At 44.9% G+C, this 144,179-nt stretch overlaps 3 protein-coding genes across 4 annotated transcripts in view; all 3 read left to right on the forward strand.

The window, feature by feature from the left end:
* Window positions 1-4,526, forward strand: part of gucy2d (guanylate cyclase 2D, retinal) — a 42,093-nt gene extending 37,567 nt beyond the window's left edge. The window contains exons 15-19 of the mRNA XM_079507241.1: window positions 56-230; window positions 1,724-1,822; window positions 3,528-3,622; window positions 3,712-3,797; window positions 4,367-4,526. Coding sequence (XP_079363367.1) covers window positions 56-230; window positions 1,724-1,822; window positions 3,528-3,622; window positions 3,712-3,797; window positions 4,367-4,448 — 537 coding nt within the window. The 3' untranslated portion in view covers window positions 4,449-4,526. The remainder of the gene's footprint in view (window positions 1-55; window positions 231-1,723; window positions 1,823-3,527; window positions 3,623-3,711; window positions 3,798-4,366) is intronic.
* A 7,794-nt stretch (window positions 4,527-12,320) lies between these two features.
* alg5 (ALG5 dolichyl-phosphate beta-glucosyltransferase) lies at window positions 12,321-33,310 on the forward strand. 2 transcript variants are annotated; one of them, XM_079507395.1, is made up of 10 exons: window positions 12,321-12,611; window positions 17,026-17,197; window positions 18,163-18,209; window positions 19,850-19,918; window positions 20,017-20,109; window positions 21,983-22,096; window positions 23,231-23,290; window positions 24,279-24,430; window positions 28,283-28,368; window positions 32,633-33,310. In XM_079507395.1, the coding sequence occupies exons 1-10, from the start codon at window positions 12,549-12,551 to the stop codon at window positions 32,746-32,748; spliced, it is 972 nt and encodes a 323-aa protein (XP_079363521.1). In that variant the 5' UTR covers window positions 12,321-12,548; the 3' UTR covers window positions 32,749-33,310. The 2 variants fall into 2 exon arrangements, with proteins under 2 accessions (XP_079363521.1, XP_079363522.1); XM_079507396.1 differs by lacking the exon at window positions 28,283-28,368.
* A 3,665-nt stretch (window positions 33,311-36,975) lies between these two features.
* smad9 (SMAD family member 9) lies at window positions 36,976-80,057 on the forward strand (the record flags this gene model as incomplete). Its single annotated transcript, XM_079508416.1, has 8 exons — window positions 36,976-37,068; window positions 39,158-39,813; window positions 40,366-40,581; window positions 48,667-48,957; window positions 50,186-50,293; window positions 56,377-56,598; window positions 74,163-74,419; window positions 79,914-80,057. Exons 2-8 carry the CDS (start codon window positions 39,618-39,620, stop codon window positions 80,055-80,057), a joined length of 1,434 nt encoding a protein of 477 aa, XP_079364542.1. The 5' UTR covers window positions 36,976-37,068; window positions 39,158-39,617.
* Window positions 80,058-144,179: the final 64,122 nt, after the last annotated feature.

Genomic DNA, 144,179 nt, shown 5'->3' on the forward strand with positions numbered 1-144,179 from the left:
GACATGAATGAACAGTCCGGTTGTGTGTGATGACCTCTCTTTGTATGTTATTTAGGTTGAAACTATTGCTGACTCCTACATGGTGGCCTCAGGGTGCCCGAACCGAAATGGCAACCGCCACGCAGCTGAGTTGGCAAACCTGTGTCTTGATATTCTCCACATTATGGGGACGTTCAGAATGAGGCACATGCCTGACGTGAAAATCAGGATCCGTATGGGCCTTCACTCTGGTGAGCAGAGAAGTCTTTTCTTTGTATGTATGAAGAGTTAGTGAATGTACATCCGCTTAAAATTCTCAAATAAAGTTCAACATCAAGAAAAATAAAAACCGCACACTGGTAAAAAATAAGCTCCACTGTTTTTACTGCGCTCTCAACCTTTCCATCAGTCAGATCTGACTGATGGAAAGGTTGATCAGTCCGTGCATGCAGCTCATTTAACCAGAGTGCAGATTTTAATATTTTCTTTGTGCCATGGTGACACGACGTCACATCAACCTTCACTCACATGGTGACACGACGTCACATCAACCTTCACTCACATGGTGACACGACGTCACATCAACCTTCACTCACATGGTGACACGACGTCACATCAACCTTCACTCACATGGTGACACGACGTCACATCAACCTTCACTCACATGGTGACACGACGTCACATCAACCTTCACTCACATGGTGACACGACGTCACATCAACCTTCACTCACATGGTGACACGACGTCACATCAACCTTCACTCACATGGTGACACGACGTCACATCAACCTTCACTCACATGGTGACACGACGTCACATCAACCTTCACTCACATGGTGACACGACGTCACATCAACCTTCACTCACATGGTGACACGACGTCACATCAACCTTCACTCACATGGTGACACGACGTCACATCAACCTTCACTCACATGGTGACACGACGTCACATCAACCTTCACTCACATGGTGACACGACGTCACATCAACCTTCACTCACATGGTGACACGACGTCACATCAACCTTCACTCACGCCAGAGTCATATTTCATTCACAACATTTGAAAAGTATTAGGGAAACTGTATGCACAGCAGACTGTTTTTACAGACACGCACACAAGCCACACATTCTCGGGGCATTACATGACAGATTTAAAAAAACGCAGCAAAGATAAGTTCCAAACCAAACAGGGCGTTAAGGTGAAAACAAGGGAATTTAGTGAATGCATGAGAATAATGTCGATGCAGGATTCTAACGGCAAGGAGGTATTTTGATCTAATCCTTCTCTAGAACATATTCTATCCTCTTAGACTCTGTCATCCAATTAGACACCGCTTTACTCCATTCTATAAATGAATAAAAACCATTACACAGAAACAACATGCTTTAATTATCGGTCAGTTAAAAAGGTTGATATAACGTATGACCAATACTGAGTTGAATAGTACATCTTCAGTTCAGTCTGATAAGCCTAAATAGACCTGACATTATAAGGGATTATAAACAACATGACAACTGTGAGTTAACACTTGCCAATCAGTGACTTCCTAGTCAAACGTGTGTGTGTGTGTGTGTGTGTGTGTGTGTGTGTGTGTGTGTGTGTGTGTGTGTGTGTGTGTGTGTGTGTGTGTGTGTGTGTGTGTGTGTGTGTGTGTGTGTGTGTGTGTGTGTGTGTGTGTGTGTGTGTGTGTGTGTGTGTGTGTGCGCGTGTGCGTGTGCGTGCATGCGTTGTTTTCCAGGCTCAGTGGTAGCTGGAGTAGTAGGTCTGACAATGCCTCGGTATTGTCTGTTCGGAGACACTGTGAACACAGCATCTCGAATGGAGACCACGTCGACGCGTGAGAACCCTTTATTTGTATTTTCTTTGCGAGAGCACCAACTTGAAAGAAAGCACAGGCATTTGGCTGTTTGTGGCCACGCAAACGCAGGCTAAAGAGGGTTTACACTGACAAGTCCTTTGTAATCCTTTAAGACTATCAGTAGCCTAGTATTAGCGGCCAAAATCAAGGTTTAATGTACAGTCGGGTGCCACCGATATTGTCCCTTATTATTTGACCCATTTAGGCCTGACCTCAAAATTTTAAAAAAATCCTTCTAAATCCTCCAGTTTTCTGAAATAAATATTTTCACGATTTTTCAAAAATAGCAGACCTACAAGCTCGTAGCGCGCCACTCGGTGGCGCGCTATGAGCTTGTAGATCTGCTATTTTTGAATAGCTAAATTATAACATGTTTAAAACACCAAAAGGGGTTCCCGCCCAAAATGGGTTAACTGTCCTTTTGCGCAGATCACGCAAACCTCAGCAAAAAGAAAAGGACAATATCGATGGCCTCCAACTGTAAATGTCCTCCATGAACAAGTTTGCCTCAGACACCCTTTTTCTAATTTATAAATAGAACTATAATAATATTTGAGATGTTCAAGTGTAGACAATTTCTCTTTTTTATTAAACAGTAAAATGTGTTGGAACTCCCAAGTGATGATACCATACCACATAAACTGAAATTAATGATTTATTTATTTTTATTTTTTGTGATATTTCATGTTATACAAATATGGTCTAGCATAGTTGTTGTTGAAGAGCAACAGCAGGGAAATTAATTGCAGAGCTATAACAATGTCTATACTGCCACCAAGTGGTTTGTATTTGCACTTATATGATTTGCAAATCAGCCAAATGCTTCATTTCTACTACTCTAACAACATTCCTGGTAGAATATTGTTAAGAGTTAATAGCCATTTTAAGCTAGAATTTACATAAATAATAAATACAATTTGGCACATTTAAATATTGTCAAATATCCTAAAGCAGTTGTTTTCAACCCTTTTCATATCAAGGCCCATTATTTATTGGGTATGTGAGCCATGCACGGATCACCATTTGACATTTAGGGCTCCATTTTCGTCACCGCTAAACCCCTTATCCCTAAACTTCTTTGCCTTTTTTTACTATTTTGAAAAACATTTTGAATAGTTCAACTTGCCAATCTACATTCACACGTTGTGAGCTTGTAGACTGGCCATTTTAACTTTTCAAAAATGTTTTGCAAAATAGTAAAAAAAAGGAAAAGAAGTTTAGGGGTAAGGGGTTTAGCGGTGACGAAAATGGAGCCCTTAGCCTCTCAGATCCAAAACTAACAGATATTTTGTTGTCATTGGACAAGATTTTGCTGACAATTCCATTCTGTATATTGATGTTGGTACCATTCAGGAGAGATAACAGGCAAACGTTGAATTGTGTAGACTTCTTGTAAATTAAGCAATGCAGATGTGTAACAATAATTTAACTCTTGAGAGAGATAAAGATCTATAAAAGGGCCCATTTGGTTAGCAACTCTCCATCATTTAGCTGGGGACCACCTGGAACCTCCTCAAGGCCCACTGGTGGTCCCCGGTCTTAAAGTAGCAGTTTTCCTATATGATGATATAGCATTTTTGGAATTAAACCCTTTAAAGGAAGACTCATCTTGGTTATGATTAATGTATGGTGATTCACTGTGGAATGTTTCCGTATTTTCTTTTATTTTTCTCCTTTGCCACAGCTTACAGAGTTCATGTCAACCAAAGCACAGTTAAACTCCTGAACGAGTTGAACATGGGCTATAAATTAGAGCTCAGAGGCCTCACAGAGCTCAAGGTACATATCACATATACTGTAATACTGTACAGTGAACCACATAAGGATGTATCTTTAAAATGAAATAAAATAATTCCTTTGCCTTTCAGGGGAAGGGAATTGAGAACACATATTGGTTAGTTGGGAAAGATGACTTCCACAAACCTCTGCCCGCACCACTACAACTAAAACCTGGGTAAGAGAACACTATCTTGTGCTTTTACAGCTTAGATTTCTGCACGTTTGATTTAAATGTACACCACTTTGCAGGGGCGTGCACACATAGACTTCAAAGGGGGCTTCAGCCCCTGCCCTTTTACCCGTCTTTAAAACAACTGCCCTTTCCAGACATTGAATGCAGAATTTACTATGGTGAAAGGGATGCACATGCCCCTCCTTTCCATGCCATGCCGGAAGGCAGCATTCAGGAGAATTGCTTTTTTTTCCTCCGAAGTCTCCTCGACTTGAACGCAGCATTTTGAAATCCATGTCGTACACCGCAGCTCCACTAGCTGGGTTGCGCCCCGAAAATAGCTCAATCTACAAGCTCTCAACGCGCCGCAGCGCGGCGTGTTGAGAGCTTGTAGATCAGCTATTTTTGTCCAAAAGTGCCCTCTTACGGGATTTCAGCCCCTGCCTCTCTAACACTCTCTGCACGTCCCTGCCACTTTGACCTAAATTATGTATAAGCTAATGTTTCACAACAACACCTGAACAATGTTTATGCTAGCTGTATAATACGTAACATTTATGTTGTTATTACAGGGAAAAGAATCATGGCATCAGTTTGGAAGAGATACCTCCTGACAGAAGACAAGCATTTCTAGAACGACAAAAGAAGAAGTAAAGCTTTGAACATTTTACGTCTGTATTTTGACTGAAAATAAAAATGCACGTAACCTTAGGCCACTAAGGTTAGAGGAGAGTTTACTGCCTGCTAAATGGGGGAAAAAAAGGTGGATTGGAGACAATTAAGGGAGCGCTTGTTTTTCTTCATGTGATAACCTATTCCGCCCACCACGGATGGCCAACCGAGACGGCGCACTACCCATGTGGTGTTTTACCTTTGGAGTGTAGCGAAACAAACGTGGCCTGGCTTTAGGTTAAAGGTATATTCAGTGATTTCACTTAATTCAAATATCACTTATTATTTCTTATTTTTTAGATAATCCTCCCTACTATAAAGTGTGCTGACCATATAAGGAGTTCCTCCCTGTCCCCAGTGAGCCCCTGGGGTCAAAAAACTCTAGTTTCGGTTTGGGCTTTGGGTGGCAAAGCCTTCATCCAATCAGGATGAGAGGGGCCTTCCTCCAATCATGATCGAGTGGGGCGGGCATTGGTGCACGTGCTGTTGGTCTGTTGTACTTCCCCCACTGTAGAGCGTGTGCACATCTTGTTACCGGGTGGACCGTTTTTTTTCTCCAAATCACCCAAATCACTGAATGCTCCTTTAACTACAATGTTAACCAAAATGAAGACCTATACAAAATACATGGAAATGTTCTGTGTCTGAGTTTGCCAAAAAACAACTTGACACAAGAGTATTTGTTCCTGCTTCTTCCCGCTTACCTCCCTAACTTTGACTTCACTTTACAAAACTAAGCCAAACTCAAAAAGACACAAATTTGAGTTGGAATGGATATGTTGAAATTAGGGTAATCATATGGTATAAAAGGTCAGATCGTGGGTCATGTTACCTGATTGAGTTAGAGAAGTGATCGTAGGTTTCTCTCCCTGCACCTGCAGTACAGTACAGTACAGTACAGTACAGTACAGTACAGTACAGTACAGTACAGTACAGTACAGTACAGTACAGTACAGTACAGTACAGTACAGTACAGTACAGTACAGGCGTTATTATGCATGTGTCTAATCTGTCACCTTCTCTTATGGGGTGTCCCTCATGGCACAAAATCCTTTCCAATGGTTGTTCTACAAATTATCTTTTAAATTTAAATTTTCTGAAAAAACAATGTTTCTGTGTCAGTGGTTCTCAAACATTTTCATGTGAAGGACCCCCAACAATGTATGTAATTGGCCTCCGACCCCCATCTGAAAATATGTTGTTCCAGGGACCTCACCAGAAGCAAAGATTTGAGTTAAAAAACGTTGGCTCTGATTTGAGGCACATTTTCACGATTTTTCAAAAATAGCAGACCTACAAGCTCGTAGCGTGGCACAGAGTGCCGCGCTACGAGCTTGTAGATCTGCTATTTTTCCAACAGCTAAAGCATAACATAATGCTTAAAACACCAAAAGGGGGTTCCCGCCCAGAATGGGTTAATACTGTACGTGTGAATTTAGGGGTCCTTGACCTGAAAATGTTTGAGAACGATGCACTGATTTAGAGAGCAACTGTAACTTGCATGATGGACGGTGCTGGGCTTAATAATGGAATACATATCACAATAACGTGTGTGTAATACTGCATGTATTTATACGGTCCTTTGGTTCTTTGTAGAAATATTGGCGATTTTATCATTACACCCCAAGGGTGTTAGTTATTATTTTTCAATGTTTTGAGTATAGTGAAGTAGAATGTATTTTTTTTTCCAATAAATTGTGAGTTTAAGAGTTTAATACTCCAAATCCGTGGCTAATCCTGACTTTTAACATTTCTGCTTTTGCAAATCATATATCAGAACACTAATTCATGCATCTGTAACTGGCTAAGAAATGAGAAATGGCAATCTAATAGTATGCACAAATGTCAACTTTAATCAACATTTATTCTAACCACGCACCCTATGTATATGTTTGTATTCACTCTAGTCATATCAGGAATATTTGAATATCTGACCCGTTATCCTTGTTCTTTCTTTGAGTTCTCTAATGTGACCAGATTTGACTGAGAGCCTGCCATCGCGCACATTACAGCTTTTCACCAGAGGAGAAAAACTTTTTTTATTTTTTTTTTAAATGAGTTAATAGCACAGGCAGACTCTTCACATACTAGAGGATGTCTGAAATAAGTGTCAGAGCTGAAATCGGCATGTAAATATGAAATAAATGCCCAAACATGTAGCTATAGGTGTAATGTTAGAGACCACAAAAGTGAACCTTTCAAGCCTGTTTTCTCAACTTGTTGTTTTCTGCAAGACAATACTCTATAAGCCATATCTCCAAAACTGGTGGGTCAAACTGAACAATCAATATATCCATTTGAAGCTATGATTCCCTGCCTTCTTAGGACATTAAAAAACGAAAATTCCAAAAAATCCAATGGCAGTCTCTCAGTCAAATTTAGTCACTATTCTTACCTTTCGAACGGGAGAAAAAAGCATTTCACCCACTTTTTTTTCCTTTTTTTTACACATGTAAACCTGTGACAAAGTGGAAGTTGATGTTGACATTTTGTGAATTGTTTAATTATGTAATAAACGGATAGTTGGGACTTCCAGTTGCTTTTCCCAAAACTGCATTTTTTTTTGACTACCTAGAAAAATCTATATTAGCATAAATGTTAAATGTTAATAATCATGAAGAACATAAAAAACATTAAAATATTGGTAGGGCAGGGTACTACTGGCGCTGGAGTAGTATAGTAGTAGCTGTAGGTTACTACTATACAGTCCTTATAATCAATTCCTCTTCTCTTTGGCTATATAGAAGTGTCTATTTGTACGTCCCATTCAAACCTATTTAGGTTCATCTTACGGTGGATCATGCTTGCCTGAAAATTAATCTTTGAAATGTTTCATAGTTTTAGAAATATTGTCTATAGTGCTTTCAAATTTGAGAGATTTATAATGGGGTCAATGGCAGATTTTGGCACGTCAAAAAATCACTTTCACCTAGAAACTTCACACTAGTTATAATTCAGCTTACTGTGGAGACACATGCTGTAACTTTTTACTTTGAAATGTTTTGTAGTTTCTGAGTTATTTAACTTAAACGCCCAATGCATTCTCAATGGCATTGGCATTCTACTGTACATGTTTGCCTGAAAATGAATCTTTGAAATATAGTATATATAGTTTTAGAAATATAGTTTTCAGATTTGAGAAATGTATAATGGGGGTCAATGGCAGATTTTGGTAGCCTCGCGTTGCGATACTAATATACCACTGCGCTCCGCCTCTGGATATAGGGGCGGGTGAAGTGTGGCTGCGCCAGGCAGTGGCGTGCACAGACATTTAGAGGGGCAGGTGCTCAAGTGGAAAAAAAGGGCACTTTGTGCAGCGCGTGGAACCACTGCACTTTTTTTTTTCTTTTTCGAGAGGGCACATTGCCAAAAGGGCAGGGGGTGCTCTAGCACCCTCTAGTGTCTATCTGTGCACGCCACTGGCGCCAGGCTAAGATTTTGGCACATCAAAAAAACATTTTCACCTAGAAAGTGATTTTAATAATTTTTTTCAAAATCCTCAAAAATCATGAAATACGACATACTATATAGTATGTCTTCCAAAACCATGAACTATAGTATGGGTGAGCAGTATGGGTTGGCGCCCCAGCCTGTGACCTCCGTGAGGAGGAAGCCCAACAAACCCTCGGTGAGGCCTTTAAGAGGGCCATTCAAGCAGCAAGCGGAGCCCGCTGCACCACCTACTCGCTCGGGTGGAGTCTGCGGAACCATTGCCCACCACTCGCAAATGAAGTGTCTGGTGCTGGGACTCTGGTGCAACGCACAGGTCCTGGGCCTGGTGAGAGCAGGAGTAGACCTGGTGAGATGTAGGAGGGGCCCGGACCGGAGTCAACCCACAGAGCCTAGTCTGTCAATGCGCCAGAAGCGTACCTCCCAGCATAGATATTATAAGAAATAGATGCCTCATTTGCCGCTGCAGTTCATTGGAGCGACGTGTATCCCAATGAAGGCGGAAGTGCAAATCTTTATAACAGTCATGACAATATACATTACAATACAAAACAAGACAAACAAACAAACACAAACAACAACGTTATTAACAATACAACATCAGAGCCAGGGGGGATTAGATTACTAACAGAAAACATTAAAGAGTGAACACAAAGCAACAGTTCTCCGCAGCTTTCTTATTTAGAAGTGCTGAAGGCATTTGCTGAAGGCGACTGCGTCGCTGCCCAAGTGACTTTCAAATTTGAGAGATTTATAATGGGGTCAATGGCAGATTTTGGCACGTCAAAAAATCACTTTCACCTAGAAACTTCACACTAGTTATAATTCAGCTTACTGTGGAGACACATGCTGTAACTTTTTACTTTGAAATGTTTTGTAGTTTCTGAGTTATTTAACTTAAACGCCCAATGCATTCTCAATGGCATTGGCATTCTACTGTACATGTTTGCCTGAAAATGAATCTTTGAAATGTAGCCTATAGTTTTAGAAATATAGTTTTCAGATTTGAGAAATGTATAATGGGGGTCAATGGCAGATTTTGGTAGCCTCGCGTTGCGATACTAATATACCACTGCGCTCCGCCTCTGGATATAGGGGCGGGTGAAGTGTGGCTGCGCCAGGCAGTGGCGTGCACAGACATTTAGAGGGGCAGGTGCTCAAGTGGAAAAAAAGGGCACTTTGTGCAGCGCGTGGAACCACTGCACTTTTTTTTTCTTTTTCGAAAGGGCACATTGCCAAAAGGGCAGGGGTGCTCTAGCACCCTCTAGTGTCTATCTGTGCATGCCACTGGCGCCAGGCTAAGATTTTGGCACATCAAAAAATCATTTTCACCTAGAAAGTGATTTTAATAATGTTTTTTCAAAATCCTCAAAAATCATGAAATACGACATACTATAGTATGTCTTCCAAAACCATGAACTATAGTATGGGTGAGCAGTATGGGTTGGCGCCCCAGCCTGTGACCTCCGTGAGGAGGAAGCCCAACAAACCCTCGGTGAGGCCTTTAGGAGGGCCATTCAAGCAGCAAGCGGAGCCCGCAGCACCACCTACTCGCTCGGGTGGAGTCTGCGGAACCATTGCCCACCACTCGCAAATGAAGTGTCTGGTGCTGGGACTCTGGTGCAACGCACAGGTCCTGGGCCTGGTGAGAGCAGGAGTAGACCTGGTGAGATGTAGGAGGGGCCCGGACCGGAGTCAACCCACAGAGCCTAGTCTGTCAATGCGCCAGAAGCGTACCTCCCAGCCCTGGCAGAGTAGTTCTGGAGTAGTTCACACGTTTCAGCTTAGGCTACTGTGGAGACACATGCTGGATCTTTTTACTTTGAAATGTTTTGTAGTTTCTGAGTTATTTAACTTAAACGCCCAATGCATTCTCAATGGCATTGGCATTCTACTGTACATGTTTGCCTGAAAATGAATCTTTGAAATGTAGCCTATAGTTTTAGAAATATAGTTTTCAGATTTGAGAAATGTATAATGGGGGTCAATGGCAGATTTTGGTAGCCTCGCGTTGCGATACTAATATACCACTGCGCTCCGCCTCTGGATATAGGGGCGGGTGAAGTGTGGCTGCGCCAGGCAGTGGCGTGCACAGACATTTAGAGGGGCAGGTGCTCAAGTGGAAAAAAAGGGCACTTTGTGCAGTGCAGTTTCTGAGTTATTTATCTTAAACGGCCAACGCATTCGGCTGGCATTCTCAATGGCAATAGCACAAACTTTGGCATTTCATCTTTCTTTCAAATCCTCAAAAATCATGAAAAACTACAGTATACTATAGTATGCCGTCCGAAACCATGAACTATATAGTATGCCGTTTTTTCGTGATTTTCGTCTTTCTTTAAAAACCTAAAAAATCGTGACATGGGAAACATGACATGGGGGTGGCGACGGCCACCGACGACGCACTTTAAGCCGAGATGGGGAGGCCTCGGGGGTCTGGGATGCTCCTGGGCACGGCGAACCTCCGTCAGGGACCTGTAAGGGAGAGGGAGAGGTTAGAGAGGAAGTAGGATGAGCAATGGGGCGGGGGGGGGAGGGTGACGAAAATGAGAACGGAGGGAGAGCTGTGGTTGGGAGGGCTCTTATATGTGGCTGGATGTGACCTGATTGGAGGTGGCTTGATAGGAGGTGGAGGTGGCCGGATTGGAGGTGTGGTCCTGCTCCTGAACTTCAGCTGTGAGCTCCATTTAATAATGTTGAGGATCAGCAGCAGTCAAACCAGACAAACGCGTTTCGGCGCGCAGGCCTTCGTCAATAATGTTGAGGATCCGCAGCAGCAGTCAAACCAGACAAACGCAGAAGATAAATTAAAAATAATAAACTATGTAAGTGTAAATACAACAAAATGAGCAGGGCACTTCAGGGAATTGAACCCTGTCCCGGTAAACCAGGGGTGCCAACACCAGTCCCTTCGTTTAGTTTTGTTGTCATTTACCAGTGGCAGTGCCTCCCCAGTGCCTCCCCAGTGTCCCCCAGTGCCTCCCAAGTGCCTCTCCTGTGCCTCCCCAGTGTCCCCCCAGTTCTTTTTTTAAATCCTCCAAAATCATGAAAAACGACAGACTATAGTATATCTTCCGAAACCATGAACTATAGCATGTCGTTTTTTTGACACTGGGGAGGCACTGGGCCTGTAAATGACAACAAAATTAAAACAAAGGCACTGGTGTTCCCACCCACAGGCCGGCGGGTTCACGATGACTGAGCCAATAAGATCTATCCATATATGGGTTCTACCACATCGATCTGATATCAGCACTAGGTCAACCCGGACCAAATATAGGGATTGTCATCAGGGCCGGATTTAGCCAGCCCCACTCAGGTGGGCAGACAGAATTGTAAGGGGGGCGACTCTGCCAGCGCGGGTGGGGTGTCAAACCCACATTGGGTGGGCAGGACGCACGTTTGGGTGGGCTATGTCCACCCCTGCCCCCCCCTAGAACCGGCCCTGGTTGTGCCCAAATGTGGACAAAACTGTCCATGACGCGTGTCCACGGCCCATGTCACTCTAAATAGGTCACTCTGGCCACCATTTGGTGGACCAAAGTCACTTCGTGACTTCTTGGTCCTTTAATAACATGATGGACATGGCATTTTAGCATACATATACTCAAATCAAAGGGATTATTTACATTTAATTTCACCCTCCCTGAGGTATAAATCATTGTGTTCTATTGTAGATATGGGCTTTAATAGTATAAGATAAGCTTTTTTGGAATTCACGTTTTTGCTTATTTTACACAAGATAGGCCTATGCTGTTTTATGTCATGGGGGCACAGATGGCACAGAATACTAGGAATGACCCTAATTCAATTAATACAATATAATTAAGTGATATAATGCAGTGGTTCCCAAAAGTGGGGTCCGGGGACCCCCAGGGGTCCTTGAGGGAGTTCCAGGGGGTCCCCAGCTAAATGATATTTTTTAAACCAAATGGACCCTTATGGGTCTGTAACTCAGAGAGTGTACAATGTCAAATGGAACCAAATGGTTCCAAATGGAACCAAATGGACCCTAAAGGGTCCATTTGGTTCCATTTGTACACTCAGAGTTACATTAACATAGATTTTACACTATAAATTGGGGGTCCCAGAGATAGAAATGCCATTCTGTCCGTAGTGCATGTCAAACTGGGGGGTCCTTGAAATTAAACGCGTTGAGAATCACTGCTAGAGCTGTAAAGATCTTCTCTTATGGTGGGGTCCCTGGAATATCTTTTCAAATAAGTGTCCATTTGGGGGTCCTTGACATGAAAAAATGTGGGAACCACTGCTATTGCAGCTTTGTCCCCGTCTGTCGCTCATGCTGCTTCCCTCCACTAGAGGGCAGTATAGATGGTCAGGAGTGCCAGGCGTTGCTCTTTGCTATGCTTGTGATGCTGGTTGTGATCATCATCATAGTGATGATGTGGTGAACTCAACGCACACTTCCGCGTTGACGCTGTGTTCACTTGTGATTGGAACTTGGAAGTCAGACAGTCAGTGTATTGAACCTGAACCTGAACATTATGCATTTATAAACTATTATATTTTTAGAGCTAAACACTGAGCTGGATAGCTATAGTTCAGCTAGTTGACCTGCTAGCTGGATACTTGACCTGGTAGCTGGGTTAGTTGCCCTGGAATGAATGGAGAATGGATTGCCTCTGTGATTTAGTTCAAGGTTTGGTCGCATTGGCAGCACTGGCTTTGATTGTGGTATGTATATTGTACATTATACATATATATATATATATTAGATTAATAGCGATAGATAAAGATATAAACTACATATTCTGTTGTCAAGAGGGTCAGGGTTGCAGTTTGTGAAGTGTTACGTCTTCTACAGAATCTACATTCTACAGCAGTGGCTCAGAGCCTCAGTTGTAGTGGCCTCAAAAATCTAATATCTATATATCTATATATTCCCATAGTAATAATTTAGAGAGTTTATTCAGAGAGTTTATTCAGTAACAGTTGTCTCCTCATCCCACCAGCTCTTTACAACATTGAAATTATGTGGGATACCAGTTTTATCCAATCAGGAGAGATAACTCTTGCTGGATAAACAAGGGAAATTGAATGTGATATCGTGTGGCGAAATCTCTCCTGGTTGGATGAAAACTGTAAGCCACCTCAAAATGTATTTTGTGATCACTAAAGAGCTGGAGAGACTGAAAGACATGTTTTACTGAAAAAAACGTGTTATTTCTAAGTGTGTGTGTGTGTGTGTGTGTGTGTGTGTGTGTGTGTGTGTGTGTGTGTACAGCATAGTATAGCATATACAGTTGTGATCAAAAGTTTACATACGTTTGTAAAGGACATACTGTCATGATAGTCCTGACTTTCCAATAATTTGTTCAGCTCTTATTTTTCTGTGATAGGTTGATTGGAGCAAATACTTCTTTGTCATACAAAATATCTTGAATTTATTTGTATTTTTATGAATGTTTAAGGGTTTTCTGAAAATGTGACCAAATCTGCTGGTTCATAAATATACATACAGCAATGATATTATGTCCCATGGTCATGTAGAAAGTTGTGTCAATCAAATTAGCTTTGTGGCATGGCCTCTTAGCTTAAACTGAGTGATTATGATTGACTACATCTGGTGTGTTCACTTCTCTGAGCCTTATTTAGGGCTCTTTTGGCCACAACCCACAAACAATAAAATATGAAAGTCAAAGGAGCTCAGCATGGATCTGAAAAAGCGAATAATAGACTTAAACAAGTCAGGAAAGTCACTTGGAGCCATTTCAAGTCAGCTACAGGTCCCAAGATCAACTGTGCAAACAATTGTTTAAGTATAAACTGCATGGCACAGTTGTGTCACTGCCACGATCACGAAGAAAGCGCAAGCTATCACCTGCTGCTGAGAGAAGATTGGTCAGGATGGTCAAGAGTCAACCGAGAACCACCAAAAAGGAAGTCTGCAATGAGTTAGAAGCTGCTGGAACACAGGTGTCAGTGTCCACAGTCAAGCATGTTTTACATCGTCATGGGCTGAGAGGCTGCCGTGCAAGAAGGAAGCCCTTGCTCCAGAAGTGACACCTTAAGGCTCGACTGAAGTTTGCTGCTGATCACATGGACAAAGACAAGGCCTTCTGGAGGAAAGTTCTGTGGTCAGATGAAACAGAAATTGAGCTGTTTGGCCACAATGACCAGCAATATGTTTGGAGGCGAGAGGGTGAGACCTTTCTCCCCAAAGAACACCACACCTACTGTCAAGCATGGTGCTGGTAGTATTAAGCTCTGGGCCTGTTTCGCTGCCAATGGAACTGGTGCTTTACAAAGAGTAAATGGAATAATGAAGAAGGAGGATTACCTCAAAATTCTTCAGGACAGCCTCAAATCATCAGCCAGAAATGTGGGTCTTGGGCGCAGATGGGTGTTCCAACAAGACAATGACACCAAAAGTGGTAAAGGAATGGCTAAATCAGGCTCGAATTAAGGTTTTAGTATGGCCTGCCCAAAGTCCTGACCTAAACCCAATTAAGAACATGTGGAGTTGTGGACAGTGATGAAAAAACAAGTCCATGCAAGGAAGCCAACAAATTTAGATGAACTGCACCAATTCTGTCAAGAGGAGTGGTCAAAGATTCAGCCAGAAGCTTGCCAGAAGCTTGTGGATGGCTACCAAAAGCGTCAAATTGGGGTGAAAATGGCCAAGGGACATGCAACCAAATATTAGCATTGCTGTATGTATTCTTTTGAACCAGCAGATTTGGTCACATTTTCAGAAAACCCTCAAACATTCATAAAAATACAAATAAATTCAAGATTTTTTTGTATGACAAAGAAGTATTTGCTCCAATCAACCTATCACAGAAAAATAAGAGCTGAACAAATTATTGGAAAGTCAGGACTATCATGACAGTATGTCCTTTACAAACGTATGTAAACTTTTGATCACAACTGTATGTATAGTTTATATGTATAGTGTCATTATATAGATATGTTCTAGTTATAGTTTATATGTATAGTGTCATTATATAGATATGTTCTAGTTATAGTTTATATGTATAGTGTCATTATATAGATATGTTCTAGTTATAGTTTATATGTATAGTGTCATTATATAGATATGTTCTAGTTACGTTCTTAGCTTACGCATGTTTCGCGATAAATGCGTTTTACATATGTGATGTATTCCCATGCTTTTTGTTCTTGCTTAATGTAAATCGCTCTGGATTAAGAGCGTCTGCTAAATGCCTAAATTGTAAATTGTAAATTGTGTGTGTGTGTGAGAGACTGTGTGTGACTGTGTGTGTGTGTGTGTGTGTGTGTGTGTGTGTGTGTGAGTGAGAAGCCCACAGGCCAGGGTGAATGTGGTTTCAGAACGGCATACATAGTTACCTCCTCCTTGCATTGTGAAAATAACTGCTTTATAAGGAAGGAGTAACTGAAGAGCATCGTTCTCATATTTCACTTCCTAAGCCCTCCCTGCAGGTGTTTATTGTAGGTAGCTCACGTCACAGTGCCATCTTCGAACACAGTGTTTTTTAAAGGAGCATTCAGTGATTTGGGTCATTTGGAAAAAAACCCGGTCCACCCGGTAACAAGATGTGCACATGCACACGCTCTACAGTGGGGGAAGTACAACAGACCAACAGCACATGCACCAATGCCGGCCCCACTCGATCATGATTGGAGGAAGGCCCCTCTCATCCTGATTGGATGAAGGCTTTGCCACCCAAAGCCCAAACCGAAACTAGGGTTTTTTGACCCCAGGGGCTCACTGGGGACAGGGAGGAACTCCTTATATGGTCAGCACACTTTATAGTAGGGAGGATTATCCAAAAAATAAGAAAAAATAAGTGATATTTGAATTAAGTGAAATCACTGAATATACCTTTAACCAGTGGTCTGGGGGACCACCAGTGGTCCTTGAGGGGGGTCCAGGTGGTCCCCAGCTAAATGATGGAGAGTTAGTAACCAAATGGACCCTTATAGACCTTTAACTCTTAAAAATGAAACCCGATGGAACCATTATTGTTAAAGATCTGCGTTACTTAATTTACAAGAAGTCTTGTTTGCCTGTTGTCTCCTATGGTACAACATCAATACAGCATGGAATTGTGGACAAAATCTTATCCAACGATAACTAAATAATCTTTATTTTTGGGTCTGAGAGGCTAAATGTCATCAAATGGTTGTCCGTGGTGGCTCAAATGCAGAATAAATAATGGCCCTTGATATGAAAAGGGTTGAAAACCAATGTTCTAACATGTTAGACACTAAGGTCTCAGTACAGGCCGTCTTCTACCCGAAAAGTAAATGCTTACTCTCTCTTGTAGAACAAATTCATGTTATATCCAGTCAATAAACGGAATGAGTGCATGGCTGCTAGTGGCATTGTCCTTCATGAATAGCCAATAATATTTAATGAAGACCAAATGCACTTGCCTGCCGGACCGGTCAACCTGAAAGTAAACTCAACTTGCCCGCACGTTGTCTTTACTTGCAACGGGCAGTCGGGCAACCGTTAGTGTCAACCGACTCAACCCCTGTCTGTTCTAGAGACTTTTCTTCTCCTTACTTGTCATGAACACATTTACCCAATAAGACTGAATGAAGTGGTTCTTTTTGAGTGGTGCAAACCACTCCAATAACCAGCTTTGTCTGTATCTATGTATGTGTGTACCTGTACGTGGCCCCACGTACAGGCCACGTACAGGTGAGCATGGTTGCTATGGTTAGTGTGTGACGTCACTGCACCACTCGGTTCACACGGGTGTGATTTTCTTTTAGTGCCAAGGACCCCCAAAATGATATGCATTTTGCCGTGGACCCCCATATGAAAATGTTTTGTGCCAGGGACCCCAAAAGAGAAGATGGACACTGTCAAGATTGAGTGGTGCCTACGCAGCTATGCGTGTCCCTCCCTGTGTATGCGTGTCCCTCCCTATGTATGCGTGTCCCTGTGTCTGAACACAGAGAAATTCATTAAAAATTCAAAACACAGTTTGAAGTTACAATGGGTTTGTATAGGATGGGGCCCGGGGCATGCAGCTAAAACAAATATCAAATATCTAAATACTGAATCAAGCGACTTTAAAAACAATTTTGAAAGTGAAGTAAATATCCCTTCAACCCTATTCCTAACACATTCATCATATTCTTCCGCCTGCAGGTGTTGGTGGTAGCTCACGTCACGGCCAGCACGATAGATCTAAGACGTCATGAGAAGGAGAAATCCTTCGTGACGGCCTCCTCGGGGGAGAAGGAGCCGTTCCCCAGCCTGCATGACCCTCAGTCCAGGGAGCTGTCTGTGGTGATCCCGGCCTACAACGAGGAGCAGAGGAGTGAGTATAGCCATGCCGTGTCTGCAACTCTGCATCCATCATCCGCGAGCAGGGACGTGCACACATAGATATAAAAGGGGGCTTCAGCCCCCGTCTGTCAAACAACTGCCCTCTCCAGACCACAAATGCAGCATTTACTACGGTGAAAGAAATGCAATCCTTTCCATGCCATACCGGAAGGCAGCATTCAGGAGAATTTTTTCGAAGTCTCCTGAACTAATTTGTTTTGAAATCCTTGCCGTCCACTGCATCTCCAGTAGATAAAGAGTGCAGGGTTGCGCCCGAAAAATAGCTCACAACGCGTCGCAGCGCGACGCATTGTGAGCTTGTAGATCTGCTATTTTGGGCCAAAAGTGCCTCCTATGGGATTTCAGCCCCGCCCTGCCTCTCTAACACTCTGCATGTGCTGCTCCTGATACATCACCACTGATCTCCAACTAGGGCTGAACCCTTAATCAAACTAATACATACAGCAATCTACAAGCGTTGTGAGCTTGTAGATCGTCTATTTTCACTACTTCTTAAACGTTTGTTTTCTAATTTATGGAATTTCTTACACTTTACTTTGATTTCTTCATGAAATGACTGAAAAACTTTAAATTTTGTTTGTAATTCATGAAAATCATGTTTTTCTCAAGTGTTTTGAAATAATAATTAAAAACAAAATGTATGTGCGCCTGCGTGCGTGCGTGCTGTACACTGCTGTCCCCGCACTATTGGGGGATTTATTTATTTCTCCTGACCGACGCTGGTGCATGTCATGGTCTAACACCGTTTCCATTTTGCTGCGCAATAGTCGCTGTGTATTGGCTGCATACGTGCAGAAACTGTTGCTCTTAGTCTCAACTCGATCAAGGTGTCAGACAAGCGAATACACATCAATGTGAGTCATGACGCCTCCCCTCCCAAAAAAATGATGTCCCCACACTTTTTACGTGCTGACGACGCCGTGTGTGTGATTTTAGTGCCTGTGATGTTGGATGAAGCTATGGAGTACTTGGAGAGCAGACAGGTGAGTGTCTACCCTCCACATCATGTAGTACTTTTCCAAAACAACGCTCAAACAAAATAATCATGAGAAGTGAAGTAATGCTTGAGTCTACTGTTGGCACTAGAGACAATTAAGACTTTGTTGATGCACAATGTTATATATAGTACGGATAAACCCCTTGAGATGCATCATCACATTAGAGGGTCCTCAGATTCAGAACAAGTGAACAAGGCATACAGTACACAAACAGTACAAATGTTGACAAAACGTCAACATGTGGAGCCCCCCGTCCGCATGTGCAGTACTGTTTCCGTAAGATTGCATTGGGAAAACATGGCACAGGCTGATTTCATAAGCTATGTAAGCGGTTGTTTCACCCCACTCCAAATGTTTTACTTTCCACTCCAAATTCTATCATCTGTAGCTCTCAGGAAATACCTTTACTTTTTGGATACGATACTGCGAGCCGTTGGGGTGCGGTGTATCTTCTCGATGGTCAGGGGGGTTGGGAAGTTCTCCTTGCCCCAACAGATGTGGGATCAGCTTGTCTATGAAGCCCATGATGTCTGAATTGCAGATGTAAATATGTACTGGTACTTGGGAACAGATTAAACACATTAGAGGGATTGTAAGTCTGAGATGGGTGTGTAAACACTGTAACCACTTGACTTGAACCCCAGCATCCCTATTCCGGGGGGACATTCACCAAGGTGAAGAGATTTGATGTAGAACATTGTAGATGGAAGGAATGTGCAGTTATAACTCGGCTTTGTTTAACTAATATTCGACCGTCAGATAGCAGCCGGCTTGTTGATGATAAAGACATCAGGCCATAGGCTAATTTAGCACCATATAGTTAAAGAACTGTCTGTCGGTGTCGGCTGTCAGATGCATTCAGCAAAGAAATATTCACACCTTCCAACCGACTGATCAACAGACTGCCAGTCTGTAGTGATCTGTTTGATGCAGTCGGACCAATAGTATGTCTAAACTAAAGCCTGTACCCAACCCATGCAGAGCTACCGCACCTTAACAGGTGTCTCTCCAGCTTGTAACAGAAGTTACAAAGTGACACATGATATGTATACAGGATGCAGCTTTCCTCTGTGAGCAAAGAAAGCCAACCTCTATGACAGAAACCATTATCCTCAAAATGACCACTAGGTGGCAGACCTGAACTACAAAAAGGCCATTGATTGATTGAAGTAACTGGTTGGAGAATTACAGTACATTTCAAGCACAACTCAATACAAAACTGTTAACTGTGGACGACACCATAAAGCATTACACTTGTTTACAATAGGGTCTACCATTTTCAATTAATCATAACATTATACAAATATTTGTACAAATATACACTTCTATATAGCCAAAAAACAGGAAATCATCATAGAGGAGGTAAAAAGGGGAAAAAACATATACAGTGAGGGGGAATAGGGGGTGGGTGGAGGATTCAGATTTTACGGGGGCCAGTTTCGAATTGCAGCCGTCCGTAGGTGCCCTTTGAGAGTGGTTTTGAAGGAGTCAAGGGATTCCCATTAATGACCGTTGTTAGGGCGTTCCACATTTTGGTAGCATAGGAGCGAAATAAATTTCGTCCCTTGTTTGTGCCGAATCATTTGTGAATGGCAACTAAACCTGTTCATTTTCCTCAACTGTAGAAACAGCACCCGTCCTTCACCTACGAGGTCATCGTGGTTGACGATGGCAGCACAGACAAAACCACAGAGGTAGTATTTATTTGTCACCCTTTGTGGTGAAAAACAGCAGTGCTTGAGAGTTGGAACATGTGTGTGTGAACAACACTCGTGCCATCTTCTTTCCCCAGGTTGCCTTAAAGTACTCGAAGCAGTACGGTGCGGATAAACTGCGTGTCCTGACTCTGGTGAAGAACAGGGGGAAAGGAGGTGCCGTGAGAATGGTGAGGATTTTTAGGCCAGTGGTCTAATTCCTTTTTTATCCTAGAACCCCCTTAACCCATTCTGGGTGGGAACCCCTTTTGGTGTTTTAAGCATTTTGTTATACTTTAGCTATTGAAAAATTGCCGATCTACAAGCTCCGAGCTTGTAGATCTGCTATGTTTGAAAAATCGTGAAAATGTGGCGCAAATCTTTGAATATATTTTCTTTCAGAGCGAACATTTTTAACTTGGATCTTTGCTTCTGGGCGGTTCCTGGAACAATGTATTTTCAGATTGGGGTCGGAGTCCAAATACATATAATTTTTGGGGTCCTTGACATGAAATAGTTTGAGCACCACTGACAGAAAACATGGGTTTTTCAGAAAACTGTCATGATTAAGAAGACATTTTGTAGAATCGAGCTCAGGTCGAAATGGGTTTTTAATACCAGACCAGAGGTTCTCAAAGTCCTTGAGGAGATTCCAGGGGGGGGGGGGGGGGATTGTTGGGGGATTGTTGCCATGGATGTACAAAATGAGTAGAAAAACACATGCAGAGCTAGCCCTAAATGACCATTCCAGGTCTGTAACTCTGAGAGTGTACAATTAGTACACTCAGAGTGTCCTTGAAAATAAAGAGTGTTCTTGAAAATAAAACGTTGTACTAGTGGACTCCTAATGTGCCACACATATTGTCATATATAATCAGTGTCATGCATATTGTCAGTCTACACAGCGTTAGATTTATTTTTTAAACCAGTGGCCTTGTGGTTAGAGTGTCCGGGAGGTCGGGGTTTGGTCCCCGGCCGGGTCATACCCAGGGCTTAACGTTCTCAGTCCTGGGGACGGATTTCAGTCCTGAGGATTTCATAGAGGTCCTTTAATGAGATCAGTGCAGATTTGCAAAAAATCTTTTTCAGTCTTGGGATTTGTTTTTGGCTTTAAGCCCTGCATACAAAAGAAAAATGGGACCCAGTGCCTCCCTGCTTGGCACTCAGCATCAAGGGTTGGATTGGGGGTAAGTCCCTGCGACATACTAGTTTCATGGCCAGGGGGTGTACTTGTACATCAAGCTGCCTCACGGCTCACGCTACAGAAACAGGAGATAGGCTCCTGCCCTATGGGCCTCATGGCTCGGCAAGGCTTACTACAGCGTTACATTCCAATACACTCAGAAATTGGGTATTATGAGGAAAATAAGAACATTATAATCAATGTTGTGTAAAAACTCAATCGAAGATTTGCCACGGACGATTTGCTTACCCCTGTCCTGTCCGTGTCCGTACGGACGTATTGCTGACCCCTGTCCGTGTACGTACGGACGTATTGCTGACCCCTGTCCATGTACGTACGGACGTATTGCTGACCCCTGTCAGTGTACGTACGGACGTATTGCTGACCCCTGTCCGTGTACGTACGGACGTATTGCTGACCCCTGTCAGTGTATGTACGGACGGATTGCTGACCCCTGTCCGTGTACGTACGGACGTATTGCTGACCCCTGTCAGTGTATGTACGGACGGATTGCTGACCCCTGTCTGTGTACGTATGGACGGATTGCTGACCCCTGTCCGTACGGACGTATTGCTGACCCCTGTCCGTGTACGTACGGACGTATTGCTGACCCCTGTCCTGTCCGTGTCCGTACGGACGTATTGCTGACCCCTGTCCGTGTACGTACGGACGTATTGCTGACCCCTGTCCGTGTACGTACGGACGTATTGCTGACCCCTGTCCGTGTACGTACGGACGTATTGCTGACCCCTGTCCTGTCCGTGTCCGTACGGACGTATTGCTGACCCCTGTCCGTGTACGTACGGACGTATTGTTGACCCCTGTCCGTGTACGTACGGACGTATTGCTGACCCCTGTCCCGTCCGCGTGATATTCTGCAGGGAACCCTGAGCTCCAGAGGGAAGGTCATCCTCATGGCCGACGCTGACGGAGCCACAAAGTTTGCTGACATCGAGAAAGTGGAGGCCGGCCTTCACAACATCGACCCTAAACCGGTAGAGAGGCTGTTAACAATCTGTTCTGTCCACTCCTCACACACACGCTGGCATATAGCGTTACATATTTGTCTAATGTTACATGCTGTATTCGCAGTAGTCACAGAAATGTCCTTTGGGTATCTTTTTTTCCCCTTCTGCCTGTGCCTAACTAAATAGAATACTGTTGCTGGCTGGCAGAAACCTCTTATCTCCAATTATTCATATTCTAACTTGTTTGTGTTTTTTGGTGAATGAATGCCCTGGCCCTAGTTGATCACACTCCACTACACAGGAAAGCATCAAACGTAGCAGATCCACAAGCTTGAAACCCAGTGCAAAGCAATGCATTTTGAGCTTGTAGATCTGCAACCTTTTTAACCTTTTTATTCTTGAAATATAAAAGTATGTTTTGGTCATATCCGTGTCTGCCCCAGACACTTCATCATCGTTTCTTTCCAAAATATCTTCAGCGCTAGAACAATGCAACATTCGTCTGAATTCTGGGAATCGCAGTTCTATCAGACCTTAGACAAACGCTATAATGACAATAAAGCTACCAAAAAGACTACCAAAAAGACTACTAAAATGAATGTTACACAGTACAACTTTGACGTTGTATGAGCATATTGGCATTTGCTCATTTTGCTGTAATGGTTAGTATGATGCAGCATACTAATACGAGTTAGTATGATGCAGCCAGAGTAATCTAGTAGGAGAGTGGCGACACTAGAGTTGACTCCCATTGTAACAATGGAATGCGGAAGTGCTCATTCTGTCTCAATGGGATGGTTCCAATGTTTGGAACCATAGGCACCCCGCTTTGCGGCGAGATCAAAGCGTGTCGCCACTCTCTTACTAGATTACTCTGGATGCAGCATACTATTTGCACCGTCAGGAAGACTGATGTTCAGGTTAACAACGCTTGAATATCCTTTATGCTCAAGGTGTGTGTGTGTGTGTGTGTGTGTGTGTGTGTGTGTGTGTGTGTGTGTGTGTGTGTGTGTGTGTGTGTGTGTGTGTGTGTGTGTGTGTGTGTGTGTGTGTGTGTGTGTGTGTGTGTGTGTGTGTGTGTGTGTGTGTGTGTGTGTGTGTGTGTGTGTGTGTGTGTGTGTGTGTGTGTGTGTGTGTGTGTGTGTGTGTGTGTGTATTTAGGAGAACATGGCTATTTCCTGCGGCTCCAGGGCTCACATGGAACAGGAAGCCATAGCTCAGGTTTGTGTGTGACCGTCTCTTTTTGTTGCCAGTGCATAACATGTTGTATTATAACTAGGGATGGTGCTCGTTATTTTGTATTGATAACGAGCACCTTATCGATCAGGCTTATCGAGCGTTGCAGTCCCGCCTCCTACCCTGGACCAGGAAATGAAACCCAATGCATTATTCTCATAGACATTTCTTAAAGTATTTATTTAAAGACGGTTACGCCGCGGACAAAGCCAACTCGAGTCGTGACAACTCAGGACAACACAAACAATATTTTGGATCAAACAAATAATTAGAAAGAAGAAAAAAACGGCAGGTTACAACACTTTTTTTGTTGTTTTTCTTCTTTGTAATTATTTGTTTGGTCCAAAATATTGTTTGTGTTGTCTATGAGAATAATGCATTGGGTTTCATTTCCTGGTCCAGGGTAGGAGGCGGGACTGCGACGCTCTATCGAGCCCACTATCGAGCATTTTCTATTATTTTGTGGAAAGACGGGAGATAATAAATTCTGAACAGAAACAGTATCTTTTACTGGGCCTTCAAATACAGTACTTTAACAGACGGAAGGCAATTGAACTTTTTAACCAATACAATTATATTAAAGAACCTAATATGTGTACCGTCACTTTAAAAGTGTAATTTTGTTTACTCGGGCAGCGCTGGTTGACTGGTATCAATACACTTTTAGACCGACATGTTTGTGCCAGCATGAATGATTACATTTAGTTCTTGATCGCCTCTTGTCTTGATTGTTTAAGCATGACGTCATGGGCCGCTATGCTCGATAACAGGCTTGATAAGCCCAAAGCGTATTGATAACGGGTACTCAATAAACGTGTTATCGGATTTTTTCAGGTATCGGTTATCGAGCTCCATCCCTAATTATAACTCGGGCTACGGTACCATGAATCACGTTACCATGAATATCAAAGGTGATGTATGATCACACACAAAAAATTACTAGTTATGTTTTTTTTGTTTTTGTTTTAAATAGCGGTCTATGTTTCGCACATTCCTGATGTACGGGTTCCACTTCCTGGTGTGGTTCTTCTGCGTGAGGGGCATCAAGGACACTCAGTGTGGCTTCAAGCTCTTCACGCGCAAGGCTGCCCTCAAGACCTTCTCGTCCCTTCACGTGGAACGCTGGTATGTTCGTTTCTGCTCATTACTTGCAATGTAGCTTTGTGGTGTTTTACGTTTGTAGCACGTACATTTTAAATTCTACACGAACAATAAAGTGAATCCAGTGTGGATGCTGGAATCGGGTGATCTCTGAGAAAGTTTGAAATGGTCTGATAAAGAGCCTCACTGCTGACCAGTCACTTTTTGCCGACTCATTGTATTATTACCCTCTTGGTCCTCACCCAGTGAAAATATAATACTCACTACTATAGCTGACCAAAATACAGTACACACGGCACCAACAGCTTGCTTTCTTCTTTTTTTTCCAACATTTCCTAATAATAATATAACTTTTTGTATAGCAGCTTTTAAACTCTTTGAACGCATGCTAGACATGCTATTCTACTTAGACCGGGAATCTGTGGAGGCCCAACGAAGCCTGTTAGCACTTCCATCATTGTTTTCATCATCGGGAGGCTGGATTAATGATCTATTACGCACCGATCATGCCTATTTCATCTCGTTTTGAGCAATAATGCCAATAAAGACGGCATGGGTGTGTGTGCACGTGGGGTTTTTGGCCGTTTTTATGTGGACGCTAGCGGTGGTTAGCTAAAAGTGATAACGCGCAAAAATAATCTACTTGCTGGATTAACCACAATTAATCAAATCTCGTTCTCGGGTGTCAAGGAGTTAATGGATATTGGGTTCAGGTCTTTTTTTAAATTGTGATATCAAAAGGATAATGACATTATTTTTAACAACATTTAAAGTCTTTGTCATGGTCCTTCAAAAGTGTATTAAAAGGTTTTAAGATCTACTCCAGTATGCCATGCCAGGTGTTTTTCTCTCTGGTTCTAAAGCTTCTTCAGATGCAATAGAAAAACACCTTTTTTTTTTGCCAGCAGATGTCAATCATGGCCCACAGACCAGTGTTGTTTTTGGCAGCAAATGTTGGGGTTAGTCTAGTTTTAGTCCACTAAATGTCATAAGATTTTAGTCTACTAAATCTACAGTTGATTTAGTCTACAAAAATATGTTTTGGCAGTCCTTGATGCCCTCGTAATGACTGTTTTTACACTTGCTGAAAATAGCCGATCAGCATGCAACCAAGTGTAAAATGACTTGTCCACTATAGTCCCCTCCTGACATTTTAGTCTAGTTTTTATTTGTTGACGAAATTGTCAGTATTTTTTTTGTCATAGTATTAGTCATCATGGCTTAGTTTTTATTTAGTTTTTATGTAGTTTTTTCGTCATAGTATTAGTCGACGAAAACAACACTGGCCCATTTACACTGTGTGTAATCTTTCTTTTTTTTGCCACCAGTCTTTCCTATGTTTGGCAGCTGCAACTGTGTGGCTTTTAAGCTGTATAATATCTGTTCATAATCGTTTACTATGATGATTCATTCGGAAAGTATGCTGCTCTCCTGCCAGTGAGATTGTCCATGTTTGTGATTTGTCATATGCTGCAAACTGGGAAATTGGGATTGTTGGGGTTAAGGAAGCCAGATGATTGAAAAGATATCCTATAGGGGTTAATCAAACTAATTAATTTAATTGATTATTTAAACTTATGCAAGCATAAATGGACCCTGAGGTCCAATACAGCAGCTGCCACAGTTAACTATTTTGTGGCAAAAGTCTTTTAAAATAACAAAAATATATATTATATTGTATTGTTTTTGAATTTCTTTCATGTTGATTTGTTGAGAATATAAAGTAATCAATACAATTATCACTATACTGTACTGTATGTTGAACAACAGAACCTGGGACTTGAAAATAAAAATAAAAAATAAAGAAATGATCAGGAAGGCAATGTGTTCAATGTTTTAGAGACCACTAGTGATTTAGACTGAGACCAGCACTGTTTTAGAGACCACTAGTGATTTAGACTGAGACCAACAACATGAGACCAGCAATGTTTTAGAGACCACTAGTGATTTAGACTGAGACCAACAACATGGAGACCAGCAATGTTTTAGAGACCACTAGTGATTTAGACTGAGACCAACAACATGAGACCAGCAATGTTTTAGAGACCACTAGTGATTTAGACTGAGACCAACAACATGGAGACCAGCACTGTTTTAGAGACCACTAGTGATTTAGACTGAGACCAACAACATGGAGACCAGCAATGTTTTAGAGACCACTAGTGATTTAGACTGAGACCAACAACATGAGACCAGCAATGTTTTAGAGACCACTAGTGATTTAGACTGAGACCAACAACATGAGCAGCAATGTTTTAGAGACCACTAGTGATTTAGACTGAGACCAACAACGTTTTAGAGACCACTAGTGATTTAGACTGAGACCAACAACATGAGACCAGCACTGTTTTAGAGACCACTAGTGATTTAGACTGAGACCAACAACATGAGACCAGCAATGTTTTAGAGACCACTAGTGATTTAGACTGAGACCAACAACGTTTTAGAGACCACTAGTGATTTAGACTGAGACCAACAACATGAGACCAGCACTGTTTTAGAGACCACTAGTGATTTAGACTGAGACCAACAACATGAGACCAGCAATGTTTTAGAGACCACTAGTGATTTAGACTGAGACCAACAACATGGAGACCAGCAATGTTTTAGAGACCACTAGTGATTTAGACTGAGACCAACAACATGAGACCAGCAATGTTTTAGAGACCACTAGTGATTTAGACTGAGACCAACAACATGAGACCAGCAATGTTTTAGAGACCACTAGTGATTTAGACTGAGACCAGCACTGTTTTAGAGACCACTAGTGATTTAGACTGAGACCAACAACATGAGACCAGCAATGTTTTAGAGACCACTAGTGATTTAGACTGAGACCAACAACATGGAGACCAGCAATGTTTTAGAGACCACTAGTGATTTAGACTGAGACCAACAACATGAGACCAGCAATGTTTTAGAGACCACTAGTGATTTAGACTGAGACCAACAACATGGAGACCAGCACTGTTTTAGAGACCACTAGTGATTTAGACTGAGACCAACAACATGGAGACCAGCAATGTTTTAGAGACCACTAGTGATTTAGACTGAGACCAACAACATGAGACCAGCAATGTTTTAGAGACCACTAGTGATTTAGACTGAGACCAACAACATGAGCAGCAATGTTTTAGAGACCACTAGTGATTTAGACTGAGACCAACAACGTTTTAGAGACCACTAGTGATTTAGACTGAGACCAACAACATGAGACCAGCACTGTTTTAGAGACCACTAGTGATTTAGACTGAGACCAACAACATGAGACCAGCAATGTTTTAGAGACCACTAGTGATTTAGACTGAGACCAACAACGTTTTAGAGACCACTAGTGATTTAGACTGAGACCAACAACATGAGACCAGCACTGTTTTAGAGACCACTAGTGATTTAGACTGAGACCAACAACATGAGACCAGCAATGTTTTAGAGACCACTAGTGATTTAGACTGAGACCAACAACATGGAGACCAGCAATGTTTTAGAGACCACTAGTGATTTAGACTGAGACCAACAACATGAGACCAGCAATGTTTTAGAGACCACTAGTGATTTAGACTGAGACCAACAACATGGAGACCAGCAATGTTTTAGAGACCACTAGTGATTTAGACTGAGACCAACAACATGAGACCAGCAATGTTTTAGAGACCACTAGTGATTTAGACTGAGACCAACAACATGAGCAGCAATGTTTTAGAGACCACTAGTGATTTAGACTGAGACCAACAACATGAGACCAGCAATGTTTTAGAGACCACTAGTGATTTAGACTGAGACCAACAACATGAGACCAGCACTGTTTTAGGGAGCAGCAACAAAGGATTGTTTAGTTTGTCATTGTTTGGCTGGGATTTGTTTGACTCACCGCAGGGCGTTTGATGTGGAGCTGCTCTACATCGCCCAGTGTTTCAGAATCCCCATAGCAGAGGTGGCTGTCAACTGGACAGAGATAGAAGGTATGGAGCCTGTTCACATAGTTTTGCTTTGCTTCTTACTGTTTCATAAGTAATTGAATTGATTAATTGAATACGCATGTAGAACCACAATGGAAACTAGTACGTTTCAGAATTATTGTATAATCTGTACTTTTTGCAAACTGTTAAAGTATTCAATCAATCATCCCCTACGCATGACCTTATGGTAATCACTCTCAACCAGTGGTCCATGGACCACTAGTGGTACTTCTATATTTGTATTAATGAGTTAGAAAAAAGAGGTTTCACTTCTACTGTGGGTTTCTCATTGGAGTACTAAACCACAAATCCAGTAAACGTACTCGTACTGTATTTCAAAATATGAAAAAGGTAGCTAATCTCAACCTTCAAACCGGAATGCGGCGCTGAAATGTTGGTCCACCCCTTAGGCCCGATTCATACTCCTATTTTAGAGCCGAATAAAAGTCGGTTCGGTTTTGAGGTTCGGGGGGGCGGGTACCGTCCTAAAGTCGGCTCTTCGGTGCTACTGAAAATTTCTGACGAGCCGAAATCATTTCGGCACTACAGCGCCGAAACAGCGGTAAAATAGGAGTATATATATTATATATATATTAATCCTTAATACGTTGTTATACCTTTCAATCTGTGACAGCATCTGTGTCACATTAGTTAATAACTTAGGTTAGGTTTTAGAAGGCGTTTTTAGAATCTTTCTCAGGTCGAAATGGGTTAAACGGTGAGTATAAAACTACATTTAGCACACGCAGTTTGAATTATGCAATTGCAAAACATTACCGTGGGATTGAGAAAGTCCTTGTCTAAACAGTGAACAAAATATACTGTACATGTTGTATGTCATTTTGTTGGTAATGCGGTGTTAATCAATCTAATTATATCTGTGTTTGTCCTTGTATCAATAATCGTCTCATACAACAAGTGATTGGTCCCTAGGGATTAGGTCCTGATCCCAGCTGTGTGTAAACTCTGCCCTTGTTTATTGTTGAATTGAATCTGTGTGCTGTAAACTTTCTGTGGAAGGCTCTTTGCCAAAACGCGTAAACACTGAAAAGATTGTTGCTATGTGAGCCAAATAAATAAGATGATGGGACTATTTTGTCCTCTTTGACTTGGAGGTTAAGATGTGCTGCAGATATTATATAAATAATATCACAGTTCATTTCTGTACATGTTTGTCTTCAGCATACTCGTCTCTGTCGGGTCGGTATCTTCTGTATCTTCTCAGGATTGAAATGAAAAAGTAGCAGATCTACAAGCTCCAAACCTTCGAGCTTGTAGATCTGGTACTTTTGATGCTTCTGTGTGACGCTGTAGTATGAAAAGAATAATAACAAATATGGAGATAAGAGGTTTTCTGCCTGTCTGCAACGATATGCATAATGGAACACATTGTGGGATGAGGCCTTATCCACATTTTTGAACAGATAACAATGTTAGCAACACATAATCGGAAATATAAATGAAATGGACAATTAAAATACTGTAACAGTATATACATACTGCTCATAGTTTTGTACTGTTCATTACTGCTTTCTATTGTCCATTACGGCCTCGCTGTTTAAGTGCTACCAGCAGCAAGGTCCCGGGGATGAATAATGAAGTCAATACTATCTGACGTTCTGTTTAGATGAACCTTTGTTTATTTCCAGGGGTTAATGTAGATGTTCCAGTAGCAGGATAAAGATGGAGATGGCCATTATTAGTAGTATTGTTACTGTATGACAAACAAGAATCCCTGGATTAAACAAACTGTTCAAATAGATATATACACAAAAGTGTGAATCCTGCACGTTTTCAGTGCAGTGCCGGCTATTCTACACATCAATGATCATGCATGCGCAGGTGCAGGCTGTATACACATCATGCATGCGCAGGTGCAGGCTGTATACACAGAAACGATCACACATGTATTAAGACAATACACGGGGATCAAAGTTCTCAGTCATTAATACTGTAAAGGGCATGGCTTCCTCATTTGGATTCCATAGAAGCCAGCATGTCTTCTATGGAAGCATGTTGCACAGCGAAAATAGCATATCTACAAGCTCTCAACGCATCTGTGACACATTGAGCTTGTAGATAAGATATTCTCGGTTATTATTTTAAGATTAGAGCATTTCAAGTGGTCAAACTACAGTAGTAATATGTTCAGAAGCATCTTCCATAAAATGTTAATCGTTTCGGATATTCCATTTAAAAGCATAGGTTAAAGATGGGGTGCCGTGGTTTTCTAGTTTTGCATGTGTTTATGAAGTGACAGTACTTCATTAGACCCCTTGGTGTGGTTATATGCAATGATCCCTTTGTATTTAAGGTTTCTTCCTGGAGGCTGAAACCATGACAGTCAAACGTGCCAATGAGAAAAGTTGGCATCAACAACATTCACTCCCCTAACCCCTCCCCCTTTATCGTACAACCACAGCTGTGGGTGCGGCTTCAGTTCAGGTGGATCACCACCATAGAGTATTAAAAGGATAGAGACTGAACCGGAGCGATAGCGATAGATTATAGTCACCAATGTACACAGTTTCTAAATGTACAAATATAAAAATATATTTTTTTTTCCCTTTTTTTTTTTTTTTTTTTTTTACATAATGGTAGTTAAACAACTAGTTGACTAGTAAACTATGCAACTAGTCAACTCGTAAAAATCACTAGAAGTGAAAGCCCTAGTGTGCGTGTAACTGAATGTGTGACATATCGGCATGAGCAGGATTCCTTCCCACTCATGGAAAACCAGGAAAAGTCATGTAATTTCAAAATGCCATTTTCCAGGTCTGGTAAAATATCCATGGAGACTGTTGCGAAGGCTTTCACTTAGAGTTCCATATATGGGATAACCCATAGTCCCATATATGGAGACAACAGCGATATCCAGCGCTGACATCAGATTACTGTAGAAACTCCAAAGATCCCCATTGGTTGGGTTGGGTCATCGGCAGGGAGATGATTGGCAGCGTCCCCATTGGGTGGGTTGGGTCATCGGCAGGGAGATGATTGGCAGCGTCCCCATTGGGTGGGTTGGGTTCGGCAGTGGCTCATGATGACTCCCTCACAGTGGGTCGGGACCATCTTTGACACATTTTGGAAGTTGTTTTTAATATAGCCCAAACAGTGCCAAACTACTGAGTCTGATACCGATTCGGATGTTGAAGTGTCCTTGCCCAGCAAATACCAATGTGTGTGGGTTTTTTTTAACCAAAACTTGGTCAAAAAGTGCTACATTTTCTAATCAATTTGAAAAAACAATTTTCTTTTTCCTAGACCCCCTTTATTCTTTTTTACATTTTTATCCCACGATTATTGCAACCCATGTTTTCACCCAGTGTCAATTATCTAATGTAATCCTGGGTGCTGCACTTCCTCTGCCAACCTGGGGGGGCAGCGGACTGACCTCATGCTTCCTTCAATGCATGAGGAAGCTGCTTCTTAGGGGGGAGTTTCCCCGGCCGGACGTAGCGTGTGGAAGGAACACGTTATTCCGAGCAGTTCCTTTCCCCTCCATCAGGCGCCCCGGCTGGCCAGGGTGAGGTAGTTTTAGAGACCAGGATTACTGCATGTTTTTTGCAGTAAAAGACAGGGGGTCTATTTCTTTCTTGGTGTTTTTTGTGGTTTTCGCCTTTATTTTCTATTTTTTTTATGGAGGGACAAGACAGTAGGCTGACAGGAAATGGGGAGAAGACATGCAGTAAAGGCCGTCGGGATCGGGAGTCGAACCCGCGGCACACTGCCAGACTGGATTACCAGCCAAGGTGCCTGGACCACTGAGCCATGGCCCAGGCCGACAGGGGGTATATTACTGCAAAAAAACAAACCTTTGAAAATGTGAAACATTTTCAATTTCTTATAAAAGGTTTATAATATTTTCTCAGACTTTCAGAAGTAGCCAATATTACAAGCTCACAGTCACATAGATAGATCAGCTATTTTTTTTAATGAAGTGAATGAAGTTTTTCAATATAGGGCTTAATTATACAGTACTTATATCAGCTAACTGCCTTTACCGATTTCATTAAAAAAAGTTAAATGCCTGATATACCCGCCAAATCGATAATTGGATATGTGCTTTGGATTTTTAGTCAATTATTTCTTTATTTTAGATGGGAGAGTTTAAAGAGATTAGAAATTCACAATCAATTCATCCACTGATGCACCCCAGCCCAAGGAATTTCCTATAGTGAAAAAGCGTGGCCATCATGAGACTTAATGTCTAGATCTAGAACATAAAAATGTTTTAAAATCAAAGAAATTGTCATTGGTCCTGCAGGGTCCAAGCTGGTCCCTGTGTGGAGCTGGTTGCAGATGGGACGTGATCTGGTGTTTATCCGTCTACGTTACATCACCGGTGCCTGGAAGCTGGAATCCCCCCAGAAGACTGACTAGCCTCATCATCTGAGACAAGCCTTGGTGCCCCAGAGACAGCCTGCGAAAGGGAAAGGCACGCCAAGCCAAGCCCCTTCCATCGCTTGGGACTATACCAGACTCTATTCAAGCCAATTGCCACAATCAACAAACAACAAAAATGTATTTGCATAACTTTCTGTCCAAAGCGCTGTCCTTGGGATGAGAAGTAATCGTTGCTGGTAGTTCCTTGCTGAGCCCCCCCCCCCAACCGTTGTTTAGCTCGACAATTGGTTTTGCGGCGGCCATGGTTACACGCACATGACTGTCACTGCGGTTTGCCTGACTGACACACACTGCTATGATGACTGATCCATGTATAGTAAGTTACTCTGTTTTTTTTTTCTGTCTTAATCGGTTGTAAAGAAAATAAGTCTTGTAGTGAATTGTGAAATGATATTATGTCAGTTTTTTGTATGACTTTGGCAGGTGAAATAGACACATTTTCTTGCGATAAGGATTGCATTCTTGAGAAGATTGTACATGTGGGTGGGCTGGTGGCTTGAACCAAAATAAAGGAGAGAGAAATATGGGAAAGGAGATATTTTGATTTGAACCACAATTGATTTGTTGTATTGCATTTAATTTGTCAAAAACATGCACTGTACAGTAGCTACAAGGCCTGTTGCCTCCTCGTAGTCACTGAATGAAATATTTCTTGAAAGATGAGCAGATCTTTGGAAAACTATAGATATCATATTATCTCCATATTCTAACTTTTTGTGTCATTTTTATTTTCCACACAAAAGCATCACAAGTAGAAAAATCCACATTCAGGACACGTTTCGAGCTTGTTGCTTTTCTCCTGAAAAGTAACAGTTTTGAGGTTTCCCCCCGACAGAGATATAACCCTTTAAGTCTACCAGTAGACATGGGCAACAACATAGTAACATGATTACAATCATTATATTACAGAAAAAGCCGAAATACAGTGTATATACAGTACAGTACACAATGGAAGTCGGCGTATAGTATAGTAGGACAAGAAAAAGACTCCACGCCTATAACTGTAAACATTTGTTGGCATCTCAAATGCTAGCCTGTGTGCATTGTCTTAACATGTCAAGAGCTGTAAAAGGTATATAATGTGTGTCATTGTTCTATTGGCATTGTTCATCCTCCGATTTGGGTGGCGGCTTAAATGGATGGACTCGCTCTTTCTTTGGTGTGGTGTCCAGGGTGGCGCCTAAACCCTAACCTTTAACTTCACAAAAACTATATGCCCAACCCTAACCTCATTGATTGAATATTTAGTCGACTAATCATTTCTTTAGTTGAGGACAGCCCAAGTTGGAACAATTTTTTGGGGTTCTTGACTTTTGACTCTCTCAGACACACGTGCAGAAACCACTCTCTTCCTCACATCAGATTATACTAGTGGTTTAGGTATAGGGTAACGGGGTTAGGTTTAGGCATAGTTTTACTGAGGTTAATGTTAGGAATAAGGTTAGGTTTAAGCGTAATTTACTTGGGTTACTTTAAGAATACCTCTATACCAGGCTGTGCAGTTCCGCCGGCTGCATGTACGCCCGGGGCGAGTTGGTAAAGGGGCGAGTTGTTTGGTATTCATACAAGTTACCTGTTAGTTACCGATTGTGTCAGTCAGTCAGTGCCATAACATGCACTACAAAACCACCACAGGCACAGTCCATAACTGGCAGGACCTCATTGTGTAGCTGCAGGATTTTAAGTAGTTTGTGCCATTTCGTTGAATCTTTTAGCTGCATGGACGTATCAAATCTAGAAGGCTCCCATGGTTGTAGGACATGCAGGATTGCATTGGACATAACAAGGGCAGCATCTATAGAACCTGTTAACAAACCAGCCAACCTATTCACTCATGATAGACAAATTGATTGAATAGATTGAAAGAAGTTAGAACCCCCCTTTTTGCTGTCTCTAGTCTTAATCCGTTATAAGGGACTCAAGGAGGACATCTTTTGGAGTGTCTCCAGTCAAGCGTTTTTGTGGCCTCGAACAAAATGAAGATTCTCCGTGAAGCTGTTTTCTTTATGCGAGCTTGAGGTTTTGGCAGAACGGCAGAAAAAGGGGGTGGGTTAAATGTGGATGGATGCCCCGGGGAGCGCATCCTGTTTGCGTCCCTCTCTCTAGTCTCTAGTCTGCTCTGTCTGAACTGAAGAGAGGAGAGCCGGGGGGACGGTCCCTGCAAAACTACCGGAGACCAGACAGACGACAGACGAAACAAATCCCCCGTTATACCTAAAAGCTGGCGCTTGCCGATAGACTGCAACGCGATCTTGTAGATCTTATTGTCAGCAAGCGACGCACTCTGGAGTATTTAAATCGGGATTTAAGTTCAAATTCATCTTGCTTAATTAAAAACCCCAGACAGAGGAACATTATAGGCAAATCTAATAATTATGTTTAATCTCAACATCACCAGTTTTCTCGCACATATATAATCACGCTTTTGCCGATTCAATCACTGGACTGCGTGTAACTGGCTCATTAAAGCCTATTACGTGGCGTTTTTAGCTGTGTTCATAAATAATACATGTTAAGCCATCTATACCTGGCTTAACAACATGGCACTATTATAGGTAAAGAATGTGTGTAAATGGCCGTGCCTGCGCGTACGTGGTGCCGTGCCGTGCATGCGATGCGTGGTGGAGGAGAGGTATTGTTGAGTTCCACAGCAGTTGCTGTAAACTGTGAAAATGTCAAACTTGTAGACTGGCTGTCGCCAGCCGGCGCTTGCGTCATTAACTGGACCAGTCACCGCACTGCACTCACAATATAAGGATGGTATCCATCCGCAATGAAAACGACCTGCCGCTTCAGACTGTCTGGTCTGCTCTCAGACGGCTGCCTGGGGGAAAGCAACGTATCGACATTAATTAATACAGGACAGTATTTATAGACTATTTTATGTAGTCTAATTACAAGATTGTGTCGGACTATATAGGCTACAATGGACCTGGCTCTGTTAAAGACGTACAAGAGTAACTTCTAACTTGTGTTTGTATCCTTTATTTGGTGTTGTCTGTATCTGACTTCTACAGAAACACCTGGCTATACATGGGGACACGTGGTAGCCTATTTTAATGCCCAATAGTTTTAATTATCAATCAATCAATGAGCGCCAATGTGCGCATCTCAAGCTCAACCGAGTAGCCTATGTAGCCTGTGTGTGCGTGTGTGCGCGCACGTGCACGCGCGTACAGTAGCCTACAGTCGCTCCCCCCACCCACCCCATCCCAAAATCGTATAAAACAGATCACGATGATGTTGACAACTTGACATGATAGATTATCTCTTGTTTTTAAAGATAGGCCTGGTAATAATGAGCTGTCAAGTGTCAATCATCTCCCATGCCCATGCACATTCCTGCCATAACGGCCTTGTAGGCTGGGACAGTTGTGGCTTATGAGTGAATTAGGGTCGTTTTAACAACTGGACCTTGGCAATGATGATGCTGCCAGAACTACATGATTTGTGTTATCTCTCTGTCTGTAATTGTGTTGTTTCACAAGCTAACTGGAACTGCCATCTCTCTCTCTCTCTCTCTCTCTCTCTCTCTCTCTCTCTCTCTCTCTCTCTCACACACACACACACACACACACACACACAATTAAACACACAATTAACTCTTTCATTATGGTTTGTTGAACAGGTGGGAACTGAAGGAGATGCTATTGTATTTTATAATCTTAGGCTAGTGAGTCTGTAATTTGGCCAAAGGAAAGCGTGTGCGAGTGGCGTGGGGTGACGGGGGCACATCATGTGCGTCCACGCACACGCGCGCACACGCACACACACACACGGTCGGAACATTATTTCCCAAAGGTTGTAATGTGTGGGACACTGGACAGGTTGACGGAATTAACGTTACATTCATGGCATGCACGCGCGCGCACACACACAAACACGCGGCGCGTGCATGGGCGCTTTTTGCTGCTGTTCTTTTGTGTGTGTGTGAATCCCAGAAATCCTGGGAAAGTTCCAGGGCTGGCGGAGGGATCTGTGTGTGTGCAGGCGCTGCTGCGGTTCCAGCCAGGCTGACGCCGAGGCTCCGGGCTGCCACACACACACACACACACACACACACACACACGCGCGCGCGCACACACACACACACACACACTGGGAGCGCATCACAAGAAGGTGTGTGTGTGTGTGTGTGTGTGTGTGTGTGTGTGTGTGTGTGTGTGTGTGTGTGTGTGTGTGTGTGTGTGTGTGGGGGGGGGGGGTCTGTCCAGCATTGCTTCTGCTTCAGGACGTATACTACTGTAGAGACATCCTCCACACGCACGGATATGTGCACTTGTTGTCACAGCAGAGGTGAGCAAACTAATATTTTCTGTCAATATGTATTCAAACACATTTTACTTCAAAGTTCTTATTAGGTTATTCGGTTGTTGTTGTTTTTGTCCTCCTCTTCTTTGTTTTTCCTTTTTGCGCTGCCGTAGCCAGCTACTTCTTCAATGAATATTGATAACTCAAATCACTTGCTCGCACTGATTCTCGTGTATTTTTCGCCTATGCAGCACAATATGCAATAATAATATAGCCTGATACGAATGGTTGAGACTCAGAGCAAAGTGTGTAATGTAGATAGATCTACTGAAATGAAGTGATTTAAAAGATCAATGGATATGGATGTTTTCTCTATAGCCATGTGGTCGTTTGACTCAATGTAGCTTTATAGTTACTTATGTGTAGCCTATGATCTTCTCGTGACATTAATGCATTGTGCTAAAACAATTATTAATTAATTAACATGTACCCATTATTATTTTCGTTGTTGAAACAGTGGTTTATAGCTGAATATGTATAGGTGAGTCCTGATCGGTCGTGTATAAGTGAACAATATATGTGGGTGTGTATTGGTTAAGAGTCCAATATACTCCTATAGGCTTTAGGGGGAAACTAGTAAAACTACGTTGCATTGTATTGCAGTAGTAGAAAGGAAACGGTGGTGTGTTTACTTTTGGGGGGCGGCAGCCCGGCAGGATGATAATGCATTAGGTAATTAGCCTATCTGGGCTCGTAGACTGACTGACGCCACCGTCATGCGGGAGCAGCTGCGCACTGATGCCGCATAGGAATGAGAGAGAGAGAGGCTCTCACTGTCACCGTGAAGGGAATCTCTCTCTCTCTCTCTCTCTCTCTCTCTCTCTATCTCTCTCTCTCTATCTCGTGTCTTGGCTGATGTGGAAAGTGTTTTTCATTCACATGTTTCTGAGAAGCGGAGTATAGTAACTACTATACAGACAGACAGACAGACAGACAGCGAGCTGTAGCTGCAGTTGAATGGAGCCTGCATGTCGATATTTTACCTCCTGCACTGTCCTTGTGTTGTTATAATAAACCGAGGCATTCCAGCCCAAGTCAGCCCCGTGTGTGAGTGTGTGTGTGTGTGTGTGTGTGTGTGTGTACTTGGATTGGACAACTGCACACGCATGCATGTGTCAGACTCAATTTACAAAAGGCTGTACCCCTCCAACTGTATATAGTTTCCCCATTTTCAACTGTTTTTATTGTATTGTTGTGACACTTGCTTTGGCAATGTACGTTTTCTCATGCCAATAAATCTCCTTTGAATTGAAGTGTGTGTGTGCGTGTGTGAGAGAGAGAGAGTGAGAGAGCATGTGTGTGTTGTCTTGGATGGGACACTGTAAGTGCAAGTTGTCAACTGACATGGATGTATGACCTTTGCCATGGGCCACTATTCAGAAGTCGACCTTTTGGATGATTACATGAAAAAAGGCAAGCAGACATTGTGAGTGTGATCTAGTGGACACATGCATGGCCCCTCTCTCTCTCTCTCTCTCTCTCTCTCTCTCTCTCCTGTTCTCTTGTGATGCGTTCTGGCCAGACAGCATGGCTCCTGGGTGTTAGTGGCATGAGGCGAGCCTGCAGACAAATCACCATGGAAAGGACACTACCCCCCTTTTTATGACTAAGAGATGAGTGTGTGTGTGACCGTGTTGATCTGAAATCTCTCCAACAACGACTCTTCACACTTAAAAGAACACATAAATATCTTGACAGCTCTCTTCTGCCTGCAGTAATAATCTGCCTGTTTTTTGTGTCCATGTGGAAAATCCATTAGGTGCAAATAAGGTTCTGCATCACATCTTTTTTTTCAGTACTTTGAAAGTCTATCCCTACAGTCTAACCCCCAGAGCATCGAATCAGAGTGTGTTTGGCTTTTTGTGGTGTTTACGTTTGCTTTTAGTTGAGTCAGCCCATTCTCATCCCTTCCATCATTATAGCCTCACCCTAGAAACATGACATCGGTAGCTCCTGGGCTCAGTTCCCACTAATAAATTAAATCCCAGGTCCTTGTATTCCTCTATCTATAGTCTCCTAAACGGTCTCCCCGTTGTTTCATGCTGTTAATGCTGTCTCTCACTTCTCTTGCCAGATGATTGAAACCTGACCCGGACTCCTGGCTGCGCGAGGAATAACATTCCCTGTCGGAGCCTTCGTTTCGCCCGCTGTGAGATTCCCTTTCACTGCCCACGCAGAGAGAGAGAGAGAGATACTACAGACAGCGAGGAGGACTTAAAGGGTTTGCCGTGGCGCGGGCGGGCATCCATCCAAATCTTCCCTTTCGGTCAAAAAGCTCGCTCTTCTTCGCAGACCCTCGGAAGCAAAGCGGGAATAAAGAACAGAAAACAAGGAACCTTCTGTTTGCACAGACTCATCACACTACCTCTCTATCCTGTACTCTTTCCTACCCCTAGGTCTCTTGTTCTTTGATTCCTGACTGCCCTGCTCTGTTGCCCCTGCCCTTACGTGAACCCTGCACCCCCTTCACCCGTGCGTGCCCGGCCCGCATCACCCCCCCAACCCCTACCCTTCTGTTTAGTCATCCATCCAGCATGAACGCCACTACCTCCATCACCTCCCTCTTCTCCTTCACCAGCCCGGCTGTGAAGCGCCTGCTGGGATGGAAGCAAGGCGACGAGGAGGAGAAGTGGGCAGAGAAGGCAGTGGACTCTCTGGTGAAGAAGCTGAAGAAGAAGAAGGGAGCTATGGAGGAGTTGGAGAGAGCACTCAGCTGCCCCGGACAGCCTAGTGAGTGAAATCCTTGGTAGACAATAGAAAGAGTTGTCCACAAACATGTTCCTCAGAAGTCTGAAGCGATACTACATGTCAAAGACACACAAAATGTATAGGTCTTAAGCCGCAGACCCCCCTCCCCCCCACTTGAAATGATTTGGTGCCAGGGACCCCCATAAGAGAAGATCTTAGCTGTTAGATTTGATTAAGTACCGAATTCTACAACTGTCCGTCCTGTGGATTACATATCTAGCTGGCGTCCCTGGTATTTTGTGCATGCATCATAGGTGAAAACATGACATGCACAAACAGATCTGCATGCTCACAATGCATCACATCACGTTGTGAGCTTGTATACATGTAGATGTTCTGTAGTATAATTGTTACAGGGTGCACAGTTACCCCAGCCGTCTCATCAAGTGTTTATCAAGAGTATAGGATCCAGGTGGATCTGATCCTAGGCCAGGAACACACTTTCAACCTGCAGACAAATAAGGAAGCATGCTTGATGCCTAATGTATTTACTAACCCATTGATTAGTAAATGTTTCCTTTGGGCTTTTTACAGGCAAGTGCGTGACCATTCCTCGCTCGTTAGACGGGAGGCTGCAGGTGTCCCACAGGAAAGGCCTGCCCCATGTCATCTACTGCCGCGTGTGGCGCTGGCCCGACCTGCAGTCCCACCACGAGCTCAAAGCGCTGGAGTGCTGCGAGTTCCCCTTCGGAGCCAAGCAGAAGGACATCTGCATCAACCCCTACCACTACAGGCGTGTAGAGACCCCAGGTAGGCAAGGACGCACAGAGGCCCTTTTTACATCAAAACTACTTTGGTCCTAGAACTGGTTCCATTCTAGATTCGCAGGACCGTCCGCAAACCGGGCGAAGTGTCCATTTCATGGGGTAAATTAAATTGTCAATGGCAGTTAGTTATCCCTTTTCTTTTCTTTTTCATGATGATTTTATCTTGCTTTTGCTATTACTTACATTGCCACTGCATCTTCCCACCTGCAGAATAGTGACACGCCCATCATTGATTCCCAGTTCAGGGCAAGAAGTATATTTTGGTTCCGGTTCCGAACCAACTTTAAAGGTTCTGAATCTGAACCAATGCATTTGCAGTGGAAACACTCTGAACTGGTTCAAATTCAGGTTAGAAAAAAGAACGGAAGCGGTGAACGAGGGGCCTACACAGTGAAGAAGACGGGGAGAGACAGAAGCGGTGAACGAGGGGCCTGCACAGTGAAGAAGACAGAGAGACAGAAGCGGTGAACGAGGGGCCTGCACAGTGAAGAAGACAGAGAGACAGAAGCGGTGAACGAGGGGCCTGCACAGTGAAGAAGACAGGGAGAGACAGAAGCGGTGAACGAGGGGCCTGCACAGTGAAGAAGACAGGGAGAGACAGAAGCGGTGAACGAGGGGCCTGCACAGTGAAGAAGACAGAGAGACAGAAGCGGTGAACGAGGGGCCTGCACAGTGAAGAAGACAGAGAGAGACAGAAGCGGTGAACGAGGGGCCTGCACAGTGAAGAAGACAGAGAGAGACAGAAGCGGTGAACGAGGGGCCTGCACAGTGAAGAAGACAGAGAGAGACAGAAGCGGTGAACGAGGGGCCTGCACAGTGAAGAAGACAGAGAGACAGAAGCGGTGAACGAGGGGCCTGCACAGTGAAGAAGACAGAGAGACAGAAGCGGTGAACGAGGGGCCTGCACAGTGAAGAAGACAGAGAGACAGAAGCGGTGAGCGAGGGGCCTGCACAGTGAAGAAGACAGAGGGCAATATTATGCGTGTCTTAAGTACCAGGTCTTATGACTTAACTTAAGACCTGGAGGCGTGGTCAATGCTGTTTGGCCACTCAGAATAGCCAAATGGCATTGATCACGCCTCCAGGTCTTAAGTTAAGTAATAAGACCTGGTACTTAAGACACGCATAATACTGCCCAGAGAGACAGAAGCGGTGAACGAGGGGCCTGCACAGTGAAGAAGACAGAGAGACAGAAGCGGTGAACGAGGGGCCTGCACAGTGAAGAAGACGGGGAGAGACAGAAGCGGTGAACGAGGGGCCTGCACAGTGAAGAAGACAGAGAGAGACAGAAGCGGTGAACGAGGGGCCTGCACAGTGAAGAAGACAGAGAGACAGAAGCGGTGAACGAGGGGCCTGCACAGTGAAGAAGACAGAGAGAGACAGAAGCGGTGAACGAGGGGCCTGCACAGTGAAGAAGACAGAGAGAGACAGAAGCGGTGAACGAGGGGCCTGCACAGTGAAGAAGACAGAGAGAGACAGAAGCGGTGAACGAGGGGCCTGCACAGTGAAGAAGACAGAGAGAGACAGAAGCGGTGAACGAGGGGCCTGCACAGTGAAGAAGACAGAGAGACAGAAGCGGTGAACGAGGGGCCTGCACAGTGAAGAAGACAGAGAGAGACAGAAGCGGTGAACGAGGGGCCTGCACAGTGAAGAAGACAGAGGGCAATATTATGCGTGTCTTAAGTACCAGGTCTTATGACTTAACTTAAGACCTGGAGGCGTGGTCAATGCTGTTTGGCCACTCAGAATAGCCAAATGGCATTGATCACGCCTCCAGGTCTTAAGTTAAGTAATAAGACCTGGTACTTAAGACACGCATAATACTGCCCAGAGAGACAGAAGCGGTGAACGAGGGGCCTGCACAGTGAAGAAGACAGGGAGAGACAGAAGCGGTGAACGAGGGGCCTGCACAGTGAAGAAGACAGAGAGACAGAAGCGGTGAACGAGGGGCCTGCACAGTGAAGAAGACAGAGAGACAGAAGCGGTGAACGAGGGGCCTCCACAGTGAAGAAGACAGAGAGACAGAAGCGGTGAACGAGGGGCCTACACAGTGAAGAAGACAGGGAGAGACAGAAGCGGTGAACGAGGGGCCTGCACAGTGAAGAAGACAGAGAGACAGAAGCGGTGAACGAGGGGCCTCCACAGTGAAGAAGACAGGGAGAGACAGAAGCGGTGAACGAGGGGCCTGCACAGTGAAGAAGACAGAGAGACAGAAGCGGTGAACGAGGGGCCTGCACAGTGAAGAAGACAGAGAGACAGAAGCGGTGAACGAGGGGCCTGCACAGTGAAGAAGACAGAGAGAGACAGAAGCGGTGAACGAGGGGCCTGCACAGTGAAGAAGACAGAGAGAGACAGAAGCGGTGAACGAGGGGCCTGCACAGTGAAGAAGACAGAGAGACAGAAGCGGTGAACGAGGGGCCTGCACAGTGAAGAAGACAGAGAGAGACAGAAGCCCGTGCCCGACGGTGTTGGGTGAAATCAACCGCTGATTCACCGCTAGTGTTCCACGTTGGCATCCAGTAGGAGTATAGGTGTTTGTCTCAAATGCTGTATAATTGTACTCTGCTAATCCCTCAACTCCCTACTTTGGTTAATTTCACCCCATTACGACTTTGAATGTGGGATATTAGACCTAAGGCTTGGCTGGCATGCTCAGCTCACAGGACTTGGTTTAATTGTAAACATGACTAATACGTTTACAATCTGCACAAAAGAACATCAGCACATTCTATTTTTGATACTTTACTGTGATGCCTGATGACTTTAGTATGATCAAGTAGGGCATTCATTTCCCCCCAAAAAACAAAAAGTTAAAATATGTATATAAAAGGATTCTGCTGAAAGCGACGATATAAAACAGTCCTCCCTGGGGTGTAGGACATTATTGAATCCAATAGCTGCCTATTACAGGTCAGTATGCCAGGAACAATAATGTAATGACAAAATTGTATTGTATTGTACTCTATATCAATAATCAGTATTTCATTTTATCAATTGGTTTTTCATTGTTTTGTATAAGCAGTGGCGTAAGCAGTAGTACATTTAATTTCTCTATACTATATGAAATCATCCATAACGTGTTAGTGTTTGCTTGTTCACAGAGAAGATTGTGTGCACATCTCAATGCCTACATTTAGGCCAGGTGCTGGATGTCCAGGCCTCAGGTAGATGCATGCCGGTGCACAGGGGGTCAGAGAGGTGCTGGATGTCCAGGCCTCAGGTAGATGCATGCCGGTGCACAGGGGGTCAGAGAGGTGCTGGATGTCCAGGCCTCAGGTAGATGCATGCCGGTGCACAGGGGGTCAGAGAGGTGCTGGATGTCCAGGCCTCAGGTAGATGCATGCCGGTGCACAGGGGGTCAGAGAGGTGCTGGATGTCCAGGCCTCAGGTAGATGCATGCCGGTGCACAGGGGGTCAGAGAGGTGCTGGATGTCCAGGCCTCAGGTAGATGCATGCCGGTGCACAGGGGGTCAGAGAGGTGCTGGATGTCCAGGCCTCAGGTAGATGCATGCCGGTGCACAGGGGGTCAGAGAGGTGCTGGATGTCCAGGCCTCAGGTAGATGCATGCCGGTGCACAGGGGGTCAGAGAGGTGCTGGATGTCCAGGCCTCAGGTAGATGCATGCCGGTGCACAGGGGGTCAGAGAGGTGCTGGATGTCCAGGCCTCAGGTAGATGCATGCCGGTGCACAGGGGGTCAGAGAGGTGCTGGATGTCCAGGCCTCAGGTAGATGCATGCCGGTGCACAGGGGGTCAGAGAGGTGCTGGATGTCCAGGCCTCAGGTAGATGCATGCCGGTGCACAGGGGGTCAGAGAGGTGCTGGATGTCCAGGCCTCAGGTAGATGCATGCCGGTGCACAGGGGGTCAGAGAGGTGCTGGATGTCCAGGCCTCAGGTAGATGCATGCCGGTGCACAGGGGGTCAGAGAGGTGCTGGATGTCCAGGCCTCAGGTAGATGCATGCCGGTGCACAGGGGGTCAGAGAGGTGCTGGATGTCCAGGCCTCAGGTAGATGCATGCCGGTGCACAGGGGGTCAGAGAGGTGCTGGATGTCCAGGCCTCAGGTAGATGCATGCCGGTGCACAGGGGGTCAGAGAGGTGCTGGATGTCCAGGCCTCAGGTAGATGCATGCCGGTGCACAGGGGGTCAGAGAGGTGCTGGATGTCCAGGCCTCAGGTAGATGCATGCCGGTGCACAGGGGGTCAGAGAGGTGCTGGATGTCCAGGCCTCAGGTAGATGCATGCCGGTGCACAGGGGGTCAGAGAGGTGCTGGATGTCCAGGCCTCAGGTAGATGCATGCCGGTGCACAGGGGGTCAGAGAGGTGCTGGATGTCAGGCATCAAGGCAAACATCAAAGAGGAGGAAAAACATCCACACACTAGTTTCTAGAGCTCCGAGACTTACTTTATTAAGAGGCAACAATTGCAACGTTTCGACCTACAGTCCTACAAGGTCTTCATCAGGCAAATATGAGTGTTTGCTTGTGTCATCTTTGGCAATATGATTTTGTCTGGCCATGTTAATAAGGCATCTTTAATTGAAAATAATAGACAGAGAGAGGAAGAGAGGGAGGAGAGGGCAAATGTACATGTATATGCGTGACCACTGGAGTTTATTACATCTTATCTCAAAGTGTATAACTGGTGTGGTTTGCACGGGTGTTCAAATATCTTTCACGAGTTATGTGGTGAATGTGTTGGCTTCTGTCAGGCCCTGTGATCACAGTGCTGCTGTCAGGCCCTGTGCGATCACAGTGCTGCTCCTTCTGTCAGGCCCTGTGATCACAGTGCTGCTGTCAGGCCCTGTGCGATCACAGTGCTGCTCCTTCTGTCAGGCCCTGTGCGATCACAGTGCTGCTCCGCGCTGTCAGGCCCTTCTGTCAGGCCCTGTGCGATCACAGGCCCTGTGTGATCACAGTGCTGCTCCTTCTGTCAGGCCCTGTGCGATCACAGGCCCTGTGTGATCACAGTGCTGCTCCTTCTGTCAGGCCCTGTGCGATCACAGTGCTGCTCCGTGCTGGTGGTCAGTGTTCTTCTGTCAGGCCCTGTGCGATCACAGTGCTGCTCCGTGCTGGTGGTCAGGCTTCTGTCAGGCCCTGTGCGATCACAGTGCTGCTCCGTGCTGGTGGTCAGTGTTGGCTCCCTGTGCGATCACAGTGCTGCTCCGCGCTGGTGGTCAGTGTTGGCTCCCTGTGCGATCACAGTGCTGCTCCGTGCTGGTGGTCAGTGTTGGCTCCCTGTGCGATCACAGTGCTGCTCCGCGCTGGTGGTCAGTGTTGGCTCCCTGTGCGATCACAGTGCTGCTCCGTGCTGGTGGTCAGTGTTGGCTCCCTGTGCGATCACAGTGCTGCTCCGCGCTGGTGGTCAGTGTTGGCTCCCTGTGCGATCACAGTGCTGCTCCGCGCTGGTGGTCAGTGTTGTTTGGTTTTCTATAAAGGCTAGCAGTTCAGAAATACGGACATCTGATCTAATCACGCCGTTTCTCCACTAGATTTGCAGTAATTTGATATTTCACAACAGGATCTGTCTCTCTCTCTCTCTCTCTCTCTCTCTCTCTCTCTCTCTCTCTCTCTCTATCTCTCTCCCTCTCTCTCTCTCTCTCTATCTCTATCTCTCTCTCTCTCTATCTCTATCTATTTCCCTCTCTCTCTCTCTCTCTCTCTATCTCTATCTCTATCTCTATCTCTCTCTCTCTCTCTCTCTCTCTCTCTCTCTCTCTCTCTCTCTCTCTCTCTCTCTCTCTCTATCTCTCTCTATCTCTATCTCTATCTCTCTATCTCTCTCTCTCTCTCTCTCTCTCTCTCTCTTTCCCTCTTACCTTCTTCCAAGCCTCTGTCTGTATCTCTATTTCCTCCATCTCTGCCTCTTTCTTTCTTTCTTTCATTCTTTCTTGTACTGTAGATCTGCTACTTTCATTAGTTTGGGTCCCTCCCTGACAAACATCTAATTTCTATTTTGGGTCTTGACTCTTGAGCTAAAACGTGGTTTTAGCTCAAGGGAACCACTGATAGAATGTGATGTGTTGTGACTTGGGCACAGGGATGTTTTATGTAGCATCCACTAGGAGCCCGCAGGTCAGGTAGATGCATGCCGGGGGGGTCAGAGAGAGGACTAGCTGTGTCCAGGCCTCAGGTAGATGCATGCCGGGGGGGTCAGAGAGAGGACTAACTGTGTCCAGGCCTCAGGTAGATGCATGCCGGGGGGGTCAGAGAGAGGACTAGCTGTGTCCAGGCCTCAGGTAGATGCATGCCGGGGGGGTCAGAGAGAGGACTAACTGTGTCCAGGCCTCAGGTAGATGCATGCCGTGGGGGTCAGAGAGAGGACTAGCTGTGTCCAGGCCTCAGGTAGATGCATGCCGGGGGGGTCAGAGAGAGGACTAACTGTGTCCAGGCCTCAGGTAGATGCATGCCGGGGGGGTCAGAGAGAGGACTAACTGTGTCCAGGCCTCAGGTAGATGCATGCCGGGGGGGTCAGAGAGAGGACTAACTGTGTCCAGGCCTCAGGTAGATGCATGCCGGGGGGGTCAGAGAGAGGACTAGCTGTGTCCAGGCCTCAGGTAGATGCATGCCGGGGGGGTCAGAGAGAGGACTAGCTGTGTCCAGGCCTCAGGTAGATGCATGCCGGGGGGTCAGAGAGAGGACTAACTGTGTCCAGGCCTCAGGTAGATGCATGCCGGGGGGGTCAGAGAGAGGACTAACTGTGTCCAGGCCTCAGGTAGATGCATGCCGGGGCACAGAACTGATTTTTCCGAGCAGAAAGAAATAATAACGCCCTCGTCTTTCTAATGCCCAGATTTGTAATGCCTCATTAAGACCCAGTGGGCTAATGACCTGCTCATTAAGACCCAGTGGGCTAATGACCTGCTCATTAAGACCCAGTGGGCTAATGACCTGCTTTGAGTTCCTGAGCCAAAATGTAATAGTCCATGTATAGCCTTGGAAGCACGTCGTTACATAATCATTATGGTTGGCCAGAGCCTTCGGTTGTTTATGCTCCAACTCAAATAAAGGTTTGGTGTAGAGGAGGAAAGGTTCATCTCTCTCTCAGCCAAGGTGTCCTTGGCCTGAAAAATACTGAAGACCTCGAAACTATGGTCTTATAGAGCTTCGCTTCCCTCCCGAGTGAATTCCCTGTTCATTTTCCTCATAGACTTTTCAAAAAGTATTTGTATAAAGACGTTTACACCGGGGACAAAGCCAACTCGAGTTGCGACAAATCATGACAGTAAACACAATGTTTTGGGCCGATCAAATAATTTGTAAGAAGAAAAACATGGCAGGATAGAACACTTTTTGTTTTGTTTTTCGTCTTACAAATTATTTGATCAGCGAAAAACATTGTGTTTATTGTCGTGATGTGTCACGACTCGAGTTGGCTTTGTCCGTGGCGTAATCGTCTTTAAATAAATACTTTTTGAAAAGTCTATGAGGAAAATGAATGAGGAATTCACTTCTGGTTCTAGCGTCGTCATGAAAGGGGGCGGGACTGCGACACTCTATATGGGCTTACATGTAACGTTTACGTGCAAAGCCATATACCATATACCATAGTATACATTGTAAACAAAGAAGAAAAAAGCTGCCGAAGCAGACAACCCACAACACTCCGGGTTAGAGAGAAAAAAAATCCTTCTAGGTGCAACTTGCAAGGCTCGACGATACATGATAGAAAGAAGGAAAATGCCAGCACTTAATAATATGTCCTTTTCACGTGATTTATTTCCCTCTGGCGAGCAGACAATAAGATAAAGATAAAGAAACTTTATTGTCCATTAAATTGACATAAAATGGAAATGCGTCGTCTTTGGCACACCGGCAGTAAGTTACAACAATAAAACATTACAAAAAAGGGTGCATTAAAATACTATATAAAATGCATTCACATGGACACAGCAACAGTGATCATTAACAGTGGGGATTAGGTGAACTATTTAAACATTTTCTTATTTAAAATGTCCACAGCAGTTGGCACAAACGAATCTGTCTCTCTGTCTCTCCCTCTCTCTCTCTCACTCTCTCCCTCTCTCTCTCCCTCTCTCTCCCTCCCTCCCCCCCCCCCCCCCCCCCCCTCCAGTCCTCCCTCCGGTGTTGGTGCCTCGCCACAGTGAGTTCAACCCGCAGCACAGCCTGCTGGCCAAGTTCAGGAACGCGTCGCTGCACAACGAGCCGCTGATGCCGCAGAACGCCACCTACCCCGACTCCTTCCCTCCCCTACCGTGCACCTCCTCCTTCCCGTCCTCGTCCTCCCCCGCCGCCTCCTCGTCCTCCCTCACCCAGTCCCCCCCGTCCTCCTCCTCCTCTTCGCAGAGTTACCCCAACTCCCCCAACAGCGGAGCGGAGCCCGGCAGCCCGTACCACATCACAGGTACATATATACTGTACACCAGTGGTTCCAGAAGTGGGGTCCGGGGACCCCCAGGGGTCCTTGATGGAGTTCCAGGGGGTACCCAGCTAAATGATAGTTTGGAACCAAATGGGTCTGTAACTGTGAGTGTGAGTGTACACTCACAGAGAGTGTACAAATACATTTGTACACTCTCAGAGTTAAATTAACAGTGATTTTACAATATAAATTGGGGGTCCCAGAGATAGAAATGCCATTAAATGGGGGTCCGTAGACTAATGTATTGTTCTGTGTTTGCTGTATGTTGCTGGACCCCCTCGAAAACGAGATGATACATCTCAAGGGAATATCCTTTTCTCAATAAAGGTTCAATAATAATGCATGTCAAACTGGGGGTCCTTGAAATTAAACTGGTTGAGAATCACTGCTAGAGCCGTGAAAATCTTCTCTTATGGGGGTCCCTGGCATGTCTTTTCAAATGGGGGTCCGCGGGATAATTAGTGTCAATTTGGGGGTCCTTGACATGGAAAAGTTTGGGAACCAGTGCTGTACACCAGGGTTTCTCAACGTTTTTGGCCGGGGACCCCCGGAAATGCTTTGGCAATGTCTCTGTCTTTTCTTTTTTTTTTTTTTATATAATTTGGGGACCCCCCAAAATAATTTGGCGACCCCCCGAGGGGTCGCGACCCACGGGTTGAGAACCCCTGCTGTACACGACCGGAAGGTCAGCAAGAAATGGTTCCAATAAATCCAGTGGAGGAAAATGTACTTCATTTGGTTTTTGTTAAGTAAGTAATGTTAATTATGTAATATATTAATAATATAATATTATGTTAAGTGATGAAGGCTGGGTAGCAGAAACGTGTGTTCATTTGACAAGTAGAGAACTAATAAAAGAGTGTAGTCTCGCGTAGAGCTGTCATGAGTAATTATAAAGCGGAAGTGGAGCCTCCTCACCACTTCTGTTTCGTCTTTACAGTCGCGCACATTTATCCTAACATAAATAGAAAACATCTAAGCATATATAGCTTGTTGCTTAGCAGAAAAGGAAATAAAAAAATAAGCTCTAAAGATATTTTAAAATATATTTTCGTGAACGGAAATGGCAGCTTCCGTTATTCAGCTCATGGGGGCTATACTGTAGCATTCGGAGATTGTGGAATAGTTGTCTGGCTACGCTAGACTACTCTGAGTGCAACCCATTACCTTTTATACACAACATTGAAGTCCCTCTTCTCTTCCATGGCAGCGGAGACCCCCCCACCCCCATACAGCATGATGGAGACCAGCCCTCAGGAAGACGTCAAGCCCAGCAACACTCACCCACAGAAACTGATCCTCTCAACGCCCAACAGAGGTATACTGTATAGCAAAGTCAAAGTCATACGATTTGTCACACACGTTACCGGCGGTGAAATCTGCTCTCCGCATTTGACCCATCTCTTGGAGCGGTGAGCCGCAGCGTGCGCCACGCTCGGGAATCATTTGATTAGTTGATTTGACGCCCCAATCCAATCCATTGATGCCGAGTGCCAAGCAGGGAGGCATCGGGTCCCATTTTTACAGTCTTTGGTATGACCCGGTCCGGGATCGAACCCCCGACCTCCCAGTTTCAGGGCGGACACTCTAACCACAAGGCCACTGTCTGGTCATCCCTCACACACATACACAACATGCTACATGTACAACTCTCCACGCAGACTGTAACACACATTATACTGTTGGCAGTTACTTAAAGGACCACTTCACTACTTTTCAACCTATCTTCATAGCTAGTCCTCACTAATGATAATCATAAAATAGCACTTTTCTTTTCGCCTTCTCGTTCTGTGTCTCATAGGAGGGCTGTGGGCAGTTCAGAAACCAGTCTGTGTCTCATAGGAGGGCTGTGGACAGTTCAGAAACCAGTCTGTGTCTCATAGGAGGGCTGTGGGCAGTTCAGAAACCAGTCTGTGTCTCATAGGAGGGCTGTGGGCAGTTCAGAAACCAGTCTGTGTCTCATAGGAGGGCTGTGGGCAGTTCAGAAACCAGTCTGTGTCTCATAGGACGGCTGTGGGCAGTTTAGAAACCAGTTTGTGTCTCATAGGAGGGCTGTGGGCAGTTCAGAAACCAGTCTGTGTCTCATAGGAGGGCTGTGGGCAGTTTAGAAACCAGTCTGTGTGAGGGCTGTGGGCAGTTCAGAAACCAGTCTGTGTCTCATAGGAGGGCTGTGGGCAGTTTAGAAACCCGTCCATTGATGGGGAATCCAAGCTAATAGAAACTGCAGGCTTTCTATTCCTGAAACGTTGCAATGCGAAAATGGAAGCCACCGTTCTCACGATAATACAAATCTAAAAAGAAATTCAAAACAATCTTGTTTAAAAAAAAATCTGTCTAACGATGATGTCACTGGTGGACAGGTTTCTGAACTGCCCACAGCCCTCCTATGAGACACAGACAGAGTAGAAAAGAATAGTGGTATTTTATCATGAACATTAGTGAGGAGTGAAGACCAATTATATGAAGATATATGAAGAAAAGTGATGAAGTGGTCCTTTAAAGGGTAAGACCACTTTTGTAGAGGTTTTGGTTGTGTAGTTACCTTGTAGAGGTTTACCTTGTAGAGGTTTGGGTTGTGTAGTTACCTTGTAGAGGTTTACCTTGTAGAGGTTTGGGTTGTGTAGTTACCTTGTAGAGGTTTGGGTTGTGTAGTTACCTTGTAGAGGTTTGGGTTGTGTAGTTACCTTGTAGAGGTTTGGGTTGTGTAGTTACCTTGTAGAGGTTTGGGTTGTGTAGTTACCTTGTAGAGGTTTGGGTTGTGTAGTTACCTTGTGGAGGTTTTGGTTGTGTAGTCACCTTGTAGAGGTTTGGGTTGTGTAGTTACCTTGTAGAGGTTTGGGTTGTGTAGTTACCTTGTAGAGGTTTGGGTTGTGTAGTTACCTTGTAGAGGTTTGGGTTGTGTAGTTACCTTGTGGAGGTTTTGGTTGTGTAGTCACCTTGTAGAGGTTTGGGTTGTGTAGTTACCTTGTAGAGGTTTGGGTTGTGTAGTCACCTTGTAGAGGTTTGGGTTGTGTAGTCACCTTGTAGAGGTTTGGGTTGTGTAGTCACCTTGTAGAGGTTTGGGTTGTGTATAGTTACCTTGTAGAGGTTTGGGTTGTGTAGTTACCTTGTAGAGGTTTGGGTTGTGTAGTTACCTTGTAGAGGTTTGGGTTGTGTAGTTACCTTGTAGAGGTTTACCTTGTAGAGGTTTGGGTTGTGTAGTTACCTTGTAGAGGTTTGGGTTGTGTAGTTACCTTGTAGAGGTTTGGGTTGTGTAGTTACCTTGTAGAGGTTTGGGTTGTGTAGTTACCTTGTAGAGGTTTGGGTTGTGTAGTTACCTTGTAGAGGTTTGGGTTGTGTAGTTACCTTGTAGACGTTTGGGTTGTGTAGTTACCCTGTAGAGGTTTGGGTTGTGTAGTTACCTTGTAGAGGTTTGGGTTGTGTAGTTACCTTGTGGAGGTTTTGGTTGTGTAGTCACCTTGTAGAGGTTTGGGTTGTGTAGTTACCTTGTAGAGGTTTGGGTTGTGTAGTCACCTTGTAGAGGTTTTGGTTGTGTAGTTACCTTGTAGAGGTTTGGGTTGTGTAGTCACCTTGTAGAGGTTTGGGTTGTGTAGTTACCTTGTAGAGGTTTGGGTTGTGTAGTTACCTTGTAGAGGTTTGGGTTGTGTAGTTACCTTGTAGAGGTTTGGGTTGTGTAGTTACCTTGTAGAGGTTTGGGTTGTGTAGTTACCTTGTGGAGGTTTTGGTTGTGTAGTCACCTTGTAGAGGTTTGGGTTGTGTAGTTACCTTGTAGAGGTTTGGGTTGTGTAGTCACCTTGTAGAGGTTTGGGTTGTGTAGTTACCTTGTAGAGGTTTGGGTTGTGTAGTCACCTTGTAGAGGTTTGGGTTGTGTAGTTACCTTGTAGAGGTTTGGGTTGTGTAGTCACCTTGTAGAGGTTTGGGTTGTGTAGTCACCTTGTAGAGGTTTGGGTTGTGTAGTTACCTTGTAGAGGTTTGGGTTGTGTAGTCACCTTGTAGAGGTTTGGGTTGTGTAGTTACCTTGTAGAGGTTTGGGTTGTGTAGTTACCTTGTAGAGGTTTGGGTTGTGTAGTTACCTTGTAGAGGTTTGGGTTGTGTAGTTACCTTGTAGAGGTTTGGGTTGTGTAGTTACCTTGTAGAGGTTTACCTTGTAGAGGTTTGGGTTGTGTAGTTACCTTGTAGAGGTTTGGGTTGTGTAGTTACCTTGTAGAGGTTTGGGTTGTGTAGTTACCTTGTAGAGGTTTCGGTTGTGTAGTTACCTTGTAGAGGTTTGGGTTGTGTAGTTACCTTGTAGAGGTTTGGGTTGTGTAGTTACCTTGTAGAGGTTTGGGTTGTGTAGTTACCTTGTAGAGGTTTGGGTTGTGTAGTTACCTTGTGGAGGTTTTGGTTGTGTAGTCACCTTGTAGAGGTTTGGGTTGTGTAGTTACCTTGTAGAGGTTTGGGTTGTGTAGTCACCTTGTAGAGGTTTGGGTTGTGTAGTTACCTTGTAGAGGTTTGGGTTGTGTAGTTACCTTGTAGAGGTTTGGGTTGTGTAGTTACCTTGTAGAGGTTTGGGTTGTGTAGTCACCTTGTAGAGGTTTGGGTTGTGTAGTTACCTTGTAGAGGTTTGGGTTGTGTAGTCACCTTGTAGAGGTTTTGGTTGTGTAGTTACCTTGTAGAGGTTTGGGTTGTGTAGTCACCTTGTAGAGGTTTGGGTTGTGTAGTTACCTTGTAGAGGTTTGGGTTGTGTAGTTACCTTGTAGAGGTTTGGGTTGTGTAGTTACCTTGTAGAGGTTTGGGTTGTGTAGTTACCTTGTAGAGGTTTGGGTTGTGTAGTTACCTTGTAGAGGTTTACCGTGGGAGGAAAACGGCCTCACAAACGTGATGAGGTCAGCACATTTGGTCAAGTGGATATGGCCTAATTTATACCAAGGAGTTTTGTTTGTGCAAAACTAATGCTTGGAATGGATTCAGAATCATGAAAACCCCCTAGTTTCATATGTCACATGCTACTTAAAGAATTATGAAATTTGGACTTTTTTGCCTTATATAGGATGTTAAGGGTATGGTCACATATTATGCTAATAACTCAATTTCTCACGGGAGTTGAATTTCAAACTTTTAGTATATGTTATTAGACACCTTTAGAAACACATTGGTGAAGAAATTTCTTGGTAACGATTTAGTTCCCAGATTGGTCAAATACCTGATAAAATGCCCTTACTATAGAATATGATTACAGTTTTAACTAGAACTGCACTCTGTCGAGTGCCTACTTGCTTGTTGCACTCAAGTAGGCCATAAATGGCCTACTAGTGCGCAAGCAGAGCGCGCAAGTACTGTCGACCGCTACAAACTGTCAAATCTCAGCTATGTATATGTCATTTGTGATTAGCGGTATAATGTGGTTACTTTGCGTATGCCCCGGTTGATCGTAGCAGCATATGACGTCAGGGTATAACTGGTACAACTAGCTCTCAATGATGACGTAATAAAGATGTGGATTAAAGGACCCAATGCCAGGGTGTAATTGGTTTTCGATGGTGACGTAATGACGATATGTTTTAGTGTCGGGAGGATTAAAGGTAATGCCCCTATGTATACATGTATGTAATCTGACACCACTGCCATATCAAGCACAAGTAGTCATTACGTCATACGCTGGCACGGCGCATACACATCAAACGGCGACATATGCATCGAAGCGCTGGACGAAAACTATTACTTGCATGCTCTGTTTGCGCAAGTAATGAATCACAATGGCATGTTCCAAGTTCGCTAGTAGAGAAGGTTTAACAGTGAAAATCGGCGGTTCAATGAAGAATGGGAAAAATCTCAGTGTTCACTTAAAGTGGCATGCGTTTTGGGTAAGCACAAACGGCAAGCCATTCTCTGATGTAGAAATGAAATAATGTTTGACTGAACCGATGGGAACCATGTTTGAAGGCAAAGAGGAAATGGGACAGCTAAAATAAAGCAAATCCCACTCTCAGATTCCACTGCAACCAATGTACTGTATGGTGATTTGTCCAAACATGGAATACAAAATGCACTAATGCAGAGTGCATTTAACTAGCAGTGAAGGAGTCCACTGACACCACTGTTGCTCAGTTGCTGGTGTTTGTGAGGTATCATCCATCCATCCATCCATCTTCAACCGCTTATGCGTAGTCGGGTTGCAGGGGTGAGGCATTATGATGAGGCAAAGGGCGAGTTTATTGAAGATGTGTTGGGATTGTTGAACCTCAGTGGACAATGTCTTGGTAACCAAATGTGCTATTTATCTTAACGAGGCTACTTTATCTTATTAAGCAGGCACAACTTGACAAAATAAAAGTCTTCTTTGTACTTCCTCAAAACAATACCTCTCATTATTTGCTGTGAATTCCTGGAGGGGAATAAATCATTGTTTGGTTGGGAGGGGATCTGATTTGTATAAGCTTGGTTTGACTGTATAAACAGGCAAGAGCCCCGCTCTCTGCTGTGTGGCACGCGCATGGGACCAGACCTTAGACTTTTTCAAAAAGTATTTGTGGATCTTCAACATTTCTAGTTGAGGACCCCTGCTCTATATTGTCTGAATGAACTTTGTTTGTGTTTGATTACGTACTAGAAATTGTGACTTTGAGAGCTGTTTCAGTGTATGTACAATGTAAATCAATGAGGAGCATATTTTGAATTATCAATTTCTAATCACTGCGACAACGATTCAAACTGAAAACCTCAACGTAAAATGACAGAAGGCCATTTCACCACGTCTTCCTTGCAGTGTTGATTTCGTCGACTAAAACTAAGACGAAACATCGTCGACTAGCTTTTTCCACTGACGAAAACTAAATGGAAACTACATGAAAACTAAGCTAAACTAAGCTAACTTAGCTAAAACTAAGAGTAAATATATTGACAATTTAGTCAACAAATAAAAACTATACTCAAATGTTAGGAAGGGACTAGTGGACAAGAGATCCAGTATAAGTCATTTTACAATTAGTTGCATGCTGAAAATAGCAGATCTACAAGCTCACAGCTATCGCTCCGGTTCAGTCTTTAACCCATTCTGGGCGGGAACCCCTTTTGGTGTTTTAAGCATTGTTATGCTTTAGCTGTTGAAAAATCTACAAACTTGTAGGTCTGCTATTTTTCAAAACCGTGAAAATGTGGCGCAAATTTGGAATATATATTCTTTCAGAACTAACGCCCTGGAACAACATATTTTCAGATGGGGGGGGGGGCGGAGGCCAATTACATATAATTTTGGGGGTCATTGACATGAAATATTGAGCACCACTGATACAGAAACATAGGAATTTCAGCAAACTGTCAGAATTTAGAAGACATTGTTTTGTTTAATTTCGACGTCAGAGGTCTAAATCATGGGTTAATACTCTATATGGTCTTCCCCGTGGTGTCGTTCCCGTGTTGCAGAGCTGCGCCCGGTGTGCTACGAGGAGCCCGAGTACTGGTGCTCCATAGCGTACTACGAGCTCAACAACCGCGTGGGCGAGACCTTCCACGCCTCGTCCCGCAGCGTCCTGGTGGACGGCTTCACGGACCCGTCCAACAACAAGAACCGCTTCTGCCTCGGCCTGCTGTCCAACGTCAACCGCAACTCCACCATCGAACACACGCGCAGGCACATAGGCAAAGGTAAAAACTAAGGCAAAAGTGTGTGTGTGTGTGTGTGTGTGTGTGTGTGTGTGTGTGTGTGTGTGTGTGTGTGTGTGTGTGTGTGTGTGTGTGTGTGTGTTAGGGCATTAAGCAACTAGTCGAAGTAAATCCACTAGTTGACCTTTTTGGTACTAGTTGACTAGTTGATACAAAAAATAAAAAATATTTTTTTTTCCCCCCCGATTTTGTAGGCCTCAAGATCAGGTAGATTATAGTTATAGTCACCAATGTACACAGTTTTTAAATATTTATTTCCAAAAAAACTACAATATATATGAACCTTTATTGAGAAAGGATATCCCCTTGAGATGTCACATCTCGTTTTCGAGGGGGTCCAGCAACATACAGCAAATACAGAGCAATACAATAGACAGAAATGTTACAACAAATACATCCATGCATTACAAAACAAAACAAAACAGAAAGCTCTCCCAAGTTGGCCGCTCCCACCCGACCTAATCACCCCGAAAATAAGGCACTTAATGCATCATGGTACTCATATAGTGGACATAGATCACGAATCAGAAATCAAAAATCAAAAACAAACTGTTACAGATACAATAGGTAGTTAAATGACTAGTGAATGCCCTAGTGTGTGTGTGCATGCGTGCGTGTCACCTTGTGTACATGTGGCCGTCTTGGCAACCGTGTGTGCGAGTACGGTTCTCAAAGTGGGTTAATATAGTGTCACAAATCATTATAACCACTGTACGTATCCATTTATATGTTGGCTATTCAACAATAGCAGAACTACAAGATAACAGCGCTTCGCTTTGTGCCACACTTCGAGCTTGTACATCTGCTATTTTTTAACATTGCTGAAAAATATTGTTATATTTTGTTCTCTTCTGGGGGTCCCTGGCACAGAACATTTTCAGATGGGGTCCATTTTCAGATACAGATACAATTTGGGGGTCTTTGACCTGACAAAGTTTGAGAACCACTGTTCTAAACATCCCTTTCTTTACCTTTTTTCCCATTTAGAGTAGCCAGCTCAGTTATGTTGTTTTATTTATGTCTATTTTAGTAGCTACCTGCCTGTCAGGGACGAATAGTTTCCATAATCCTCATGGGGGCCCGTGCCGCCCCGCCTATTTACGCAGCACCCCTCTCTCTCTCTCTCTCTCTCTCTCTCTCTCTCTCTCGTGTGCGCAATGTCTGTGACTGTGAGACTGTGACACAGACGCTGTCAATAATATATAGCATAAATAATAGGCCAAATATAACACTTTCCCTCTATCTGTGACTGTGATCAGCTCCTCACACACATACCTACCTGGCAGGTTAAGCACCCAGATTAGCATTTCAATGCCTGATCTGCATGTGTACAAGGGACAGGCAACGCGGTCCACCCCCCACCACCCCCCGCCCCGGACAGTGAGGAAAACAGACGTGTTAAGGTGCCAGACTTGGATGGTTAGAGCGGCCTGGTCCAATTCCTCATGGGGGCCCTGGCCCCCCGGCCCCCACAGACTCTACGTCACTGCTGCCTGTAACACAAGCCTGCCAATGCTTATGTATCCAAAAGACAAAATGACAAACAAAAAAACATGCTAATTAGTATTTAACCCATTTAGACCTGAGGACGATTCTACAAATGCCTTCTGAATCCTGACAGTTTTCTGAATAACCCATGTTTCTGTGTCAGTTTCCATGTCAAGGACCCCAGAAACTATATCATGTTTCTATGTCAGTTTCCATGTCAAGGACCCCAGAAACTATATGTAATTGGCTGCCGACCCCCGTCCGAAAATATCTTGTTCCAGGGACGCCCCCAGAAGAAAAGATTCGAGTTAAAACGCTCGCTCTGAAAGAATATATTCAAAGATATTCAAAGATAGTGCACTCGGCACTCGGTGCCGCACTATGAGCTTGTAGATCTGCTATTTTTCAATAGCTAAAGTAGAACATAATGCTTCAACACCAAAAGGGGTTCCCGCCAAAAATGGGTTAAAGGTATATTCAGTGATTTCACTTAATTCAAATATCACTTCTTTTTTTGTTTTGTTGTGATAAACCTCCCTACTATAGAGTGTGCTGACCATATAAGGAGTTCCTCCCTGTCCCCAGTTAGTTAACCCCTGAGGGTTTTGTTTTTGGCTAGGTGGCAAAGCCTTCATCCAATCAGGATAGAGAAGGGCATGATCGAGCGGGGGCGGGCCTTGGTGTGTGTGCTGTCAATCATTGGAATACGCTCAGGCTCTCCTTCATTCTCTTGAGCAGGCCTCCAACTGTGTTGGTCTTTATCTCAACGAGATGAAAACTGAATACGTAAACATATGCAAATCCAATAATAACCACATTATAAAAACACTCCTCTGAAACAGGTTGATGACTACAAGTATTTGGGTTCATATATATCTTCTTCCCAAAAGGACTTTCAAACTAGGAAGGGTATGGCGTGGTCAGCCTGCAATGACATGCATAAGATCTGGTCATCCCAGCTTAGTAAGATGTTAAAAGTAAAAATATGTAGGACGACCGTTGAGCCGATTCTACTCTATGGCTCCGAGACATGGACACAAGAGAATCGGTTGGATGGCACTTACTGTACACCCGCCTTCTAATGAGAGCGCAAAATCTGTCTTGGAAGAGCCACCCATCGACTAATCTGATATACGGCAGCCTTCCCCGTGTTTCTTCACTAGTCCGATCCAGAAGAACACAGTTTGCCAGCCACTGCTACAATGCTGACAATGAGGTTATATCTTCCCTTCTTCTCTGGAGTCCTGCCTCAAAGCAGACCAGAGGTAGAAAACTGTCATTCCCTGATGTCATCGCTAGGGACACACGCATCAGTAGGCAGGAACTGGGGGTGGCAATGAAGGACCGGGAAGTCTGGCGTAACATTGTGATATCCATGATCTCTGTATCGTTCCAATTTCAGTTGCCCTCTGGTGGCGGGTGGGTGGTGTTACAGCGTGACACACAGACACACAGACACACAGACAGGCACACAGTTTTGGCCAGCTTCTATAGTTAGTGCTCACTTTGTTCGCAATAAATGCACCAAGTCTCTGCGTACGTACGTGTGTACGTACGTCTGTAATACACGTTACTCGAGAACTGTTCGCCCCACTGACTTCAAATTCGACACACCGTTCCACACCCCCACAGGGATTGCAGTGCCCGGTGTCGAGATGGTCGGACCCACGGTTGTCCAGAACCGCCACAAAAGGTCTCTGCCCGGGCCCTAGACCTGATCACCTCTATATCTCCATATATGGAGTTGGCCTGTTCTGACATCATTCTGACGTCTGCATAGACTCCATATTTGCGCATGCCTGACAAAGAACTCCATATATGGGCATAAAAGGGTCACAGACAGAATAAGAATAACTGGGTGGGGCATGCATTTCCAACTTGCATCGTTCCAAGTAGGCCAGTGCCCAACGGGCACCGCTCTAGTTGGGATAATACAGTATAATTCTGGGTGCCTGCCATGCAATGGCAGAAACACAGGTTGAAATCCGCCATACTTAATTAACTTATTTTTCATGATGTCCTGGAGCGCCAAGGACGTGTTTTTCGTGTTTTATAACATGGTAAAAAATAAAAATAAAAATATATAAAATAAAATAAAAGATATATGGTGGCGGTCTGGGACTTTTGGCGCCCCCTGGTGGCTGTGAATTGTCTTTGGCGACCATTGAGTTTTAAAGGACCACTTCACTTTTCAACCTATCTTCAGGTCCTCACTAATAATCATGAAAAATTGGCGCAATTGTTTTCTCCTCGGTCTGTGTCTCATAGGAGGGCTGTGGGCAGTTCAGAAACCGTCCTCCAGTGACATCATCGATGGGGAATACAAGCTAATAGAAACTGAAGGCTTTCTAGTCCTGAAAAGTTGCAATGCGAAATGGGCTTGTAGGTCTGCTATTTTTGAAAAATCTTGAAAATGTGGCTCAAATCTTTGAATGTATATTCTTTCAGAGTGAACGTTTTTCAAATCTTTGCTTCTGAGAGGTTCCTGGAACAACATATTTTCAGATGGGGGTCGGCGGCCAATTGCATATCATGTAATACGTACGAGAAAAATACGTACGAGAGGAAACGCAGGTTCAGACATTTGGTGCATGTGCCTGGCTGAGGAGCCAATGGGGTGACGCTACCATCTGCAGGCTTATGGCGTCTCTAAGTCAGAATCCCGCCTAGATGGAACGATATCTGGGCGCCGAGAACTCTCGATCTCATGGTCATCACCTGGGACGTATCCTCAGTGATGTATCCCAAACCCCAAGGTCATCAGGGTTTCTGGTCTTCCAACATCATACCCCTCTCTCAGGTGATCCAGCCGGGGTTGATTAAAATACAACGTTACAAAACTGTAGTATTGATACAATCGATTGTCGGGAGGAAACCTCATAACTCCAAAACGTTAATTTTTCAGGAAATGAAAAATATAATTTTTTCAGGAAATAAAGAAAACCGTATATTTTTAAAACAAAGCAATACAGCCTCGTCAAAGACAAGTTAGCATTGTCCATTGTGACTTTATTTATTGTCAGTTACTTCCATGAGAGGGGGAGAGGTGGTGGAGTTAGTTGCTTTAGCAGACAGTTTGAGGGTCCAATGGAGTTAAGAGGTTTTGTCCAAAGCACTTTTTACTACTTTCCATTGGTTCAATATTTTCGAGACAACACACAGACGTAAAGGGTGTTCAATAGCACTGATTTATGCCACAAAACAAAATCAAAAACCTCAAAAATGGAGTTATGAGGTTTCCTCCCGACAGCAACGATATATCGGCACACCCCAGACGTCGTGTGGTCAGGTCCGTCCTCAGGTCACACCCCAGACGTCGTGTGGTCAGGTCCGTCCTCAGGTCACACCCCAGACGTCGTGTGGTCAGGTCCGTCCTCAGGTCACACCCCAGACGTCGTGTGGTCAGGTCCGTCCTCAGGTCACACCCCAGACGTCGTGTGGTCAGGTCCGTCCTCAGGTCACACCCCAGGCGGTGTGTGGTCAGGTCCATCCTCAGGTCACACCCCAGGCGGCGTGTGGTCAGGTCCATACTCAGGTCACACCCCAGGCGGCGTGTGGTCAGGTCCGTCCTCAGGTCAGACGTCGTGTGGTCAGGTCCGTCTGAGAGAGGACGCTGCTGCGGCGGTATCGGGCCTCCGCCGCCGGGCGCAGGCGGCGCCAGAAGTCCAGCATCTCGTGGGCCGTGACGTAGTGAGAGGTGACCAGGCGGCTGTAGCTGTCGCTGTCGAAGGGCCTCAGTCCCCAGAGTCGGAACAGGGAGGGGCTTGGTGGCGGCGTGATGGGGACGCGCAGCCTGTCCAGCACCATGCCCACGTGCACGTCCTCGAAGGGGAAGCGAGGAACGCCCAGCGAGCCGCTGTAGATCCGCGTCGCCAAGTCTCCCGAGAACACGTAGCCCGTCCCGCTACAGTAGACGGGGTACTTCTGGCTCGGGTACTCCTCTTCGGACACGTAGTACTTGTTGTCTTTGTCTCGGATCGGCCTGGCAACTAAGACGGAGCCCGTGAACACGTTCCTCCGGGGCTTCACGTCGGGCCAGCCGAGCAGCTCGTGCACAAGGTACTCGGTGTTGACAAACACGTCGCTGTCGGTCTTCATGACGTAGGCGGCCCGCGGGCAGTGGCGCGCCACCCAGTTCAGGCCCATCAGGGTCTTGGCGGTCATGTTGCGGTATGAGTCCACAAAGTCCTGCTGCAGGATGTCACCGTGCCTCTGGCTCTCCTCCTCCAGGGCGCCGCCCTGCTCCCCCCCCTCCTTCACCCCCAGCAGGAACAGACGCACCACCCGCGGGGCCGCGCCCGGAGCCAGAGGCCTCTCGATGCCCCACGTCCGCCGTATGGCGTCGCGGCGCTCCACCTGATGAGCCTCCACGGTTATCAGCAGCACCAGGAACGGCGGCTCACCCCCTGCCGGGCATTTGTTGTCCTCGTTGATGATATAGCGGAACGGCCCGGCGGCGGGCACCGTGGTGGTGCCGTTGGGCCGGAGGTCGCCCGGCGGTGCCGGAGGCCACGAATCCAGACCAGCCGTCTCGATCCAGCCACTTATAGTAGTCATGGATGGCGGCGGGATCCTTCCAGCTGCTGGTGTTCGCTGGTGTTCGCCCTCGTGGCCTATTGTAGTGCGGCCAGCCGCACTACAATAGGCCACAAGGGCGAGGACCCCCAGGAGACACAGCGGCAGGAGTACGGCGGCGATGATATACACGCGGCGGCGGCGGCGGCTCCCCCGGCTCGTGGCGGTCTCGCCTGGCTCGCTCCACGCCAACTCGGACAGCATGAGACCTCGCATGGATTAACGGCTAAAAGCAGCACAAGAGTCGATGTATAGACCAGGACTATCTATCTATCTATCTATCTATCTATCTATCTATCTATCTATCTATCTATCTATCTATCTATCTATCTATCTATCTATCTATCTATCTTCAGCCATGATGACAGCAGTGTTTTTTTCTGATGTCATACAATGTTGTTAAAAACAATGAGTTAAACATTTGTCCCTAATATGGAGGGATGGGCAGTCCTCTCTGTTTTCTGATGTCATACAACGATAATGAGAGTGCTCCAGACTTCACTCTCCAGAGCAACATTAGTGACTTCCTCTTGGGGGATTCCGAGACGTTCCCAGGCCAGTGAGTCGATGTGTTTCCTCCAACTGCGCCTTGGTCTGCCCCGGGGTCTCCTCCCAGTGGGACGTGCGCCGAGGACCTCCCTAGGGAGGCGCCCAAGAGGCATCCTAACCAGATGCCCGAAACCACCTCAGCTGGCTCCTTTCCAGGCGAAGGAGCAGCGGTTCTACTCCGGTTCTCTCGTGTGACTGAACTTCTCACCCTATCTCTAAGGGAGATGCCAGCCACCCGTCTGTCATGACCCACACTTCATGACCATAGGTGAGAGTAGGAGCGAAGATTGCTCGGTAGACAGAGAGCTTTGCCTTCTGGCTCAACTCTCTTTTCGTCACAGAGTTACTTTGGCCTCTGCAGTCACTGATGTTGAGACCCAGTTTGTCCAGATGGCCCAAGAAGGTATTACACAGTGCTTCACCTGTTGTGGCATCACATGAGATAAATCCAGTGAAGTGCTCTGCGATCGAAACAGCAGCAGGCTCTGCTTCTATTTCAGGGACACAATTCACAATGCGCAAAATGACTGACATCTGTTCAACATGGCTGATGTCGGGCGTACAGTCCAGAATCACAGAATAATATTTTGCAGCATGAATCTTTTCAGTAATTGATTGCAGAACCAGCGCTCCTATCCTCACAATCAGTTCGTTCTGAATGTCCTTGCTTAAGTAGTGAGTGGTTATATCACTTCTCCCGATTCTTCTCAAGTGCTCACTCATTACTGGGTCATATTGAGCCATCAGCTCCACCTGTCCTAAGAAATGACCATTAGAGTACAGTGTGTCTGTTGTCCCACGGAAAGCCATGTTGCGTTCAGCTAAATGGCAGGTGATGCTGATAAGTCTGCGTAGCACTTCTCTCCAGTACTTTCTCTCTCTCTCTCTATTAGCTCCATGTGTTGCCAGTCCACAGTCTTCCTAGTAGCCATGCCAATTTTGAGAGTGTGCCAAGCTTCCATACAACAGATGTGTGCTTTTGATTGCTCGTGACCTTTTAAAATGTCCCCGACGTGTTTCCATCCATTATATCCCTCTTTTGACAGTCTGAGACTGGTGTCATTTTTTCCGAATAGCATGCAACAAAAACAGAAAACCCTATCTGCAGATTCCGAGTACACTACCCATGTTCTCTTTATTTTTTCTCCATTCTGGAGTTTAATGAAATAAGACTCTTTGGAAAATCGCCGAGGAGGGGTCTCATTACTTTGTGGGAATGTATAGTCCATCACTTGCTCTGGGCCTCTTTTAACGAGCTCTGTCCTGACCGAGTCAGTGATTGGGTTTGGCCATAATGCGGGGTCATCAGATAAGATTACAATCGGCATATGACGGTCATCTGAGTCTGACTGTGACCCACCTGCCGCTGCATTTGTCTCCGTCTCACTCTCACTCTCCTCTTCGCTGCCCTCCTCCTCCTCCTGGAGAGTCACCACCTCCTCCTCCTCCTCTATATCAGCCTGGGCTGCTGCTGCTGTTTCGCTCACTGTGGCTGCTAGTTGCACTGTAGTTTGCACTCCAGAAGGGCCAGCCACTTGCATGTCTTCGGCTGCTAGTACTACTACTGCAGCAGGTGGAGGTGGTGGTAGCTCTAGCTGCTCCATAATTCCCCCGCAGCGACGCCCCCCGTAAAAAAAAAGACGTCACTTTTGGATATGCAACCTGTTTTTTTTGCCCGATCTAATGCACGTTGTTTGTTTTGTGCCCCACTTAATTTGGACCGTCGCATTTTGTTTTGTTTGTTGATGTTGTATGTCACTTTCTTCCCACTTCCCTCCTACTGACACATGGGTTGATGGGTAGTGCCGGTAGTCAGATAGACAGGTAGAAATCTGTCTCGGAGCCACGGAGCGCGGGCGCCCCCCCCAGTGGCTTGGCGTCCTGGGCAATTGCCCACTCTGCCCAGCGCACTCGCCGGGCCTGCAGATCAGTGTCAGAAAGCCACGCCATTGTCTATGGTCCCACGTGGAAGAGGCCAGCTTCTGAAGGAGGTCTGTACAGAGGACAGGTGGTAATTATGTGGTCGGCAGTCTGCTCAGGCTCGCCACACTCACATGCTGCGCTGCCTGCCAGGCCCCACTCCTTCATAGACGATTTGAAGCGTCCTACCCCAGTACGGAGGCGGTTTAACAGTGTCCAGTGCCGGCGTGGTAGGTGTTCTCCTTCGACTCCGTCTCCCGGGTCTTGGGTGTAGCAGTGCAGACGTGTGGACTCGGCCGACTCCCATTCCCGCTTCCAGGTGGTTGCCAGCCATGCCCTTGTAGACAGGTCCTCAGGGATGGAACCAAGCATATCCTTGGTTATAGGGGTGACGGGACTTGAGTCTATATGGGGGCGCTGTCATGGTTGTTATTTCATGCAGGATATGCCAGTCGTTTTCCTTGGCTTTCCTTGCAAGTGCAAGGGTTGCGGCCTCTCGTCGAAGGCCGGCGGGGGCAATTCCTGCTAGGACTGTCAGGTAGGGCACAGGGGTCGGCTTCAGTCAGCCAGTACGATCCGAAGGGCATTATTGATGACAGGGTCAACCTTCCTCACGTGTGGGCTTCTACTCCAGACTGGAGCACAGTACTCTGCAGCAGAGAACACCAGGGCTTGTGTGGAAATCCGTAGTGTCCTGGCGGAGGCTCCCCAAGTTGTGCCGGCGAGGCAGCGGATAAGCGAGACCCTTGATGATACTTTGGCTCTTACTTCCTGCAGGTGTTGTTTGTAAGACAGTGTCCTGTCCAGCCGAATCCCGAGGTACTTGGGGGCTAGTTGGTGCTCTAGGCCAGCGGTTCCCAAAGTGGGGTCCGCGGACCCCTAGGGGTACGCGACGCATAGCATAGGTACTCAAAATATATTTTTTTAAAAAAATAAAAAAATAACCCTTTTTTATTTATTTCTTTTACTTTTTTTAACATTAAAATTATGTTTATCTACGTGGTCATTTCTGCCAAGTTCCGCAATAAACGTATTTTTTGTGTTGTTCATTGTGTTTCTCCCATGTTTGCTTTGGGCCAATAGCTGACATGATTACTAAAACTACAACATCAGTCAACCTGTCGTGACCCCAAACAGTAACAGCAGGACGCATGCTGCAGAAACAACAAAAAGACTCAAGACACTTGAAAGTTGCTCTAGGCGCTTGTTGTCAACAGACACCGACAGTTCCCTCTTTGCCGCTCTGTTGCACAGATGGTATGCGGCCGACACTGTCTTCCCGGTGCTGAGCTGCAGACGCCACTTGCGCAAGTAGTCGGCCAAGGTGCTCATGTCCAAGTTAAGACCGTCTTCCACTGCTGACCATGTTGGTTGACGCAGCATGATTGCTAGGTCATCAGCGTAACCATATTGCCTGGATTTTGTCTCCGGAAGGTCATGGATGTAGATGTTAAATAGCAGTGGTGAGAGGACTGCCCCCTGTGGCACCCCATTTCTCAATCGCCTCAATCTGCGGTTTGTGAATCTGCTCTTGCCGTCGCTGGTCCTGAGGATGAAGCTGCGGTTGGACAGCATCTCCATTATGAACTTCACCATATGCCGGTCTGGAATTGTCCTTAGCAGCTTCAGGTGAAGTCTACAGTATCATATGCGGCCGTTAAATCAAGCAACACTACTCCAGCTTTCTCATTGGCCTGAAAGCTGTCCTCAATGTCCTGGGTGAGTAGTGTCACCTGGTCCACCGTTGACCTGCTCTGTGGGTCTACTACTGGCTCTATGCGACTGAGGATCATCCTCTCCAGTAATTGAAATGGCACGCAGAGCAGCGAAATGGGTCTGTAGGCCTTGGGGTCTTCCGCACTTTTGCCTGGTTTCAGCAGGGCGATAACAGCAGCACGGCGCCAGGTCTTCGGCAGCTTGGACTTCTGGAAGCAAGACGAGAAAAAGGAGCAGAGCCAGGTAGATGTTGTCTCGCTCTGATGGATCATGAACTCTGGATGGATGTTATCCTGCCCCGGGGACTTGCCTTGTTTGAGGTTGTCGATGGCGGCTCTAAACTCAGCTGTTGTAAAGGCTCCGGATGTGTCAGCCTCAACACTTGGTGCCCTTGAGAGGGCAGATACCTCGCGCAGTGTGAGGCGGGCAAAGTTCTTATCTGCACCTTGGAATTGGCTGTTCTTCAGGAGCTGGGCTGCAATGGCGTCTGCTGTAACAGGACACTTGGGGGGTGTTGTTTTCCTGCCAGTGAGCTGGTTGATAATCTGCCATGCCTTACGGCTGGAGTGGGTGAAATCAATTGATTCAATGGTTTCAGTCCATCTGGCCCTTCGGGTGGTGTCCAGCTTGTTGAGTAGTGCCGTTGCATTTAATTGTTATAATCATTACTATATTTTCTCTTTTGTTTTGTCAACGTTGGTTGGTGCTGGGGTTTGGGGGTAGGATTTTTAATAATGAGGCAAGGGGCAAGCCACTGATTGCAGTTGGCAAAGAATTTGAATTATGTTTTGTGTGCATTCGCTTTGTATGCCTGTACCTGTGCCTTTCATCCAAAAATGAAATAAAAATGTATTTAAAAAAAAAAGTAGTGCCGTTGCAGTCGCGTCCACATCCTCCCTTGAGCCAGCCTGCTGATGTTCCTGCAGGAGGTGGTTGCACTCTTCGTCCCAGCCCGGAATGTATCTCGCATTGAAGCCACGCGGCATGGTTTTCTTCGCTGCAGTTAGGAGCACTTCGCAGTAGGCTGCATAGGCTGAGACTGAGTCAACATCAGCGATGTCTGGGTCCGGGAGACGGGCTGATGATCTCTCTGTCTCCTATGGACAGGTTTACCCTCTACTGGCTGCACCAGAGAGGGCACTTTTATGACAGACGGTCGGTGGTGTGACCGGGAAACTATCGATGACCTGTCTCTCCGGAATAGGGGCGCTGTTGCCGCACACAGCAAAGGCGTGGTCTGGGTTGGTTAAGGTGTTCCATCTTGCAGAGTGGAAACTTGGTGGCTCTTTGGGGTCGAACAGGAGCTTGGCATTGGCGTTGGAGGCCCACTCACACAGCTTCTCTCCGTCACATGCAACAGTGAGGCCAAGCAATGGCATCTAATCCCAGGATGTTTTGTCATGTTGGTCCCATCCCCCAGAGTCACATGTGGACGTAAGCCCTTCTAACAAGTGAACAACAGCCTGCCATTGAAGGTACTGAAATGCTTTTTATCATCATAAACGCAACAACCTCTCCATAATTCGACATAGATGTCGTCGCCTTTCTTCAACTTCACAGTGACAGCATTAGCAGTATTGTAGGTCCCTCTGTTCCAGCCCCCTGTGGTTAGAAGTATTTCACCGCTCTTGTAGAGGAACGTGTAGCCGGGCATTCCACCCAAATGGTGGTGGAACACGCCAAGGTGATACAGTCCTGTTTCTGGTACTTTGAATACGCCTGGAAAGAATGATTTGTGATATGTTATTATGTTCATTAGTTTAGCTTTGAATCCGCCACCATTCCCCCTGCAGATATTCCCATGGCCGATTCATACTCCTATTTTACCGCTGTTTCGGCGCTGTAGTGCCGAAATGATTTCGGCTCGTCAGAAATTTTCAGTAGCACCGAAGAGCCGACTTTAGGACGGTACCCGCCCCCCCGAACCTCAAATGACGTCACATTGTAGGCTCTACAGAGCCGAACCGACTTTTATTCGGCTCTAAAATAGGAGTATGAATCGCGCCTCAGTTGTCCATAGGGCATACATACCTGTGTGTGGACTGTAATGTTTGCCAATGTTGGTGAACACCTTTTCGTATTTCAGGATTTTATTTGTGTTGTATGGTCCATAGTTGCCACCATTGCCAAGTCCAACTGAGAAGGTCACTGGACAGTGTGTCATCTCCTCCTTCATGGCTAGAAAGACAACATTTTTAAAAATGAATTTTTTTAAAATTTCGACGCCAGGCCTTCAGGTTAAAGAAAACGTGATGAACGAGTTCACAAGCTCAAACATGTATATATATACACAATTAACCTGACTCTGCCAGATGGGGCAGCAGAGAGTACACCTCCTCTAGCTGCCGCTGATTGGCCAGGCCGTTTTGTGGCCGGGCATCAAGTCTGCCTGAGAGTTCCCAGATGGGAGCAGGAGGTGGGAACCCAGTGTACTCTCTGCTGCCCCATCTGGCGGAGTCAGGTTATCTCACAATACCATACCTTGAATCTCATCCCTGAGCTGTTCTTGCTCTTCCTTCATTGCTTTCATCTCCACACTGGCGCCGAACATCCGAGAAAATCCAAGGCCCATTCTTACGCTGTAGAAGCAAGTTGCAGAATTCAATGCTAGTTGCTAAATTTTGGAAGAGGAATTATTCTTGAAAGGTCGAGCTTAAATACTCTAATCGATGCGTGTCATGATGACCAACAAAAGTATGTATCGCCATGGAGATGCCACACATGTATACCCATATATGGGGTTTCTCCATTTCTCCAATTTGTCTGATGTCAGATATCAGGGTTGTCCCCATATATGGAGCTCTTGGTGAAAGCCATCGGCGTCTTTTATTTATTTATTGTTTGATCAAGATTAGCTGTATCCAACATCTAATGTGGTGTTATTGATTCCAGGTAGGCTTGCCACTTTTGAGATCTTGAAAAAAGAAACTTATACGACCACGAGACGAAGCAGCGCGGTTATCGGGTTATCAGATCACATCGACTAACTGGCCTTGGAACGCCTCGGGATCCCCCAGGAGGAAGTTACTAATGTTGCTCTGGAGAGGGAAGTCTGGAGCTCTCTGGTGGAGCCACGGCGACCCAACTACGGATAAGCGGTTGAAGATGGATGGATGGATGATTTCACATAACATATTAGCCTTTGGGGTCACTTGGTGGTCACTGTGGTCAGTAAGGAAGGTGTATTGATTAACTGTTAATCCATTATGAAGTAGCCTATTCTGTTTCTAACAACATAAGAGTCCTGTTTCCGAATCAGAGTTGTTCTTTAAATGGGCACAATATTTAATGCAATTGATTCATTTATATTAAATACATTCATGTTCATTTATTAGACTTTATTAATAAACAATCAGCCATAATAGTCTACTGAAATAGCTTGGCTATATGCCCACATCAGCAGGCAGCAGCCATTGGCTATTGGGCAGGAAAACAGAAATGTTACTGATTGACATCTTGTAAAAACGCAGATAAACACATACCGAATCGATCTCAGGGGCAGTTTCAGTCAGGAAGAACTGTGACTTGTTGTTGGGTCTTCTGTGATCGTACATGTTGAATGTTGATCCCCTGAAGCATGCTGTTTGCTATCAAACAGTCCCCCATGCGCCACAGAAAACATACGCCGAGATACTTTGCAATTTGCTTTATATTAATCTCCCGTGACCCTGTCAAGCCAGGGATTTGCCTCTTCCCCGCACTCACGTCTATATTTTTGAAGGCGTTTTGTTTTTGCAGGACGCGGTGGAGAATCAGCTATTGTAGTAGCCTTAGACATTGTTTAACCCATTTTGGGCGGAAACCCCTTTTGGTGTTTTAAGCATTGAACATGAACTTCGTCTGCTATTTTTGAAAAATATTTGAATATATATTATTACAGAGTGAACATTTTAACTCAAATCTTTGCTTCTGGTGAGGTCCCTGGAACAACCTATTTTCAGATGGGGGGGCGGAGGCATATTACATATAATTTTTGGGGTCCTTGACGTGAAATATTGAGCACCACAGATACAGAAACATAAGGTTTTTCAGAAAACTGTCAGGATTTTGAAGACTTCTTTTTTTTTTTTCGACGTCAGGTCGAAAATGGGTTAAACTGCGGTTGCGGCGGGGCCTGGGATGGGCCGGTCGGCGACGAGACAGGCAGAGTATTTGGCACGGCGCAGAGCAGAGGAGAGCAGCACACATGCATATGGGCAGCCACACAGAGGATTTGGCACGGCGCAGAGCAGATGAGAGCAACACACATGCATATCGGCAGCCACACGGAGGTCTTTGTTTATCCCATTGAGACCTGAGAACGATGTTGTGACCTCAGTTCATGCCGATCTGAAAACGGAGAGGACTGCCCATCCCTCCATATTAGGGACAAGCAGTCGCTGTACCGCACTGTTGTGACGAAAAGAGAGTTGAGCCAGAAGGCAAAGCTCTCTGTCTACCGAGCAATCTTCGTTCCTACTCTCACCTATGGTCATGAAGTGTGGGTCATGACAGAAAGAATAAGGTCGCGAATACAAGCGGCCGAAATGAGTTTTCTTCGACGGGTGGCTGGCATCTCCCTTAGAGATAGGGTGAGAAGTTCAGTCACACGAGAGAACCAGAGTAGAACCGCTGCTCCTTCGCCTGGAAAGGAGCCAGCTGAGGTGGTTTCGGGCATCTGGTTAGGATGCCTCTTGGGCGCCTCCCTAGGGAGGTCCTCGGCGCACGTCCCACTGGGAGGAGACCCCGAGGCAGACCAAGGCGCAGTTGGAGGAAACACATCGACTCACTGGCCTGGGAACGTCTCGGAATCCCCCAAGAGGAAGTCACTAATGTTGCTCTGGAGAGTGAAGTCTGGAGCACTCTCATTGTCGTTGTATGACATCAGAAAACAGAGAGGACTGCCCATCCCTCCATATTAGGGACAAATGTTTAACTCATTGTTTTTAACAACATTGTATGACATCAGAAAAAACACTGCTGTCATCATGGCTGAAGATAGATAGATAGATAGATAGATAGATAGATAGATAGATAGATAGATAGATAGATAGATAGATAGATAGATACTTTATTGATCCTGAAGGAAATTTGTTTTGTCCAACAGCTCCAGTGTAAAAACATACAGAATAAAAAGGGCATGATGAACATGTAAAAATACATTACATCATAGAAAGCAGTAAAAAAAGGCAATAGCTATTAGTTAAAGGAGAATTCCATACTAAAAGGCTTTCTTACCTTTCTTTGTAGTTGTTACGTCCCCACCAAAGAGGTCCAGGTGTTTTTTTGTGCAAAATCTCCTTATTGCCTATTTCCCCTACCATAAGCCCTAAATGAATTGAATGGGAATTGAATGGGGCTATGGGGTGTTGTGCTAATTGGCTTATTTCCATCGCTCAAAATTATAATTATTTGTATATATCCTCTCTTCATAATGTAAATAATATCCCAAGCGGCACACTTTACTACTTATTTCGATGGAAATAAGCGAATTAGCACAACACCCCATAGCCCCATTCAATTCAATGCAATGAATTTAGGGCTTATGGTAGGGGAAATAGCCAATAAGGAGCTTTTGCACAAAAAAACACCTGGACCTCTTTGGTGGGGACGTAACGACTACAAAGAAAGGTAAGAAAGCCTTCTAGCATGGAATTCTCCTTTAATGGCATGAGTTAAAAGTACAACACCAAAAAAGCAAAGCAAATACGTCAACTGACCAACTCCCTCCCTCGTCTCCCCCCCACGGCCCCCATTGACTCATTATATAGTCTAATGGCCCTTGGGATAAAGGAGTTCTTAAGTCTATCTGTGCTGCATGTCTGGGATAAAAACCTGTTACTGAATTTGCTCTTCTGAGAATAAAGTGCTGTGTGCAGTGGGTGACTAACATGGTCCAGGATGGCTAGTGTCTTGGCCAGAGTCCTCTTCTCTGCCATCACCGCCACAGAGTCAGGCTTGGTCCCTGTCACCTTGCCTGCTCGCTTAATCAGTCTGTCTAGTCTGGCTGTGTCCCTCTGTCTGGCGTTCCCTCCCCAACACACCACAGCATAGAAAAGACCTGATCAGTCTGTCTAGTCTGGCTGTGTCCCGCTGTCTGGCGTTCCCTCCCCAACACACCACAGCATAGAAAAGACCTGATCAGTCTGTCTAGTCTGGCTGTGTCCCTCTGTCTGGCGTTCCCTCCCAACACACCACAGCATAGAAAAGAACGCTGGAGACCACTGACTGATAAAACATCTGCAGGAGCTTCCTGCAAGAAAATACATCCTACTCTGACCCTTCTTATACAGTTTGTGTTAACTGACCAGTCCAGCTCAGCTCACATTGAGCTGGAGCCTGTTCAGGTGACTCCAGTCCACAAAGTCCTCAATCACTTTCCTGTACTCCCCCTCCTCCCCCCCCCCCCCTTGATGCACCCGATGATGGCGGTGTCGTCTGAGAATTTCTGCACGTGGCACATCTCTGTGCAGTGTCTAAACTCTGCCGTGTAAAGGGTGAAGAGAAGGGGGGCCCTGGGGGACTCCTGGGGGACTCCTGTGCTGCAGGTCACGGTATCAGCTGTACAGTCCCTCAAACTGACGTATTGTGGTCTGTCAGAGAGATAGTCCATGATCCAGGCCACAAGGTGTGGGTCGACGTGCATACTGGTCAGTTTGTCTTTCAGAAGGGGGGGCTGTATTGTGTTAAAGGCGCTTGAGAAATCAAAGAAAAGTATCCTCACAGCGCCACTTTCCTTGTCCAGGTATGTGGAGGCCCGGTGGACAAGGTAGAGGATAGCGTCCTCCACCCCTACCCTCTCCCGGTATGCAAATTGCAGGGGATCCTGGGCATGTTGCACCTGAGGTCCGATGAAGTGTAGAATACCACTGTGTTTCAGTGAAAGGGGTTATCCTGTGGAACAAATGCAAAGACGAATTTAAACAATGTGAAACATGGAATAAGTTTAAAAAAATGTTTAAAACAGATGTGCCAAAAAGTGCCCTTCTGGGCACAGGTCTCCACCAGGAGGATCGGAGTTTGATTGTGATGTTTGGCAAAATGTGTAGGAGCAATATAAACGTGTGTGTGTGTGTGTGTGTGTGTGTGTGTGTGTGTGTGTGTGTGTGTGTGTGTGTGTGTGTGTGTGTGTGTGTGTGGGGAATATATATTCAAAGATTTGAGGCACATTTTCTTTTAGCAGCCGCGCTATGAGCTTGTAGATCTGCTATTTTTCAATAGCTAAAGTATATTAATATAATGCTTGAAACACCAAAAGGGGTTCCCGCCCAGTATGGGTTAAGAACATGTTTTTTTGTGTGTGACTGACCACCCCGCAGGACTGCACCTGTACTACGTGGGAGGTGAGGTGTACGCCGAGTGCCTGAGCGACAGCAGCATCTTCGTGCAGAGCCGCAACTGCAACTTCCAGCACGGCTTCCACGCCACCACCGTGTGCAAGATCCCCAGCGGCTGCAGCCTGAAGATCTTCAACAACCAGCTGTTCGCCCAGCTGCTCTCCCAGTCCGTCAACCACGGCTTCGAGGTCGTCTACGAGCTGACCAAGATGTGCACCATCCGCATGAGCTTTGTCAAGGTAAACTATAGCAGTGGTTCCTCAAAGTGGGGTCCGGGGACCCCCAGGGGTCCTTGAGGGAGTTCCAGGGGGTCCCCAGCTAAATGATAATTTGGAACCAAATGGACCCTTATGGGTCTGTAACTCTGAGAGTGCACAAATGGAACCATTTGTACACTCTCAGAGTTAAATTAACATTGATTTTACAATATAAATTGGGGGTCCCAGAGATAGAAATGCTATTAGTAGACTAATATGCATGTCAAACTGGGGGGTCCTTGAAATTAAATGGCTTGAGAATCACTGCTAGAGACGTAAAAATGTTCTCTTATGGGGGTCCCTGGCGTATCTTTTCAAATGGAGGTCCGTGGACTAATTGGTGTCAATTTGGGGGTCCTTAACATGAAAACGTTTGGGAACCAGTGAACTATAGGACGTAGTGCTGAGGCCTGAGAGGACTTTTCTGAGGACATAGTTTAGCTCAGAGTGGTCGACTGTAGACTATAGGAGAGTGGCGTCATTGAGGGCAGAGAACAGTGCTCGAGTGCTGTTCATGCAGCCTCCGAGTGTGAAAAGCTGGAGTTTTAAATACATTGTTTTCAACGAGGGCGGCGCAAATATCAACAATTAATCTTAGGCATGTGTGCAACATGACAACTGTCATGTTGATTTAAGATCATTAAAGCTGCCTGAGTCCAGTGCATTCTGCCAACTTCCGGTCCAGGACTTTGTCACACTTCGCCAATAGAAGTCTGTGTAGAAGAGCCGCCATTGGACTGGCCCTGTGAAGTGAACAGAGTTGTCACAACTCTCTCATCTAAACGGCACTGGTTTAGCTACAGCATGGCCTTGTAGCTCTTTATGAATGAGGATAGGTAGTCACACATTTGATGGCTGGTGGTCAGTATTGTTTTCGGCAGCTAATTTTAGTTTTAGTCATAGACAGTCTCTTGAATAGTTAAGGGACCAAGAAGTCACGAAGTGACTTTGGTCACTTATTGTTTTTGTGTTTTTCTTCTTCTTCTTCTTCTTCTTCTTCTTTTTCCGCCAAAAATAGCTGTTCTGGCTGAACCGTGCAGTCGGTTTTCGCGAAACGCGGGAATCTGGTAGAGGGCCATGCCAAATGGTGACTATGCGAAGCCCATGACCATTGGCCAAAAGTTGTCGCTATAGCACTCAATAGAAAATGCTAACTTCGAACGTGCATATGTCATGAATCATTTGACCGTTGGCAATGACACTTTGATACACATATACGTCTCCTCATGCCGAACAACTATCGTGTTCTGACTTTTGACCTCTGACCTTTAGATCACCCGCCATTTTGAATTATATGAAAAACAGTTAAAATGTATCTCCTCCCAGGATCTTTGATCAAAATGCACGAAAACTTCTACACGTGAACTTTGGACCTATACGGACACCAAATCGTAGTATTTTGTGTGAAAAAATGAAGTTTTTATGAGCCAATGAAAATTGCTGGTTTGTGAACCTTCTGCCCCTAATACATACATGCTGCGTCATATGCTTGTGCAACTTTACAGTTTTTTACAGAGGGTCATGCCAAATAGGCCTGTAACCAGTCTTACTCCAATTGGTCAAAGGGGGGCGCTATGGAATTTTTTTGAAAATGAAACCTTTGAACAGTCTAACTCATGCCTCGTTTGTCCAAAAGTCATGGCACTGGTTTACACTTGTTCCTTGACTCATGGGGAACACATGTGTCACTTTGATCAGTAAGCTCCGCCCTCACATCTTCTGCCACTTTGAGCAGTTTAAAAAACGCTTATAGGCTACCTGATTTTATGCCTGTTTTTTTGAGCAATTTGCATGAAATGTTCATTGTCTCTGTGTAGCTCAGTCAGTAGAGCTCTTGCCTTCGGACCACAAGGTTGTGTGTTCAAATCTGGGTACTGACAACTCAGCTCATCAGTCTTATTTGTGCATATTGTTCTTATTGCGTATTGTCTTCTTTCTTGGTCCCGCCTTATCGCTGCTTGCAGCTATATTTGTCATTTAGTTTTAGTCACATTTTAGTCTTAGTGTTAGTCTAGTTTTAGTCGACTAAATATCATAAGATTTTAGTCGACTAAATCTACAGTTGATTTAGTCGAACAAAATGTATTTTGGCGGGCCTTGATGCCATCGTAATGACGGCATCAATTGCTGAAAACAGCCGATCTGAAATGAAATGAAATGAAATGAAATCTATATTTACCCAGGGTATCTGGGCTAAGCTCAAGAACTTGTTTCCAGCCAGGCCCTGCTCATAGAACACATTTCATCGTAGTGGTTGATGCCTTGTTCAAGGGCATTTCAGCGGTGGTAATTTTAACGTGTCGGACGGCTGGTTCGAACTGGGAACCTTCCGGTATCTAGACCGCGCCGCTATCCGTTCGGCCACCGCTGCCACAATCTACAAGCGCGGCGCGTTGTGAGCTTGTAGATCTGCTATTTTCAGCATGCAACTAATGTAAAATGACTGGATCTCGTGTCCACTAGTCCTTTCCTAACATTTTAACAGTCCTAACAGTCTAGTTTCTATTTGTTGATGAAATTGTCAATATATTTACTCTTAGTTTTAGTCATCATGGTAGTTTCCATTTACTTTTCGTCAGTGGAAAAAGGTAGTCGACGAACACTTTTCGTCTCAGTTTCAGTCGACGAAATCAACACTGCTGGTGGTCCACCTTAGAGTATATATGAATAGAGACGGCACCCAAGTTCTCCTTCCATCCACTTGCATTAAGTTGCTCAGAAGCGCATGAGGCGATTTCACTCCTCCTTCCGGTTAGGAACAGAGTGCATTCTGGGATTGATTGGGCCAAGGACATGAACACGCTGCCATTGCACTGAAACCGCGTTCATGTGTCATCATGAACGTGCGCAATGATAGTCAACGGACCAGCGCGTTCATGTTCTTGGCCCAGCGCTGCAATACCAAATTCGGCCACTATGTCCATTGCGCCTCAGGATTTCCTCTGGGTGCCGTCTCTATTCATATATACTCTAAGTGGTCCACAGGTTGGTGGCATAGTAGAATTAATTTATCCCTATGTCTGTGTCGAATGTTGTGGATACGAGATCAGTGCATGGAGCTCCCCCTGGTGGGCGTTTGTCACTCTAGTGAAATGGTTTGACAGATAGCTGGGGTTAGGTGAGTCCTGGGAGTCAGGTCTAGTAGTAGTCTGATTACTTTGTGCACAGGTGGAAGCACATGAGACAATTAACCCATTTAGGCCTGACCTCGAAATTTAAAAAGAAATCTTCTAAATCCTCCAGTTTTTTTAAATAAATATTTTCACGGTTTTAAAAAAATCACACCTGTGTGAACTGAGTGGTGCAAGGTCTTATAGTCTGATCAGCTATGTCAGTGACGTCACACACTAACCATAGCAACCATGCTTGTTTGTTTTGGTACGAACACGGGTACAAAGCCAGTTGTTGGAGTGGTTTGCACCACTCAAAAATAGCAGACCTACAAGCTATGAGCTTGTAGATCTGCTATTTTTCAATAGCTAAATTATAACATAATGTTTAAAACACCAAAAGGGGTTCCCGCCCCAAAATGGATTAAGGCTCTGGTCAGAGCATGAGGTCAGTCAAATCACTGCTAGAGACATACAAATCTTCTTTTATTGGGGTCCCTGGCTAATGAGTGTCAATTTGAGGGTCCTTGACATGAAACATTTTGGGAACCACTGCCTTAGGCTATGTGAAGAATCTGAGTACTTCTTCCACCAATGCACCAACATGTCCCCTCGACAGACTGAGGGGACATGTCAGGTGACATGTCCCCTCGACAGACTGAGGGGACATGTCAGGTGACATGCTGACATGTCCCCTCGACAGACTGAGGGGACATGTCAGGTGACATGCTGACATGTCCCCTCGACAGACTGAGGGGACATGTCAGGTGACATGCTGACATGTCCCCTCGACAGACTGAGGGGACATGTCAGGTGACATGCTGACATGTCCCCTCGACAGACTGAGGGGACATGTCAGGTGACATGCTGACATGTCCCCTCGACAGACTGAGGGGACATGTCAGGTGACATGCTGACATGTCCCCTCGACAGACTGAGGGACATGTCAGGTGACATGCTGACATGTCCCCTCGACAGACTGAGGGGACATGTCAGGTGACATGCTGACATGTCCCCTCGACAGACTGAGGGGACATGTCAGGTGACATGCTGACATGTCCCCTCGACAGACTGAGGGGACATGTCAGGTGACATGCTGACATGTCCCCTCGACAGACTGAGGGGACATGTCAGGTGACATGTCCCCTCGACAGACTGAGGGGACATGTCAGGTGACATGCTGACATGTCCCCTCGACAGACTGAGGGGACATGTCAGGTGACATGCTGACATGTCCCCTCGACAGACTGAGGGGACATGTCAGGTGACATGCTGACATGTCCCCTCGACAGACTGAGGGGACATGTCAGGTGACATGCTGACATGTCCCCTCGACAGACTGAGGGGACATGTCAGGTGACATGCTGACATGTCCCCTCGACAGACTGAGGGGACATGTCAGGTGACATGTCCCCTCGACAGACTGAGGGGACATGTCAGGTGACATGCTGACATGTCCCCTCGACAGACTGAGGGGACATGTCAGGTGACATGTCCCCTCGACAGACTGAGGGGACATGTCAGGTGACATGCTGACATGTCCCCTCGACAGACTGAGGGGACATGTCAGGTGACATGCTGACATGTCCCCTCGACAGACTGAGGGGACATGTCAGGTGACATGCTGACATGTCCCCTCGACAGACTGAGGGGACATGTCAGGTGACATGCTGACATGTCCCCTCGACAGACTGAGGGGACATGTCAGGTGACATGCTGACATGTCCCCTCGACAGACTGAGGGGACATGTCAGGTGACATGCTGACATGGCGGCGCTGACATGAAGAATCGCTGACATTTGAAATGTGAACATGCTTCAATTTGCAGTGATGGAAAAATTACTCGATTGTTTTACTTGAGTAAAAGTACCAATCCTGCAATTTAGAACTACATCGTTACAAGTAAAAGTACGGAATTTAAAATGTACTTGAGTAAAAGTACAAAAGTATCGGCATCAAAATGTACTTAAAGTAGGCCTACTAAAAGTAAAAGTACTCATTGTGCAGAATGTCCTGTTTCACAAGTTCAAACTGTGTACAAAATCTTTTGAAAATAGCAGATCTACAAGCTTGTAGGCTATTTTGGCCAATGGCCAAAATGTATAGGGTTGAAGTGGTTAATGTATGTTTTCTAATCAAAATTAAAATCGCCAAAGTAACTAGTAACTAAAGTTTTCAAATAATTGTACTGAAGTAAAAGTACAAATTTTGCCTCTGAGATGTAGTGGAGTAGAAGTAAAAGTACTGGAAATTGGAAATACTCAAGTAAAGTACAAATACCTCAAAATGTAAGTACAGCACTTAAGTAAAAGCACTTAGTTACTTTCCACCACTGACAATTTGTCATCTCTCTCTCTCCTCCCCAGGGCTGGGGGGCAGAGTATCACCGGCAGGACGTCACCAGCACCCCCTGCTGGATCGAGGTGCACCTGCACGGGCCCTTGCAGTGGCTGGATAAGGTGCTCACGCAGATGGGCTCCCCACATAACCCTATCTCCTCAGTGTCGTAACAAACAATGTACACACACGCCTGCTCTCTTGTGTGCTACACAAACACAGGTAGCCATAATGTAGATTCTGTACGTGTCGGTCTCTGGCCCCTGAGTTTTCATTTACAGTTAATTTACATCTCGTGCGAGGATGTCGCTCGCCGCAACCGTCCGTAACTAACGGAGTAGAGAATTACGATGGACTTGCCCATCCTACCCACCTCATCCTTGCCCATCCTACCCACCTCATATCACGATGGACTTGCCCATCCTACCCACCTCATATCACGATGGACTTGCCCATCCTACCCACCTCATATCATGATGGACTTGCCCATCCTACCCCACCTCATCCTTGCCCATCCTACCCATCCTTGCCCATCCTACCCACCTCATATCATGATGGACTTGCCCATCCTACCCACCTCATCCTTGCCCATCCTACCCATCCTTGCCCATCCTACCCACCTCATATCATGATGGACTTGCCCATCCTACCCACCTCATCCTTGCCCATCCTACCCATCCTTGCCCATCCTACCCACCTCATATCATGTCATGCCAAGGCCGTTCTGGAAATGTTACCCATGCCTTTTCATTTCATTCTCTGACAGCTGCAGTACTCCAAACTAAATGATGTATCATTGGATCTATTTTGTGTTCATTTGTAGCCCCTGTAGTTACAGTGGTCAACCCAAGTTCCCCTCAGTAAAACTATGACACTGCATTTATCCTCTCTCTCTCTCTCTCTCTCTCTCTCTCTCTCTCTCTGTCTCTCTCTCTCTCTCTGTCTCTGTCTCTCTCTCTGTCTCTGTCTCTCTCTCTCTCTCTCTCTCTCTCTCTCTGTCTCTCTCTCTCTCTCTGTCTCTGTCTCTCTCTCTCTCTCTCTCTCTCTCTCTCTCTCTCTCTCTGTCTCTGTCTCCTCTCCTCTCTCTCTCTCTGTCTCTCTCTCTCTCTCTCTCTCTCTCTCTCTCTCTCTCTGTCTCTGTCTCTGTCTCTGTCTCTCTCTGTCTCTCTCTCTCTCTCTCTCTCTCTCTCTCTCTCTGTCTCTATCTCTCTCTCTCTCTGTCTCTCTCCTCTCTCTCTCTCTCTGTCTCTCTCTCTCTCTCTCTCTCTCTCTCTCTCTGACTCTCTCTCTCTCTCTCTCTCTCTCTCTCTCTCTCTCTCTCTCTGTCTCTCTCTCTCTCTCTCTCTCTCTCTCTCTCTCTCTCTCTCTGTCTCTCTCTCTCTCTCTCTCTGTCTCTCTCTCTCTCTCTCTCTCTCTCTCTCTCTCTCTCTCTCTCTCTCTCTCGATAAGTTAACTGCACTTCAAGCCAAGGATAATGGGATTTATGTGTATAGGTACTATAAGTGATTCATGATGTTTAAATGTTATTATTAGTATGTATTTCCAGGTGTTGACCTTATGTGCTTACTGATGTCTGGGTTATTGATTTTTACTTGTTCTATTAAAGTTTTTGTTCCTGAAGCATCTACAGTCTTAATACTTTCAGCGCCATTGCCGACGATTAAAGTCAATTGAAGCTTAATTTTGATACTGGCGCTTAACGCCATTGCCGACGGCCTCCGGCAATTGAGCTTTTATAGCGCGTTCGATTGCTCGAGCCAAAATGCTACTCACGTTAGCCGGTTAGCTAGCTGTGTTGTTAGCACAGCATTGGATCGCCCATCTTAGATCGTCGTCGCCATAAGCATCCATTCTATCCATTTCTTTCAATCGCCTGTAACTCCTATTCCTTGTCCCAGATGGCATTTTTGGTCAAAACAGCGTTTCTTTGACGGCACAGAGCTGACAATCTAGAGCTCTCCGGAGCTCCGGCCTGGATTCACAATGTAAACAAGGCCCATCCAGCTGTGTGAAAACTCCTAACGTAGGACTACCGGTTGTGGACCGGAAATGGCGGATTTTCAAAATAAGAGCTCAAATTAAAAAAATGCTGGCGTGAATTAGATCCAAATTTTTCAATAAATGATAGCGGTCTAAGTGTTAATTGTCTTTTAATATATCATATCATATATTAATTTTGTAACCACCGACTATATACAGTATATTTAAAAGCCAGTGTTAAATGACAGATTTATGTTTAGTGTGCTATACAGTGTTAATATCGTCGACTAAAACTAAGAGGAAAAATTTTCGTGGACTACCTTTTTCCAAAACTAAATGGAAAACTAAGCCATGATGACTAAAACTAAGACTAAATATATTGACAATTTCGTCAACAAATAAAAACTAGACTAAAATTATAGGAAGGGACTAGTGGACAAGAGTTCCAGTATAAGTCATAGACTAACACTAAGACATTCCAGGTGACTAAAATGTGACTGAAACTAAATGAAAACTATTGAAGAGACTATATACTAAAATCAAAATTTGCTGCCAAAACAACACTGGCGCTATATGGAGGAAGTAGATGGAGAATCTGTTGATTGTCTCCACCAGGCCGAAGGCATGGGGATAGAGTATGTTGAGAGAGTATGTTTTGCACTCTGTGTGTGTGTGTGTGTGTGTGTGTGTGTGTGTGTGTGTGTGTGTGTGTGTGTGTGTGTGTGTGTGTGTGTGTGTGTGTGTGTGTGTGTGTGTCCGTCCGTCCGTCTGTTACCAGCTAATCTCCGGCACGTTAACCTGGTCGATGCCAAACTTTGCACACACACTCCGTGTGTGTGCGAACGGCCTCCAGAACGGCCTGTCACCAGGAGGCCGACTTTTGAAAAACATTTTTTTTATATTACTTCTCCAGATTCTGTCCAAAAATCCCACAAATCGTTACACACTATCTCTATAGAGCACCGAAGTCTGACGTCACTTTCAGTAGAGGGCACCAACACACAGGTTCGTGTATTTTTTTATTTGTATTGAAATCTCTATTTTATGTCGCTTCATATAAGAACTGTGTTTGAAAAATAAACCGACCACCCCGGCGTTTCTGTCAGGGGAGTGGCTGTGCGTCGTTAATGATGTCCATTCATATTTGATACAGCCAGTTTCTAGAGAAAATGGAATTAATGTGACCGCAAAAGCCTTGAAACTACATATGAATGCAATGTCGCTGAGCATATACGTCACCCAGCTGTCAACATATTGCGTTCCTGAGATTCCTCGTTGACGTAAGCTCAGCTGGTGGTGACTCGACTCGTACTAACCACGATACATTATATATCAATAAAATAAAAATAAAAATAAACGTAATTAATGTTCAGTTTCTGTTGTGCGACGGGCTGCGGGCAGAAGCAGCCTACCCGGAAATGTAGTCTCTGGGTTGTTTGGCTCGTTTCTAACGCTTATTTTGTTACTCTTTGGGTATATTTGTACATTTCCACCTTCAGTCGATGCTTCATATCCATATGAGTGAAAAGGCCGGGGTGATCGGTTTATTTTTCAAACACAGTTCTTATATGAGGCGATCTAAAATCCCCCTATGGAGAGTACAATGCTTATAAAAAAATCACACCCGTGTGAACTGAGTGGTGTAAGGTTTTATATAGCATGATGAGCTGTGGTCTGACGTAATGTCTGACGTAATGAAATCACACCCGGATGTGATTTCAAAACTGGCTGTTTTTGCGCAGAGAAAATGACCACGGTTGCTACGGTCATCCAGTTCACCCGGGTGTGATTTAATTACGTCAGAAATTATTTTGAACATAGCAACCATGGTCATTTTTTTCTGCACACAAAAGCCAGTTGTAGGAGTGGTTTACACCACTCAATAGGAGTGGTTTACACCACTCAAAAATACACGAACCATGGGACTGGCGCCCTCTACTGATAGTAGAGGGCAGTGACGTCAGAACTTCGGTGCTCTATAGTCATCTGTTCAAGACGGATCTGTCCGATATTTCAAATTCCATCCTAATTGGCTAACATTGGCTTTCAAAGTTTGCAGGATTGGCCCGTTTTGAACAAAAAGCCTCAAATCATGAACGCAGCGTGCAATTTACGTGAAATCTTTCACGGATGTTCCTACTAGGCTGAGGAATATATTCCACCCTTTTCACATTGGTCTGTTATAGCGCCACAAAACACATTTTTGGAACAAAATGCCACAAATCATCCAATTGCCATCTAAGGCGTAAGAAGAAATGGCACCCTTTTCACATTGGCCTATTATAGCACCACCAGGAGGCCACAACCTGACCTGACCTGTGCCCCGAGGGGCACTTTATCTAGTTTGTCTTGAATCTGATGTCTAATTGGGAGAAATTCAAAAAGATCATGACACAGTCTGTAGAGTCCAACTAAATTCTAGAATATTTCATTCCCAACCATGTGTGCTGCCACTGCTGTGCCAGCCTATACAGCACGACCTGTTGTTCACATAGACAGTGTCTTAACTCTTAACCCAGAGAGCCACCATGCTCTTTGAGAGCCTCCTCAGCTTTCCATCTCTTTACAGTGTTCTTCTCCAAAACATGCTCCAGAGCTCAGCTGGGTTGGGGTTTGAACTCACAACCTCTGACTCACATAGACAATGCCTTAACACTGAGAGCCACTGAGCTCTCTGAGATTCCTCATAGTTTGGCTTCTGTTTTAGGCTGTTCTTCTGGTTGTCACTTTAGATGGGGGGCCTTGGGATCATGTACAGAGAATCTTAACAGTGTCTTTAGTGCTTTGTTATCATGGAGAAACCATGATAGAACACAGAGAGCGTGATAGCTCACAGTGTTAAGCGTCTGTCCACATGATCCAGACATTGTGGGTTCAGATCCCACTCTGCTCTATACTCTGAACCTTTACTTTGAAGAAAGAAGAAGATAAAAGCGCACGGAAATCTCACCCAGTCTGGCAAAGGTAGTGATGGTGGAGCGGATCGCTGATACCTGGATGTTTACACTGCAGCACTTCCTTTATAGTCTGTCTTCCGAAACCATGAACTATAGCATGTCATTTTTTCATTTTCTTATATATATTTTTTAATCCTCCGAAATCATGAAAAACTATAGAGCGTTGCAGTCCCGCCCCCTGCAGGGCCCAGGAAATGATTCCCCGTTCATTTTTCTCATAGACTTTTCAAAAAGTATTTATTTAAAGACCTTTTAAGCGTCGTACAAAGCCAACTCGAGTTGTGACAAATCATGACAACAAACACAATTTTTTGGGCCAAACAAATAATTAGAAAGAAGAAAAAACGGCAGGTTACAACACTTTTTTTTAATTTATTACTTACTCTCTGCTCTGAGCATAACCTAACTATAACCAACACCATCTTCCAGCAGAAGACTAGAAGACCTCGTTCCAAACACTGGCACCTAATAGATTATATCAAGACGTCTACATCACACGTGCCATGAGAGGTGCAGAGTGCTGGACAGACCACCGTCTGATCATGGCCAAGGTCCACATGCAAGTGCGCCCCCCACCCCCTTGCGGCTGCGAGGACCCAAAAGGAGGGTGATGCAAGAAATGACTTTCGTCGCTCCTTGGCTGAGAAACTAGGGAGGATGGAGATGTCTTTGAGTTCATCCGAGAACACCATGGACCAGAATTGTAATACTATCAGCTCAGCTCTCTACGAGGCACTGGTCTGTAGTACCAAGACGATCTGACGACGAGTATAATAAACTGGAAGAAAAGTAACGAGTGTGTGTTCTGGTCCTGTTGATTGAGCTGAGCAGGAGCCAGGTTTCTAGGTCCTGCTCAGCTCAATCAACAGGACCAGAACACACCTGGGCTGGCTGCCAGGATCACATCCACCAATGGGGAGGTCAGCTGCATGGATGTATGTAGTGGTGGAAAGTAACTAAGTACTTTTACTTAAGTAATGTAAAGTAAAGTACAATTTTGAGGTATTTGTACTTTACTTGAGTATTTCCAATTTCCATAAAAAAAGTGTGAATAGAGTTTCTAGGTGAAAGTGACTTTTTGACGTGCCTACAGTATATCTGCCATTGAGTCCCATTGTAAATGTCTCAAATTTGAAAGCACTATATTTCTAAAACTATGAAACATTTCAAAGATTCCTTTTCAGGCAAACATGTCCCCCGTAAGATGAACCTAAATAGGTTTGAATGGGGTTTCTAGGGGTAAGTATGTAGGACTAGTAGGATGCCAAAGTTTGTGCTATTGCCATTGAGAATGCATTGGGCGTTTAAGTTAAATAACTCGAAACTACAAAACATTTCAAAGTAAAAAGTTCCAGCATGTGTCTCCACAGTAAGCTCACACTTTTTTTATGGAAATTGGAAATACTCAAGTAAAGTACAAATACCTCAAAATTTTACTTTACTTTACATTACTTAAGTAAAAGTACTTAGTTACTTTCCACCACTGCATACATCCATGCAGCTGACCTCCCCATTGGTGGATGTGATCCTGGCAGCCAGCCCAGGTGTGTTCTGGTCCTGTTGATTGAGCTGAGCAGGACCTAGAAACCTGGCTCCTGCTCAGCTCAATCAACAGGACCAGAACATACACTCACTTTTCTTCCAGTTTATTATACTCGTCGTCAGATCGTCTTGGTACTACAGACTACTACAGAGCGCCCCCTTGTGACTGTGGATAAACGTGTTCTTCTTCTATGATGTTGGATTTCAGGGATCAAATAATGAATGCATGCATTTATTTTGCCTACCACTCGCTGACCAGTGTTGTTCAGAGCGCAGATGCTTCTATCATTTTAGCCTGTATAGTTAGGTTGTCGTTAGGCATTTCGCATTTTAGATTACAAGATTTAACTTAAAACTTGAACTCTCAAAATCATTAAAAGTTCTTCCTATTGAGTTCAGAATCATTAACAGTGGTCTGGGTCTCCCGTCTCTAGAGATCCATCCCAATGGCAATAGCACAAACCTTGGCATGCTACTAGTCCTACATACTTACACCTAGAAACCCCATTCAACCCTATTTAGGTTCATCTTACGGTGGACATGTTTTCCCTGAAAAGGAATCTCTGAAATGTTTAATTTTTTCAAATCCTTGAAAATGATGAAAAACGGCATGCTATAGTATGCCGTCCGAGGCCAGCCCATGGTTTTGGAGTGATTTTCGGCTTTTTCTTTTCAAATCCTCAAAAATGATGCCGTCCAACGCCATGGGCTGTAGCCCATGGTACCGTCTCGGAGTGATTTTCATCTTTTTTTCAAATCCTCAAAAATGATGAAAAACAGCATGAACAGCATGAACAGCCATGAGCCATGAGCCATGCCATGAACGAAATGAGTGGGCAAAACCATACCTATATTAAATTGTTTAGAAGGTCAATATAAGTAAATTAATATATGATGAACACTTCCACAGGAGCAGCTTTTTCATATTTATCACACATTTTGTTATTTTCACCTATATACTGTACATGATGGGTGAATAGGATGAAATAGTGATCACCATGAAACTTCCCTAGTTGATTAATTCGCGAAAACAATGATTTATTGTATTACAAGTTTTCTGAAATTGTATATTTAAATGTGCAAAGGAAACGTGACGAAAAAGCGTGACGTAAAACCACACTACTACATGATAAAACGACAGGATAAAACGACAGGTAAATACAACACATTGAGCAGGGCACTGCAGGGAGTTGAACGCCGTTCTGGTAAACCAGGAAGTACCACACCAGTGCCTTAGTTTGTTTTGTTGTAATTTACAGGTCCAACAGCAATCACATTCATTACATTTCAACAGTAGTCATTTCACAATTTACACTGTAGGCAATATTAACAGTATATAAAAAAAACACAAAGCTATATTTTTAAATGTACTCTTGCCGACCTCCCACGACAAAATCATTAAAATAAGTAGGTTACCATTTTTCACGATTTCGGAGGATTTGAAAAAAAGGTGAAAATATCGGAAAAGCGACAGGCTATATATAGTCCATCGTCTCGGAGCGCATGCTATAGGGTGCCATTTTTTCACATTCCAGAGGATTTAAAAAAAGGTGAAAATATCGGAAAAGCGACAGGCTATAGTCCATGGTCTCGGAGCACATGCTATAGGGTGGCATTTTTCACGGTCCATGGTGTCGGAGGGTCGGAGGATTAAAAAAATAGGTGAAAATCACTGAAAAGCGACAGGCTATAGTCCATGGTCTCGGAGCACATGCTACAGGGTGGCATTTTTCACGGTTTCGGAGGATTTGAAAAAAAGGTGAAAATCACTGAAAAGCAACAGGCTATAGTCCATGGTCTCGGAGCACATGCTATAGGGTGGCATTTTTCTAGCCTGGCTAATAAGCCAGACTAATATCACACAACACTGTCGCTGTATATTAGTCTGGGCTGGCTCCACTTGGATTTCATTTCCCGGGGGGCGGGTTCAAACATTTTCTCTTTGACGCAATTGGTCAGAGCTACTGTCAGTCAAAGGTCTCAAGCATTGAACGTCACTGTACCAAAGCCCGCCCATATTGCATACCGTGTCCCGATTGGCCCGACCTGTTCTCGGTTGTAGGAAAGAGGCGTGCTACTGAGCCTCGCCAGACCCTAATCCGCTGGCAGGCAAAAAAAATTTTTGCCAACGGCTGATTCGGTCTGGTTTATTAACCAGGCTAGCATGGTCTCGGAGCACATGCTATAGGGTGGCATTTTTCACGGTTTCGGAGGATTTGAAAAAAAGGTCAAAATCACTGAAAAGCGACAGGCTATAGTCCATGGTCTCGGAGCACATGCTACAGGGTGGCATTTTTCACGGTTTCGGAGGATTTGAAAAAAAGGTGAAAATCACTGAAAAGCGACAGGCTATAGTCCATGGTCTCGGAGCACATGCTATAGGGTGACATTTTTCACGGTTTCGGAGGATTTGAAAAAAAGGTGAAAATCACTGAAAAGCGACAGGCTATAATCCATGGTCTCGGAGCACATGCTATAGGGTGGCATTTTTCACGGTTTCGGAGGATTTGAAAAAAAGGTGAAGATCACTGAAAAGCGACAGGCTATAGTCCATGGTCTCGGAGCACATGCTACAGGGTGGCATTTTTCACGGTTTCGGAGGATTTGAAAAAAAGGTCAAAATCACTGAAAAGCGACAGGCTATAGTCCATGGTCTCGGAGCACATGCTACAGGGTGGCATTTTTCACGGTTTCGGAGAATTTGAAAAAAAGGTGAAAATCACTGAAAAGCGACAGGCTATAGTCCATGGTCTCGGAGCACATGCTATAGGGTGGCATTTTTCACGGTTTCGGAGGATTTGAAAAAAAGGTCAAAATCACTGAAAAGCGACAGGCTATAGTCCATGGTCTCGGAGCACATGCTACAGGGTGGCATTTTTCACGGTTTCGGAGGATTTGAAAAAAAGGTCAAAATCACTGAAAAGCGACAGGCTATAGTCCATGGTCTCGGAGCACATGCTACAGGGTGGCATTTTTCACGGTTTCGGAGGATTTGAAAAAAAGGTGAAAATCACTGAAAAGCGACAGGCTATAGTCCATGGTCTCGGAGCACATGCTATAGGGTGGCATTTTTCACGGCTTCGGAGGATTTGAAAAAAAGGTCAAAATCACTGAAAAGCGACAGGCTATAGTCCATGGTCTCGGAGGGTCGGAGGATTTCAAAAAAAGGTGAAAATCACTGAAAAGCGACAGGCTATAGTCCATGGTCTCGGAGCACATGCTATAGGGTGACATTTTTCACGGTTTCGGAGGATTTGAAAAAAAGGTGAAAATCACTGAAAAGCGACAGGCTATAGTCCATGGTCTCGGAGCACATGCTACAGGGTGGCATTTTTCACGGTTTCGGAGGATTTGAAAAAAAGGTGAAGATTGCTGAAAAGCGACAGGCTATAGTCCATGGTCTCGGAGCACATGCTATAGGGTGGCATTTTTCACGGTTTCGGAGGATTTGAAAAAAGGTCAAAATCACTGAAAAGCGACAGGCTATAGTCCATGGTCTCGGAGCACATGCTACAGGGTGGCATTTTTCACGGTTTCGGAGGATTTGAAAAGAAGGTCAAAATCACTGAAAAGCGACAGGCTATAGTCCATGGTCTCGGAGCACATGCTACAGGGTGGCATTTTTCACGGCTTCGGAGGATTTAAAAAAAAAAGGTCAAAATCACTGAAAAGCGACAGGCTATAGTCCATGGTCTCGGAGCACATGCTACAGGGTGGCATTTTTCACGGTTTCGGAGAATTTGAAAAAAAGGTGAAAATCACTGAAAAGCGACAGGCTATAGTCCATGGTCTCGGAGCACATGCTATAGGGTGGCAATTTTCACGGTTTCGGAGGATTTGAAAAAAAGGTGAAAATCACTGAAAAGCGACAGGCTATAGTCCATGGTCTCGGAGCACATGCTATAGGGTGGCATTTTTCACGGCTTCGGAGGATTTGAAAAAAAGGTCAAAATCACTGAAAAGCGACAGGCTATAGTCCATGGTCTCGGAGCACATGCTACAGGGTGGCATTTTTCACGGTTTAGGAGGATTTGAAAAAAAGGTGAAGATCACTGAAAAGCGACAGGCTATAGTCCATGGTCTCGGAGCACATGCTACAGGGTGGCATTTTTCACGGCTTCGGAGGATTTGAAAAAAAGGTCAAAATCACTGAAAAGCGACAGGCTATAGTCCATGGTCTCGGAGCACATGCTACAGGGTGGCATTTTTCACGATTTCAGAGAATTTGAAAAAAAGGTGAAAATCACTGAAAAGCGACAGGCTATATTCCATGGTCTCGGAGCACATGCTACAGGGTGGCATTTTTCACGATTTCGGAGAATTTGAAAAAAAGGTGAAAATCACTGAAAAGCGACAGGCTATAGTCCATGGTCTCGGAGCACATGCTACAGGGTGGCATTTTTCACGGTTTCGGAGAATTTGAAAAAAAAGGTGAAAATCACTGAAAAGCGACAGGCTATAGTCCATGGTCTCGGAGCACATGCTATAGGGTGGCATTTTTCACGGTTTCGGAGGATTTGAAAAAAAGGTGAAAATCACTGAAAAGCGACAGGCTATAGTCCATGGTCTCGGAGCACATGCTATAGGGTGACATTTTTCACGGTTTCGGAGGATTTGAAAAAAAGGTGAAAATCACTGAAAAGCGACAGGCTATAATCCATGGTCTCGGAGCACATGCTATAGGGTGGCATTTTTCACGGCTTCGGAGGATTTGAAAAAAATGTCAAAATCACTGAAAAGCGACAGGCTATAGTCCATGGTCTCGGAGCACATGCTACAGGGTGGCATTTTTCACGGTTTCGGAGGATTTGAAAAAAAGGTGAAGATCACTGAAAAGCGACAGGCTATAGTCCATGGTCTCGGAGCACATGCTACAGGGTGGCATTTTTCACGGTTTCGGAGGATTTGAAAAAAAGGTCAAAATCACTAAAAAGCGACAGGCTATAGTCCATGGTCTCGGAGCACATGCTACAGGGTGGCATTTTTCACGATTTCGGAGAATTTGAAAAAAAGGTGAAAATCACTGAAAAGCGACAGGCTATAGTCCATGGTCTCGGAGCACATGCTATAGGGTGGCATTTTTCACGGTTTCGGAGGATTTGAAAAAAAGGTCAAAATCACTGAAAAGCGACAGGCTATAGTCCATGGTCTCGGAGCACATGCTACAGGGTGGCATTTTTCACGGTTTCGGAGGATTTGAAAAAAAGGTCAAAATCACTGAAAAGCGACAGGCTATAGTCCATGGTCTCGGAGCACATGCTACAGGGTGGCATTTTTCACGGTTTCGGAGGATTTGAAAAAAAGGTGAAAATCACTGAAAAGCGACAGGCTATAGTCCATGGTCTCGGAGCACATGCTATAGGGTGGCATTTTTCACGGCTTCGGAGGATTTGAAAAAAAGGTCAAAATCACTGAAAAGCGACAGGCTATAGTCCATGGTCTCGGAGGGTCGGAGGATTTGAAAAAAAGGTGAAAATCACTGAAAAGCGACAGGCTATAGTCCATGGTCTCGGAGCACATGCTATAGGGTGACATTTTTCACGGTTTCGGAGGATTTGAAAAAAAGGTGAAAATCACTGAAAAGCGACAGGCTATAGTCCATGGTCTCGGAGCACATGCTATAGGGTGGCATTTTTCACGGTTTCGGAGGATTTGAAAAAAGGTCAAAATCACTGAAAAGCGACAGGCTATAGTCCATGGTCTCGGAGCACATGCTATAGGGTGACATTTTTCACGGTTTCGGAGGATTTGAAAAAAAGGTGAAGATTGCTGAAAAGCGACAGGCTATAGTCCATGGTCTCGGAGCACATGCTACAGGGTGGCATTTTTCACGGCTTAGGAGGATTTTTAAAAAAAGGTCAAAATCACTGAAAAGCGACAGGCTATAGTCCATGGTCTCGGAGCACATGCTACAGGGTGGCATTTTTCACGGTTTCGGAGGATTTGAAAAAAAGGTGAAAATCACTGAAAAGCGACAGGCTATAGTCCATGGTCTCGGAGCACATGCTATAGGGTGGCATTTTTCACGGCTTCGGAGGATTTGAAAAAAAGGTGAAAATCACTGAAAAGCGACAGGCTATAGTCCATGGTCTCGGAGCACATGCTATAGGGTGACATTTTTCACGGTTTCGGAGGATTTGAAAAAAAGGTGAAAATCACTGAAAAGCGACAGGCTATAGTCCATGGTCTCGGAGCACATGCTACAGGGTGGCATTTTTCACGGTTTCGGAGGATTTGAAAAAAAGGTGAAGATTGCTGAAAAGCGACAGGCTATAGTCCATGGTCTCGGAGCACATGCTATAGGGTGGCATTTTTCACGGTTTCGGAGGATTTGAAAAAAGGTCAAAATCACTGAAAAGCGACAGGCTATAGTCCATGGTCTCGGAGCACATGCTACAGGGTGGCATTTTTCACGGTTTCGGAGGATTTGAAAAGAAGGTCAAAATCACTGAAAAGCGACAGGCTATAGTCCATGGTCTCGGAGCACATGCTACAGGGTGGCATTTTTCACGGCTTCGGAGGATTTAAAAAAAAGGTCAAAATCACTGAAAAGCGACAGGCTATAGTCCATGGTCTCGGAGCACATGCTATAGGGTGGCATTTTTCACGGTTTCGGAGGATTTGAAAAAAAGGTCAAAATCACTGAAAAGCGACAGGCTATAGTCCATGGTCTCGGAGCACATGCTACAGGGTGGCATTTTTCACGGTTTCGGAGGATTTGAAAAGAAGGTCAAAATCACTGAAAAGCGACAGGCTATAGTCCATGGTCTCGGAGCACATGCTACAGGGTGGCATTTTTCACGGCTTCGGAGGATTTAAAAAAAAGGTCAAAATCACTGAAAAGCGACAGGCTATAGTCCATGGTCTCGGAGCACATGCTATAGGGTGGCATTTTTCACGGTTTCGGAGGATTTGAAAAAAAGGTCAAAATCACTGAAAAGCGACAGGCTATAGTCCATGGTCTCGGAGCACATGCTACAGGGTGGCATTTTTCACGGCTTCGGAGGATTTTAAAAAAAGGTCAAAATCACTGAAAAGCGACAGGCTATAGTCCATGGTCTCGGAGCACATGCTATAGGGTGGCATTTTTCACGGTTTCGGAGGATTTGAAAAAAAGGTCAAAATCACTGAAAAGCGACAGGCTATAGTCCATGGTCTCGGAGCACATGCTACAGGGTGGCATTTTTCACGGTTTCGGAGGATTTGAAAAAAAGGTCAAAATCACTGAAAAGCGACAGGCTATAGTCCATGGTCTCGGAGCACATGCTACAGGGTGGCATTTTTCACGGAGGATTTGAAAAAAAGGTGAAAATCACTGAAAAGCGACAGGCTATAGTCCATGGTCTCGGAGCACATGCTATAGGGTGGCATTTTTCACGGCTTCAGAGGATTTGAAAAAAAGGTCAAAATCACTGAAAAGCGGCAGGCTATAGTCCATGGTCTCGGAGGGTCGGAGGATTTGAAAAAAAGGTGAAAATCACTGAAAAGCGACAGGCTATAGTCCATGGTCTCGGAGCACATGCTATAGGGTGACATTTTTCACGGTTTCGGAGGATTTGAAAAAAAGGTGAAAATCACTGAAAAGCGACAGGCTATAGTCCATGGTCTCGGAGCACATGCTACAGGGTGGCATTTTTCACGGTTTCGGAGGATTTGAAAAAAAGGTGAAGATTGCTGAAAAGCGACAGGCTATAGTCCATGGTCTCGGAGCACATGCTATAGGGTGGCATTTTCCACGGTTTCGGAGGATTTGAAAAAAGGTCAAAATCACTGAAAAGCGACAGGCTATAGTCCATGGTCTCGGAGCACATGCTACAGGGTGGCATTTTTCACGGTTTCGGAGGATTTGAAAAGAAGGTCAAAATCACTGAAAAGCGACAGGCTATAGTCCATGGTCTCGGAGCACATGCTACAGGGTGGCATTTTTCACAGCTTCGGAGGATTTAAAAAAAAGGTCAAAATCACTGAAAAGCGACAGGCTATAGTCCATGGTCTCGGAGCACATGCTACAGGGTGGCATTTTTCACGGTTTCGGAGAATTTGAAAAAAAGGTCAAAATCACTGAAAAGCGACAGGCTATAGTCCATGGTCTCGGAGGGTCGGAGGATTTGAAAAAAAGGTGAAAATCACTGAAAAGCGACAGGCTATAGTCCATGGTCTCGGAGCACATGCTATAGGGTGGCATTTTTCACGGTTTCGGAGGATTTGAAAAAAGGTCAAAATCACTGAAAAGCGACAGGCTATAGTCCATGGTCTCGGAGCACATGCTAAAGGGTGGCATTTTTCACGGTTTCGGAGGATTTGAAAAGAAGGTCAAAATCACTGAAAAGCGACAGGCTATAGTCCATGGTCTCGGAGCACATGCTACAGGGTGGCATTTTTCACAGCTTCGGAGGATTAAAAAAAAAGGTCAAAATCACTGAAAAGCGACAGGCTATAGTCCATGGTCTCGGAGCACATGCTACAGGGTGGCATTTTTCACGGTTTCGGAGAATTTGAAAAAAAGGTGAAAATCACTGAAAAGCGACAGGCTATAGTCCATGGTCTCGGAGCACATGCTACAGGGTGGCATTTTTCACGATTTCGGAGAATTTGAAAAAAAGGTGAAAATCACTGAAAAGCGACAGGCTATAGTCCATGGTCTCGGAGCACATGCTACAGGGTGGCATTTTTCACGATTTCGGAGAATTTGAAAAAAAGGTGAAAATCACTGAAAAGCGACAGGCTATAGTCCATGGTCTCGGAGCACATGCTACAGGGTGGCATTTTTCACGGCTTAGGAGGATTTTAAAAAAAAGGTCAAAATCACTGAAAAGCGACAGGCTATAGTCCATGGTCTCGGAGCACATGCTACAGGGTGGCATTTTTCACGGTTTCGGAGAATTTGAAAAAAAGGTGAAGATTGCTGAAAAGCGACAGGCTATAGTCCATGGTCTCGGAGCACATGCTATAGGGTGGCATTTTTCACGGCTTCAGAGGATTTGAAAAAAAGGTCAAAATCACTGAAAAGCGGCAGGCTATAGTCCATGGTCTCGGAGGGTCGGAGGATTTGAAAAAAAGGTGAAAATCACTGAAAAGCGACAGGCTATAGTCCATGGTCTCGGAGCACATGCTATAGGGTGACATTTTTCACGGTTTCGGAGGATTTGAAAAAAAGGTGAAAATCACTGAAAAGCGACAGGCTATAGTCCATGGTCTCGGAGCACATGCTACAGGGTGGCATTTTTCACGGTTTCGGAGGATTTGAAAAAAAGGTGAAGATTGCTGAAAAGCGACAGGCTATAGTCCATGGTCTCGGAGCACATGCTATAGGGTGGCATTTTCCACGGTTTCGGAGGATTTGAAAAAAGGTCAAAATCACTGAAAAGCGACAGGCTATAGTCCATGGTCTCGGAGCACATGCTACAGGGTGGCATTTTTCACGGTTTCGGAGGATTTGAAAAGAAGGTCAAAATCACTGAAAAGCGACAGGCTATAGTCCATGGTCTCGGAGCACATGCTACAGGGTGGCATTTTTCACAGCTTCGGAGGATTTAAAAAAAAGGTCAAAATCACTGAAAAGCGACAGGCTATAGTCCATGGTCTCGGAGCACATGCTACAGGGTGGCATTTTTCACGGTTTCGGAGAATTTGAAAAAAAGGTCAAAATCACTGAAAAGCGACAGGCTATAGTCCATGGTCTCGGAGGGTCGGAGGATTTGAAAAAAAGGTGAAAATCACTGAAAAGCGACAGGCTATAGTCCATGGTCTCGGAGCACATGCTATAGGGTGGCATTTTTCACGGTTTCGGAGGATTTGAAAAAAGGTCAAAATCACTGAAAAGCGACAGGCTATAGTCCATGGTCTCGGAGCACATGCTAAAGGGTGGCATTTTTCACGGTTTCGGAGGATTTGAAAAGAAGGTCAAAATCACTGAAAAGCGACAGGCTATAGTCCATGGTCTCGGAGCACATGCTACAGGGTGGCATTTTTCACAGCTTCGGAGGATTAAAAAAAAAGGTCAAAATCACTGAAAAGCGACAGGCTATAGTCCATGGTCTCGGAGCACATGCTACAGGGTGGCATTTTTCACGGTTTCGGAGAATTTGAAAAAAAGGTGAAAATCACTGAAAAGCGACAGGCTATAGTCCATGGTCTCGGAGCACATGCTACAGGGTGGCATTTTTCACGATTTCGGAGAATTTGAAAAAAAGGTGAAAATCACTGAAAAGCGACAGGCTATAGTCCATGGTCTCGGAGCACATGCTACAGGGTGGCATTTTTCACGGCTTAGGAGGATTTTAAAAAAAAGGTCAAAATCACTGAAAAGCGACAGGCTATAGTCCATGGTCTCGGAGCACATGCTACAGGGTGGCATTTTTCACGGTTTCGGAGAATTTGAAAAAAAGGTGAAGATTGCTGAAAAGCGACAGGCTATAGTCCATGGTCTCGGAGCACATGCTATAGGGTGGCATTTTCCACGGTTTCGGAGGATTTGAAAAAAGGTCAAAATCACTGAAAAGCGACAGGCTATAGTCCATGGTCTCGGAGCACATGCTACAGGGTGGCATTTTTCACGGTTTCGGAGGATTTGAAAAGAAGGTCAAAATCACTGAAAAGCGACAGGCTATAGTCCATGGTCTCGGAGCACATGCTACAGGGTGGCATTTTTCACAGCTTCGGAGGATTTAAAAAAAAGGTCAAAATCACTGAAAAGCGACAGGCTATAGTCCATGGTCTCGGAGCACATGCTACAGGGTGGCATTTTTCACGGTTTCGGAGAATTTGAAAAAAAGGTCAAAATCACTGAAAAGCGACAGGCTATAGTCCATGGTCTCGGAGGGTCGGAGGATTTGAAAAAAAGGTGAAAATCACTGAAAAGCGACAGGCTATAGTCCATGGTCTCGGAGCACATGCTATAGGGTGGCATTTTTCACGGTTTCGGAGGATTTGAAAAAAGGTCAAAATCACTGAAAAGCGACAGGCTATAGTCCATGGTCTCGGAGCACATGCTAAAGGGTGGCATTTTTCACGGTTTCGGAGGATTTGAAAAGAAGGTCAAAATCACTGAAAAGCGACAGGCTATAGTCCATGGTCTCGGAGCACATGCTACAGGGTGGCATTTTTCACAGCTTCGGAGGATTAAAAAAAAAGGTCAAAATCACTGAAAAGCGACAGGCTATAGTCCATGGTCTCGGAGCACATGCTACAGGGTGGCATTTTTCACGGTTTCGGAGAATTTGAAAAAAAGGTGAAAATCACTGAAAAGCGACAGGCTATAGTCCATGGTCTCGGAGCACATGCTACAGGGTGGCATTTTTCACGATTTCGGAGAATTTGAAAAAAAGGTGAAAATCACTGAAAAGCGACAGGCTATAGTCCATGGTCTCGGAGCACATGCTACAGGGTGGCATTTTTCACGGCTTAGGAGGATTTTAAAAAAAAGGTCAAAATCACTGAAAAGCGACAGGCTATAGTCCATGGTCTCGGAGCACATGCTACAGGGTGGCATTTTTCACGGTTTCGGAGAATTTGAAAAAAAGGTGAAAATCACTGAAAAGCGACAGGCTATAGTCCATGGTCTCGGAGCACATGCTACAGGGTGGCATTTTTCACGATTTCGGAGAATTTGAAAAAAAGGTGAAAATCACTGAAAAGCGACAGGCTATAGTCCATGGTCTCGGAGCACATGCTACAGGGTGGCATTTTTCACGGCTTAGGAGGATTTTAAAAAAAAGGTCAAAATCACTGAAAAGCGACAGGCTATAGTCCATGGTCTCGGAGCACATGTTATAGGGTGGCATTTTTCACGGTTTCGGAGGATTTGAAAAAAAGGTGAAAATCACTGAAAAGCGACAGGCTATAGTCCATGGTCTCGGAGCACATGCTATAGGGTGAAATTTTTCACGGTTTCGGAGGATTTGAAAAAAAGGTGAAAATCACTGAAAAGCGACAGGCTATAATCCATGGTCTCGGAGCACATGCTATAGGGTGGCATTTTTCACGGCTTCGGAGGATTTGAAAAAAAGGTCAAAATCACTGAAAAGCGACAGGCTATAGTCCATGGTCTCGGAGCACATGCTACAGGGTGGCATTTTTCACGGTTTCGGAGGATTTGAAAAAAAGGTGAAGATCACTGAAAAGCGACAGGCTATAGTCCATGGTCTCGGAGCACATGCTACAGGGTGGCATTTTTCACGGTTTCGGAGGATTTGAAAAAAAGGTCAAAATCACTGAAAAGCGACAGGCTATAGTACATGGTCTCGGAGCACATGCTATAGGGTGGCATTTTTCACGGCTTCGGAGGATTTGAAAAAAAGGTCAAAATCACTGAAAAGCGACAGGCTATAGTCCATGGTCTCGGAGGGTCGGAGGATTTGAAAAAAAGGTGAAAATCACTGAAAAGCGACAGGCTATAGTCCATGGTCTCGGAGCACATGCTATAGGGTGACATTTTTCACGGTTTCGGAGGATTTGAAAAAAAGGTGAAAATCACTGAAAAGCGACAGGCTATAGTCCATGGTCTCGGAGCACATGCTACAGGGTGGCATTTTTCACGGTTTCGGAGGATTTGAAAAAAAGGTGAAGATTGCTGAAAAGCGACAGGCTATAGTCCATGGTCTCGGAGCACATGCTATAGGGTGGCATTTTTCACGGTTTCGGAGGATTTGAAAAAAAGGTCAAAATCACTGAAAAGCGACAGGCTATAGTCCATGGTCTCGGAGCACATGCTACAGGGTGGCATTTTTCACGGTTTCGGAGGATTTGAAAAAAAGGTGAAAATCACTGAAAAGCGACAGGCTATAGTCCATGGTCTCGGAGCACATGCTATAGGGTGGCATTTTTCACGGCTTCGGAGGATTTGAAAAAAAGGTCAAAATCACTGAAAAGCGGCAGGCTATAGTCCATGGTCTCGGAGGGTCGGAGGATTTGAAAAAAAGGTGAAAATCACTGAAAAGCGACAGGCTATAGTCCATGGTCTCGTGCACATGCTATAGGGTGACATTTTTCACGGTTTCGGAGGATTTGAAAAAAGAGGTGAAAATCACTGAAAAGCGACAGGCTATAGTCCATGGTCTCGGAGCACATGCTACAGGGTGGCATTTTTCACGGTTTCGGAGGATTTGAAAAAAAGGTGAAGATTGCTGAAAAGCGACAGGCTATAGTCCATGGTCTCGGAGCACATGCTATAGGGTGGCATTTTTCACGGTTTCGGAGGATTTGAAAAAAGGTCAAAATCACTGAAAAGCGACAGGCTATAGTCCATGGTCTCGGAGCACATGCTACAGGGTGGCATTTTTCACGGTTTCGGAGGATTTGAAAAAAAGGTGAAAATCACTGAAAAGCGACAGGCTATAGTCCATGGTCTCGGAGCACATGCTACAGGGTGGCATTTTCCACGGTTTCGGAGGATTTGAAAAAAAGGTGAAGTTTGCTGAAAAGCGACAGGCTATAGTCCATGGTCTCGGAGCACATGCTATAGGGTGGCATTTTCCACGGTTTCGGAGGATTTGAAAAAAGGTCAAAATCACTGAAAAGCGACAGGCTATAGTCCATGGTCTCGGAGCACATGCTACAGGGTGGCATTTTTCACGGTTTCGGAGGATTTGAAAAGAAGGTCAAAATCACTGAAAAGCGACAGGCTATAGTCCATGGTCTCGGAGCACATGCTACAGGGTGGCATTTTTCACAGCTTCGGAGGATTTAAAAAAAAAGGTCAAAATCACTGAAAAGCGACAGGCTATAGTCCATGGTCTCGGAGCACATGCTACAGGGTGGCATTTTTCACGGTTTCGGAGAATTTGAAAAAAAGGTCAAAATCACTGAAAAGCGACAGGCTATAGTCCATGGTCTCGGAGCACATGCTACAGGGTGGCATTTTTCACGGTTTCGGAGGATTTGAAAAAAAGGTGAAGATTGCTGAAAAGCGACAGGCTATAGTCCATGGTCTCGGAGCACATGCTATAGGGTGGCATTTTTCACGGTTTCGGAGGATTTGAAAAAAGGTCAAAATCACTGAAAAGCGACAGGCTATAGTCCATGGTCTCGGAGCACATGCTACAGGGTGGCATTTTTCACGGTTTCGGAGGATTTGAAAAGAAGGTCAAAATCACTGAAAAGCGACAGGCTATAGTCCATGGTCTCGGAGCACATGCTACAGGGTGGCATTTTTCACAGCTTCGGAGGATTTAAAAAAAAGGTCAAAATCACTGAAAAGCGACAGGCTATAGTCCATGGTCTCGGAGCACATGCTACAGGGTGGCATTTTTCACGATTTCGGAGAATTTGAAAAAAAGGTGAAAATCACTGAAAAGCGACAGGCTATATAGCTCGAACCAGTGCTGGTTATTTAGTTAGGACCCACGACAGTGGTGTTCGATACGAACTTAACCGGGATGTTGAAACCTCCAATGAAAAGCTCTATAATTTGTCCATGGTCTCGGAGCACATGCTACAGGGTGGCATTTTTCACGGTTTCGGAGGATTTGAAAAAAAGGTGAAAATCACTGAAAAGCGACAGGCTATAGTCCATGGTCTCGGAGCACATGCTACAGGGTGGCATTTTTCACGGCTTCGGAGGATTTGAAAAAAAGGTCAAAATCATTGAAAAGCGACAGGCTATAGTCCATGGTCTCGGAGGGTCGGAGGATTTGAAAAAAAGGTGAAAATCACTGAAAAGCGACAGGCTATAGTCCATGGTCTCGTGCACATGCTATAGGGTGACATTTTTCACGGTTTCGGAGGATTTGAAAAAAGAGGTGAAAATCACTGAAAAGCGACAGGCTATAGTCCATGGTCTCGGAGCACATGCTACAGGGTGGCATTTTTCACGGTTTCGGAGGATTTGAAAAAAAGGTGAAGATTGCTGAAAAGCGACAGGCTATAGTCCATGGTCTCGGAGCACATGCTACAGGGTGGCATTTTTCACGGTTTCGGAGGATTTGAAAAGAAGGTCAAAATCACTGAAAAGCGACAGGCTATAGTCCATGGTCTCGGAGCACATGCTACAGGGTGGCATTTTTCACGGCTTCGGAGGATTTAAAAAAAAGGTCAAAATCACTGAAAAGCGACAGGCTATAGTCCATGGTCTCGGAGCACATGCTATAGGGTGGCATTTTTCACGGTTTCGGAGGATTTGAAAAAAAGGTCAAAATCACTGAAAAGCGACAGGCTATAGTCCATGGTCTCGGAGCACATGCTACAGGGTGGCATTTTTCACGGTTTCGGAGGATTTGAAAAAAAGGTCAAAATCACTGAAAAGCGACAGGCTATAGTCCATGGTCTCGGAGCACATGCTACAGGGTGGCATTTTTCACGGTTTCGGAGGATTTGAAAAAAAGGTGAAAATCACTGAAAAGCGACAGGCTATAGTCCATGGTCTCGGAGCACATGCTATAGGGTGGCATTTTTCACGGCTTCGGAGGATTTGAAAAAAAGGTCAAAATCACTGAAAAGCGGCAGGCTATAGTCCATGGTCTCGGAGGGTCGGAGGATTTGAAAAAAAGGTGAAAATCACTGAAAAGCGACAGGCTATAGTCCATGGTCTCGGAGCACATGCTATAGGGTGACATTTTTCACGGTTTCGGAGGATTTGAAAAAAAGGTGAAAATCACTGAAAAGCGACAGGCTATAGTCCATGGTCTCGGAGCACATGCTACAGGGTGGCATTTTTCACAGCTTCGGAGGATTAAAAAAAAAGGTCAAAATCACTGAAAAGCGACAGGCTATAGTCCATGGTCTCGGAGCACATGCTACAGGGTGGCATTTTTCACGGTTTCGGAGAATTTGAAAAAAAGGTGAAAATCACTGAAAAGCGACAGGCTATAGTCCATGGTCTCGGAGCACATGCTACAGGGTGGCATTTTTCACGATTTCGGAGAATTTGAAAAAAAGGTGAAAATCACTGAAAAGCGACAGGCTATAGTCCATGGTCTCGGAGCACATGCTACAGGGTGGCATTTTTCACGGCTTAGGAGGATTTTAAAAAAAAGGTCAAAATCACTGAAAAGCGACAGGCTATAGTCCATGGTCTCGGAGCACATGCTACAGGGTGGCATTTTTCACGGTTTCGGAGAATTTGAAAAAAAGGTGAAGATTGCTGAAAAGCGACAGGCTATAGTCCATGGTCTCGGAGCACATGCTATAGGGTGGCATTTTCCACGGTTTCGGAGGATTTGAAAAAAGGTCAAAATCACTGAAAAGCGACAGGCTATAGTCCATGGTCTCGGAGCACATGCTACAGGGTGGCATTTTTCACGGTTTCGGAGGATTTGAAAAGAAGGTCAAAATCACTGAAAAGCGACAGGCTATAGTCCATGGTCTCGGAGCACATGCTACAGGGTGGCATTTTTCACAGCTTCGGAGGATTTAAAAAAAAGGTCAAAATCACTGAAAAGCGACAGGCTATAGTCCATGGTCTCGGAGCACATGCTACAGGGTGGCATTTTTCACGGTTTCGGAGAATTTGAAAAAAAGGTCAAAATCACTGAAAAGCGACAGGCTATAGTCCATGGTCTCGGAGGGTCGGAGGATTTGAAAAAAAGGTGAAAATCACTGAAAAGCGACAGGCTATAGTCCATGGTCTCGGAGCACATGCTATAGGGTGGCATTTTTCACGGTTTCGGAGGATTTGAAAAAAGGTCAAAATCACTGAAAAGCGACAGGCTATAGTCCATGGTCTCGGAGCACATGCTAAAGGGTGGCATTTTTCACGGTTTCGGAGGATTTGAAAAGAAGGTCAAAATCACTGAAAAGCGACAGGCTATAGTCCATGGTCTCGGAGCACATGCTACAGGGTGGCATTTTTCACAGCTTCGGAGGATTAAAAAAAAAGGTCAAAATCACTGAAAAGCGACAGGCTATAGTCCATGGTCTCGGAGCACATGCTACAGGGTGGCATTTTTCACGGTTTCGGAGAATTTGAAAAAAAGGTGAAAATCACTGAAAAGCGACAGGCTATAGTCCATGGTCTCGGAGCACATGCTACAGGGTGGCATTTTTCACGATTTCGGAGAATTTGAAAAAAAGGTGAAAATCACTGAAAAGCGACAGGCTATAGTCCATGGTCTCGGAGCACATGCTACAGGGTGGCATTTTTCACGGCTTAGGAGGATTTTAAAAAAAAGGTCAAAATCACTGAAAAGCGACAGGCTATAGTCCATGGTCTCGGAGCACATGCTACAGGGTGGCATTTTTCACGGTTTCGGAGAATTTGAAAAAAAGGTGAAAATCACTGAAAAGCGACAGGCTATAGTCCATGGTCTCGGAGCACATGCTACAGGGTGGCATTTTTCACGATTTCGGAGAATTTGAAAAAAAGGTGAAAATCACTGAAAAGCGACAGGCTATAGTCCATGGTCTCGGAGCACATGCTACAGGGTGGCATTTTTCACGGCTTAGGAGGATTTTAAAAAAAAGGTCAAAATCACTGAAAAGCGACAGGCTATAGTCCATGGTCTCGGAGCACATGTTATAGGGTGGCATTTTTCACGGTTTCGGAGGATTTGAAAAAAAGGTGAAAATCACTGAAAAGCGACAGGCTATAGTCCATGGTCTCGGAGCACATGCTATAGGGTGAAATTTTTCACGGTTTCGGAGGATTTGAAAAAAAGGTGAAAATCACTGAAAAGCGACAGGCTATAATCCATGGTCTCGGAGCACATGCTATAGGGTGGCATTTTTCACGGCTTCGGAGGATTTGAAAAAAAGGTCAAAATCACTGAAAAGCGACAGGCTATAGTCCATGGTCTCGGAGCACATGCTACAGGGTGGCATTTTTCACGGTTTCGGAGGATTTGAAAAAAAGGTGAAGATCACTGAAAAGCGACAGGCTATAGTCCATGGTCTCGGAGCACATGCTACAGGGTGGCATTTTTCACGGTTTCGGAGGATTTGAAAAAAAGGTCAAAATCACTGAAAAGCGACAGGCTATAGTACATGGTCTCGGAGCACATGCTATAGGGTGGCATTTTTCACGGCTTCGGAGGATTTGAAAAAAAGGTCAAAATCACTGAAAAGCGACAGGCTATAGTCCATGGTCTCGGAGGGTCGGAGGATTTGAAAAAAAGGTGAAAATCACTGAAAAGCGACAGGCTATAGTCCATGGTCTCGGAGCACATGCTATAGGGTGACATTTTTCACGGTTTCGGAGGATTTGAAAAAAAGGTGAAAATCACTGAAAAGCGACAGGCTATAGTCCATGGTCTCGGAGCACATGCTACAGGGTGGCATTTTTCACGGTTTCGGAGGATTTGAAAAAAAGGTGAAGATTGCTGAAAAGCGACAGGCTATAGTCCATGGTCTCGGAGCACATGCTATAGGGTGGCATTTTTCACGGTTTCGGAGGATTTGAAAAGAAGGTCAAAATCACTGAAAAGCGACAGGCTATAGTCCATGGTCTCGGAGCACATGCTACAGGGTGGCATTTTTCACGGTTTCGGAGGATTTGAAAAAAAGGTCAAAATCACTGAAAAGCGACAGGCTATAGTCCATGGTCTCGGAGCACATGCTATAGGGTGGCATTTTTCACGGCTTCGGAGGATTTGAAAAAAAGGTCAAAATCACTGAAAAGCGACAGGCTATAGTCCATGGTCTCGGAGCACATGCTACAGGGTGGCATTTTTCACGGTTTCGGAGGATTTGAAAAGAAGGTCAAAATCACTGAAAAGCGACAGGCTATAGTCCATGGTCTCGGAGCACATGCTACAGGGTGGCATTTTTCACGGTTTCGGAGGATTTGAAAAAAAGGTCAAAATCACTGAAAAGCGACAGGCTATAGTCCATGGTCTCGGAGCACATGCTACAGGGTGGCATTTTTCACGGTTTCGGAGGATTTGAAAAAAAGGTGAAAATCACTGAAAAGCGACAGGCTATAGTCCATGGTCTCGGAGCACATGCTATAGGGTGGCATTTTTCACGGCTTCGGAGGATTTGAAAAAAAGGTCAAAATCACTGAAAAGCGACAGGCTATAGTCCATGGTCTCGGAGGGTCGGAGGATTTGAAAAAAAGGTGAAAATCACTGAAAAGCGACAGGCTATAGTCCATGGTCTCGGAGCACATGCTATAGGGTGACATTTTTCACGGTTTCGGAGGATTTGAAAAAAAGGTGAAAATCACTGAAAAGCGACAGGCTATAGTCCATGGTCTCGGAGCACATGCTACAGGGTGGCATTTTTCACGGTTTCGGAGGATTTGAAAAAAAGGTGAAGATTGCTGAAAAGCGACAGGCTATAGTCCATGGTCTCGGAGCACATGCTATAGGGTGGCATTTTTCACGGCTTCGGAGGATTTGAAAAAAAGGTCAAAATCACTGAAAAGCGACAGGCTATAGTCCATGGTCTCGGAGGGTCGGAGGATTTGAAAAAAAGGTGAAAATCACTGAAAAGCGACAGGCTATAGTCCATGGTCTCGGAGCACATGCTATAGGGTGGCATTTTTCACGGTTTCGGAGGATTTGAAAAAAGGTCAAAATCACTGAAAAGCGACAGGCTATAGTCCATGGTCTCGGAGCACATGCTACAGGGTGGCATTTTTCACGGTTTCGGAGGATTTGAAAAGAAGGTCAAAATCACTGAAAAGCGACAGGCTATAGTCCATGGTCTCGGAGCACATGCTACAGGGTGGCATTTTTCACAGCTTCGGAGGATTTAAAAAAAAGGTCAAAATCACTGAAAAGCGACAGGCTATAGTCCATGGTCTCGGAGCACATGCTACAGGGTGGCATTTTTCACGGTTTCGGAGAATTTGAAAAAAAGGTGAAAATCACTGAAAAGCGACAGGCTATAGTCCATGGTCTCGGAGCACATGCTATAGGGTGGCATTTTTCACGGTTTCGGAGGATTTGAAAAAAAGGTGAAAATCACTGAAAGCGACAGGCTATAGTCCATGGTCTCGGAGCACATGCTATAGGGTGACATTTTTCACGGTTTCGGAGGATTTGAAAAAAAGGTGAAAATCACTGAAAAGCGACAGGCTATAATCCATGGTCTCGGAGCACATGCTATAGGGTGGCATTTTTCACGGCTTCGGAGGATTTGAAAAAAAGGTCAAAATCACTGAAAAGCGACAGGCTATAGTCCATGGTCTCGGAGCACATGCTACAGGGTGGCATTTTTCACGGTTTAGGAGGATTTGAAAAAAAGGTGAAGATCACTGAAAAGCGACAGGCTATAGTCCATGGTCTCGGAGCACATGCTACAGGGTGGCATTTTTCACGGCTTAGGAGGATTTAAGAAAAAAGGTCAAAATCACTGAAAAGCGACAGGCTATAGTCCATGGTCTCGGAGCACATGCTACAGGGTGGCATTTTTCACGGTTTCGGAGGATTTGAAAAAAAGGTGAAGATCACTGAAAAGCGACAGGCTACAGTCCATGGTCTCGGAGCACATGCTACAGGGTGGCATTTTTCACGGTTTCGGAGGATTTGAAAAAAAGGTGAAGATCACTGAAAAGCGACAGGCTATAGTCCATGGTCTCGGAGCACATGCTACAGGGTGGCATTTTTCACGATTTCAGAGAATTTGAAAAAAAGGTGAAAATCACTGAAAAGCGACAGGCTATAGTCCATGGTCTCGGAGCACATGCTACAGGGTGGCATTTTTCACGATTTCGGAGAATTTGAAAAAAAGGTGAAAATCACTGAAAAGCGACAGGCTATAGTCCATGGTCTCGGAGCACATGCTACAGGGTGGCATTTTTCACGGCTTAGGAGGATTTAAAAAAAAAGGTCAAAATCACTGAAAAGCGACAGGCTATAGTCCATGGTCTCGGAGCACATGCTACAGGGTGGCATTTTTCACGGTTTCGGAGAATTTGAAAAAAAAGGTGAAAATCACTGAAAAGCGACAGGCTATAGTCCATGGTCTCGGAGCACATGCTATAGGGTGGCATTTTTCACGGTTTCGGAGGATTTGAAAAAAGGTGAAAATCACTGAAAAGCGACAGGCTATAGTCCATGGTCTCGGAGCACATGCTATAGGGTGACATTTTTCACGGTTTCGGAGGATTTGGAAAAAAGGTGAAAATCACTGAAAAGCGACAGGCTATAATCCATGGTCTCGGAGCACATGCTATAGGGTGGCATTTTTCACGGCTTCGGAGGATTTGAAAAAAAGGTCAAAATCACTGAAAAGCGACAGGCTATAGTCCATGGTCTCGGAGCACATGCTACAGGGTGGCATTTTTCACGATTTCGGAGAATTTGAAAAAAAGGTGAAAATCACTGAAAAGCGACAGGCTATAGTCCATGGTCTCGGAGCACATGCTATAGGGTGGCATTTTTCACGGTGTCGAAGGATTTGAAAAAAAGGTCAACCTCACTGAAAAGCGACAGGCTATAGTCCATGGTCTCGGAGCACATGCTACAGGGTGGCATTTTTCACGGCTTCGGAGGATTTGAAAAAAAGGTGAAAATCACTGAAAAGCGACAGGCTATAGTCCATGGTCTCGGAGCACATGCTACAGGGTGGCATTTTTCACGGTTTCGGAGGATTTGAAAAAAAGGTGAAGATTGCTGAAAAGCGACAGGCTATAGTCCATGGTCTCGGAGCACATGCTATAGGGTGGCATTTTCCACGGTTTCGGAGGATTTGAAAAAAGGTCAAAATCACTGAAAAGCGACAGGCTATAGTCCATGGTCTCGGAGCACATGCTACAGGGTGGCATTTTTCACGGTTTCGGAGGATTTGAAAAGAAGGTCAAAATCACTGAAAAGCGACAGGCTATAGTCCATGGTCTCGGAGCACATGCTACAGGGTGGCATTTTTCACAGCTTCGGAGGATTTAAAAAAAAGGTCAAAATCACTGAAAAGCGACAGGCTATAGTCCATGGTCTCGGAGCACATGCTACAGGGTGGCATTTTTCACGGTTTCGGAGAATTTGAAAAAAAGGTCAAAATCACTGAAAAGCGACAGGCTATAGTCCATGGTCTCGGAGGGTCGGAGGATTTGAAAAAAAGGTGAAAATCACTGAAAAGCGACAGGCTATAGTCCATGGTCTCGGAGCACATGCTATAGGGTGGCATTTTTCACGGTTTCGGAGGATTTGAAAAAAGGTCAAAATCACTGAAAAGCGACAGGCTATAGTCCATGGTCTCGGAGCACATGCTACAGGGTGGCATTTTTCACAGCTTCGGAGGATTAAAAAAAAAGGTCAAAATCACTGAAAAGCGACAGGCTATAGTCCATGGTCTCGGAGCACATGCTACAGGGTGGCATTTTTCACGGTTTCGGAGAATTTGAAAAAAAGGTGAAAATCACTGAAAAGCGACAGGCTATAGTCCATGGTCTCGGAGCACATGCTACAGGGTGGCATTTTTCACGATTTCGGAGAATTTGAAAAAAAGGTGAAAATCACTGAAAAGCGACAGGCTATAGTCCATGGTCTCGGAGCACATGCTACAGGGTGGCATTTTTCACGGCTTAGGAGGATTTTAAAAAAAAGGTCAAAATCACTGAAAAGCGACAGGCTATAGTCCATGGTCTCGGAGCACATGCTACAGGGTGGCATTTTTCACGGTTTCGGAGAATTTGAAAAAAAAAAGGTGAAAATCACTGAAAAGCGACAGGCTATAGTCCATGGTCTCGGAGCACATGTTATAGGGTGGCATTTTTCACGGTTTCGGAGGATTTGAAAAAAAGGTGAAAATCACTGAAAAGCGACAGGCTATAGTCCATGGTCTCGGAGCACATGCTATAGGGTGACATTTTTCACGGTTTCGGAGGATTTGAAAAAAAGGTGAAAATCACTGAAAAGCGACAGGCTATAATCCATGGTCTCGGAGCACATGCTATAGGGTGACATTTTTCACGGCTTCGGAGGATTTGAAAAAAAGGTCAAAATCACTGAAAAGCGACAGGCTATAGTCCATGGTCTCGGAGCACATGCTACAGGGTGGCATTTTTCACGGTTTCGGAGGATTTGAAAAAAAGGTGAAGATCACTGAAAAGCGACAGGCTATAGTCCATGGTCTCGGAGCACATGCTACAGGGTGGCATTTTTCACGGTTTCGGAGGATTTGAAAAAAAGGTCAAAATCACTGAAAAGCGACAGGCTATAGTACATGGTCTCGGAGCACATGCTATAGGGTGGCATTTTTCACGGCTTCGGAGGATTTGAAAAAAAGGTCAAAATCACTGAAAAGCGACAGGCTATAGTCCATGGTCTCGGAGGGTCGGAGGATTTGAAAAAAAGGTGAAAATCACTGAAAAGCGACAGGCTATAGTCCATGGTCTCGGAGCACATGCTATAGGGTGACATTTTTCACGGTTTCGGAGGATTTGAAAAAAAGGTGAAAATCACTGAAAAGCGACAGGCTATAGTCCATGGTCTCGGAGCACATGCTACAGGGTGGCATTTTTCACGGTTTCGGAGGATTTGAAAAAAAGGTGAAGATTGCTGAAAAGCGACAGGCTATAGTCCATGGTCTCGGAGCACATGCTATAGGGTGGCATTTTTCACGGTTTCGGAGGATTTGAAAAGAAGGTCAAAATCACTGAAAAGCGACAGGCTATAGTCCATGGTCTCGGAGCACATGCTACAGGGTGGCATTTTTCACGGTTTCGGAGGATTTGAAAAAAAGGTCAAAATCACTGAAAAGCGACAGGCTATAGTCCATGGTCTCGGAGCACATGCTATAGGGTGGCATTTTTCACGGCTTCGGAGGATTTGAAAAAAAGGTCAAAATCACTGAAAAGCGACAGGCTATAGTCCATGGTCTCGGAGCACATGCTACAGGGTGGCATTTTTCACGGTTTCGGAGGATTTGAAAAGAAGGTCAAAATCACTGAAAAGCGACAGGCTATAGTCCATGGTCTCGGAGCACATGCTACAGGGTGGCATTTTTCACGGTTTCGGAGGATTTGAAAAAAAGGTCAAAATCACTGAAAAGCGACAGGCTATAGTCCATGGTCTCGGAGCACATGCTACAGGGTGGCATTTTTCACGGTTTCGGAGGATTTGAAAAAAAGGTGAAAATCACTGAAAAGCGACAGGCTATAGTCCATGGTCTCGGAGCACATGCTATAGGGTGGCATTTTTCACGGCTTCGGAGGATTTGAAAAAAAGGTCAAAATCACTGAAAAGCGACAGGCTATAGTCCATGGTCTCGGAGGGTCGGAGGATTTGAAAAAAAGGTGAAAATCACTGAAAAGCGACAGGCTATAGTCCATGGTCTCGGAGCACATGCTATAGGGTGACATTTTTCACGGTTTCGGAGGATTTGAAAAAAAGGTGAAAATCACTGAAAAGCGACAGGCTATAGTCCATGGTCTCGGAGCACATGCTACAGGGTGGCATTTTTCACGGTTTCGGAGGATTTGAAAAAAAGGTGAAGATTGCTGAAAAGCGACAGGCTATAGTCCATGGTCTCGGAGCACATGCTATAGGGTGGCATTTTTCACGGCTTCGGAGGATTTGAAAAAAAGGTCAAAATCACTGAAAAGCGACAGGCTATAGTCCATGGTCTCGGAGGGTCGGAGGATTTGAAAAAAAGGTGAAAATCACTGAAAAGCGACAGGCTATAGTCCATGGTCTCGGAGCACATGCTATAGGGTGGCATTTTTCACGGTTTCGGAGGATTTGAAAAAAGGTCAAAATCACTGAAAAGCGACAGGCTATAGTCCATGGTCTCGGAGCACATGCTACAGGGTGGCATTTTTCACGGTTTCGGAGGATTTGAAAAGAAGGTCAAAATCACTGAAAAGCGACAGGCTATAGTCCATGGTCTCGGAGCACATGCTACAGGGTGGCATTTTTCACAGCTTCGGAGGATTTAAAAAAAAGGTCAAAATCACTGAAAAGCGACAGGCTATAGTCCATGGTCTCGGAGCACATGCTACAGGGTGGCATTTTTCACGGTTTCGGAGAATTTGAAAAAAAGGTGAAAATCACTGAAAAGCGACAGGCTATAGTCCATGGTCTCGGAGCACATGCTATAGGGTGGCATTTTTCACGGTTTCGGAGGATTTGAAAAAAAGGTGAAAATCACTGAAAGCGACAGGCTATAGTCCATGGTCTCGGAGCACATGCTATAGGGTGACATTTTTCACGGTTTCGGAGGATTTGAAAAAAAGGTGAAAATCACTGAAAAGCGACAGGCTATAATCCATGGTCTCGGAGCACATGCTATAGGGTGGCATTTTTCACGGCTTCGGAGGATTTGAAAAAAAGGTCAAAATCACTGAAAAGCGACAGGCTATAGTCCATGGTCTCGGAGCACATGCTACAGGGTGGCATTTTTCACGGTTTAGGAGGATTTGAAAAAAAGGTGAAGATCACTGAAAAGCGACAGGCTATAGTCCATGGTCTCGGAGCACATGCTACAGGGTGGCATTTTTCACGGCTTAGGAGGATTTAAGAAAAAAGGTCAAAATCACTGAAAAGCGACAGGCTATAGTCCATGGTCTCGGAGCACATGCTACAGGGTGGCATTTTTCACGGTTTCGGAGGATTTGAAAAAAAGGTGAAGATCACTGAAAAGCGACAGGCTACAGTCCATGGTCTCGGAGCACATGCTACAGGGTGGCATTTTTCACGGTTTCGGAGGATTTGAAAAAAAGGTGAAGATCACTGAAAAGCGACAGGCTATAGTCCATGGTCTCGGAGCACATGCTACAGGGTGGCATTTTTCACGATTTCAGAGAATTTGAAAAAAAGGTGAAAATCACTGAAAAGCGACAGGCTATAGTCCATGGTCTCGGAGCACATGCTACAGGGTGGCATTTTTCACGATTTCGGAGAATTTGAAAAAAAGGTGAAAATCACTGAAAAGCGACAGGCTATAGTCCATGGTCTCGGAGCACATGCTACAGGGTGGCATTTTTCACGGCTTAGGAGGATTTAAAAAAAAAGGTCAAAATCACTGAAAAGCGACAGGCTATAGTCCATGGTCTCGGAGCACATGCTACAGGGTGGCATTTTTCACGGTTTCGGAGAATTTGAAAAAAAAGGTGAAAATCACTGAAAAGCGACAGGCTATAGTCCATGGTCTCGGAGCACATGCTATAGGGTGGCATTTTTCACGGTTTCGGAGGATTTGAAAAAAGGTGAAAATCACTGAAAAGCGACAGGCTATAGTCCATGGTCTCGGAGCACATGCTATAGGGTGACATTTTTCACGGTTTCGGAGGATTTGAAAAAAAGGTGAAAATCACTGAAAAGCGACAGGCTATAATCCATGGTCTCGGAGCACATGCTATAGGGTGGCATTTTTCACGGCTTCGGAGGATTTGAAAAAAAGGTCAAAATCACTGAAAAGCGACAGGCTATAGTCCATGGTCTCGGAGCACATGCTACAGGGTGGCATTTTTCACGGTTTCGGAGGATTTGAAAAAAAGGTGAAGATCACTGAAAAGCGACAGGCTATAGTCCATGGTCTCGGAGCACATGCTACAGGGTGGCGTTTTTCACGGTTTCGGAGGATTTGAAAAAAAGGTCAAAATCACTGAAAAGCGACAGGCTATAGTCCATGGTCTCGGAGCACATGCTACAGGGTGGCATTTTTCACGATTTCGGAGAATTTGAAAAAAAGGTGAAAATCACTGAAAAGCGACAGGCTATAGTCCATGGTCTCGGAGCACATGCTATAGGGTGGCATTTTTCACGGTGTCGAAGGATTTGAAAAAAAGGTCAACCTCACTGAAAAGCGACAGGCTATAGTCCATGGTCTCGGAGCACATGCTACAGGGTGGCATTTTTCACGGCTTCGGAGGATTTGAAAAAAAGGTGAAGATCACTGAAAAGCGACAGGCTATAGTCCATGGTCTCGGAGCACATGCTACAGGGTGGCATTTTTCACGGTTTCGGAGAATTTGAAAAAAAGGTGAAAATCACTGAAAAGCGACAGGCTATAGTCCATGGTCTCGGAGCACATGCTATAGGGTGGCATTTTTCACGGTTTCGGAGGATTTGAAAAAAAGGTCAAAATCACTGAAAAGCGACAGGCTATAGTCCATGGTCTCGGAGCACATGCTACAGGGTGGCATTTTTCACGGTTTCGGAGGATTTAAAAAAAAAGGTCAAAATCACTGAAAAGCGACAGGCTATAGTCCATGGTCTCGGAGCACATGCTACAGGGTGGCATTTTTCAAGGTTTCGGAGGATTTGAAAAAAAGGTCAAAATCACTGAAAAGCGACAGGCTATAGTCCATGGTCTCGGAGCACATGCTACAGGGTGGCATTTTTCACGGCTTAGGAGGATTTTTAAAAAAAAGGTCAAAATCACTGAAAAGCGACAGGCTATAGTCCATGGTCTCGGAGCACATGCTACAGGGTGGCATTTTTCACGGTTTCGGAGAATTTGAAAAAAAAAGGTGAAAATCACTGAAAAGCGACAGGCTATAGTCCATGGTCTCGGAGCACATGCTATAGGGTGGCATTTTTCACGGTTTCGGAGGATTTGAAAAAAGGTGAAAATCACTGAAAAGCGACAGGCTATAGTCCATGGTCTCGGAGCACATGCTATAGGGTGACATTTTTCACGGTTTTGGAGGATTTGAAAAAAAGGTGAAAATCACTGAAAAGCGACAGGCTATAATCCATGGTCTCGGAGCACATGCTATAGGGTGGCATTTTTCACGGCTTCGGAGGATTTGAAAAAAAGGTCAAAATCACTGAAAAGCGACAGGCTATAGTCCATGGTCTCGGAGCACATGCTACAGGGTGGCATTTTTCACGGTTTCGGAGGATTTGAAAAAAAGGTGAAGATCACTGAAAAGCGACAGGCTATAGTCCATGGTCTCGGAGCACATGCTACAGGGTGGCGTTTTTCACGGTTTCGGAGGATTTGAAAAAAAGGTCAAAATCACTGAAAAGCGACAGGCTATAGTCCATGGTCTCGGAGCACATGCTACAGGGTGGCATTTTTCACGATTTCGGAGAATTTGAAAAAAAGGTGAAAATCACTGAAAAGCGACAGGCTATAGTCCATGGTCTCGGAGCACATGCTATAGGGTGGCATTTTTCACGGTTTCGAAGGATTTGAAAAAAAGGTCAACCTCACTGAAAAGCGACAGGCTATAGTCCATGGTCTCGGAGCACATGCTACAGGGTGGCATTTTTCACGGCTTCGGAGGATTTGAAAAAAAGGTGAAGATCACTGAAAAGCGACAGGCTATAGTCCATGGTCTCGGAGCACATGCTACAGGGTGGCATTTTTCACGGTTTCGGAGAATTTGAAAAAAAGGTGAAAATCACTGAAAAGCGACAGGCTATAGTCCATGGTCTCGGAGCACATGCTATAGGGTGGCATTTTTCACGGTTTCGGAGGATTTGAAAAAAAGGTCAAAATCACTGAAAAGCGACAGGCTATAGTCCATGGTCTCGGAGCACATGCTACAGGGTGGCATTTTTCACGGTTTCGGAGGATTTAAAAAAAAAGGTCAAAATCACTGAAAAGCGACAGGCTATAATAGTCCATGGTCTCGGAGCACATGCTACAGGGTGGCATTTTTCAAGGTTTCGGAGGATTTGAAAAAAAGGTCAAAATCACTGAAAAGCGACAGGCTATAGTCCATGGTCTCGGAGCACATGCTACAGGGTGGCATTTTTCACGGTTTCGGAGGATTTGAAAAAAAGGTGAAAATCACTGAAAAGCGACAGGCTATAGTCCAAGGTCTCGGAGCACATGCTATAGGGTGGCATTTTTCACGGCTTCGGAGGATTTGAAAAAAAGGTCAAAATCACTGAAAAGCGACAGGCTATAGTCCATGGTCTCGGAGGGTCGGAGGATTTGAAAAAAAGGTGAAAATCACTGAAAAGCGACAGGCTATAGTCCATGGTCTCGGAGCACATGCTACAGGGTGGCATTTTTCACGGTTTCGGAGGATTTGAAAAAAAGGTGAAGATTGCTGAAAAGCGACAGGCTATAGTCCATGGTCTCGGAGCACATGCTACAGGGTGGCATTTTTCACGGCTTCGGAGGATTTAAAAAAAAGGTCAAAATCACTGAAAAGCGACAGGCTATAGTCCATGGTCTCGGAGCACATGCTATAGGGTGGCATTTTTCACGGTTTCGGAGGATTTGAAAAAAAGGTCAAAATCACTGAAAAGCGACAGGCTATAGTCCATGGTCTCGGAGCACATGCTACAGGGTGGCATTTTTCACGGTTTCGGAGGATTTGAAAAGATGGTCAAAATCACTGAAAAGCGACAGGCTATAGTCCATGGTCTCGGAGCACATGCTACAGGGTGGCATTTTTCACGGCTTCGGAGGATTTTAAAAAAAAGGTCAAAATCACTGAAAAGCGACAGGCTATAGTCCATGGTCTCGGAGCACATGCTACAGGGTGGCATTTTTCACGGTTTCGGAGGATTTGAAAAAAAGGTCAAAATCACTGAAAAGCGACAGGCTATAGTCCATGGTCTCGGAGCACATGCTACAGGGTGGCATTTTTCACGGTTTCGGAGGATTTAAAAAAAAAGGTCAAAATCACTGAAAAGCGACAGGCTATAATAGTCCATGGTCTCGTGCACATGCTATAGGGTGACATTTTTCACGGTTTCGGAGGATTTGAAAAAAGAGGTGAAAATCACTGAAAAGCGACAGGCTATAGTCCATGGTCTCGGAGCACATGCTACAGGGTGGCATTTTTCACGGTTTCGGAGGATTTGAAAAAAAGGTGAAGATTGCTGAAAAGCGACAGGCTATAGTCCATGGTCTCGGGGCACATGCTATAGGGTGGCATTTTTCACGGTTTCGGAGGATTTGAAAAAAGGTCAAAATCACTGAAAAGCGACAGGCTATAGTCCATGGTCTCGGAGGGTCGGAGGATTTGAAAAAAAGGTGAAAATCACTGAAAAGCGACAGGCTATAGTCCATGGTCTCGGAGCACATGCTACAGGGTGGCATTTTTCACGGTTTCGGAGGATTTGAAAAGAAGGTCAAAATCACTGAAAAGCGACAGGCTATAGTCCATGGTCTCGGAGCACATGCTACAGGGTGGCATTTTTCACGGCTTCGGAGGATTTAAAAAAAAGGTCAAAATCACTGAAAAGCGACAGGCTATAGTCCATGGTCTCGGAGCACATGCTATAGGGTGGCATTTTTCACGGTTTCGGAGGATTTGAAAAAAAGGTCAAAATCACTGAAAAGCGACAGGCTATAGTCCATGGTCTCGGAGCACATGCTACAGGGTGGCATTTTTCACGGTTTCGGAGGATTTGAAAAAAAGGTCAAAATCACTGAAAAGCGACAGGCTATAGTCCATGGTCTCGGAGCACATGCTACAGGGTGGCATTTTTCACGGTTTTGGAGGATTTGAAAAAAAGGTGAAAATCACTGAAAAGCGACAGGCTATAGTCCATGGTCTCGGAGCACATGCTATAGGGTGGCATTTTTCACGGCTTCGGAGGATTTGAAAAAAAGGTCAAAATCACTGAAAAGCGGCAGGCTATAGTCCATGGTCTCGGAGGGTCGGAGGATTTGAAAAAATTTTGAAAATCACTGAAAAGCGACAGGCTATAGTCCATGGTCTCGGAGCACATGCTATAGGGTGACATTTTTCACGGTTTCGGAGGATTTGAAAAAAAGGTGAAAATCACTGAAAAGCGACAGGCTATAGTCCATGGTCTCGGAGCACATGCTACAGGGTGGCATTTTTCACGGTTTCGGAGGATTTGAAAAAAAGGTGAAGATTGCTGAAAAGCGACAGGCTATAGTCCATGGTCTCGGAGCACATGCTATAGGGTGGCATTTTCCACGGTTTCGGAGGATTTGAAAAAAGGTCAAAATCACTGAAAAGCGACAGGCTATAGTCCATGGTCTCGGAGCACATGCTACAGGGTGGCATTTTTCACGGTTTCGGAGGATTTGAAAAGAAGGTCAAAATCACTGAAAAGCGACAGGCTATAGTCCATGGTCTCGGAGCACATGCTACAGGGTGGCATTTTTCACAGCTTCGGAGGATTTAAAAAAAAAGGTCAAAATCACTGAAAAGCGACAGGCTATAGTCCATGGTCTCGGAGCACATGCTACAGGGTGGCATTTTTCACGGTTTCGGAGAATTTGAAAAAAAGGTCAAAATCACTGAAAAGCGACAGGCTATAGTCCATGGTCTCGGAGCACATGCTACAGGGTGGCATTTTTCACGGTTTCGGAGGATTTGAAAAAAAGGTGAAGATTGCTGAAAAGCGACAGGCTATAGTCCATGGTCTCGGAGCACATGCTATAGGGTGGCATTTTTCACGGTTTCGGAGGATTTGAAAAAAGGTCAAAATCACTGAAAAGCGACAGGCTATAGTCCATGGTCTCGGAGCACATGCTACAGGGTGGCATTTTTCACGGTTTCGGAGGATTTGAAAAGAAGGTCAAAATCACTGAAAAGCGACAGGCTATAGTCCATGGTCTCGGAGCACATGCTACAGGGTGGCATTTTTCACAGCTTCGGAGGATTTAAAAAAAAGGTCAAAATCACTGAAAAGCGACAGGCTATAGTTCATGGTCTCGGAGCACATGCTACAGGGTGGCATTTTTCACGATTTCGGAGAATTTGAAAAAAAGGTGAAAATCACTGAAAAGCGACAGGCTATATAGCTCGAACCAGTGCTGGTTATTTAGTTAGGACCCACGACAGTGGTGTTCGATACGAACTTAACCGGGATGTTGAAACCTCCAATGAAAAGCTCTATAATTTGTCCATGGTCTCGGAGCACATGCTACAGGGTGGCATATTTCACGGCTTAGGAGGATTTAAAAAAAAGGTCAAAATCACTGAAAAGCGACAGGCTATAGTCCATGGTCTCGGAGCACATGCTACAGGGTGGCATTTTTCACGGTTTCGGAGAATTTGAAAAAAAAGGTGAAAATCACTGAAAAGCGACAGGCTATAGTCCATGGTCTCGGAGCACATGCTATAGGGTGGCATTTTTCACGGTTTCGGAGGATTTGAAAAAAAGGTGAAGATCACTGAAAAGCGACAGGCTATAGTCCATGGTCTCGGAGCACATGCTACAGGGTGGCATTTTTCACGGTTTCGGAGGATTTGAAAAAAAGGTGAAGATCACTGAAAAGCGACAGGCTATAGTCCATGGTCTCGGAGCACATGCTACAGGGTGGCATTTTTCACGGTTTCGGAGGATTTGAAAAAAAGGTGAAGATCACTGAAAAGCGACAGGCTATAGTCCATGGTCTCGGAGCACATGCTACAGGGTGGCATTTTTCACGATTTCAGAGAATTTGAAAAAAAGGTGAAAATCACTGAAAAGCGACAGGCTATAGTCCATGGTCTCGGAGCACATGCTACAGGGTGGCATTTTTCACGGTTTCGGAGGATTTGAAAAGAAGGTCAAAATCACTGAAAAGCGACAGGCTATAGTCCATGGTCTCGGAGCACATGCTACAGGGTGGCATTTTTCACGGCTTCGGAGGATTTAAAAAAAAGGTCAAAATCACTGAAAAGCGACAGGCTATAGTCCATGGTCTCGGAGCACATGCTATAGGGTGGCATTTTTCACGGTTTCGGAGGATTTGAAAAAAAGGTCAAAATCACTGAAAAGCGACAGGCTATAGTCCATGGTCTCGGAGCACATGCTACAGGGTGGCATTTTTCACGGTTTCGGAGGATTTGAAAAAAAGGTCAAAATCACTGAAAAGCGACAGGCTATAGTCCATGGTCTCGGAGCACATGCTACAGGGTGGCATTTTTCACGGTTTCGGAGGATTTGAAAAAAAGGTGAAAATCACTGAAAAGCGACAGGCTATAGTCCATGGTCTCGGAGCACATGCTATAGGGTGGCATTTTTCACGGCTTCGGAGGATTTGAAAAAAAGGTCAAAATCACTGAAAAGCGGCAGGCTATAGTCCATGGTCTCGGAGGGTCGGAGGATTTGAAAAAAATGTGAAAATCACTGAAAAGCGACAGGCTATAGTCCATGGTCTCGGAGCACATGCTATAGGGTGACATTTTTCACGGTTTCGGAGGATTTGAAAAAAAGGTGAAAATCACTGAAAAGCGACAGGCTATAGTCCATGGTCTCGGAGCACATGCTACAGGGTGGCATTTTTCACGGTTTCGGAGGATTTGAAAAAAAGGTGAAGATTGCTGAAAAGCGACAGGCTATAGTCCATGGTCTCGGAGCACATGCTATAGGGTGGCATTTTCCACGGTTTCGGAGGATTTGAAAAAAGGTCAAAATCACTGAAAAGCGACAGGCTATAGTCCATGGTCTCGGAGCACATGCTACAGGGTGGCATTTTTCACGGTTTCGGAGGATTTGAAAAGAAGGTCAAAATCACTGAAAAGCGACAGGCTATAGTCCATGGTCTCGGAGCACATGCTACAGGGTGGCATTTTTCACAGCTTCGGAGGATTTAAAAAAAAAGGTCAAAATCACTGAAAAGCGACAGGCTATAGTCCATGGTCTCGGAGCACATGCTACAGGGTGGCATTTTTCACGGTTTCGGAGAATTTGAAAAAAAGGTCAAAATCACTGAAAAGCGACAGGCTATAGTCCATGGTCTCGGAGCACATGCTACAGGGTGGCATTTTTCACGGTTTCGGAGGATTTGAAAAAAAGGTGAAGATTGCTGAAAAGCGACAGGCTATAGTCCATGGTCTCGGAGCACATGCTATAGGGTGGCATTTTTCACGGTTTCGGAGGATTTGAAAAAAGGTCAAAATCACTGAAAAGCGACAGGCTATAGTCCATGGTCTCGGAGCACATGCTACAGGGTGGCATTTTTCACGGTTTCGGAGAATTTGAAAAAAAAGGTGAAAATCACTGAAAAGCGACAGGCTATAGTCCATGGTCTCGGAGCACATGCTATAGGGTGGCATTTTTCACGGTTTCGGAGGATTTGAAAAAAAGGTGAAAATCACTGAAAAGCGACAGGCTATAGTCCATGGTCTCGGAGCACATGCTATAGGGTGACATTTTTCACGGTTTCGGAGGATTTGAAAAAAAGGTGAAAATCACTGAAAAGCGACAGGCTATAATCCATGGTCTCGGAGCACATGCTATAGGGTGGCATTTTTCACGGCTTCGGAGGATTTGAAAAAAAGGTCAAAATCACTGAAAAGCGACAGGCTATAGTCCATGGTCTCGGAGCACATGCTACAGGGTGGCATTTTTCACGGTTTCGGAGGATTTGAAAAAAAGGTGAAGATCACTGAAAAGCGACAGGCTATAGTCCATGGTCTCGGAGCACATGCTACAGGGTGGCGTTTTTCACGGTTTCGGAGGATTTGAAAAAAAGGTCAAAATCACTGAAAAGCGACAGGCTATAGTCCATGGTCTCGGAGCACATGCTACAGGGTGGCATTTTTCACGATTTCGGAGAATTTGAAAAAAAGGTGAAAATCACTGAAAAGCGACAGGCTATAGTCCATGGTCTCGGAGCACATGCTATAGGGTGGCATTTTTCACGGTTTCGGAGGATTTGAAAAAAAGGTCAAAATCACTGAAAAGCGACAGGCTATAGTCCATGGTCTCGGAGCACATGCTACAGGGTGGCATTTTTCACGGCTTCGGAGGATTTGAAAAAAAGGTGAAGATCACTGAAAAGCGACAGGCTATAGTCCATGGTCTCGGAGCACATGCTACAGGGTGGCATTTTTCACGGTTTCGGAGAATTTGAAAAAAAGGTGAAAATCACTGAAAAGCGACAGGCTATAGTCCATGGTCTCGGAGCACATGCTATAGGGTGGCATTTTTCACGGTTTCGGAGGATTTGAAAAAAAGGTCAAAATCACTGAAAAGCGACAGGCTATAGTCCATGGTCTCGGAGCACATGCTACAGGGTGGCATTTTTCACGGTTTCGGAGGATTTAAAAAAAAAGGTCAAAATCACTGAAAAGCGACAGGCTATAGTCCATGGTCTCGGAGCACATGCTACAGGGTGGCATTTTTCAAGGTTTCGGAGGATTTGAAAAAAAGGTCAAAATCACTGAAAAGCGACAGGCTATAGTCCATGGTCTCGGAGCACATGCTACAGGGTGGCATTTTTCACGGTTTCGGAGGATTTGAAAAAAAGGTGAAAATCACTGAAAAGCGACAGGCTATAGTCCATGGTCTCGGAGCACATGCTATAGGGTGGCATTTTTCACGGCTTCGGAGGATTTGAAAAAAAGGTCAAAATCACTGAAAAGCGACAGGCTATAGTCCATGGTCTCGGAGGGTCGGAGGATTTGAAAAAAAGGTGAAAATCACTGAAAAGCGACAGGCTATAGTCCATGGTCTCGGAGCACATGCTACAGGGTGGCATTTTTCACGGTTTCGGAGGATTTGAAAAAAAGGTGAAGATTGCTGAAAAGCGACAGGCTATAGTCCATGGTCTCGGAGCACATGCTATAGGGTGGCATTTTTCACGGTTTCGGAGGATTTGAAAAAAGGTCAAAATCACTGAAAAGCGACAGGCTATAGTCCATGGTCTCGGAGCACATGCTACAGGGTGGCATTTTTCACGGTTTCGGAGGATTTGAAAAGAAGGTCAAAATCACTGAAAAGCGACAGGCTATAGTCCATGGTCTCGGAGCACATGCTACAGGGTGGCATTTTTCACGGCTTCGGAGGATTTAAAAAAAAGGTCAAAATCACTGAAAAGCGACAGGCTATAGTCCATGGTCTCGGAGCACATGCTATAGGGTGGCATTTTTCACGGTTTCGGAGGATTTGAAAAAAAGGTCAAAATCACTGAAAAGCGACAGGCTATAGTCCATGGTCTCGGAGCACATGCTACAGGGTGGCATTTTTCACGGTTTCGGAGGATTTGAAAAAAAGGTCAAAATCACTGAAAAGCGACAGGCTATAGTCCATGGTCTCGGAGCACATGCTACAGGGTGGCATTTTTCACGGTTTCGGAGGATTTGAAAAAAAGGTGAAAATCACTGAAAAGCGACAGGCTATAGTCCATGGTCTCGGAGCACATGCTATAGGGTGGCATTTTTCACGGCTTCGGAGGATTTGAAAAACAGGTCAAAATCACTGAAAAGCGACAGGCTATAGTCCATGGTCTCGGAGGGTCGGAGGATTTGAAAAAAAGGTGAAAATCACTGAAAAGCGACAGGCTATAGTCCATGGTCTCGGAGCACATGCTATAGGGTGACATTTTTCACGGTTTCGGAGGATTTGAAAAAAGAGGTGAAAATCACTGAAAAGCGACAGGCTATAGTCCATGGTCTCGGAGCACATGCTACAGGGTGGCATTTTTCACGGTTTCGGAGGATTTGAAAAAAAGGTGAAGATTGCTGAAAAGCGACAGGCTATAGTCCATGGTCTCGGAGCACATGCTATAGGGTGGCATTTTTCACGGTTTCGGAGGATTTGAAAAAAGGTCAAAATCACTGAAAAGCGACAGGCTATAGTCCATGGTCTCGGAGCACATGCTACAGGGTGGCATTTTTCACGGTTTCGGAGGATTTGAAAAGAAGGTCAAAATCACTGAAAAGCGACAGGCTATAGTCCATGGTCTCGGAGCACATGCTACAGGGTGGCATTTTTCACGGCTTCGGAGGATTTAAAAAAAAGGTCAAAATCACTGAAAAGCGACAGGCTATAGTCCATGGTCTCGGAGCACATGCTATAGGGTGGCATTTTTCACGGTTTCGGAGGATTTGAAAAAAAGGTCAAAATCACTGAAAAGCGACAGGCTATAGTCCATGGTCTCGGAGCACATGCTACAGGGTGGCATTTTTCACGGTTTCGGAGGATTTGAAAAAAAGGTCAAAATCACTGAAAAGCGACAGGCTATAGTCCATGGTCTCGGAGCACATGCTACAGGGTGGCATTTTTCACGGTTTCGGAGGATTTGAAAAAAAGGTGAAAATCACTGAAAAGCGACAGGCTATAGTCCATGGTCTCGGAGCACATGCTATAGGGTGGCATTTTTCACGGCTTCGGAGGATTTGAAAAAAAGGTCAAAATCACTGAAAAGCGGCAGGCTATAGTCCATGGTCTCGGAGGGTCGGAGGATTTGAAAAAAAGGTGAAAATCACTGAAAAGCGACAGGCTATAGTCCATGGTCTCGGAGCACATGCTATAGGGTGACATTTTTCACGGTTTCGGAGGATTTGAAAAAAAGGTGAAAATCACTGAAAAGCGACAGGCTATAGTCCATGGTCTCGGAGCACATGCTACAGGGTGGCATTTTTCACGGTTTCGGAGGATTTGAAAAAAAGGTGAAGATTGCTGAAAAGCGACAGGCTATAGTCCATGGTCTCGGAGCACATGCTATAGGGTGGCATTTTTCACGGCTTCGGAGGATTTGAAAAAAAGGTCAAAATCACTGAAAAGCGGCAGGCTATAGTCCATGGTCTCGGAGGGTCGGAGGATTTGAAAAAAAGGTGAAAATCACTGAAAAGCGACAGGCTATAGTCCATGGTCTCGGAGCACATGCTATAGGGTGACATTTTTCACGGTTTCGGAGGATTTGAAAAAAAGGTGAAAATCACTGAAAAGCGACAGGCTATAGTCCATGGTCTCGGAGCACATGCTACAGGGTGGCATTTTTCACGGTTTCGGAGGATTTGAAAAAAGGTCAAAATCACTGAAAAGCGACAGGCTATAGTCCATGGTCTCGGAGCACATGCTACAGGGTGGCATTTTTCACGGTTTCGGAGGATTTGAAAAGAAGGTCAAAATCACTGAAAAGCGACAGGCTATAGTCCATGGTCTCGGAGCACATGCTACAGGGTGGCATTTTTCACAGCTTCGGAGGATTTAAAAAAAAGGTCAAAATCACTGAAAAGCGACAGGCTATAGTCCATGGTCTCGGAGCACATGCTACAGGGTGGCATTTTTCACGGTTTCGGAGAATTTGAAAAAAAGGTCAAAATCACTGAAAAGCGACAGGCTATAGTCCATGGTCTCGGAGGGTCGGAGGATTTGAAAAAAAGGTGAAAATCACTGAAAAGCGACAGGCTATAGTCCATGGTCTCGGAGCACATGCTATAGGGTGGCATTTTTCACGGTTTCGGAGGATTTGAAAAAAGGTCAAAATCACTGAAAAGCGACAGGCTATAGTCCATGGTCTCGGAGCACATGCTACAGGGTGGCATTTTTCACGGTTTCGGAGGATTTGAAAAGAAGGTCAAAATCACTGAAAAGCGACAGGCTATAGTCCATGGTCTCGGAGCACATGCTACAGGGTGGCATTTTTCACAGCTTCGGAGGATAAAAAAAAAAGGTCAAAATCACTGAAAAGCGACAGGCTATAGTCCATGGTCTCGGAGCACATGCTACAGGGTGGCATTTTTCACGGTTTCGGAGAATTTGAAAAAAAGGTGAAAATCACTGAAAAGCGACAGGCTATAGTCCATGGTCTCGGAGCACATGCTACAGGGTGGCATTTTTCACGATTTCGGAGAATTTGAAAAAAAGGTGAAAATCACTGAAAAGCGACAGGCTATAGTCCATGGTCTCGGAGCACATGCTACAGGGTGGCATTTTTCACGGCTTAGGAGGATTTAAAAAAAAAAGGTCAAAATCACTGAAAAGCGACAGGCTATAGTCCATGGTCTCGGAGCACATGCTACAGGGTGGCATTTTTCACGGTTTCGGAGAATTTGAAAAAAAAGGTGAAAATCACTGAAAAGCGACAGGCTATAGTCCATGGTCTCGGAGCACATGTTATAGGGTGGCATTTTTCACGGTTTCGGAGGATTTGAAAAAAAGGTGAAAATCACTGAAAAGCGACAGGCTATAGTCCATGGTCTCGGAGCACATGCTATAGGGTGACATTTTTCACGGTTTCGGAGGATTTGAAAAAAAGGTGAAAATCACTGAAAAGCGACAGGCTATAATCCATGGTCTCGGAGCACATGCTATAGGGTGGCATTTTTCACGGCTTCGGAGGATTTGAAAAAAAGGTCAAAATCACTGAAAAGCGACAGGCTATAGTCCATGGTCTCGGAGCACATGCTACAGGGTGGCATTTTTCACGGTTTCGGAGGATTTGAAAAAAAGGTGAAGATCACTGAAAAGCGACAGGCTATAGTCCATGGTCTCGGAGCACATGCTACAGGGTGGCATTTTTCACGGTTTCGGAGGATTTGAAAAAAAGGTCAAAATCACTGAAAAGCGACAGGCTATAGTCCATGGTCTCGGAGCACATGCTACAGGGTGGCATTTTTCACGATTTCGGAGAATTTGAAAAAAAGGTGAAAATCACTGAAAAGCGACAGGCTATAGTACATGGTCTCGGAGCACATGCTATAGGGTGGCATTTTTCACGGCTTCGGAGGATTTGAAAAAAAGGTCAAAATCACTGAAAAGCGACAGGCTATAGTCCATGGTCTCGGAGGGTCGGAGGATTTGAAAAAAAGGTGAAAATCACTGAAAAGCGACAGGCTATAGTCCATGGTCTCGGAGCACATGCTATAGGGTGACATTTTTCACGGTTTCGGAGGATTTGAAAAAAAGGTGAAAATCACTGAAAAGCGACAGGCTATAGTCCATGGTCTCGGAGCACATGCTACAGGGTGGCATTTTTCACGGTTTCGGAGGATTTGAAAAAAAGGTGAAGATTGCTGAAAAGCGACAGGCTATAGTCCATGGTCTCGGAGCACATGCTATAGGGTGGCATTTTTCACGGTTTCGGAGGATTTGAAAAAAGGTCAAAATCACTGAAAAGCGACAGGCTATAGTCCATGGTCTCGGAGCACATGCTACAGGGTGGCATTTTTCACGGTTTCGGAGGATTTGAAAAGAAGGTCAAAATCACTGAAAAGCGACAGGCTATAGTCCATGGTCTCGGAGCACATGCTACAGGGTGGCATTTTTCACGGTTTCGGAGGATTTGAAAAAAAGGTCAAAATCACTGAAAAGCGACAGGCTATAGTCCATGGTCTCGGAGCACATGCTACAGGGTGGCATTTTTCACGGTTTCGGAGGATTTGAAAAAAAGGTCAAAATCACTGAAAAGCGACAGGCTATAGTCCATGGTCTCGGAGCACATGCTACAGGGTGGCATTTTTCACGGTTTCGGAGGATTTGAAAAAAAGGTGAAAATCACTGAAAAGCGACAGGCTATAGTCCATGGTCTCGGAGCACATGCTATAGGGTGGCATTTTTCACGGCTTCGGAGGATTTGAAAAAAAGGTCAAAATCACTGAAAAGCGACAGGCTATAGTCCATGGTCTCGGAGGGTCGGAGGATTTGAAAAAAAGGTGAAAATCACTGAAAAGCGACAGGCTATAGTCCATGGTCTCGGAGCACATGCTACAGGGTGGCATTTTTCACGGTTTCGGAGGATTTGAAAAGAAGGTCAAAATCACTGAAAAGCGACAGGCTATAGTCCATGGTCTCGGAGCACATGCTACAGGGTGGCATTTTTCACAGCTTCGGAGGATAAAAAAAAAAGGTCAAAATCACTGAAAAGCGACAGGCTATAGTCCATGGTCTCGGAGCACATGCTACAGGGTGGCATTTTTCACGGTTTCGGAGAATTTGAAAAAAAGGTGAAAATCACTGAAAAGCGACAGGCTATAGTCCATGGTCTCGGAGCACATGCTACAGGGTGGCATTTTTCACGATTTCGGAGAATTTGAAAAAAAGGTGAAAATCACTGAAAAGCGACAGGCTATAGTCCATGGTCTCGGAGCACATGCTACAGGGTGGCATTTTTCACGGCTTAGGAGGATTTAAAAAAAAAAGGTCAAAATCACTGAAAAGCGACAGGCTATAGTCCATGGTCTCGGAGCACATGCTACAGGGTGGCATTTTTCACGGTTTCGGAGAATTTGAAAAAAAAGGTGAAAATCACTGAAAAGCGACAGGCTATAGTCCATGGTCTCGGAGCACATGTTATAGGGTGGCATTTTTCACGGTTTCGGAGGATTTGAAAAAAAGGTGAAAATCACTGAAAAGCGACAGGCTATAGTCCATGGTCTCGGAGCACATGCTATAGGGTGACATTTTTCACGGTTTCGGAGGATTTGAAAAAAAGGTGAAAATCACTGAAAAGCGACAGGCTATAATCCATGGTCTCGGAGCACATGCTATAGGGTGGCATTTTTCACGGCTTCGGAGGATTTGAAAAAAAGGTCAAAATCACTGAAAAGCGACAGGCTATAGTCCATGGTCTCGGAGCACATGCTACAGGGTGGCATTTTTCACGGTTTCGGAGGATTTGAAAAAAAGGTGAAGATCACTGAAAAGCGACAGGCTATAGTCCATGGTCTCGGAGCACATGCTACAGGGTGGCATTTTTCACGGTTTCGGAGGATTTGAAAAAAAGGTCAAAATCACTGAAAAGCGACAGGCTATAGTCCATGGTCTCGGAGCACATGCTACAGGGTGGCATTTTTCACGATTTCGGAGAATTTGAAAAAAAGGTGAAAATCACTGAAAAGCGACAGGCTATAGTACATGGTCTCGGAGCACATGCTATAGGGTGGCATTTTTCACGGCTTCGGAGGATTTGAAAAAAAGGTCAAAATCACTGAAAAGCGACAGGCTATAGTCCATGGTCTCGGAGGGTCGGAGGATTTGAAAAAAAGGTGAAAATCACTGAAAAGCGACAGGCTATAGTCCATGGTCTCGGAGCACATTCTATAGGGTGACATTTTTCACGGTTTCGGAGGATTTGAAAAAAAGGTGAAAATCACTGAAAAGCGACAGGCTATAGTCCATGGTCTCGGAGCACATGCTACAGGGTGGCATTTTTCACGGTTTCGGAGGATTTGAAAAAAAGGTGAAGATTGCTGAAAAGTGACAGGCTATAGTCCATGGTCTCGGAGCACATGCTATAGGGTGGCATTTTTCACGGTTTCGGAGGATTTGAAAAAAGGTCAAAATCACTGAAAAGCGACAGGCTATAGTCCATGGTCTCGGAGCACATGCTACAGGGTGGCATTTTTCACGGTTTCGGAGGATTTGAAAAGAAGGTCAAAATCACTGAAAAGCGACAGGCTATAGTCCATGGTCTCGGAGCACATGCTATAGGGTGGCATTTTTCACGGCTTCGGAGGTTTTGAAAAAAAGGTCAAAATCACTGAAAAGCGACAGGCTATAGTCCATGGTCTCGGAGGGTCGGAGGATTTGAAAAAAAGGTGAAAATCACTGAAAAGCGACAGGCTATAGTCCATGGTCTCGGAGCACATGCTATAGGGTGACATTTTTCACGGTTTCGGAGGATTTGAAAAAAAGGTGAAAATCACTGAAAAGCGACAGGCTATAGTCCATGGTCTCGGAGCACATGCTACAGGGTGGCATTTTTCACGGTTTCGGAGGATTTGAAAAAAAGGTGAAGATTGCTGAAAAGCGACAGGCTATAGTCCATGGTCTCGGAGCACATGCTATAGGGTGGCATTTTTCACGGCTTCGGAGGATTTGAAAAAAAGGTCAAAATCACTGAAAAGCGACAGGCTATAGTCCATGGTCTCGGAGGGTCGGAGGATTTGAAAAAAAGGTGAAAATCACTGAAAAGCGACAGGCTATAGTCCATGGTCTCGGAGCACATGCTATAGGGTGGCATTTTTCACGGTTTCGGAGGATTTGAAAAAAGGTCAAAATCACTGAAAAGCGACAGGCTATAGTCCATGGTCTCGGAGCACATGCTACAGGGTGGCATTTTTCACGGTTTCGGAGGATTTGAAAAGAAGGTCAAAATCACTGAAAAGCGACAGGCTATAGTCCATGGTCTCGGAGCACATGCTACAGGGTGGCATTTTTCACAGCTTCGGAGGATTTAAAAAAAAGGTCAAAATCACTGAAAAGCGACAGGCTATAGTCCATGGTCTCGGAGCACATGCTACAGGGTGGCATTTTTCACGGTTTCGGAGAATTTGAAAAAAAGGTGAAAATCACTGAAAAGCGACAGGCTATAGTCCATGGTCTCGGAGCACATGCTATAGGGTGGCATTTTTCACGGTTTCGGAGGATTTGAAAAAAAGGTGAAAATCACTGAAAGCGACAGGCTATAGTCCATGGTCTCGGAGCACATGCTATAGGGTGACATTTTTCACGGTTTCGGAGGATTTGAAAAAAAGGTGAAAATCACTGAAAAGCGACAGGCTATAATCCATGGTCTCGGAGCACATGCTATAGGGTGGCATTTTTCACGGCTTCGGAGGATTTGAAAAAAAGGTCAAAATCACTGAAAAGCGACAGGCTATAGTCCATGGTCTCGGAGCACATGCTACAGGGTGGCATTTTTCACGGTTTAGGAGGATTTGAAAAAAAGGTGAAGATCACTGAAAAGCGACAGGCTATAGTCCATGGTCTCGGAGCACATGCTACAGGGTGGCATTTTTCACGGCTTAGGAGGATTTAAGAAAAAAGGTCAAAATCACTGAAAAGCGACAGGCTATAGTCCATGGTCTCGGAGCACATGCTACAGGGTGGCATTTTTCACGGTTTCGGAGGATTTGAAATAAAGGTGAAGATCACTGAAAAGCGACAGGCTATAGTCCATGGTCTCGGAGCACATGCTACAGGGTGGCATTTTTCACGGTTTCGGAGGATTTGAAAAAAAGGTGAAGATCACTGAAAAGCGACAGGCTATAGTCCATGGTCTCGGAGCACATGCTACAGGGTGGCATTTTTCACGGTTTCGGAGGATTTGAAAAAAAGGTGAAAATCACTGAAAAGCGACAGGCTATAATCCATGGTCTCGGAGCACATGCTATAGGGTGGCATTTTTCACGGCTTCGGAGGATTTGAAAAAAAGGTCAAAATCACTGAAAAGCGACAGGCTATAGTCCATGGTCTCGGAGCACATGCTACAGGGTGGCATTTTTCACGGTTTAGGAGGATTTGAATAAAAGGTGAAGATCACTGAAAAGCGACAGGCTATAGTCCATGGTCTCGGAGCACATGCTACAGGGTGGCATTTTTCACGGCTTAGGAGGATTTAAGAAAAAAGGTCAAAATCACTGAAAAGCGACAGGCTATAGTCCATGGTCTCGGAGCACATGCTACAGGGTGGCATTTTTCACGGTTTCGGAGGATTTGAAAAAAAGGTGAAGATCACTGAAAAGCGACAGGCTATAGTCCATGGTCTCGGAGCACATGCTAAAGGGGGGCATTTTTCATGGTTTCGGAGGATTTGAAAAAAAGGTGAAGATCACTGAAAAGCGACAGGCTATAGTCCATGGTCTCGGAGCACATGCTACAGGGTGGCATTTTTCACGATTTCAGAGAATTTGAAAAAAAGGTGAAAATCACTGAAAAGCGACAGGCTATAGTCCATGGTCTCGGAGCACATGCTACAGGGTGGCATTTTTCACGATTTCGGAGAATTTGAGAAAAAGGTGAAAATCACTGAAAAGCGACAGGCTATAGTCCATGGTCTCGGAGCACATGCTACAGGGTGGCATTTTTCACGGCTTCGGAGGTTTTGAAAAAAAGGTGAAGATCACTGAAAAGCGACAGGCTATAGTCCATGGTCTCGGAGCACATGCTACAGGGTGGCATTTTTCACGGTTTCGGAGAATTTGAAAAAAAGGTGAAAATCACTGAAAAGCGACAGGCTATAGTCCATGGTCTCGGAGCACATGCTATAGGGTGGCATTTTTCACGGTTTCGGAGGATTTGAAAAAAAGGTCAAAATCACTGAAAAGCGACAGGCTATAGTCCATGGTCTCGGAGCACATGCTACAGGGTGGCATTTTTCACGGTTTCGGAGGATTTAAAAAAAAAAGGTCAAAATCACTGAAAAGCGACAGGCTATAGTCCATGGTCTCGGAGCACATGCTACAGGGTGGCATTTTTCAAGGTTTCGGAGGATTTGAAAAAAAGGTCAAAATCACTGAAAAGCGACAGGCTATAGTCCATGGTCTCGGAGCACATGCTACAGGGTGGCATTTTTCACGGTTTCGGAGGATTTGAAAAAAAGGTGAAAATCACTGAAAAGCGACAGGCTATAGTCCATGGTCTCGGAGCACATGCTATAGGGTGGCATTTTTCACGGCTTCGGAGGATTTGAAAAAAGGTCAAAATCACTGAAAAGCGACAGGCTATAGTCCATGGTCTCGGAGGGTCGGAGGATTTGAAAAAAAGGTGAAAATCACTGAAAAGCGACAGGCTATAGTCCATGGTCTCGGAGCACATGCTATAGGGTGACATTTTTCACGGTTTCGGAGGATTTGAAAAAAAGGTGAAAATCACTGAAAAGCGACAGGCTATAGTCCATGGTCTCGGAGCACATGCTACAGGGTGGCATTTTTCACGGTTTCGGAGGATTTGAAAAAAAGGTGAAGATTGCTGAAAAGCGACAGGCTATAGTCCATGGTCTCGGAGCACATGCTATAGGGTGGCATTTTTCACGGTTTCGGAGGATTTGAAAAAAGGTCAAAATCACTGAAAAGCGACAGGCTATAGTCCATGGTCTCGGAGCACATGCTACAGGGTGGCATTTTTCACGGTTTCGGAGGATTTGAAAAGAAGGTCAAAATCACTGAAAAGCGACAGGCTATAGTCCATGGTCTCGGAGCACATGCTACAGGGTGGCATTTTTCACGGCTTCGGAGGATTTAAAAAAAAAGGTCAAAATCACTGAAAAGCGACAGGCTATAGTCCATGGTCTCGGAGCACATGCTATAGGGTGGCATTTTTCACGGTTTCGGAGGATTTGAAAAAAAGGTCAAAATCACTGAAAAGCGACAGGCTATAGTCCATGGTCTCGGAGCACATGCTACAGGGTGGCATTTTTCACGGTTTCGGAGGATTTGAAAAAAAGGTCAAAATCACTGAAAAGCGACAGGCTATAGTCCATGGTCTCGGAGCACATGCTACAGGGTGGCATTTTTCACGGTTTCGGAGGATTTGAAAAAAAGGTGAAAATCACTGAAAAGCGACAGGCTATAGTCCATGGTCTCGGAGCACATGCTATAGGGTGGCATTTTTCACGGCTTCGGAGGATTTGAAAAAAAGGTCAAAATCACTGAAAAGCGACAGGCTATAGTCCATGGTCTCGGAGGGTCGGAGGATTTGAAAAAAAGGTGAAAATCACTGAAAAGCGACAGGCTATAGTCCATGGTCTCGTGCACATGCTATAGGGTGACATTTTTCACGGTTTCGGAGGATTTGAAAAAAGAGGTGAAAATCACTGAAAAGCGACAGGCTATAGTCCATGGTCTCGGAGCACATGCTACAGGGTGGCATTTTTCACGGTTTCGGAGGATTTGAAAAAAAGGTGAAGATTGCTGAAAAGCGACAGGCTATAGTCCATGGTCTCGGAGCACATGCTATAGGGTGGCATTTTTCACGGTTTCGGAGGATTTGAAAAAAGGTCAAAATCACTGAAAAGCGACAGGCTATAGTCCATGGTCTCGGAGCACATGCTACAGGGTGGCATTTTTCACGGTTTCGGAGGATTTGAAAAGAAGGTCAAAATCACTGAAAAGCGACAGGCTATAGTCCATGGTCTCGGAGCACATGCTACAGGGTGGCATTTTTCACGGCTTCGGAGGATTAAAAAAAAAGGTCAAAATCACTGAAAAGCGACAGGCTATAGTCCATGGTCTCGGAGCACATGCTATAGGGTGGCATTTTTCACGGTTTCGGAGGATTAAAAAAAAAGGTCAAAATCACTGAAAAGCGACAGGCTATAGTCCATGGTCTCGGAGCACATGCTACAGGGTGGCATTTTTCACGGTTTTGGAGGATTTGAAAAAAAGGTGAAAATCACTGAAAAGCGACAGGCTATAGTCCATGGTCTCGGAGCACATGCTATAGGGTGGCATTTTTCACGGCTTCGGAGGATTTGAAAAAAAGGTCAAAATCACTGAAAAGCGGCAGGCTATAGTCCATGGTCTCGGAGGGTCGGAGGATTTGAAAAAAAGGTGAAAATCACTGAAAAGCGACAGGCTATAGTCCATGGTCTCGGAGCACATGCTATAGGGTGACATTTTTCACGGTTTCGGAGGATTTGAAAAAAAGGTGAAAATCACTGAAAAGCGACAGGCTATAGTCCATGGTCTCGGAGCACATGCTACAGGGTGGCATTTTTCACGGTTTCGGAGGATTTGAAAAAAAGGTGAAGATTGCTGAAAAGCGACAGGCTATAGTCCATGGTCTCGGAGCACATGCTATAGGGTGGCATTTTCCACGGTTTCGGAGGATTTGAAAAAAGGTCAAAATCACTGAAAAGCGACAGGCTATAGTCCATGGTCTCGGAGCACATGCTATAGGGTGGCATTTTTCACGGTTTCGGAGGATTTAAAAAAAAGGTCAAAATCACTGAAAAGCGACAGGCTATAGTCCATGGTCTCGGAGCACATGCTATAGGGTGGCATTTTTCACGGTTTCGGAGGATTTGAAAAAAAGGTCAAAATCACTGAAAAGCGACAGGCTATAGTCCATGGTCTCGGAGCACATGCTACAGGGTGGCATTTTTCACGGTTTCGGAGGATTTGAAAAAAAGGTCAAAATCACTGAAAAGCGACAGGCTATAGTCCATGGTCTCGGAGCACATGCTACAGGGTGGCATTTTTCACGGTTTCGGAGGATTTGAAAAAAAGGTGAAAATCACTGAAAAGCGACAGGCTATAGTCCATGGTCTCGGAGCACATGCTATAGGGTGGCATTTTTCACGGCTTCGGAGGATTTGAAAAAAAGGTCAAAATCACTGAAAAGCGGCAGGCTATAGTCCATGGTCTCGGAGGGTCGGAGGATTTGAAAAAAAGGTGAAAATCACTGAAAAGCGACAGGCTATAGTCCATGGTCTCGTGCACATGCTATAGGGTGACATTTTTCACGGTTTCGGAGGATTTGAAAAAAGAGGTGAAAATCACTGAAAAGCGACAGGCTATAGTCCATGGTCTCGGAGCACATGCTACAGGGTGGCATTTTTCACGGTTTCGGAGGATTTGAAAAAAAGGTGAAGATTGCTGAAAAGCGACAGGCTATAGTCCATGGTCTCGGAGCACATGCTATAGGGTGGCATTTTTCACGGTTTCGGAGGATTTGAAAAAAGGTCAAAATCACTGAAAAGCGACAGGCTATAGTCCATGGTCTCGGAGCACATGCTACAGGGTGGCATTTTTCACGGTTTCGGAGGATTTGAAAAAAAGGTGAAAATCACTGAAAAGCGACAGGCTATAGTCCATGGTCTCGGAGCACATGCTACAGGGTGGCATTTTCCACGGTTTCGGAGGATTTGAAAAAAAGGTGAAGTTTGCTGAAAAGCGACAGGCTATAGTCCATGGTCTCGGAGCACATGCTATAGGGTGGCATTTTCCACGGTTTCGGAGGATTTGAAAAAAGGTCAAAATCACTGAAAAGCGACAGGCTATAGTCCATGGTCTCGGAGCACATGCTACAGGGTGGCATTTTTCACGGTTTCGGAGGATTTGAAAAGAAGGTCAAAATCACTGAAAAGCGACAGGCTATAGTCCATGGTCTCGGAGCACATGCTACAGGGTGGCATTTTTCACAGCTTCGGAGGATTTAAAAAAAAAGGTCAAAATCACTGAAAAGCGACAGGCTATAGTCCATGGTCTCGGAGCACATGCTACAGGGTGGCATTTTTCACGGTTTCGGAGAATTTGAAAAAAAGGTCAAAATCACTGAAAAGCGACAGGCTATAGTCCATGGTCTCGGAGCACATGCTACAGGGTGGCATTTTTCACGGTTTCGGAGGATTTGAAAAAAAGGTGAAGATTGCTGAAAAGCGACAGGCTATAGTCCATGGTCTCGGAGCACATGCTATAGGGTGGCATTTTTCACGGTTTCGGAGGATTTGAAAAAAGGTCAAAATCACTGAAAAGCGACAGGCTATAGTCCATGGTCTCGGAGCACATGCTACAGGGTGGCATTTTTCACGGTTTCGGAGGATTTGAAAAGAAGGTCAAAATCACTGAAAAGCGACAGGCTATAGTCCATGGTCTCGGAGCACATGCTACAGGGTGGCATTTTTCACGATTTCGGAGAATTTGAAAAAAAGGTGAAAATCACTGAAAAGCGACAGGCTATATAGCTCGAACCAGTGCTGGTTATTTAGTTAGGACCCACGACAGTGGTGTTCGATACGAACTTAACCGGGATGTTGAAACCTCCAATGAAAAGCTCTATAATTTGTCCATGGTCTCGGAGCACATGCTACAGGGTGGCATTTTTCACGGTTTCGGAGGATTTGAAAAAAAGGTGAAAATCACTGAAAAGCGACAGGCTATAGTCCATGGTCTCGGAGCACATGCTACAGGGTGGCATTTTTCACGGCTTCGGAGGATTTGAAAAAAAGGTCAAAATCATTGAAAAGCGACAGGCTATAGTCCATGGTCTCGGAGGGTCGGAGGATTTGAAAAAAAGGTGAAAATCACTGAAAAGCGACAGGCTATAGTCCATGGTCTCGTGCACATGCTATAGGGTGACATTTTTCACGGTTTCGGAGGATTTGAAAAAAGAGGTGAAAATCACTGAAAAGCGACAGGCTATAGTCCATGGTCTCGGAGCACATGCTACAGGGTGGCATTTTTCACGGTTTCGGAGGATTTGAAAAAAAGGTGAAGATTGCTGAAAAGCGACAGGCTATAGTCCATGGTCTCGGAGCACATGCTACAGGGTGGCATTTTTCACGGTTTCGGAGGATTTGAAAAGAAGGTCAAAATCACTGAAAAGCGACAGGCTATAGTCCATGGTCTCGGAGCACATGCTACAGGGTGGCATTTTTCACGGCTTCGGAGGATTTAAAAAAAAGGTCAAAATCACTGAAAAGCGACAGGCTATAGTCCATGGTCTCGGAGCACATGCTATAGGGTGGCATTTTTCACGGTTTCGGAGGATTTGAAAAAAAGGTCAAAATCACTGAAAAGCGACAGGCTATAGTCCATGGTCTCGGAGCACATGCTACAGGGTGGCATTTTTCACGGTTTCGGAGGATTTGAAAAAAAGGTCAAAATCACTGAAAAGCGACAGGCTATAGTCCATGGTCTCGGAGCACATGCTACAGGGTGGCATTTTTCACGGTTTCGGAGGATTTGAAAAAAAGGTGAAAATCACTGAAAAGCGACAGGCTATAGTCCATGGTCTCGGAGCACATGCTATAGGGTGGCATTTTTCACGGCTTCGGAGGATTTGAAAAAAAGGTCAAAATCACTGAAAAGCGGCAGGCTATAGTCCATGGTCTCGGAGGGTCGGAGGATTTGAAAAAAAGGTGAAAATCACTGAAAAGCGACAGGCTATAGTCCATGGTCTCGGAGCACATGCTATAGGGTGACATTTTTCACGGTTTCGGAGGATTTGAAAAAAAGGTGAAAATCACTGAAAAGCGACAGGCTATAGTCCATGGTCTCGAAGCACATGCTACAGGGTGGCATTTTTCACGGTTTCGGAGGATTTGAAAAAAAGGTGAAGATTGCTGAAAAGCGACAGGCTATAGTCCATGGTCTCGGAGCACATGCTATAGGGTGGCATTTTCCACGGTTTCGGAGGATTTGAAAAAAGGTCAAAATCACTGAAAAGCGACAGGCTATAGTCCATGGTCTCGGAGCACATGCTACAGGGTGGCATTTTTCACGGTTTCGGAGGATTTGAAAAGAAGGTCAAAATCACTGAAAAGCGACAGGCTATAGTCCATGGTCTCGGAGCACATGCTACAGGGTGGCATTTTTCACAGCTTCGGAGGATTTAAAAAAAAAGGTCAAAATCACTGAAAAGCGACAGGCTATAGTCCATGGTCTCGGAGCACATGCTACAGGGTGGCATTTTTCACGGTTTCGGAGAATTTGAAAAAAAGGTCAAAATCACTGAAAAGCGACAGGCTATAGTCCATGGTCTCGGAGCACATGCTACAGGGTGGCATTTTTCACGGTTTCGGAGGATTTGAAAAAAAGGTGAAGATTGCTGAAAAGCGACAGGCTATAGTCCATGGTCTCGGAGCACATGCTATAGGGTGGCATTTTTCACGGTTTCGGAGGATTTGAAAAAAGGTCAAAATCACTGAAAAGCGACAGGCTATAGTCCATGGTCTCGGAGCACATGCTACAGGGTGGCATTTTTCACGGTTTCGGAGGATTTGAAAAGAAGGTCAAAATCACTGAAAAGCGACAGACTATAGTCCATGGTCTCGGAGCACATGCTACAGGGTGGCATTTTTCACAGCTTCGGAGGATTTAAAAAAAAAGGTCAAAATCACTGAAAAGCGACAGGCTATAGTCCATGGTCTCGGAGCACATGCTACAGGGTGGCATTTTTCACGATTTCGGAGAATTTGAAAAAAAGGTGAAAATCACTGAAAAGCGACAGGCTATATAGCTCGAACCAGTGCTGGTTATTTAGTTAGGACCCACGACAGTGGTGTTCGATACGAACTTAACCGGGATGTTGAAACCTCCAATGAAAAGCTCTATAATTTGTCCATGGTCTCGGAGCACATGCTACAGGTTGGCATATTTCACGGCTTAGGAGGATTTAAAAAAAAGGTCAAAATCACTGAAAAGCGACAGGCTATAGTCCATGGTCTCGGAGCACATGCTACAGGGTGGCATTTTTCACGGTTTCGGAGAATTTTAAAAAAAAGGTGAAAATCACTGAAAAGCGACAGGCTATAGTCCATGGTCTCGGAGCACATGCTATAGGGTGGCATTTTTCACGGTTTCGGAGGATTTGAAAAAAAGGTGAAAATCACTGAAAAGCGACAGGCTATAGTCCATGGTCTCGGAGCACATGCTATAGGGTGACATTTTTCACGGTTTCGGAGGATTTGAAAAAAAGGTGAAAATCACTGAAAAGCGACAGGCTACAGTCCATGGTCTCGGAGCACATGCTACAGGTTGGCATTTTTCACGGCTTCGGAGGATTTGAAAAAAAGGTCAAAATCACTGAAAAGCGACAGGCTATAGTCCATGGTCTCGGAGCACATGCTACAGGGTGGCATTTTTCACGGTTTCGGAGGATTTGAAAAAAAGGTGAAGATCACTGAAAAGCGACAGGCTATAGTCCATGGTCTCGGAGCACATGCTACAGGGTGGCATTTTTCACGGTTTCGGAGGATTTGAAAAAAAGGTCAAAATCACTGAAAAGCGACAGGCTATAGTCCATGGTCTCGGAGCACATGCTACAGGGTGGAATTTTTCACGATTTCGGAGAATTTGAAAAAAAGGTGAAAATCACTGAAAAGCGACAGGCTATAGTCCATGGTCTCGGAGCACATGCTATAGGGTGGCATTTTTCACGGTTTCGGAGGATTTGAAAAAAAGGTCAAAATCACTGAAAAGCGACAGGCTATAGTCCATGGTCTCGGAGCACATGCTACAGGGTGGCATTTTTCACGGTTTCGGAGGATTTAAAAAAAAAGGTCAAAATCACTGAAAAGCGACAGGCTATAGTCCATGGTCTCGGAGCACATGCTACAGGGTGGCATTTTTCACGGTTTCGGAGGATTTGAAAAAAAGGTCAAAATCACTGAAAAGCGACAGGCTATAGTCCATGGTCTCGGAGCACATGCTACAGGGTGGCATTTTTCACGGTTTCGGAGGATTTGAAAAAAAGGTGAAAATCACTGAAAAGCGACAGGCTATAGTCCATGGTCTCGGAGCACATGCTACAGGGTGGCATTTTTCACGGTTTCGGAGGATTTGAAAAGTAGCTCAAAATCACTGAAAAGCGACAGGCTATAATCCATGGTCTCGGAGCACATGCTACAGGGTGGCATTTTTCACGGTTTCGGAGGATTTGAAAAAAAGGTGAAGATTGCTGAAAAGCGACAGGCTATAGTCCATGGTCTCGGAGCACATGCTACAGGGTGGCATTTTTCACGGTTTCGGAGGATTTGAAAAGTAGCTCAAAATCACTGAAAAGCGACAGGCTATAATCCATGGTCTCGGAGCACATGCTACAGGGTGGCATTTTTCACGGTTTCGGAGGATTTGAAAAAAAGGTGAAGATTGCTGAAAAGCGACAGGCTATAGTCCATGGTCTCGGAGCACATGCTATAGGGTGGCATTTTTCACGGTTTCGGAGGATTTGAAAAAAGGTCAAAATCACTGAAAAGCGACAGGCTATAGTCCATGGTCTCGGAGCACATGCTACAGGGTGGCATTTTTCACGGTTTCGGAGGATTTGAAAAGAAGGTCAAGATCACTGAAAAGCGACAGGCTATAGTCCATGGTCTCGGAGCACATGCTACAGGGTGGCATTTTTCACGATTTCAGAGAATTTGAAAAAAAGGTGAAAATCACTGAAAAGCGACAGGCTATAGTCCATGCTCTCGGAGCACATGCTACAGGGTGGCATTTTTCACGATTTCGGAGATTTTGAAAAAAAGGTGAAAATCACTGAAAAGCGACAGGCTATAGTCCATGGTCTCGGAGCACATGCTACAGGGTGGCATTTTTCACGGCTTAGGAGGATTTTAAAAAAAAGGTCAAAATCACTGAAAAGCGACAGGCTATAGTCCATGGTCTCGGAGCACATGCTACAGGGTGGCATTTTTCACGGTTTCGGAGAATTTGAAAAAAAAGGTGAAAATCACTGAAAAGCGACAGGCTATAGTCCATGGTCTCGGAGCACATGCTATAGGGTGGCATTTTTCACGGTTTCGGAGGATTTGAAAAAAGGTGAAAATCACTGAAAAGCGACAGGCTATAGTCCATGGTCTCGGAGCACATGCTATAGGGTGACATTTTTCACGGTTTCGGAGGATTTGAAAAAAAGGTGAAAATCACTGTAAAGCGACAGGCTATAATCCATGGTCTCGGAGCACATGCTATAGGGTGGCATTTTTCACGGCTTCGGAGGATTTGAAAAAAAGGTCAAAATCACTGAAAAGCGACAGGCTATAGTCCATGGTCTCGGAGCACATGCTACAGGGTGGCATTTTTCACGGTTTCGGAGGATTTGAAAAAAAGGTGAAGATCACTGAAAAGCGACAGGCTATAGTCCATGGTCTCGGAGCACATGCTACAGGGTGGCGTTTTTCACGGTTTCGGAGGATTTGAAAAAAAGGTCAAAATCACTGAAAAGCGACAGGCTATAGTCCATGGTCTCGGAGCACATGCTACAGGGTGGCATTTTTCACGATTTCGGAGAATTTGAAAAAAAGGTGAAAATCACTGAAAAGCGACAGGCTATAGTCCATGGTCTCGGAGCACATGCTATAGGGTGGCATTTTTCACGGTTTCGAAGGATTTGAAAAAAAGGTCAACCTCACTGAAAAGCGACAGGCTATAGTCCATGGTCTCGGAGCACATGCTACAGGGTGGCATTTTTCACGGCTTCGGAGGATTTGAAAAAAAGGTGAAGATCACTGAAAAGCGACAGGCTATAGTCCATGGTCTCGGAGCACATGCTACAGGGTGGCATTTTTCACGGTTTCGGAGAATTTGAAAAAAAGGTGAAAATCACTGAAAAGCGACAGGCTATAGTCCATGGTCTCGGAGCACATGCTATAGGGTGGCATTTTTCACGGTTTCGGAGGATTTGAAAAAAAGGTCAAAATCACTGAAAAGCGACAGGCTATAGTCCATGGTCTCGGAGCACATGCTACAGGGTGGCATTTTTCACGGTTTCGGAGGATTTAAAAAAAAAGGTCAAAATCACTGAAAAGCGACAGGCTATAGTCCATGGTCTCGGAGCACATGCTACAGGGTGGCATTTTTCAAGGTTTCGGAGGATTTGAAAAAAAGGTCAAAATCACTGAAAAGCGACAGGCTATAGTCCATGGTCTCGGAGCACATGCTACAGGGTGGCATTTTTCACGGCTTAGGAGGATTTTAAAAAAAAGGTCAAAATCACTGAAAAGCGACAGGCTATAGTCCATGGTCTCGGAGCACATGCTACAGGGTGGCATTTTTCACGGTTTCGGAGAATTTGAAAAAAAAGGTGAAAATCACTGAAAAGCGACAGGCTATAGTCCATGGTCTCGGAGCACATGCTATAGGGTGGCATTTTTCACGGTTTCGGAGGATTTGAAAAAAGGTGAAAATCACTGAAAAGCGACAGGCTATAGTCCATGGTCTCGGAGCACATGCTATAGGGTGACATTTTTCACGGTTTTGGAGGATTTGAAAAAAAGGTGAAAATCACTGAAAAGCGACAGGCTATAATCCATGGTCTCGGAGCACATGCTATAGGGTGGCATTTTTCACGGCTTCGGAGGATTTGAAAAAAAGGTCAAAATCACTGAAAAGCGACAGGCTATAGTCCATGGTCTCGGAGCACATGCTACAGGGTGGCATTTTTCACGGTTTCGGAGGATTTGAAAAAAAGGTGAAGATCACTGAAAAGCGACAGGCTATAGTCCATGGTCTCGGAGCACATGCTACAGGGTGGCGTTTTTCACGGTTTCGGAGGATTTGAAAAAAAGGTCAAAATCACTGAAAAGCGACAGGCTATAGTCCATGGTCTCGGAGCACATGCTACAGGGTGGCATTTTTCACGATTTCGGAGAATTTGAAAAAAAGGTGAAAATCACTGAAAAGCGACAGGCTATAGTCCATGGTCTCGGAGCACATGCTATAGGGTGGCATTTTTCACGGTTTCGAAGGATTTGAAAAAAAGGTCAACCTCACTGAAAAGCGACAGGCTATAGTCCATGGTCTCGGAGCACATGCTACAGGGTGGCATTTTTCACGGCTTCGGAGGATTTGAAAAAAAGGTGAAGATCACTGAAAAGCGACAGGCTATAGTCCATGGTCTCGGAGCACATGCTACAGGGTGGCATTTTTCACGGTTTCGGAGAATTTGAAAAAAAGGTGAAAATCACTGAAAAGCGACAGGCTATAGTCCATGGTCTCGGAGCACATGCTATAGGGTGGCATTTTTCACGGTTTCGGAGGATTTGAAAAAAAGGTCAAAATCACTGAAAAGCGACAGGCTATAGTCCATGGTCTCGGAGCACATGCTACAGGGTGGCATTTTTCACGGTTTCGGAGGATTTAAAAAAAAAGGTCAAAATCACTGAAAAGCGACAGGCTATAATAGTCCATGGTCTCGGAGCACATGCTACAGGGTGGCATTTTTCAAGGTTTCGGAGGATTTGAAAAAAAGGTCAAAATCACTGAAAAGCGACAGGCTATAGTCCATGGTCTCGGAGCACATGCTACAGGGTGGCATTTTTCACGGTTTCGGAGGATTTGAAAAAAAGGTGAAAATCACTGAAAAGCGACAGGCTATAGTCCAAGGTCTCGGAGCACATGCTATAGGGTGGCATTTTTCACGGCTTCGGAGGATTTGAAAAAAAGGTCAAAATCACTGAAAAGCGACAGGCTATAGTCCATGGTCTCGGAGGGTCGGAGGATTTGAAAAAAAGGTGAAAATCACTGAAAAGCGACAGGCTATAGTCCATGGTCTCGGAGCACATGCTACAGGGTTGCATTTTTCACGGTTTCGGAGGATTTGAAAAAAAGGTGAAGATTGCTGAAAAGCGACAGGCTATAGTCCATGGTCTCGGAGCACATGCTATAGGGTGGCATTTTTCACGGTTTCGGAGGATTTGAAAAAAGGTCAAAATCACTGAAAAGCGACAGGCTATAGTCCATGGTCTCGGAGCACATGCTACAGGGTGGCATTTTTCACGGTTTCGGAGGATTTGAAAAGAAGGTCAAAATCACTGAAAAGCGACAGGCTATAGTCCATGGTCTCGGAGCACATGCTACAGGGTGGCATTTTTCACGGCTTCGGAGGATTTAAAAAAAAAGGTCAAAATCACTGAAAAGCGACAGGCTATAGTCCATGGTCTCGGAGCACATGCTATAGGGTGGCATTTTTCACGGTTTCGGAGGATTTGAAAAAAAGGTCAAAATCACTGAAAAGCGACAGGCTATAGTCCATGGTCTCGGAGCACATGCTACAGGGTGGCATTTTTCACGGTTTCGGAGGATTTGAAAAAAAGGTCAAAATCACTGAAAAGCGACAGGCTATAGTCCATGGTCTCGGAGCACATGCTACAGGGTGTCATTTTTCACAGTTTCGGAGGATTTGAAAAAAAGGTGAAAATCACTGAAAAGCGACAGGCTATAGTCCATGGTCTCGGAGCACATGCTATAGGGTGGCATTTTTCACGGCTTCGGAGGATTTGAAAAAAAGGTCAAAATCACTGAAAAGCGACAGGCTATAGTCCATGGTCTCGGAGGGTCGGAGGATTTGAAAAAAAGGTGAAAATTACTGAAAAGCGACAGGCTATAGTCCATGGTCTCGTGCACATGCTATAGGGTGACATTTTTCACGGTTTCGGAGGATTTGAAAAAAGAGGTGAAAATCACTGAAAAGCGACAGGCTATAGTCCATGGTCTCGGAGCACATGCTACAGGGTGGCATTTTTCACGGTTTCGGAGGATTTGAAAAAAAGGTGAAGATTGCTGAAAAGCGACAGGCTATAGTCCATGGTCTCGGAGCACATGCTATAGGGTGGCATTTTTCACGGTTTCGGAGGATTTGAAAAAAGGTCAAAATCACTGAAAAGCGACAGGCTATAGTCCATGGTCTCGGAGCACATGCTACAGGGTGGCATTTTTCACGGTTTCGGAGGATTTGAAAAGAAGGTCAAAATCACTGAAAAGCGACAGGCTATAGTCCATGGTCTCGGAGCACATGCTACAGGGTGGCATTTTTCACGGCTTCGGAGGATTTAAAAAAAAGGTCAAAATCACTGAAAAGCGACAGGCTATAGTCCATGGTCTCGGAGCACATGCTATAGGGTGGCATTTTTCACGGTTTCGGAGGATTTGAAAAAAAGGTCAAAATCACTGAAAAGCGACAGGCTATAGTCCATGGTCTCGGAGCACATGCTACAGGGTGGCATTTTTCACGGTTTCGGAGGATTTGAAAAAAAGGTCAAAATCACTGAAAAGCGACAGGCTATAGTCCATGGTCTCGGAGCACATGCTACAGGGTGGCATTTTTCACGGTTTCGGAGGATTTGAAAAAAAGGTGAAAATCACTGAAAAGCGACAGGCTATAGTCCATGGTCTCGGAGCACATGCTATAGGGTGGCATTTTTCACGGCTTCGGAGGATTTGAAAAA

This window comes from Electrona antarctica (assembly GCF_951216825.1).
Source record: "Electrona antarctica genome assembly, chromosome: 8".
Lineage (NCBI taxonomy): Eukaryota > Metazoa > Chordata > Actinopteri > Myctophiformes > Myctophidae > Electrona > Electrona antarctica.

Bases quoted from the DNA above. Each gene is read 5' to 3' on its own strand.
- alg5 (XM_079507395.1), top strand. From the start codon at position 12,549: ATGGATTGCCTCTGTGATTTAGTTCAAGGTTTGGTCGCATTGGCAGCA. The intron at 18,210-19,849 runs GTGAGTGTCTAC...CCTCAACTGTAG, and splicing joins AGTACTTGGAGAGCAGACAG to AAACAGCACCCGTCCTTCAC. The intron at 23,291-24,278 runs GTTTGTGTGTGA...TGTTTTAAATAG, and splicing joins AACAGGAAGCCATAGCTCAG to CGGTCTATGTTTCGCACATT.